Below are 144,179 nucleotides of genomic sequence, written 5' to 3'. Positions count from 1 at the left end.
CCGGGGAGATGGGAGTGATTGACTGCTTTTCTCTGGGGGCGCACTGAGGAGCAGGCCCCAAGTTCTCAGCTCCTCCGGGCGGAGATTGGGAGGCCGCCATTTTCACTCTTGTCCTCCAAAGCCGAATGGAAAGCTTGCAGGGAACAAAAGCTCCCGAGAGCAAACCAGAGCAGATTCCTTAGCCCGGACTGACAAGGGCGGGGCAATTCCACCTCCAGCAAAGACATTTGGGAACCATGGCAACAGGCCCCTCCCCCAGAAGATCAGCAAGAACAGCCAGCAAGCCAAGACCAGGTTTACTGATCCATGAGAATGGCAGAACTCCAGCGCTAGGGGAATACTGCACATAGAATTCATGCCTTTTTTACCATGATTCTCTAGTCTTTCAAGGTTAATTTTTTTAACTGTCTTTTTTTTTTTGAATTTTTCTTTTTCCCTTTTTCAACCAACATCTTATCAATCCCTTTTTTAAAGAACACTTTTGTTTTTCATTTTTAGAGTCATATTCTATCCCTTCATAGTAATTACCCTTATTTTTGGCACATACATGTAAGTTGTTCTCTCTTTAAAATTTTGAGATAGTTCCTTCTAACAGATCAAAATATACCCTAAATCTCTAGTGTATGGCTTTGTTCTAGTCTCCTGCCTGATCACATTCTCTCCTTTTTTTTTTAAACCTCCTCTTTCATTTTCAAACAACTTCTTATCAATTCCTTTTATAAAATCTTATAATTTTCATCTTTACAATCATATTCCATCCCTTCATTGTATTAACCCTTATTTTTGTACATATATAAGTCTTTCTTTCTTTAAAATTTTGGGAGGCACTTTCTTCTAACAGACCAAAATACACCCAAAATCTAATGTGTGGCACTGATCTATGCACAGCCTGATCATATTTGATCATATTCTGTTTTTTTTTTGTTTTGTTTTGTTCTGTTTTGTTTGTTTTTATCTTTTTCTTTTTCCTTTCTTTCCCTTTCTTTTCCCCCAGTTTTAGGTCTTATCTGATTTGTTTAGAGTATATTTTCTGGGGACATTGTTACCCAGTTAGCATTTTTTCTCTCATTCATCTGTTCTCCTCTGGACATAATGACAAGATGGAAAAAATCACCTCAACAAAAAGAACAAGAGGCAGTACCGACTGCCAGGGACCTACTCAATACAGACATTAGTACGATGTCAGAACTAGAGTTCAGAACAATGATTTTAAAGATACTAGCTGGGCTTGAAAAAAGCATAGAAGTTATTAGAGAAACGCTTTCTGGAGAAAAAAAGAACTAAAATCTAACCAAGTCGAAATCAAAAAGACTATTAATGAGGTGCAATAAAAAATGGGAGCTCTAACTGCTAGGATAAATGAGGCAGAACAGGGAATTAGCGATAGAGAAGAACAAATGATGGAAAATAAAGAAGCTGAGAAAAAGATAAACAACTACTGATCACTAGGGTAGAATTGGAGAGATAAGTGATACCATAAGACAAAACAACATTAGAATAATTGGGATCCCAGAAGAAGAAGAAAGAGAATGAGGGGCAGAAGGTATATTGGAGTAAATTATAGCAGAGAACTTCCCTAATTTGGGGAAAGAGACAGCACAGAGAACCCCTCTCAAAATCAATAAAAATAGGTCAACAACCTGACATCTAATAGTAAAACTTATGAGTCCCAGAGACAAAGAGAAAATCCCGAAAGCAGCTCGGGAGAAGAGATAGGTAACCTACAATGGTGGAAACATTAGATTGGCAACAGACCTATCCACAGACCTGGCAGGCCAGAAAGGACTGGCAAGATATCTTCAGAGCACTAAACGAGAAAAATATGCAGCCAAGAATACCATACCCAGCTAGGCTGTCATTGAAAATAGAAGGAGAGATAAAAAGCTGCCAGGACAAACAAAAACTAAAGGAATTTGCAAACATGAAACCAGCCCTCCAAGAAATATTGAAAGGGGTCCCCTAAGCAAAGAGAGAGCCTAAAAGCAGCATAGATCAGAAAGGAACACAGACAATATACAGTAACAGTCACCTTACAGGCAATACAATGGTACTAAATTCATACCTTTCAATAGTTATCCTGCATGTAAATGGGCTCAATGCCCCAATCAAAAGACACAGGCTATCAGATGGGATTAAAAAACAAGACCCATCGATATGCTGTCTGCAAGAGACTCATTTTAGACCCAAAGACACCCCCAGATTGAAAGTGAGGGGGTGGAAAACCATTTACCATGCTAATGGACACCAAAAGAAAGCTGGGGTGGCAATCCTTATATCAGACAAATTAGATTTTAAATCAAAGAGTGTAATAAGAGATGAGGAAGGACACTATATCCTACTTAAAAGGTCTATCCAACAAGAAGATCTAACAATTGTAAATATCTATGCCCCTAACGTGGGAGCAGCCAATTATATAAGGCAGTTAATAACAAAAGCAAAGAAACACATTGACAACAATACAATAATAGTGGGGGACTTTAACACCCCCCTCACTGAAATGGACAGATCATCTAAGCAAAAGATCAACAAGGAAATAAAGACTTTAACTGACACACTGGACCAAATGGACTTCACAGACATATTCAGAACATTCCATCCCAAAGCAACGGAATACACATTCTTCTCTAGTGCCCATAGAACATTCTCCAGAATAGATCACATCCTAGGTCACAAATCAGGTCTCAACCGGTACCAAAAGATTGGGATAATTCCCTGCATATTTTCAGACCACAATGCTTTGAAACTAGAACTCAATCACAAGAGGAAAGTCAGAAAGAACTCAAATACACGGAGGCTAAAGAGCATCCTACTGAAGAATGAATGCGTCAACCAGGAAATTAAAGAAGAATTAAAAAAATTCATGGAAACCAATGAAAATGAAAACACAACTGTTCAAAATCTTTGGGATACAGCAAAGGCAGTCCTGAGAGGAAAGTATATAGCAATACAAGCCTTTCTCAAGAAACAAGAAAGGTCTCAAATACACAACCTAACCCTACACTTAAAGGAGCTAGAGAAAGAACAGCAAATAAAGCCTAAACCCAGCAGGAGAAGAGATATAATAAAGATCAGAGCAGAAATCAATGAACTAGAAACAAAAAGAACAGTAGAACAGAGCAACGAAACTAGGAGCTGGTTCTTTGAATTAACAAGATTGATAAGCCCCAGGCCAGACTTATCCAAAAGAAAAGAGAAAGGACCCAAATCAACAAAATCATGAATGAAAGAGGAGAGATCACAACCAACACCAAAGAAATACAAATAATTATAAGAACATATCATGAGCAACAATATGCCAGCAAATTAGATAACCTGGAAGAAATGAATGCATTCCTAGAGATGTATCAACTACCAAAATGGAACCAGGAAGAAATAGAAAACCTGAACACACCTATAGCCACAATGGAAATTGAAGCAGTCATCAAAAATCTCCCAAGAAACAAAAGCCCAGGGCCAGAAGCCTTCCCAGGGGAATTCAATCGGACATTTAAAGAAGAATTAATACCTATTCTCCTGAAACTGTTCCAAAAAATAGAAATGGAAGGAAAATTTCAAAACTCATTTTATGAGGGCAGCATTACCTTGATCCCAAAACCAGACAAAGACCCCATCAAAAAGGAGAATTACAGACCAATAACCTTGATGAACATGGATGCAAAAATTCTCACCAAAATACTAGCCAATAGGATCCAACAGTACATTAAAAGGATTATTCACCACGACCAAGTGGGATTTATCCCTGGGCTACAAGGATGGTTCAACATCTGCAAATAAATCAACGTGATACAATACATTAACAAAAGAAACAACAAGAATCATATGATCCTCTCAATAGATGCAGAAAAAGCATTTGACAAAGTACAGCATCCTTTCTTGATCAAAACTCTTCAGAGTACAGGGATAGAGGGTACATACCTCAATATCATAAAAGCCATCTATGAAAAACCTACAGCGAATATCATTCTCAATGGGGAAAAACAGAGCTTTCCCCCTAAGGTCAGGAACACGGCAGGGATGTCCACTATCACCACTGCTATTCAACATAGTATTAGAAGTCCTAACCACAGCAATCAGACAACAAAAAGTAGTCAAAGGCATCCAAATTGGCAAAGAAGAAGCCAAACTCTCACTGTTTGCAGATGATATGATACTCTATGTGGAAAACCCAAAACACTCCACCCCAAAACTGGTACAACTCATCCAGGAATTCAGTAAAGTAGCAGGATATAAAATCAAAGCACAGAAATCAGTGGCATTCCTATACACCAACAACAAGACGGAAGAGAGACAAATCAAGGAGTTGATGCCATTTACAATTGCACCCAAAACCATAAGATACCTAGGAATAAATCTAACCAAAGAGGCAAAGGATCTGTACTCAGAAAATTATAAAATACTCATGAAAGAAATTGAAGAAGACAAAAAGAAATGGAAAAACATTCCATGCTCATGGATTGGGAGAACCAACATTGTGAAGATGTCAATGCTACCTAGAGCAATCTACACATTCAATGCAATCCCCATCAAAATACCATCCACCTTTTTCAAAGAAATGAAATAAATAATCCTAAAATTTGTATGGAACCAGAAGAGACCCCGAATAGCCAGAGGAATATTGAAAATGAAAAGCAAAGCTGGTGGCACCACAATTCCGGACTTCCAGCTCTATTACAAAGCTGTCATCATCAAGACAGTATGGTACTGGCACAAAAACAGACACATGGATCAATGGAACAGAATCGAGAGCCCAGAAATGGACCCTCAACTCTATGGTCAACTCATCTTTGACAAAGCAGGAAAGAATGTCCAATGGAAAAAAGACAGTCTCTTCAACAAATGGTGTTGGGAAAATTGGACAGCCACATGCAGAAGAATGAAACTGGACCATTTCCTTACACCACACACAAAAAATAGACTCCAAATGGTTGAAAGACCTAAATGTGAGACAGGAGTCCATCAACATCCTAAAGCAGAACACAGGCAGCAACCTCTTCGACCTCAGCCACAGCAACTTCTTCCTAGTAACATCACCAAAGGCAAGGGAAGCCAGGGCAAAAATGAACTCTTGGGATTTCATCAAGATAAAAAGCTTTTGCACAGCAAAAGAAACAGTCCACAAAACCAAAAGACAACTGACAGAATGGGAGAAGATATTTGCAAATGACATATCAGATAAAGGGCTAGTATCCAAAATCTATAAAGAACTTCTCAAACTCAACACCCAAAGAACAAATAACCCAATCAAGGAATGGGTAGAAGACATGAACAGACATTTTTCCAAAGAAGACATCCAAATGGCCAACAGACACGTGAAAAAGTGCTCAACATCGCTCGGCATCAGGGAAATCCAAATCAAAACCTCAATGAGATACCACCTCACACCCGTCAGAATGGCTAAAATGAACAAGTCAGGAAACGACAGCTGTTGGCGGGGATGTGGAGAAAGGGGAACCCTCCTACACTGTTGGTGGGAATGCAAGCTGGTGCAACCACTCTGGAAAACAGGATGGAGGTTCCTCAAACAGTTGAAAATAGAGCTACCATACGATCCAGCAATTGCACTACTGGGTGTTTACCCCAAAGATACAAATGTAGGGATCCGAAGGGGTACGTGCATCCCAACGTTTATAGCAGCAAAGTCCACAATAGCCAAACTATGGAAAGAGCCAAGATGTCCATCGACAGATGAATGGATAAAGAAGAAGTGGTATATATACACAATGGAATATTATGCAGCCATCAAAAGGAATGAGATCTTGCCATTTGCAACGACGTGGATGGAACTGGGGGTTGTTATGCTGAGTGAAATAAGTCAATCAGAGAAAAACATGTATCATATGACCTCACTGATAGGAGGAATTCTTAATCTCAGGAAACAAACGAGTGTTGCTGGATTGGTGGGGGGTGGGAAGGATGGGGTGTCTGGGTGATAGACATTGGGTAGGGTATGTGCTATGGTGAGCGCTGTGAAGTGTGCAAGACTGTTGAATCACAGATCTGTACTTCTGAAACAAATAATGCAACATACGTTAAGAAAAAAGAAAAGAATATAGCAGGAGGGGAAGAATGAAGGGGAGTAAGTCGGAGGGGGAGACAAACCATGAGAGACGATGGACTCTGAAAAACAAACTGAGGGTTCTAGAGGGGAGGAGGGTAGGGGGATGGGTTAGCCTGGTGATGGGTATTAAAGAGGGCTCATTCTGCATGGAGCACTGGGTGTTATGCACAAACAATGAATCATGGAACACTACATCAAAAACTAATGATGTAATATATGGTGATTAACATAACAATAAAAATAGAAAAACTAATGATGTAATATATGGTGATTAACATAACAATAAAAAATTTTAAAAAAGAATGAATGGGTCAACCAGGAAATTAAAGAAGAATTTAAAAAATTCATGGAAACCAATGAAAATGAAAACACAACTGTTCAAAATCTTTGGGATACAACAAAGGAAGTCCTGAGAGGCAAGTATATAGCAATACAAGCCTTTCTCAAGAAACAAGAAAGGTCTCAAATACACAACCTAACCCTACACCTAAAGGAGCTGGAGAGAAAACAGCAAATATAGCCTAAACCCAGCAGAAGAAGAGAAATAATAAAGATCAGAGCAGAAATTAATGAACTAGAAACCAAAAGAACAGTAGAACAGATCAACGAAACAAGATTTTCGTTAATTCTTTGAAAGAATTAACAAGATTGATAAACCCCTAGCCAGACTTATAAGATAAATGACCCAAATCAACAAAATCATGAATGAAAGAGGAGAGATCACAACCAACACCAAAGAAATACAAACAATTATAAGAATATATTATGAGCAACTCTATGCCAGCAAATTAGATAATCTGGAAGGAATGGATGCATTCCTAGAGATGTATCAACTACCAAAACTGAACCAGGAAGAAATGAAAACCTGAACAGACCTATAACCACCAAGGAAATTGAAGCAGTCATCAAAAATCTTCCAACAAACAAAAGCCCAAGGCCAGATGGCTTCCCAGGGGAATTCTACCAAACATTTAAAGAAGAATTAATACCTATTCTCCTGACACTGTTCCAAAAAATAGAAATGGAAGGAAAACTTCCAAACTCGTTTTATGACACCACTATTACCTTGATCCCCACACCAAAGACCCCAACAAAAAGAATTACAGACCAATACCCTTGATGAACACAGATGCAAAAATTCTCACCAAAATACTAGCCAATAGGATCCAACAGTACATTAAAAGGATTATTCACCATGACCACGTGGGATTTATCCCTGGGCTGCAAGGCTGGTTCAATATTTGCAAATCAATCAACGTGATACAATACGTTAATAAAAGAAAGAACAAGAACCATATGACCCTCTCAATAGATGCAGAAAAAGCATTTGACAAAGTACTGCATCCTTTCTTGATCAAAACTCTTCAGAGTATAGGCGTAGAGGGTACATACCTCAATATCATAAAAGCCATCTATGAAAAACCCATGGCGAATATCATTCTCAATGGGGAAAAGCTGAGAGCTTTCCCCCTAAGGTCAGGAATGCGGCAGGGATGTCCACTATCACCACTGCTATTCAACACAGTATGAGAAGTCCTAGCCACAGCAATCAGACAACAAAAAGAAATCAAAGGCATCCAAATCGGCAAAGAAGAAGTCAAACTCTCACTGTTTGCAGATGATATGATACTCTATGTGGAAAACCCAAAATACTCCACCCCAAAACTGCTAGAACTCATACAGGAATTCAATAAAGTGGCAGGATATAAAGTCAATGCACAGAAATCAGTGGCATTCCTATACACCAACAACAAGACAGAAAAAAGAGAAATCAAGGAGTCGATCCCATTTACAATTGCACCCAAAACCATAAGATACCTAGGAATAAATCTAACCAAAGAGGCAAAGGATCTGTACTCAGAAAACTATAAAATACTCATGAAAGAAATTGAGGAAGACACAAAGAAATGGAACAACGTTCCATGCTCATGGATTGGAAGAACAAATATTGTGAAGATGTCCATGCTACCCAGAGCAATCTACACATTCAATGCAGTCCCCATCAAAATACCATCCACTTTTTTCAAAGACATGGAAAAAATAACCCTAAAATTTGTATGGAACCAGGAAAGACCTCAAATAGCCAGAGGGATGTTGCAAAAGAAAAGCAAAGCTGGTGGTGTCACAATTCCGGACTTCCAGTTCTATTACAAAGCTGTCATCATCAAGACAGTATGGTACTGGCACAAAAACAGACACATGGATCAATGGAACAGAATCGAGAGCCCAGAAATGGACCCTCAACTCTATGGTTAACTAATCTTCGACAAAGCAGGAAAGAATGTCCAATGGAAAAAAGACAGTCTCTTCAACAAATGGTGTTGGGAAAATTGGATAGCCACATGTAGAAGAATGAAACTGGACCATTTCCTTACACCACACACAAAAATAGACTCAAAATGGATTAAAGACCTAAATGTGAGACAAGAGTCCATCAACATCCTAAAGCAGAACACAGGCAGCAACCTCTTCGACCTCAGCCACGGCAACTTCTTCCTAGAAACATCGCCAAAGGCAAGGGAAGCAAGGGCAAAAATGAACTATTGGGACCTCATCAAGATAAAAAGCTTTTGCACAGCAAAAGAAACAGTCCACAAAACCAAAAGACAACTGACAGAATGGGAGAAGATATTTGCAAATGACATATCAGATAAAGGGCTAGTATCCAAAATCTATAAAAACTTCTTAAACTCAACACCCAAAGAACAACTGATCCAATCAAGAAATGGGCAGAAGACATGAACAGACATTTTTCCAAAGAAGACATTCAAATGGCCAACAGACACGTGAAAAAGTGCTCAACATCACTCGGCATCAAGGAAATCCAAATCAAAACCTCAATGAGATATCACCTCACACCAGTCAGAATGGCTAAAATGAACAAGTCAGGAAACGACAGATGTTGGCGGGGATGCGGAGAAAGGGGAACCCTCCTACACTGTTGGTGGGAATGCAAGCTGGTGCAGCCACTCTGGGAAACAGTACAGAGGTTCTTCAAAAAGTTGAAAATAGAGCTACCATGCGATCCAGCAATTGCACTACTGGCTATTTACCCCAAAGATACAAATGTAGGGATCCGAAGGGGTACGTGCACCCCAACGTTTATAGCAGCAACGTCCACAATAGCCAAACTGTGGAGAGCCAAGATGTCCATTGACAGAAGAATGCATAAAGAAGAATGGTATATATATATATATATATATATATATATATATATATATATATATGTATGTATGTATGTATGTATACACACACACACACAGAGACACACACAGTGGAATATTATGCAGCCATCAAAAAGAATGAAATCTTGCCATTTGCAACGATTTGGATGGAACTGGAGGGTATTATGCTGAGTGAAATAAGTCAATCAGAGAAAGACATGTATCATATGACCTCAATGATATGAGGAATTCTTAATCTCAGGAAACAAACTGAGTTTTGCTGGATTGGTGGGGGGTGGGAGGGATGGGGTGGCTGGGTGATAGACATTGGGGAGGGTATGTGCTATAGTGAGTGCTGTGAAGTGTGCAAGACTGTTGAATCACACAGTGCCTCTGAAGCAAATAATACATTATATTTTAAAATAAAAAGAAAAAGGAGAAGATAGCAGGAGGGGAAGAACGAAGGTGGGGAAATCGGAGGGGGAGATGAACCATGAGAGACGATGGACTCTGAAAAACAAACAGGGTTCTAGAGAGGCGGGGTGTGGGAGGATGGGTTAGCCTGGTGATGGGTATTAAAGAGGGCACATTCTGCACGGAGCCCTGGGTGTTATATGCAAACCATGAATCATGGAACACTACATCAAAAACTAATGATGTATAGTGATTATCATAACATAAAAAAAAAGTGACGTGATCTGATTTTTTTTTCCTGTTAAATGACCCTATACTAACCCTTGAAGAAAATGGGTTGTAAGTGTAAGAGAGAAGAAGGGAGACTGGCTCGGAAATCATTGTGGTAAGCAAACTGGGGGATAATGGCTTAGCATGGAGTTGTAGAGGGGATGAAGAGAAGCACTTAGGATCCAGGGTATATTTTCTGGAAGTAGAGTTGATAAGATGAGCTTGGTGATGGAAAAAGAATAATCCAAAATAATGATGACAATATCTTTTGGTATTTTACTCGGTCCTCAGTCCACATTGCCACACCCTGAAATACATGCTGTTATGAACCCCATTTTACAAATGAAGAGATGGAGACCCAGAAAGGTAAAATATCTAATTTTTAACAATTAAGTAAAACTAGCTTAATGTTTTGATTGTAGGTAGTGGTATTATTTGTTAAGATGGGGAAAACTCAAGGAAGAACAGGTTTATAAAGAGTTCCCTTTTGGTCATGTTAAATTTGATGTATTCATTGACTATCCAAGTAGACATGTCAAATAGACAGTTGAATGTTCAGGTCTGGTGTTCTGTGAAGAAGTGTATTTAAATTGTGGGATTGGATGATATCACTGAGGAAGAATATCTCTGGAGGAATTAAGAGGTCCCAAGAGAGAGTCTTGGGGATGCCAATGCTTAGGAGTGGAAGAGAGAAGGAGCAAACCAGCGTCCCAGAGTAAAGACCAGCCACGTGGAGAAACAGAGAAAGGCTTTCATAATTGCTAGCATGAGGGAAAGTCTGAAAGTGCAAATGGTGGTTAAGAGATATTTTACCAGCCCATAGGCTGGTCATGAGAAAATAGGCATGGAGGAAGAGGGATACGAGATTGGGGCAATAGAGAGGGGAGCTAGTAATTCTTAGAAGTAGGGTAGACAAATCTGGGAAAGCACATGCAGAAGTTGAAGTTTAGTAAGTAGCCAGACAGTGTGTCAGCAAGTCTGGACTTCATTCCATGATTTCAGGTTTAGCATGAAAAGTTTGTAGGCTTCTGCCAATGTGTGGCAGCAGAGATCCTAAACCTACACAAGAGGTGGGAGGAGAAAGAGGAGATTGGCCTCAAGAGGACCTGAGAGGAAAGATTTTCCATAAGGAGGGAATTGTCAGTGTATTGAATCCATGGAGGTCAACAGAGAAGTGATACTTGGAGTAGTCATTGTGGAAATCATTGCTCATTGCAGCGTGTCCCCGGGGAGGGGCAAGAAAGCCTGATTATGGTGGAGCTGGAGGAGAGGAGGCAGTGTTCAGTGTTCAGAGTGAAGTTGCATATGTCCATGCATCTGTGTTCCTGGTGCATACTTGTCTCCTTTTAATGTACATATTGTCGCTTACCATAGACAGTACTTGTAATTTTCAGGTACAAACATGTCTCAGCAATCATTTAATCTAAGTATGTGTAGATCTAAGTAGTTTTTAAAAATTACTCCAATGAACATTGGTGTTGTTTCTAGCAGTTTAATTATAAACAATGCTTCAGGGAAGGTGCTTGTGGTTGCGTTTTAAACATTCTTGTGTGAATATGTCTAGGGGATAAACTCGTAAAAGTAAACTAATTGGATCAGAGTATGTTCATTTAAATACTGATAAGACCAGTTTTTCCAGTCTCCTCCACCTTTGTACAAGGGTGTCAGTTTACCTATTGACTTGCCAACGTGGAGCTAATTGTTATTTGCTAATTGAATTAATGAGGAATGATTGCATTTGACTTCAATTTTATTATTTATTATTTTTTAAAGATTTTATTTTATTTTAGACAGAGAGAGAGAGAGGAGAGCATAGGGCGGGAGGGGCAGAGGAAGAGAGAGAGAATCCTCAAGAAGACTCCACACTGATGCGGGACTTGATCTCATGACCCCGAGGTCATGACCTGAGCCGAAATCAAGAGTCAGATGCTCAACAGACTGAGCCACCCAGGCACCCCTATTATTTATTATTTTTAACCTTGAAAGTGATGTACCTATCTTTGTAAGAGACATTTACCTTAATTTTTCTCGGAAATCATGACCTTCACCCAGTTTTTTTTCTTATTGGTTAGTTGGTTCTCTTCTAACTAACTTGTATATACCAAAATGCAGTAAGGGAAGTAGACTTTTATCTCTTATTTTCATTGTTAATATTTTCCTCACATTTTTCCTGGTCTTTTGATTTTGGTTATAGTATTTTTTTTTTTTTTATCATATAGAAATGTTTGTTTTTTTAATGTACACAGTCAGAATTACCAATCTTTTTTTTCAGGGCTTCACAGCTTCATGTCATTCTTAGAAAAACCATCCCAACTGCAATAATATAATATAATTTCCCCACTTTTCCTTTGAATTCTGCTGTGGTTTGATTTTTACTTTAACATTTTTGATCCATCTTACACTTATTTTGCTATGAGAAGGAGGTGTAGCTCTCATTTCATGTTTCCCTGGAATGGCTGTCCAATTTGCTAATTAACTTATCTTCTTCCTACCAATTTGAATTACTCTTTTTTTAAAAAAGTAAAATACTGTTTCTCCCTCCCTCTCTTTTATTTCTGTGCCTACCTGTGACTATCTAAGACTACGTGGGCCCTCCATCTGTTGTTCATTCTAGATAGAATGATCACTCATGATAGAATGATAGAATTAGCACTCACGTGCTAATAGAAGCCTTTGTTTTTGAAATTATAGAAGCTTATTTATTTTCTTCAATAAAGTTTTAGTCTTATTCCCCCTACTCCACAAACTTTCCTTTATTTCTTATCTTTCTGGCTATTATTTTCATTTTGATTTTGATTATGGACTTGGGAGTCAGCTGACCTAGCCGGTTACACATTGAGCCACACCTCTTATAGTCTTCCTGACTCTCAGAAGTGAGAAGTCCATCCTTCCAGGTTCTCAGGCAAAGAGCTTTTGAATAATACTTATTTTCTCTCTTTCTTATGCTTCAGATGTAAATCAGGCTATCCAGTTGAGTCAATCTTCACAATACATCCAGAATGCAACCATTTCTCGGTGCCTCCACTGCTAACATCCTTTCAGAAAGGTTTTTTTTTTTTTTTTAAGGAGCTAGAAGTTTATTGAATACAACGCAAAGGAGCAGCAAGCAGGAGAGCAAAGGAGAGACTGCCAGGAGGCAGTGGTGGGGGGCTGTAGTTAAAGAGGGGGGATGAGGAGGTATGAGGATGCATGGAATTTTCCTTCTTTGGTACCCATGCCTGGTTTTAAGCAGCCCCTTGGTCAGCTGGGGCTTATGGCTATTTTGAGGTGGATCACCTAAGAAGCCTGTTTGCATTCAGCTCCACGGTCGCTGTGGACCCTTCTACCTTACTCAGGTTTCCATGGCTCAAGCCTGTTGCCTAAGAGTGGCCTCTATGTTCCCCCCTGACAGATCCATAATGACATTTCTTTGGCATTTGGATGGAAGTCTCATCTTTAGTAGCCACTTCATGCAGGCAGGGTGCAGTGTGCTGTCCCTGCCTAGACCTGTCGGCCCATCAGGGGTTCTGTGCAGTTGCAGACCAGAGCATGGTATTGTATTAACATGCCCATAGGTGATTTGAGTGAAATTCCCTGGTGGCCAGGTCCAAGGGATTTGGGGGAAGGGACCCTCCAATGTTATGGGCTTGGATCCTTGTTGAACCATCATTTGTATATGGAATTGTTAGACTCTGGAAGAGACAGATTTAACAGAGAGATTGGAGAGAAGGGGACTAATAACTAGGAGTAGGAGTATTGAGGCCAGGGGTCCTAAGAAGGGAAGAAGCCAGGAGACACACGACCAGGTTTCTTTCCAGGAAAACCATCGCTGTGTTGCATGGTCCCAGAGAAGGAAGCTGCTCAAATGTGTAGAAACGCATTTTGGCTGCAGATCAAGGTGGCCACTGGATCTAAAGGCACAAAGTAAAAAGGGAGGGTTGTGCAAGAAGCAAGGGGGCTGGGAGTCAGCCAGGGTCAGGAAAAGGTCCCAGTCAAGTCCATAACGTGTGCAGATTCACCCTGGATGAGTTTCTACTGCCAATTGTGCTGCACATTGGGAATGGAGGCCTCAGTGGGGACAGAGTGTGAGAGGAGAGGAAAGGGGTCCTTCGCCCTCATAGGCACGGGCAGTCTGGCCTGTTGGTCCTCAGAGCTTCTGACCACACCAGGGAGCCACCCTGGCCAGAGATCTTCAATTGTCTGCAGAGTACTAGGGTTAGGCCTCTAAAGGGCCGAAAACAGAAAGGAGAAGGAGGGAAGGATCCCTCTGAAGGGCAAGAGGTGAAATCCCTCACCCTTTCCAGCAAGGGTGGTCAGGTGGTCAGGCTGTTCCCCCCTGGGGCTTTAGATCCTCACCGAAGAGTAAGCTTGGCAGGAGGGAGTCAGTTCCCCAAGGAATCCTAGAGCCGGTCCACTGAGGGAAAGTCCTGAGAAATTCCTGGCGAATCCCCACAGTCTGGGGCAAGGCAGAAGTTCCCTGTGAGGGCCACCAAATGTGGGGGGACCTGATCGGGTGGAGGCCCGTGGTGTGGGCAGCGAAATAACTCACTCAGGGCAGAGCAAAGGAGATGGAAGTTTATTGAATACACCGCAAGGGAGTAGTGGGTGGGACTGCAAGGGAGAGACTGTCTGCCCAGAGTGGTTCTTTAAAAAACAAGATCAGGTCATGTCAATCCGCTGCTCAGATAGCTGCTGACTGGCTTCAAGTCTCATGATGTCCTGAAAGGCCCAGTGTCATCCGGGTCTTGTCATCTCCCTGACCTTCTCTGTTACACCCCTTCTTTCATTCTGCTGCAGTCATGCTAACATCTGTGAATGTGCCAGGCACACTCCTGACTCAGGGCCTTTGCACCTGCTCTTTTCTCTGCCTGCAAAGCTCTTCCCCAAGATACCTGCATGGCTCTGTCCCTAACATCCTTCTGGTCTTTGCTCAGAGACTATTTCAAAAAAGATTTTTCTGACCACCCTATGTAAAATGACAACTTCTCTCCTTCCTGTTTCATTTTTCTTTAAAGCACAAATTCTCATTCTGTGTGCTACATGCTCTGATTTGTGCTTATTCTCTCTCCCTCTCCTCCCAACTAGAATGTTAGTTTGTTTCATTCACTGTGATATCACCAGTGACAAGCACATAGTAGATGCTCAATGAGTATTTGTTGACTGCGTCAGCAGATGAGGAAGAAGAAGAAGAAGGAGGAGGAGCTGGTGGTAGTGAAGAAGAAGAAGAGGAATTCACATTCTTGGAAGTAGAGAAAATAAAGCAATCTGAAGGAGACATTAAGGTAGGTAGGTCAAATATTCAAAAAGATGGTGAAAAGACTAGCTCTCATAACGTAGAAATAAGATTTCTCATACATAGCAAAATAAAATAACAGTTATATTTACCTTAGCACCTGCAGAATTTCTAAATACAAAAACATAATCTTTGACTTAGTAACATCTAATACACGTGGTACTTGTTAAGTACTGGCATCATTGGAAGCATTTTAAAAAGAGTTGTCAAAACTAATTTAATCCGAGGAAGGTGAGATGGGGAGGCTGAGGCACAGAGGAGAAGCAGCTTGTCTAGGGTTATTCATCCGTAAGAGGTGAAGACAGGATTGGACCCAGATGACCTGTGCCCTTTATCTTTCTTATTGCTCTGCCTCTCCAGGTACTTGCATTTCCCAACTGTACTGTTTTCTCTGGCCATGGACCTGCTTGGGACTTAACTTTCTTATCTATAAGGTGGAGGGAATGGGGTGAGGTTACATGGTGTCCTGAATCTTGTAAAGCAAGTGGTGTTTACGAGGTCTGTCCGTGGCCACACTGTCTAGTCTTACGGGATGCCATCTGTGCACTTCAAACATTAAAAGAACAGATAAGAATTTGACCTGGGGAATCCCAGGGACTATTAACGAAAATCCTAAAACACCCATAATTTCTGAAAAGTGCATTCTCCCAAAGACAGGCAACACAGAACAGCACCAGAGTGTGTGATTATTGGGGAGCTCAGGTGAAATCTCATCGAACTTCTGAGCTGAGCCAGAGCACTTCTGACATGCAATGGGTGGGGTCCGCCCCCATGTGGTCATAAGGTGAAATTACAGAAGCTTAGTTGCTGGGAGAACTCTTGCTCTGTCCTTGTCTCCTTCCAACCACCAAGTCCCCTGATCTAAGGCTATTGGTGAGAATCTAGCCATGCCAGTATTCTTTCAGAGAACGTCCCTTGTTTAAACTCATCACAGGATAAAACTTCCTTAGGGAGCTTAGTATTCCTAGCCTTTTGTAATCTGAGGCCAGCTAACCTTTCTATCCTCGGTTCCATCTAAGGGTATTTCTCTGTGTTCTCTGCCCATGCCAGGCATACTCCTCACTCTGGGCTTTTAAATGTATGATCCCAGGGCCTGGAATGCCCTTTGCCTCCCTTTATACTAGAGGAAGTCTCCATAACCTTTAAAAACCCAGCTAAAAAATTCCATGGGACCCCTATGTCCCTGTTACCAAGAGCCTGAGTTATTTTTAAGGGATGGAGTACTTCTTTGACCTTGCATACCCTAGACCCTAGTGCCACATAACCCACTAAGCAAATTGGTGCCCTCACTTTCAAATATTCTTAACTGCATTTTATCCTAAGAGTTTTAAACCATGGAAAAAGAATAATTCAGCCACCCTTACTTTCCCCTTCGACTACTGAAATATCCTCTTAAATGGTTTCCCTGTTTCTTTTCTTTTTCTCCTTCAGCCAGAGTGAAATGTCCAAAAATTGACATTAATAGGCTACTAAGTTACATGAAACTCTCTGCTGGCTTTCCGTTACTTGCTGGAGTGCCCTTCGAATGTGCTGATTATGCACATTTATTAGTAAAATGCTTTTCAGTGTGCACCCAAAACATAGATTTATTTACATATTTATAAATCCTATTAGGTACAACTACAGTCATAAATCATGTATGTTATAAAACACATAAAAATAAAATTTTAAAATAAGAACACTTCTTACAATGTTTTAATTAGCAGTATAAGGCTTCTTACTGTATTAATCACATTTTATTGTGAGAGCAATATGATTGAATGTACTTGATTATTTTTGAAATTTTTTTACTCAACACCATTATTCTGTTTTGGTTTATTTGGGTACTCCATTTCATGGCTATTGTTAGCAAAATAATAGAAGTTCAAACAGTTTTTTCAATATCCCAGTGGAGAGCCTTGCGCAACACTTGGTACAAATGAAAATCCACTTGGAAACTACTGACCTAAAGAATGGGATCCGAACTCTCCCAAATGGCTTTCCGGAGTCTTTAAAGCTTGACACAACCCACTCTTCTGCCCTGGCTCTGAGCATTGTCTCCTCTGAAATACTTGATCTCAGACCTTCTGGACAACTTACGGGTCCCAAGCGGCACTGTACACTTGCACATTTCTGGGCTTTTGCATATGCATGAAGTGCCCTTGACCTCTTTTGTCTGTGGTGAATTTCTAGACGTCTTTCAAAAGTATGCATGGAAAAGTCATTTGTCTTTGAGCTTTTCCAAATTCCAAATTCCCTAAAGCCTAGAATCAATTGCTTCCTTGTTTGGTGCTTGGATAACATCTTTACATGCCCCCCCAGTCATATTTTTTTAGTGTGTATTATAGATATTTGATTTATGTGCCCAATTTTCTGCAAGACGAGGGAAGAAACTGTTTATCTTTGACAACATTCCTAGTTCATGGGAGGAGTTCAGAAAATGGTTTTATAGTGAACGAGTGAATGCCAATAACTACCATGAAGTCTGCAGACTGCCTATGTCTCCCAAATAATTCCATCATGAATAAACTTCAGTCACCTCCAATCACGAGGGAGGCAGGTCCTAATCTCTGTAGTGGGATACCTTGATCTCCCATGGCCAAAAGCCTTCATTACTGTTCCTTTGCAGGAGATTTCCTGTCAAGGACTTTTCACAGTGGCCCTAGTCACCAGGATTATTCTGCTCCATTGTCTATGTTCTGCCCTAGGACTGCTGCTATTATCTGTGCTGTATTCCTTTCTCTCTCTCTCCCTCTCTCTCCCCCTACCTCTCTCATTCCCTCTTTCCCTCCCTCCTTTCCTCTCTCCCCCCTTCCCTACTCCCTTCATTTCCCTTCCTTCCTTCCTTCCTTTCTTCCTTCCTTCCTTCCTTCCTTCCTTCTTCCTTCCTTCTTTCCTTCCTCCTTCCTCCCTCTCTCCTCCCTACCTTCCTCTCTCTTTCTTTCTTTCCCTCTCTCTCTCTCTTTCTTTCTTGCTTTCTTTCTTTCTCTTTCTTTCATCCTGTTTTCTATCATCTAACCTGAGAGGATTTGAAGGGAGAGGGTAGGTACATGGTCGAATTCAAGAAACCAAACAGGAGAATTAAGACTTTCTAACAATTAAGGAACTGCATCTTGGGCTGCATGTACTGTTGTCAACTTGATGTTACCAGCACTCCATCGAAGGACTCTAAGAAGCTATGGACTCCATTTGCTGGAATCCTCTTCCTAGGGGGTTTCTGATCAGAACTGACCAATGAGTGGCACTAGCAGGCGATTTGGAAGATGGAAGAGAAGGAGAAGCAAAAGGAGAAGCAAGGGTCAGCTGCGGCCATAAGCAAGGGCAGATAAGGGATTCTTAGAGGTTTTCGGGCAAGCTCTTGGCACCATTTGCTATACTGCTACAGGCTGACACAGTTAGTGGGAAATTCCCAGAGATCTTTATCAACTTTATGGCAAGCTCTTTAGAACCACCCCTACAATTCCCAAGGCTGAGTCTTCAGTAACATTTGCTCCTCTAGCTGTTCCAGTGGATGTATACGTCCTGACTCCCATATCGAATTCCTTATAGCTGGAATACATGGAGTTGTTTCTGTTTTAATGACCAAACTCTCCCACCTCTTGTGGTAGTGCGATATATAGAATGAGTTAGATAGTTGGGCTGTTGACCAGCCATAGCAGGCATCTAAATCACCCCAAAACACAGGGGTTTAGAACAACAGCATTTCATCATTCCCAATTCTGTGGGTCAGGATTTTGCACTTTCCAAGCTCAATGAGGATGTTCATCTCAATTCCATGTGGTGCTGCCTGGGCTTGATTGAGACTGGAAGATCCAAATGGGGCCATTTAACACCAGAGGCCTGGATGCTGGCTGTCGGCTGGGGCACCTAGATTCTCATCCACATGGCCTCTCTCTCCACATGGTCTGCCACCACTCAGTAGTCCAGATTGAGTTTCTTTCCCTGATGGTTGGCTTCCAAGAGGAGAAAGCAGAAGTCACAAGTCTTCTTAAAGCCTAAGCCTTGATTGGCACAGCATCACTTTTGCCACATTCTATTGGCTCCTTAAGAAGGGAAGAGTGGCAAAGACACTTTATAGGGAGTAGGGGAGGGAATGTTACAGCCACATTTGAAAACAATCTCCACACTAGCTGAGAAACCTGAGACATAGAGAGGTTAAATAACTGGCCCAAGGTCACTCAACTGGAAGTGGCAGGGCCAAGATTTGACCTTGATCAGTTTGACTCCCATGTTTGTGTTCTTTACCATTATACAATACTGCCTTACAAGTTCCCTTTTATACATTATACAATACTGCCTTACAAGTTCCCTTTTCCTGACTATGTGTTTGTGTGTCCAATTTCCATGGGGCTTTCAAGGCCCAGAAAAAAAAATGCGATCTTATCTATTATTCTAACCTTGAAATAAATAGAATCAATTTCTTCCTCATTTGGTTCTTGGATAACATCTTTGCATGACCCCCCAGCCATATTTTTTTTAGTGTGTATTATAAATACACAGCCTTGACAGCCTTTCTTTTCAGGTCCTTCTCATTAAAAAGATAAAGCAAAAAACCAGTCTCTATTTCAGATAACTAAATCAGAAACTTCTGAGTGTCTCAATACTTTAGTGTCTTTAGTTCTTACTTAAACCTGAAAGAACCCTGTGGCTGGGCTTGGTTCTTCTTTGCCTCTCTATCTCCTGGATCATATAGCATGAGGTCTAGTGTATCATAATTAATTAACAATACTGAATGAAGAAACATGTGAATGAGCCCACCCTGTTTCTTAAACACCATTCTGGGTGCATTGGGAAATGTTTAGTCATTAGGAGTAAGCTCTAAGAGCCTGGTCCCTACTCTTCTTAGTCATTCAGGACACTCTTGGCTTCTCCCCTAATCTCGCTCTTCTCCTGTTCCATATCCAGCTAATATCTCACCTTCAGCTTAGTATCTTAGCTTTGGCTCATTTTTTAAGTGATGGTTTTGACATTCTTGGTCTTGACCTTTAATGACCTCTGAGAACCACTTTGGATTGGATCTCCTACCTTGTTTCCCATGTCTGTCATTGAAACCTTGGTTTCGATGACTCCATTATAATCTCCATGAGAACAGGGACAGTGTCTGTTTTGCTCACCATTGACTCACTACACAACACAAAGTTCTAAAAAGTATTATGTATTTTGAACTAATTGGTGCCCTGAACCGGGCCCACCCTGGTCCCTGATGAGACTGTGCTTGAGACAGAGTGAATGACAGAAGTACATAATGAAGTGCCCTGGGGCTGCTTTTGCACTAGGGAGGTTCATGAGGGCAGATTTATCAGACGGGCTTCCCATGAGCCAGTAAGCTGAATAATTTCAAGTGAAGCATGCTTAACATAGCCATAATGAACCTTGTGTCAGAGGGGCCAACCGGTTGCCAATTCTCTATGCATATGGTGCTCTTTTTTGCTAAACTTCCCTGGAGCTCCTTTGCTTATTTAACTTTACTTAATAACCAGCAGATGGCTTCTGTCTGGGCAATCATCAGCTGGTACTTAGCAATGGCAGATTCAAGAGGAGGCATGGGACTTGTTAGGGGTGGGGGAATCCAGATGCCAACATGCAGAATGCCAGGTGAAGTTATCAGGCATTGTCTAATTGGTGTTCGAGGCAGTGAGGACAGCTGAGAGGGGTATTAGAAAGAACCCTAACCAGGGAGCCAGGCAGAAACAGAGAAGGCAATGGCAGTGGAAATCAGGAGAAACTCCAGAGCAGAAACTAGTTCTTTTCTTTTCTGAGTGCTCATTGTCTAGCACTATGATTACACATACAGGTATGCAATCAATGTACAGGGAATATGAACTGGGACCTGCCATTTATTCACATATTCTTCCATTCAACAAATATGTGCTGAGATCCTAACTGGGTACCAGGCCCCATCCAATGCAGCCAGGCACTTGAGATATAGAAGTGAACAAGACATTGATCCCTCTTGTATCTGTGACTGGTTTGCATGAACATAATTAAGTACATGCATGCAGTATCATAAGCAAACAAATGGGTCACTTAGCTTTAGAGGAAGAGGTTCAGGTAGACAGTGCAATTGGCATGGAAAGGATATTCAGCAACTGGAAGAGACTCAAAATTTGTGTTGTCAGCAGAATGAGAGAAATAAAGAAGATCATAGAGCTGGCAAAATCCTAGGAAAGTCCAGGAAAAGCTCTCCTCTGGTTGGTCCTAGTTGCTCTTGCTGGAGGTAGAGTACAAATGATGGCCAGGATGTATGTAAGCAAGTCAAACCCCTTACAATAGTGGGAGACTGCCCTTTGTCTCAGAGTCCAGGCCCGCTCTCCCCTGGAATGTTTACTAAGCCCCTGTAACCTGTCTTACTGAGGCTTATGTTCTGGTGCTAAGTGGGGGAGGCATTCATTTATGTGTCCAGCCAATGTTTATTGAGCATCTTCTCTGTGCTAGACACCGCTTGAAGCCCTGGGGCTACCATGATGAATTATATAGATACAATAAAAACAGACTGCCCTCATTCTAGAGGAAAAAAAAAAAGAAAAAAGCAACAAATGAATGTCTGATATCATTTCTGGTACTGATAATTGCTGTGAAAGAAAATGGAGGAAGTGGCTAGAGAGAAATCACAGAGGGCATAGAAAGGGTACTTGAGTCAGGGATTTGAATGGGGCGTTGAGAAAGTGGCATTTGAGAAAGTGGCATTTGAATGGGGACCTAACTGGACTGAGGCAGGAGGCCATGTGAAGGTCGTGGGGAAAGCATCCCAGGTGGGGGAAATTTTGTGTAAAGTGTTTCTGATGTGGTGAAAATTTGGTAAGTGTTAACACTTAGCAAGGAGACCAGTGTGGCCAGAGTATAAGCCAAGAAGGAGAATAGAAGATGAGCTTGGAGTAGCAGTCAAAGTTATATCTTGTAGAGAACTGTAAGCCAGAGTAAGGAGCATAGATTTTATTCCAGGAGTGACGGGAAGATGTTGGAGGGTTTCACAGAAGGAATATTGCAGGTGTCCGTAGTTCTGTGTGTTTCTGAATGCAATAAATGCAGGCATATTTTTTGTGACCTATGTTACATTTGAATTTAAACACACGAATAGAGCATTTTGGAAAGAGCACAGCACTGTTTCTTGAATGTCCAAATTTTGGTTATGTTTTTGTCTTTTTATCCAAACTAATTTTACTAGTTGAAATAATTTACAAGGAAAAAGAGGCATTTCCTCCTCTGCATTGGTGTGATACACCGTACAGGTTTTCTAAGTGCTAATTTATTCCAACTTCATTTTACCTGCTGTTTCAAAGGCTGGCAGCTTGTATTCATTATCCAAATGAATAACTGAATATTGATACAATTGGCCTTGCCCAGCGACGATAGACAATGCAGCACAATGAGCAAATGGTCAAGTTGGGGTTAAATTGGGTATTGTCTGAGTTCAATGTCTGCCAAAACACCAGGCTGACACTCTATCCCACAGGTTTAAAAGTGATATTGGCTTCAGTCTAGGTTGTTTCAACCATCTATTCTGGGGTATTTATCCCATCGATCTCTGAGAAAAGCCTGTTCCAGCTCTTTGCAACTATTCGGCTTTTGAATACTTTTTTGTTCTCCCCTGTGAACTCAAAAGTGGTTCCAATGAGTGAGAACGGATGAGACACTATTATTTTTAATGTTCCAATAATTTTTAAAATTGTTTCATGTTATCTGGACATTTTGTTCTTAAACAGTTTTATTGACATATAATTCACTTATATGTGTATAATCTCAAATTGAGATGCAATTTTCTCATTGAAAGTATATGGTTCAGTGTTTGTTGGTATTACACTATCAAATTATATAAAATTAAGTCATATATAAATATAATATTACATATATTACATATAATATGTATAATATATATTTTTAAGTGTACAATTCGGTGCAAACATCACTGCTAATTCTAAAATTTTCTATCACTTCAAACAGAAACTCTGTGAAACAATAAGCAATAACTCCCCCAAACCTCTACAATGTAGTCCTCATTAACCTCTAATCTACTTTCTATCTTTAAAATTTTGGCTATTCTAGATGTTTCATATAAGGAGAATCATACAGTATTTTTCATTTGTGTCTTATTTATTTCACTTACGATAATGTTTCCAAAGTTCATCCATGTTGTGGGTTATACTAGGACTCCATCCCTCTTTAAGACAATGATATCCCACTGTGTATATGGAACCACATGTTATATATGCATTCATCTGTTGGCGGACGTTTGGGTTCTTTCCATCTGTTGGCTATTGTGGTTAATGATTCCATGAACATGGTCATGTAAGTATCTGTTCGAGTCCCTACTTCCATTGAGAAACCATCTTGAATTATAACTTACATGGAAGTGGGAGACAGGGGGCCTCAAGCCTAGCCCTGCAGCTGTCTATGAATAGCTATAAGTTCCTGAACAAATAACTTTCTCCTTGGGCTCAGTTTTCTCATCTATAAACAAGATAGCTCTAAAATTTTTTATTAGAATACTTTTAGATACTAGGGTTTAACATAAGATTTCACTTGAAAAATAAACACATAAAAGTTGTATTCTATTAGTAAAAGCATATTTTATAAATTCAAGTTTATAATGCAAAACAGTGACCATAATTTGTGCTGTTTTGATACCTAAGAAATGAAATCTGAGACTATTAATGGCAGTTTTTATCTATTTGGCCCATTGATGCATCTTTTTCTGAAAGCACAAGACCATCCACCTAATTTTTTCAAGTGCTAAGAGATTTGATCTCTGATTAATCATGGCACTAAAGAAAACCCATCTGAACTGGTTTAAGCAAAATGTGTGAAGAGTATTAGGTAGGTCAAAGAAACTCCAGGTTGGATAGAGAATGGGGCCTAAGCTTGCACAGACAGAACAATACCCAAATGCCTTCTGGAATGCCTTTAATTACCACCTTACCTCTACCAAGCACTGGCAGTGTGGGGGCTGAGTACTACTCGGAGAACTTCTGGCACTGATGTGCATGGAAGCTCACATCAGAACTTTTTGCCATGAATTCAACCGGTGCCTGCTTCCTCACATTTTATACTATAAATGAAAGTCTTGCCAAGGTAGCAACTAATGGGCAGGCCTACGTCACATGCCTATGTCCTAGTTTCAAGGGAGACTGGAAAAATTGAGTTCTGGCTTCTACTTTGGGGAGATGACATGCATAATATGGGGAGTTCCCCAAATATAAGAGATATACTCAAAGTTCATGTTTGGCCACCAATTGGACTCATGTCCCCTGAAGTCCTGATTTCTTTCCTCTGGAAAATGGGATGAATATTCCATGTTATGAATTTACTTTAAAAATTATAGTTTGATTAATTCAGCAAAATTTGAGTGATGATAAAGATTTAAAAAGTGATTGCCTTTTAAAAAGTGTATTTGTCTTTTATTCTGAATGCCATGGGAAGCCAATGGAAGGTTTTGATCAAGAAATAAAATGATATGGCTTATAGTTTAAAAGAATAACTCTTCATGCTATGTGGAAAGAAGATTTATATTGGGAGGGGTTGCTGTTGAAGCTTGGGGTCTGTTAAGAGTCTATTGTAATAATGTATGGGAGCTTTGGCAAGAATGATATTTGGAAGGTCACAAGAATAGGTCAGAATGAAGATGTATTTTGAGACGGGAATTTATAGGATTTGCTGATAACATGAATATGGAGTATATAGAGAAATAGAGGCATCGAGAATTATTCTGAGGTTTTGGCTTGATCAACTGAGTTGTCACATTTTTGAAAGAGGGTGGGGCAGGTTTGGAGTTGTGATGGTGGTGGGGAATTAGTTCATTTTTGGAACTGTTAAATTTGAGGTAATTCTTAGATATGCAAGTGAAGATACCAAGTAGCAAGTTGGATGCCAGCAGTGCAGAGGAGAGGACCAGGCTGGAATAAATGAGAAACACCGGATGTAGGTGGTATACAAATCCATGGGTTAGATGGAATCAACTGGAGGGTGTGTGTGGAGAGAGAAGAGCAGTGTTCAGAGAGCGGACACCTGGGTTCCTCCAACTCTATGCCACTAAAACTTAAGAAGAGAGTTATTGTGCTTGTGAGAAAAGACACAGAGCGTGAGAGACCCTGTGAGTTGTCAGCCACTGCCACAGTGGTCTAGCTTGTCTGTTTGGCACATGGACTCCCCAGATACCCCTTTCCTGTGCCTGCTGTGTGGTTATCCTAGCAACAGCATCTCAGTGGAATGATAGCAGTGAGCTTGGTGTTATAGTGTAAATCTGATCATCACAGGTATTATGATTTTTTTAGTTGGGTAACTAGTGAGTTGTGTTAGCTGGTAACCTCCCATGCTTTTGGTGTATGGCAGGGTTAATTTATTTTGGAAAAGTTGCGATGTTCAAGATCTACCTTCTGACATGTATTGTAGATCCTTACTTGTCCTGTCATTAGTTGACCCAGAAGCAAAAGGGTGGAAGATAGAAGTAGCTCTGGTTAAGCTTGACCCTCGGCCTGGGAGTAATGTAGGCTCAGCCCAATCTTCTTATGATGGTATCTCAAACCTCTATAGCAGTGCTCTTCTCCTTCCTCATTTTTTCCTGTGTCCAAAGTCCTTCCTGGGCAGTCTTTACTTAGAGTCCTTCATGAAGACATTTATAAAAGTCATGCTACATCCTGGGTACCTTAAGAATATTTATTATTTCATTTAATTGAGAATCACCATAGCAATCCTATGATATACATTTTCTTTAGTTCTTACTATCCCCAGTTTATAGATGAAAAACTGAGACTCGGGTGGATCTTGCATCAAATAAATGGCAGAACCAAGAACCAGGTACAGGCCTGTTTGACTCCAAGGCCCATGTTCATCTTGCTTTATTGCACTAATGACATACCTAATGCATTCAGTGCAGACGTGCAACAAAACTGTTAGTGGTTGCTGGTGAGGACTAAGTAGGTTTTCCCAGGAAAAATGCAGGTGGGGATGATAAAAAACAAACGAACGAACAAAAGCTGGATTTCTTTAACAAAAAAAAAATATTTATTTACATATTTATTTTTAGAGAGAGAGAGTGTGTGAACAGGGGGAGGGGCAGAGGGAGAAATCTTTCGCATAAACTCCCTGCTAAGCAAGGAGCCCGAGGACATGGGGCTTGATCCCACAACCCATGAAACCATGACCTGAGCCCAAACCACGAGTCAGATGCTTAACTGACTGAGCCACCCAGGTGCCCCAGCTGGATTCCTTCAGTAGGAATATCTTTGCAAAAATAGTGAGCGGGAACGAAGGCAGATGAAAACTCCAGTTGTGATTGTCTTCACACACCAACCAAGTTGGCTGAATTCATATCGGAAGAAAGGTAAATAGTGTATATTGTCATCCATGTCACCAAACCAAACACGTGGGATGGAGTTTTTTACTTTCTGGGTGATCGTTAATGCACTGTGAAGTCACGGTGTTTAGTCTCAGGCAGTGTTTGCGGTGGGTGGCTGAAAGGGACAAGGTATTTCGATCAAGGAAACCTGAGGTCTTCAGGCAGAAGTACTGCCCAAACCAATCATTTTGCATTTCCAATGTCTATCTCATCTTCCCCCTTTTTCTCCCGTTGAAATGTGACCTAGGCCTCTGTCTCTGAACCAGCCAGCCTTTGAGCAGATGCAGCTTTATGGCTTTGGTTGAGAACTCCAGATACAAAAGCTTACACAAGTTTTAAGAATGAGCTGTGATAACTACTAAAGAAAGTTCTTGCTGGAGGAGCCACAAAGCCAGGAACAAATCTCCAGGCCATGTAATCACAAGGGGTTTATGCAAACCTCTTAAAAGGAGGTTTACACAAATACACAACCAATTTCGTCTTTAGAAAGGGCTGTTCCTTTCCAATGAGTCAGTATTTAACAGAGCTTGGCAAAGCATGAGACTGTCAGCTGGAAGAAGATGGGGTTTTAAAACTCGACCTATTCTTTAAAGGAGAAAATAACCCTTAAGCTGCATTAACACGGCCTACCATGAGCAGCAGGGATGGGGATTCTGTTATCAAGGCATCCTCTTGGGCTGGCGTTTCGTTTCCAGGCTGTGGCAGCCTTGCTTGCCTGCACCTGCCTTGTTATCAGCCTCCTGCAGAGGAGACTTGCGTTTGTGTGCGCCGTCTCTGGGTATGTATCTGTGAGCAAGGCTTGGCTTTCTGGGCTTTAATTTTGAATGAGATGGAAAACACACTCAGCACAGCCTCTGCCTCCTGTGTCTACGTCGTGGGGCAAAGTTCATGCTCATGTTCGCATCTTGGGAGAAAGAATGGGCTGCACTGGGTGTAGACATGATGGGATTGTGCTGCAACATCCTTTTTTTGAGCACTGAAATACTGGCCTTTTGGGGTAGTATCATATTAGTTTATTGGTATTTTTACAAATCTGAAATCTGAATCATTTGTGTCTTGAGATCAAGATCAAAGACTCAACTTTTTCAAGGCATGTGAAAAGATACATTGCCAGACAGTTTCCCAGCCTGGCCAGGACTGCATGGCTCACATCCCCAGGAAGCCCCCAGGTCATATATCATAAAGCTTCTATTGAAGGAAATGATTCTTCTGGGCTTTCCCAAATGGGTGGAATGCGAACTGAAAGTGATGCAGGGAGTCCCATGCTTACTGGGATCTCCACTGGTAGATGGTAGCATTGAAGGAAATAGACACGAATCTAGAATGGCCTATCTGAAACCCAAACTATGCTCTCAGCAAAAACCTTGCGGGGCTGCCCCTCCTTGCCCCCTCCTCCCAAATATTTTTAAAAAGATCTCTAAAGTCATCAAACAAGAGATGGGATTATCTGAGTGGCATCACATGAAAGTATTTGAAATTATGTTATAACCCCATCTTTTCATCATTCTCTTTTCCCCCGTCCCTGTTCCCCTCTTCTCTGTCCTCTTTTCTGTCTTGCATCCCCACTTCATTCCTTGCCCTTCTTGGTCCCAGGTGTCTCCCAGAAGGAAGTAACTAGACCCTCCTAGCGGAGAACAGCTGGGAGGGTTGGTGGAGAACCAGGGAGGACAGATGGGGAAGGGGGACAGGGCAGCTAGTTGCTGGCTTTCACTGCACAGGGTTTCTCTATGGAGGGTCCCAGAAGAGCCCTGGGGCACCACAGTTCTGGTCTTCAACACTGACTGCATGGATGGGGACCGTGTGTGTGGTTCCATGGACTGGTTGTCACCAGTCAGAGGACGGATCTGTGGGAGCGGCTGGGGAGTCATGAGGGGCACAAGTAAAGGGACAGGGCACACAAAATGCAAAAAGGGCAGTTACATGCCATTTTTTGTGATGGGCATGTACCTCTCCCCCTGTGGCTGCATCCAAGGTGGGACTCAGTGGCTCATACTACATTCAAAAATTTTGAAACCACTGAAAAGTTTTAATCAGGGAAAGCTGATGCTCTATAGCCCTCTAGATGAGGGATAGGGCAGTTGTAATTTCGAGTTCGTTTCCCACAGGTAAGCTCCCTTGGTTGTAAGGATGCTCAATGAAGGCAATAAAAATCCCTCATATTGTTGTTTATTCTCAGCTTCTTGAAGACTGACCTGCTTCCATGAAGGAAGAAAACCATGGTGTTAACACCATGTCTGTTGAGTAGTGTAGATGCTCAATAAATATTTGATGATAGTTCATGTTCCATGGAAATTTTGTTTTGCTCTGAAAGCTAGTAATCCCATGGCCCAGTCTTTTAGGAGTCTGCAGGATGCTTGAAATTGATCTGGTGATGATTCTGTTAGAGCTCATTCAGTTTTAGAACTGAAGGGACCTCTGACACCACCTGGCACAGAGGAGGAGAAATGACTTGCTCAATGGCCCCCAGAGAGTTTTTGGGAGAGAAAGGAATGGTTCCTTGACTTACTGGGCAAAACTTCCCATATAACATTTGCATAAAGCAGGAGATGGGACCAGTGGTGGGTATTTCCACAACCCTGAGAGCTAATTTAAGGAGCTCTCTGACCTCAGCTTGCTCTTAACTATTCCCCATTACTGCCTCAGATATAGACTTCCTCACCCCATTTCCCTTACTGCTGTCGCTGTTGGTTAGAAACCCTCTCAGGAGCTTCCCAGGCATAATCTGAAGCCAGGCCCCCTACGAGTAGGGCAGGGAGAGCTGGAACCGAGAGGCATACCACTCCAGGTTGGTAGGTGGCAGTTTTAATAAGCAAAGGGAACTTACATGTGAGGCTTGCCTTGGCCAGGAGCCAGACAAATGGATCCCTGCCCCCGCCCACCCACCAAATCTTAAAAGGTGATAAAGAGGTCTTAACTGGGTCCAGTCACGTATGCCAGGCAGATGTTCTCAGCACCACGTTACTGTCTCAAGGCTGTGTCCTTGCAGCAGCTTCTGGGAGCAGGAAAGGGAAGCTGAACCTACATTCCAAGGACAGGGGGAGGTGGGAAGGAGCCTCTAAATGCCCCAGGCTAGCTCATCGGTCAGGCAGGGGTCACATTTTTTTGATGATGTTCCCACACAGTCATCTCCCTGGCCCTACGGGTTAGAGGTGAGAAGGTCTCTCTACCTCAGATGCTTGGGCCCAGGCATGGCTACATGTCCTTCTCCTTACGTCCTTAGCATGGCTGAAGAAGGCTGAGGATGGGGTTTAAATGAGATTTTACTAAAGGAAGGGGGTGGGAGGGATGGGGGATAGACTTGCCTCTCTCCAGATAGACCGACATCATCAGGAGTCAGGTTTTCCTACAGATCCCTGCAGGGTAACCCCCCATCTCACAACAACCTGGTGGGACATTCAAGCCAGAAACACAAATTTACAGCAGCGGTAGGGGTGAGGTGGATGAACTGCCTTTTTCTTTTTTTTAAAACAGAGACAATCCCCTACTTCCTCTTCCCCCTGTATCCTGTGTTTATTTCCTGCAGATTTCTCTTCCTTTACACAAGAGGGCGCTGGAGCCCACGGTACCGCGCGCTTGGCTTGAAGACGAAGATCCAGGGAAAGGCTGAAAAGCGGCTTGGGTGTGTTCCAGGTGATGGCACCGGCCCTGCGAGCTCGAGGTTTCAGGTACTCAGTGTGTACCCGTGATGCAGAGACTGGAAGGGAGCATATAAGCCCCAGCTGGCATCCAGGAGCGTGGGGTCTGGGCCCGCCTGTGAGAGAGGCATTGGCCATAGCTTGCAGGGTATCCGGCACGGGGTTCCCTGCAGGAAGTGGCTCTGTGAGAACACACGGAGGGACTCAGAGCCTGTTAGTCCAGAGAAAAGGAGATTGGGGTGATGGGATCTGGCTCTGCGTTTTTGAAGGGCTTTGTCTGGGAGAGAGACTAGGGTTATTTTATGGGGCTCCAGCAGCAGAACTGGGACCTATGAATGATACTGATCAAGAAGGAGATTTCACTTGACCACAGGAAGAACTTTGTAGGTGTGGAAGGCAGCATGGTTCAGGCAATAAGCATGGGCTGTGGAGGAAGCCCTGAGCTCACCTGGCCGGCTGTTACTAACTCTGTGACTTGGACGAGTCACTTACCCACTTAGTCTCAGTCCTCTTCTCTGTAAAATGGGGATAATGATGTCTACCTTGCAGGGTTGTGGAGAATCAATAATTTGGAGAAAGAATTCAGCATAGTGCCTAGCATTTCTTCCTTCCTCCCTCCCTCCCTCACTTCCTTCCCTTTTTAGCTCAATTTTTTGACAAAAGATCAAAGTAGCTAACCTTGAATGCTTATTCCATGAAAGGCATTGAGTCATCTCCCATTCATGATCTCTGAGTACTCAAACAACCCGATGAGGCAAGCGTCCCTACCCTTATTTTACAAAAGAGACAAGTGGGGTTTGGAGAGGATAAGAGATTGGCGCAGGGTCTCAAGCCCGTGAAGTTGCTACGCTGAAACCCGCAGCCAGGTCTGTCTTCGGAGCTGTGCTCCTGCCAGGACACCATGCTGCCTGCCTGTGTCAATGTGGGGTCTTCCCCCAGAGGGCTCCTGGGTCTGGCGAGCTGTTGGCGGGTTTATCTATCACACACAATGACGCAGGGGCACATATGTTGTTCTGGCAAAGGCGAAGCACATTTTCCAATGTCGGTCGAAGCAGAGGATGAATAATAATACAGGGAGAGGGATCAACAGAAGGGGCAAGAGGAGGCCAGAACCGCATCAATTCCCCTGCCCCCAACAGGGGCAGCAGAAGGTGCAGTTGGCGGGGCCCCGGAGTGGAGCCGCCAGCCCAATCATCTTGCTGCTGGGTTTTGCCCAGCTTTCCCTCTCCATTCTTTCTCGTTTTTGACACTTGTGATTATTACCAATCCTGGTGGCGCTGACGCCTGGGAGTGCAATGGTTACCATGGCATGCTTAATAGTGAGAGCAGATGTTTGGCAGGCTAGCTCCATGCATTCTAAACACACAAGGCGAAAGTCGGTGGAGGGCGTAATTGATTTGCTGGCTGCAGTAGGAAGCCTGCCCGTGCCCGTGCTGGGCCAGGGCACCATATACTTGAACATCACACACGGTCTCATCAGGAACTGACCCCTTGCAGGCCCCTCTAGCCTCACATGTTCTCAATTCCCACCTGCTCTCTTCTCTTCTGCCTTGCTCAACACCTGCAGCCCCACACACAACCTCGGGTCTGTCTCCTGCCTGGGTCTTCAAATAAACTGTTGCCTCTATCCAGGCCCCCATCCTTCGTCACGTGGGCAGTGCCCACAAGCCCCTCAGTGTCAGCCTAGACATCACTCTCTGGCATGCCTTCATGAGGTCCCACTTGGCAGGATCACCCCGTTCCTACCCTCTCACAGGACTTGTTGCGGTGCTATAATTGCTCGTTTGTCTACCTTCCTGATAGAAGGCGGGTGTCTTGAGTGCAGAAACCGTATTTACAGGAATGATTTTGACTATAATTCATAAAATTACACGAAATAAAAACTTCCATCCTTTATTATTCAGTATCACATTTCTTGCAAAATACATCACAATTGGTCATGACAGCAGGTACCCATGTCTTCCCCTCAAACAGGATTATTGTTATCTGCGTACAAAGTACACTCTCCTACCTCAGCCTCTGTTGGTGGCATTGCCTCCATCCAGAAATGCGGTGTCCTTCTCATTCACCTGTACCTTTTCAAATCCTGTTCCTCCATCAAGACAGCTCTCAACTGCTGTTTTATCTTCTCCAATATACCCTCCCCCAAGCAAATGTGATCGCCTCTCAACCACAGACCCCTTTCTAACACCCCCACTTCCACCACACACTAACCCCACAATATACTCTGTGCATCTCTTTTAGTATCTGTGACTTTACAGGATTCAGTCAAGGGCAGTGGAGAGCCCAGGCTCTGGCCTCAGGCTTGAGTTCCTGTCCTGAGCCTACCATTTACTTGTTATGTCTGACTTTGGACAGGTTGAATGACCTCCCAGCTTCATTTCCCCCCTTTGTTAAAATGAATATAATCACACCTATTTCACTGGGTGGTCATGTGGATTAAATGAGATACTGAAGAGAAAATATGTAGCTCAGTGTGTGGAACACAATGAGAACTCATTAAATGGGGGAGGGTGCCTGGGTGGCTCAGTCGGTTAATCATCCGACTCTTGATTTTGGTTCAGGTCATGATCTCAGGGTCGTAAGATCGAGCCCGATATTGGGCTCTGTGCTGAGCCTGGAGCCTGCCTAAGAGTCTCTCTCTCCCTCTGCCCCTTTCCCCCGTGCCACTCCTGCGCATTCTCTCTCTCTCTCTCTCTAAAAAAAAGAAAAACTCATTAAATAGTTGCTATTGTTAACTCACTATTTACATATTTGCCTAAAGCCACCAAGGGGAGTGCCCTCCTTGAGGTCAGGTGCTATAATACCTCTGTACACCCTGCAGCCTGATCTAAGCTCATGGCTGGGTGAGTGGAGCAAACTTACCCACGCTGCAGACCTCTACTTTCCTTGTCTGTAAATTGGGGTTATGAGATCATCAAGAGCACTAAATATCTGATTCCCTTTTAAACTGTAAAGCTCAAAAGCAATTTGAATCAACTTAAAAGAGTAGTCTGAGAGGAAATGCATGGAGCAAAGGCATATTGATTTCTGCTTCACTTTGAAGATGTTGGGGCTGAGGCTAGTTGGTAGCTGATTATTGCCCTGGTGACACAGGTGGTTTGCGTTCACCTCGCCCAACCAGTTCTGAATCAGGTAAGGAAGAGGCAGAGAAAGGAGAGTGTGTGTTTTTGTATTTGTGTATGTGTTTGTAAGTGTATGTGTGCATTCATGTATGTGGTTATGTGTTTTGGGGAGGGAAATGGCAGAGAGAGAGAGAAGGTTTTCTGGGGACACAACCACTGAGAATTTGCCTGGAGGAAAAAAAGACACTTTGGTTTTGACATTATTTTCCAATAACCACAACTAAGAGTAAAGAAACTACCAGCTTTATGATAGTGACTCAAATATCAAATTACTAAAGAAGAGTCAGAAAGCCTTTCCAAATGGTTTAATGTAGGGTATTGACAAAAGTGAACATTTGTGAGGGTCACTGAGCTGGCCCCCAGCTGGGTGGTAGGATGGGGAGGATTGTGTCATTTCTGCTATACCAAAGTGTTCACAGCCTTTCCCCACCCCTATTTTAATAAAAATTCTTTGATTTTTAAAAACTGCTTCAAGAGGATATAGCCTGGCCATGGTCTCAAATTATGAAGTGGATTTTTTATGTCAAGTTTTCAACATTTGGCATTTCCACCTGTTTTGGAAAGTTACAGGGGATACATAGTCCTTCCCCACTAACGCAGTGCTCTCTCGGTTCTGTGCTTAGGCGCATGGACCTCAGGTGCTTCTGAGCACAGTGTGGGCTAGAGTTAGCTTCTTCTGACAACCTCACTTCACTGTGTCATGTGAGAGCTATGAATGAAGTCTCTGTATTATTGCCTCTCTCTACTTTAAAGACTTCTCTGGCTCCCACCATGGCATGATAGGCCCACAGAACTCTGAGGTCTGGAGAGCTGGATTCTAAAGCTGGATTCCTCAGATCTGTCATACCAGATTTGTTACACCTTTGTTACACCAAGAATGTATTTTCTCCACCCCGGGCCTCAGCTTCTCATCTGGAGAACACCAGGTGATCATACAGTTTTTCTTCATTAGTCTGTTGATATGGTGAATTGCGTTGACTGGTTTTTGATTGTTGGACCAGCCTTGCATTCCCAGGGTAAACCTCATTTGGTATTATAGTTTTCATGTATTGTTGCTTCATTTGCTAATATTTTGTTTGGGATTTTTGAGTCTATGTTCATGAAGGATATTGGTCTGTAGATTTCTTTGCTTGTTATGCCTTTGGTTTGGTATCTGGCTAATTTAAAAAATGAATTGGACAGTGTTGCCTCCTCTTCCATATTCTGGAAGAGTTTGTATAGAACTGGTAGTATTTCTTCCTTAAATGTTTGGTAGAATTTTTCAGTAGACTCCATCAGTTTGAAGGTTTTTCATGTTCTAAGCAGCTGCAGAATAAGTGAGGGTGCTTCCTGGGGTAGGTTTGGAGGGGTGGCCCACCTCAGGCCCTCTAGAAACTCCCTGTGAATAGAGGAATAGGGGAACCACTTTCCTCTAGACCATGCACAGAAGGCCCCTCTTAAGTCACTTCTGGTGCTATCTCACCAGCTTGTAGGCCACGTTCTTCCCAGAATGATTTTGAGTCTTTGGGAGACAGCATGGTGTGGTGGAAAAGCTCAAGTCCTTGGCCCTGGCGTGTGCCAGTCATGTGACTGCAGGCCCACGCTCCTGAACCTCTCAGAGCCTCGGTTCCTGCAGCCTATAACTGGGCACGGCAAATTTTAGCTGACCAGGCTATTGTGAAGATTGAAGGAGATGATACTTAAAAATGCCTGGCAGAGTAGATTTCCAGTGAGTGCTAGCCTTCTTCCTGAGGAAATGGGAACACCCTGTCCCATTTTACTCAGGCCATGGGACCCATCTGGATATAAAACCTGGTTACTCACCTCTGAATCTGGGAGAGAGATTTTCTTTTTTAAGGGAGTCAGAAATACAAAGACAGACCTTATTTTTATTTATTTATTTATTTGCCATCTGTTAACAAGATGAATGAGTTTACCTTGAAGATAGTCACATTACAAAATGATTGCTGGATGGGAACAATTTGTTATAATGCTCCAATTCCACTGCTTCTTTCCCAGTGGGGAGAATGCCCTCTTCAGTTACTGAGGCTCCAGAGTATTGCTTCCTAATGGGAACTGGAGAACAGGCAGCTATTCAAATTCTAACTAGAGCCTAGAAGGATGGTTCCTTTTGATTAAAAAAAAAAATGAGTCAGATGCTTAGGAAAATGCCTCACTGATGATATTAGTACATAGAAGCAATTTCATCCGTCTGGGAAGTGCATTTTCAAGAGGCAGATTGGCAGGGCAGGAAGGACAGAATATTAATGAAGCTGTCCGAGGGGACAATAGTGCTGTTTGCGTTCTGGGCAGCAGAGGGAGCTGTTGTTTCCCAATCCTGAAATACATACTTGGCAGGAAGGTGACCATCTTGGAGTCAGGGAGCATCCTGACCTCTCCTTGTTGGCTGTTGTAGAGTTCCACAATTTACTTAGGAACATTGCATTTGGATGGCTCTTAGACCTCACTAGGAAAAACCAGAGGGCAAAGGATGGTTAGTTACAATATTAGCTAACACTCTGCATAAAATTTGCTATGAGTCTGGCCCTGTTCTAAGTACTTCATGTACATTAACCCATGAAATTTTCACAACAGCAGTATTGAGGTAAGTAATAATATTACTAAGCCCATTTGGGGATGAGGAAACTGAGGCAGAGGGAGGGTAAGTGACTTCTCCAAGGTTACACAGCTAATAATTGTCTATACTCTTAGCCATTAAGAACAAGTTGCATTTGCACTTTTGATTTTATTTGATCTTACAGAAGCTCTATAAGATAAGTACATTTTATTACCATTATTTTATTAGTGGAGAATCTGAGGCCAAGAGAGAGACAGACAGAGACAGACTGAGAGAATAAGGGAGAACGAACTTTGCAGACTTTGGGCTTGGAGTATTCAACAGATACTTTCAGTGCTAATATTCTAGGCTCCCTATAATTGACCAATAACACAGAAAAAGAGTCAGAGAGCAGGACTCAGTTCCAAGCCTAATTGTAAATTCACAGCTTCTTACTGCTACCCTGTTTCCCACACACCTCCCTCCTCTGTGCTGGGCTCTGTGGGTGTGACGGGTCAAGAGATGCAGAAGTCTAGGCTCTGAGCTGCAGGTGCCCTGGACTATGTTGACCTCTCCCCTACTTGAGTTTCTCAGTCACTGGATCTGGAAACATGGGGTGGAGTTTTAGCTCTCTCAGTTGGTAGCCTGGTGACTTTGACCTTGGGTTTCTCTAATCAGTCCGGGGAAGTGTGTTTTCAGGAGGCAAGACTGAAAGACAGAAGAAACAAAACTATCATTTCCATCACTACATGAGAGAGGAGACAGGAAGTCCTTGCCCCTCTGAGGTTTACTTTCGGTAAAACAGGTATTTGTACCACACAATGGTGACTCTTATGGTCAAAAGTCTCTTTTTGGGCTGATATTCTATGAAACCACAAGTTTATGTAAAGCCCGAAGTTTATTATTAAATCTTCATGTGATGGCAGGAGGTCTCAACCCAAAGGAACGACTCTAATGCAAGATTCTTCACCTTGGCACTATTAATATTTTGGGTTGGATAATACCTTGTCGTGGGGGGTGTCCACCACAGAGGGTAGCCCTCTGCCCAGGGGATACCAGTAGCACCGTAACCTCCTTGAGCTGAGTGGGTTGTACCACAACCAAAATACCACCCCTAATAGTGGGAATGTACACACTGTGGTAGACAAGCAGGACAGATGCTTTAGGTTGATGATGATGATGAATAACACTTTTGCACTGGCTACCCTCTCCCAGGCCATTTTACACAGTCACACATGTAGTCACGGTCTCTTTTCATCTTCGTGACCTCCCTATGAGTTTGGTATTGTTGTATAGAAGAGGAAACTGAGGTACAGAGAGCTTATATAACTTGATCAAGGTCACATAAAGCTCATAAGCAGTCAGCTGAGACTGTATACTCCAGTGTTTACACCATCTGCTTTCCTTGAGGTAGTCTAGACGGCAAGACTCAATGTGTGGGCCACAGACGGGTGCTGGCCAATAGACTGTTTTGCTTAAGTCTCTGCTGGAGTAAATCATCTGCATCACTAAGCACACCATTTAGTTCAACTAATGTTTTTTTTGTAGCCAGACTTTCTCAATGAAGGAAGGATTGCATAGATTTATACACTGACGCAAGATCCTTATCTTGTTGCAGGCAAACATTTTGTTGCAAGCAGGCACAGAAATGAAAATGTCATCTAATACTTGCATAGAATTTTACCATTGACAAATTGTACTCCCTTCTATAATCTTACATGCTTCTTATAGATGTGCCTTTCCACACCCTTTGAGGTTCACTGAAGAGGCAACATAGGGTAGATTCACTTTCCAGTTGAGGAAACTAAGGCTTAGGAAATTAAGTGATTTGTTTTTGCTATTAAGATAAGTTTGGGGTCCAAAATATGAATCCACGTTTTCTAACTCATAGTTTACTGTTCTAAGTTCTAAGATAGGACTGTATTCTGACCATATCAATAATGACTCTCTTCCTCTCTCCAGCTCCATGTCATTGTAAGGACCTAAAAACGGATTATCTTTCCTTCATTGGGTACTCTTCTATTGTAATATGACATGGTTATCCAAAGAAACAACATCATGATTCTTTGGTCAATGTACTTTCCATTCAAAAAGCACAGTGCTCCCCTGAATATTATGGAATTGACATTATGGAATGAGTCTGAGTTTTGGACTCAGTCCTAACTCCCTTATTTACAAATTATGTGATTTTAGGCACTTTTTAAAGCCCCTCAGACCCTCAGTTCCCTCATGTGTCTGATGGACCTAATCACATTTACCTGTTGAATTGTTATCATGGTCAAATTACATGTGTGTAGTGCGTACAGCAGTGCCTGTAAGGTCAAGTTCATGGTGGGAATGAGGTCAATGTGACTTTTCTCTCCTTCCTTTTATCTAGCATGTTTTTTGGTCCACTTCCAGATCTCTAAAACTGTCTCCTAACAAAGTAACTAATAATGGTGGAAACTAATCTTTATTACTAATGCACAGTCCATCTGGGAGAAAACCATTCCTTCTTAAATCAGGTCTAATCAACGGGGCCTCAAGACCCAGCTCCGTCCTACCATGAGCTCGTGGGAACAGATGGAAAATGGACTGGGCAGATGGAAAAACTCCATTTTCCAACAGGAATTATTTATTTGTGAAGTTGGAACCACTTGGAATGAATATTTTGAATTAGGAGGATGAAATATTGTAAGATTCACAACGGGGCCATGAAATTAACTAATGCACTGTGACTACCAGCGTCACTGTGAGGCAGGGAGTAGGAATAATAATGGGGCCTTCAGAAAATGGTTCAAACACATAAATTATTTACTTGTGTGTGCGTCAGTGTCAATGACTCCCCTGAAGCTGTTCTGCTGATGGCATTATCCTTCATGCCCTTCCTAAGAAAGGCTGTTCTTATTGCAAGGTCCTTTGTCTTTGTGATCAGGTTATTATAGAACATGAATATTATAAAATACATAACTATCACTTTATGAGACCTGTTTAGTGTTAGACACTGTGTGTGCTTTCCATATCTTATATCCAGCCTTTATAATGATCTTGCAAAATAGGTACTTTAAAGCCCTCTGTTTTGCAGATGAAGAACCTTAAATTCAGTGATATTAAGTGACTTAACTCAAGTCACATAATCATATGTAAGAGGTTTTCCTGCCTCTATTCTTGCATCTCAGAGCTTTCCCCCAAATGGCCCCTGAGCAATTGAAACATTCATTTGATCATACTACAGCCCTTTGTGCTTCGTGTGGAGTCTTGGCTGGGCATCAAGGGCCTTCAAGACCTGATTCTACCTTCTCCAGCTTTGTCTCCTCCACTTTCACCTGGAGCATCATGCTTGAAGTGTATGTAACCATAATTCACAGTTCCCAGAACAGAGGGTAGATTCATGTCTCAGGGGTTTTGTTAATCTTCTTTGGCCTACCAGGAGAACTCAGTCCTGCCACCCAAGCATGCCACCCCCATCCCCATTTTGACCAGTTGCTTCTCCTTTGCCAGAACGTGGCTCAGTCACAAATACTCTAGGAACCCTTCCCTGACAACAACCATGCTGCTATCACTGGGCTGAGCTGTGTGCCTCTCCACTGTGGCTGAGTACTCCTGGCTTTTCTCTCGCATGGCACTTACACTCTGTTGTACTCAACATTTTTAGTGTCTGCCTTTGCTTACAGACTATGAGTCCTGCCTCATTCACCTCCGTATGCCAGTACCCAGCACAGCTCTAAGCACAGTGGGGTGTTTGTTTTTGTTGAACCGATGAATGAGTAAATGAATGAGTGGATGAATAAGAATGACAAATGCTTCCTGCTAAAATATCTATGCGGTATATCTGTGGTTTTCATAATGGCCTCAGACCAACAAATACCTAAGTTATCCATATAGGAATAAATCACTAACGCGTCATCAAGATCCCAGAAAGGGCTGAGGGAAACCATAGTGTTGGCTGAGTGGTGTTCTCGGAGTGAGAAGGATTAAGTGGGGAGAGAGGTAAATGGGAATAGGCATTCATTTTTCTGATCCACTAAGAGCCAGGGAGAGAAGCTACCAACAGACCAATTCCAGACAGGGATCAGTATTAGAAGGAAGTCCAAGTCAGTCAGTGGTGTTTGGGCAAGGGCATTTTCTGGGAAGTCTAGAAATATTTTAGGAAATCCATGCAAACTGTTTATGGAGGCCTGACCATGGTAGGTGCTCAGTAAATACTTGTTAAATAAAAAATAGAGAACTGTACAGGTCTGAGTTCCTCTTTTCCCTCCCTAGACACAAATGACCCTGGGTTATTAGAAGCCCCAGAAGGAAGCAGCACCCAGGCCATTTCTGCCCCCCATAGGCAACCCAGCGTAGGGGTCATCACAGGATTTGGAGCTGGGAAAGTCTGTGTTAAATCATGTCTCTACCACTCTTTTGCTGAGCCCCTGAGCCTCAACTCTTCATTCATGAAGTGTGAATAATTCCCATCTCTAAAGGCTGTCATTAGTATTAGGTGAAATCAATAGTACCTGGCCCACAGCATGTGTTCAATACTGAAAGCTTCCTTCCCCTTCCCTTGGTTTCAGGGAACCTTGGTCATGAGGCAGCAGGACACAAATCCCAAGGCTTATAGTGTGTGGGAACACAGTTTCTTGCACCCTGCCAATCTGGCTCTTGGAATGGGTCAGACCTACAGCTGGCAGCTGGAAAATAAGCCAGGATGAAATGGAACTGGCAGGACTGGCAAGGAATAGCCCCTACGAACTGTGTGAGGGAAGAAGAAGTCTCATCTCTGTCTCCAGCTCCTCCCTCACCTTTAGCAAAGCCACAGAATTTCTCAGAGGCTCGGCATGCTCATCTGCAAAATGCTCACCATTCTTCTTGCATTTCACTCTACTCCTGGCCCATTCTTCTATTTTTCCCCACCTCAGGATAGAAACTTTACCTGGAAACATACCCTAGATACTGCACAGGGCATCACAGCTGACCTGGGCAGAAATCAGTTCCTTCAGGAGGTGGGATAATGAGCCCCAAATGTGTCTTCCAAAGGCTGGGTATAGATTGGATCTCAGGCTCTGGAATCTCCCATTGTGCATAGGTCTTTGTTTTGGGTCTGCCTGAGAAATAGCAGGGGTCTGATTAGACCAGGCTTCCGGACTGCATGCGGGTCAACTGAGGAAAATATTGATCGAATTACAAGTGTGATGATGGTTACATAAGAACAGAGGAGACTGAGCCTGTCTAGGGATAGTGGTATCTTCTCTCTCCTTCTCTGCCACTGGGAGAAGGTGGCCAAGACCTGGCAACCTTTCTGATGCTTCATAATCCAAATATTCTGTCATTTGTGTTATCCTGTACTTGGAAGGGACCACTCCTCTTTTCCATCACTGACAGATTTTCATCCATCTCAAGTGCTTCTGTGGACAGAAAGCTACTGACCTTAGGGAGCAGCCCACCTTATTGTTTATCAGTTCTAATCACTAGCATTTTTTTTCTCTGGTTGAATCAAAATCTATCTACCTATCCAGTCCTCACTCACTCATGGACCCAAAGAGGGACAGAGTGCCTCTCTTATAATGCCTTTCTGTTTCTTCGCTCTCTGTCACATGCTGAATACAGGGGCGGGTGGTGCCACGGTTGAGTAAGGAGTAAGAAGTGTTGTTAACCAATGGCAGTGGGTGGGGATATTCTGAGGTTGAGATGACTTATTTGGGATGAGTTGTTTATTCAGAGGTACATACATAGGAAGGTGAAAATGGAGAGTGTAGGTCAGGGTATGGATTATGGAAAGCTTTATACAGTAAGGGCCCCTTCCTGAGTTCCCTCCCCAACTGAAGTCAGTTCTGGAAGAGAGAAACCCCCCCCCCTTTTTTTGTTGGTGCTGGGTTTTTTTGTTTGTTTGTTTTTAACTCCCTGATGCCTAGAAGGGCTGGACACAGGGTTAGTGCAGGTATTGTTGCCATGACTGATCAGACTTTACATCCTCTTTGGCCACAAGGGAGTGTAGAAAGGAGATTAAAATAGAGACCAATTTTAGAAGAACAAATTGGAGCTGTCTAGAGAAGGCATTGTCTTAGAGATGACAAGTAGTGAGGTCCACATCCTTGGAGGCATTCAAACGTAGGGAGTCTGAAGGAAACTCTGCTTAGGGACAGCATGAGAACGTTGAAAAATGGTTTTGTTGGTTGAACTCTCCCAGGGATTGGCCTATTGATCAGTATTTTGGAATTCCAGTGGGACAGAACCTGGGTAGAGGTCCCCCATGGAACTCTTGAAGATTGTATGGGAGAGCGGGATATGTGTTTCGAGCAAGGGCTTGGTGCAAGTCACCATTGCTTGCTCTCCACCAGCTAAGTCTTCGTCAGAGCTCAATCTGCTTGTGAATTTGTCTGGAATCCATTCCTGGCAGCACCATCTGTTTGCGATTATCCTGCCATCTGACCATTTACCCTCTGTCGACTCTCTTCCTCTGGGCACTCCCACTGCCAGTTAGAGTCTACCCATTGTCCAATCTGGATAAACTGAGTCTGAGGAGAGCCTGGACAGCAGAGAGGGGAGGAGGAGGGGAGACCTTCCAATGTCTTGGCATTCAGGGCCATGACGTGTCTGGGAAGTCCCCCCCAGGACTTCACACAGAACCTGGGGAGAGAGCATGGGGCTGAGCCAGAGCCATATTGTTCCCCAGGCACTCTGATGGCTTCACAAATAATATTGATGCCTTTTGTTTGGAAACTTTTTTTGGAGGCTTCCCATTTCCCAACAAGGCATGCTAAATGCTGGGCCTCCCCCAAGCCACTGCCTTTTGCGTGGTCCTGCAGCTAACTGTGCAGGCAGATGAAGGGCCCTGAATGCTAATGAAAGGAATGGCTGGCATTCCTGAAGCACCCCAGCTCTGGGACCCCCGCCTTTGTTGCTAAGGAGCATTGGAACTGTAGCTGAAAAGCTCTAACGAGGAAGGGCAAGGAGAGAAAGAGAAGAAAGGCCAGCATTCGTTTGCAGAGCTCCACAGTTCTCTGGCCTGCTCCAAAGCTGTCCAGTTGCTGATTCCAATTAGAATATCAAACCCTGTATTGTTTCTCTTAATGATCTTGGGAAATTCCTCTGAAGAGTCAGGGAGCACTTAGCAAACTCTTTGGACTGTGTGATCTCTACAGTTGTGTTTCTGCTTGTGTGAACACACAATGCCAAGAATCCTGAGAACACCTTTCATTTCAGTCCCCACAAGGCAGTGATGTAGCTGGGAGAGCCAGAAGAGGACAGAAGGCCATGGGGCTTCAAAGGTTTGATTTGGGGGCTCCATTCTACAATGTTTTCCAGGTGCCCACTTGGGGGTGAATCTGTGCTCTGTGCTAGAAACAAGGCTGGGGAAGACCTTAGCCCTTTCTGGGAACAACCTCCAGACTTGCTGGGGAGACAGACCATGCCTACTAGAGAGAATTTTGCAGGTTATTTGCTCTATGACTTGCAAGCCACTGTTGGACTTGAAGCTGTGCACTGGGTTCTAATCCTGCCTCAGTCACTCAATAGCTGTTAGCCCTTAGGCAATTACCTTGATGACCCTGAACTTCAGTTTCTCATCTGTACAATGGGCATAGTAGTAACGCCAGCTTAGTTGGGTTACTGGGAGGAGTCAGAGCAGGTGAGAGAAAGAACAGGAATGTGGAGGGCATGGTCTCTGCCCTCTGGGACCACATGATCTTTGAGCCATCTGTTGGCTTGGGAGGGGTCTGTACTTAGAAAAGGCATTTAATGATTTGGTTCATTGAATGGGGTAAATTGAGATACTGTATAAGAATAAAAAAGGAAGCCAGTTTCCCTTTATGGAGCAAGTCTATGTGACAGGTATAGTGCTGGGCAATTTGCACCATTATCCCCTTTAATATGAATGACTCTGTGAGATAAGTAGTGAATTGCTCAGGGTCATATGTCTGGGAAGGAGTCTGCCCAGCTGGTGAGATTCAGCCTCTGTCATGTCTTCAGTGATCCATCTTTAGAGGCTGAGGCTTTCAGACAGTTGGGGCAGACACAGTTGACCCTGAGTCTCTCCAGGGCATACTGGAGTTTGAACAGTCCACGGCACACAGACACCTATGTAGAAAGGGTCTGCTAGAGAAACCTGGTCAAGACCACAGACACCAGACCTTCTCTCCCTAGTGTTAGAAGTTCACAATGACACAGTCACAGAGAGTACAGAACAACACTGATCTGAGGGGAAAAGAGAGAGAGAGAGAGAAAGGTAAGAGATTTTCCATAAACAAATCATGGAGAAGTCCTAGGATAGAGATCAAACCAGATTCTAAAGCATAATGACCTCATAGCATTTTCCTGTCTGTGTCCAGTGGTTTGCCTCATGGCAAGGCCTCTTTTAACATCTGCTGTCACATTGTCACCTTGATATCTTAGCTTTATCGTTGACTTAAGTTGAATTTTGCTTCTTTTAATTTTACTAAGAGAAAAACTAATGAGTATTTTGCAAAATGGAAGTCTTGCAAATATGTGCACATGCCTGTGTGCGCACATGCACACACGCACACACACACACACACACACACACACACACACACCTTTGGGTGAAGTAGTGGACAATTCCAGACAAGAGATGATCCAAGAACAATTGTCCCTTGGTTCTAGAAGGCAGATATATCTCAAAATTTGATTTTGCTATGGGGGTAGCCTTATGTCCCTGTGTCATTTCACAGAGACTGTTGTTCAAACATCCTGATGCTCAGCAGCTAAGGGAAGGGGCACAAGAAAGGTCCATCTCTACCATGTGCAAGAACTGTCCAAATGGCATGACTCTCAGTGTTTATAACACTTCTGTAAAACACTCAGTGTTTATATTATTCCTGTTACAGTTGAAGGAACCGAAGCTCAGAGAGATTAAACACTTGCCAAGGCCATCACCTACTAAGTGCCGGGGCTGGATTTGGGCTGGTTTTAAAGCCTTTTCTTTTTCTGCTCTCTGTTGAAGGGTGGGTAGTAGTGGTGGGGTGACTGTGGATCCGGATATGGCCATTGACACCCCACTTCCGGAAGCATCCAGTCAGCCAGCTCTACAGGAGTACAGGGTGTGCATGACCTGTAGTCGCATTGCTCTGGGGTACCTTTCATGTTGCATTCTGTGTCAACAGAGTCTCCTCCAATTGTGTGAGTTGGTGGGTGCTGAGGCTATCCATCAGGAGCCAATCTAGATGTTGCACACAAAGAATTGGGTAAGGTAAGGTTACACCCTCCAGGACCTTATGACTGAGTCTGATAACCCTGGCTTCATGGTTAGGGCTTCCCATCATCCAACCCTCTTTCCAGTCCACTTCCCCACAGAGATGTAGGGTGTCAGGGCATTCTTAGGTATGTGACCAGTGTTCTCCAGAAGGCTCTATCCCTCTGCCCAGTTATCAACAGGCACAGCCCAACAGCTTTTCTACCCTTTGCTTCTTTGAGCCTCTCTTTCCTCAACAGTATTGAGTACCACTTACTCAATATGGTAAAACCTGCCACATTGAGTTGTCAGAGCTGGATGAAACAAAATATGTCCAGTTCCCAGCACACGTTAGTTGCCCAATGTATGCTGATTTATTTGATCTAATATTCTGACATTTTGGTAGCATGAGAAAGCCATGTTTATTTGTTTACTTCTCTGACCTAAAAGGTAGCTAGCAGGTCCAAGGGTTCTAGAATGTTAGAGAGATGGTCAGCCGCCTCAGGAGGCATTTTTCTGGGTTACTCAAGGATTATAAAAACTAAAGCAGGTCAGACTTGGAACCCTTAGAGATCGCTGATGTTAGTGGATCAAAATTATTTTGTTCTTAAGGTTTTGTTTATAAGATTTTATGAGCCCCCCCCATATAAAATGGATAAAAAGGGATGCTCAGAGAGTTACTTTCCCCCTTGACCTAAGTCCTTTGTCCTGTCTCCCACACAAATTTGAAAACCAGAATCCAGGTCACTCAGCATTAATGATAGTTCTGGGAACACATTTGTCTCTGAAGTCCTGGGTCAGTATTCCTTCGGTGAGCTCATGCTATCTGTCTGGTGTGATGTGCATGTGAGTGTGTGTTCTGTGGGAGGTGCAAAGTTGGATAGAAGAACTATGGGAACTTGTGGAAAGTTTTGCTTGATTTTCCTGCCAGAGAGAACAAAGATGTTACCTATTTCCAGAACCCTTTGTCCCAGGTGTCAATCATTAAAACTCCTATCTAATACTCTGGGAAAATACCCTTGGGGACAGTGTAACATCATCTGGGTTTGTACTAGAGAAAATACCTCACTTATTCAGAAAACTCACTTGGAATTCTGCTTGCTCCTACCCTTAGTCTTAATATATTGTTAATAATTTTATTTTTCTTATAATGTGGATATCCTTCCTAGAATAGTGACTAGAGGAAAGGCTAGTTTACTCATCCAAAAATGATGTATCTAGGTCTCTTCTGTGACAGGCATTCTTGGGAGTTGACAACAATATCTAGCATATTTTTTACTCTATGGAATTGTAGGGTTTGCAAAAACAAAGTTTCATTAGCAATATAGAAAAAAATTCATATAATGTTAATAAGGAGCTTTATTAGAATAGGAGGGGACTTTAAGAAATTGGTCTCTTGCCACCTCAGGAGACGAAACCCCGTTTTCTCGGGTTACTCTGAGCTGCTTATGAGGAAGGATCATAGCCAGAGAAGAAGTCCAAGTCCAAACCATCTCCAGTCCCTGTATTGGCCTCACTCAGGCCGGGGAGAAACACGTGTCTGGGTAAAAACGAAGATAAAGGAAACATCTGTTCTCACAATATGGGCTTGTTATCATAGCTCCTTTAAGTACCGAAGTGCTGGCTCCAAGAGCATATTTTCTCCCGCACAGAATCTCCTCAAGGCTTGGTCGATTTTCCGAGGGCTCAGGGACAGGTTGTAAATGAGATTGTAGTTGTGAATGAGGCGTCTGGCCCTTTCCTTCTCCAGAACTCCTGTGATTGGGTTGGGTGGATGGGAAGATTTGAAAAGAGGATGGAGAAAGCAAAAAAGAGGAAAAAAGTCTATATTAGCTTGAATGACTTCTGAGTAAAAACAAAATGCTAATATTTTGACACTTACAGCTTCTTAAAGCATTTTAGGCTTATTCTTTGTGGCCATAAAACTTTAAAGGCTAATTTTTAAAACAGGTGGGGTGCCTCCTAAAATAAATTTCCAATTTTTCTCGTTTATTTTGTATCTTATTAAAGTAGCCAAACATGCTCCTAAACATGCAGGATTCAAACAGCTCATTTTATGCATTTTTGGAAATGTATTTACTGTGACTCCCTCCTGCTTGCTGTATGATCACAGGTAAATCATCTCATTTCTCATGGCTCAGAGTCTGCATCTGTGTAATAGAGATGGTAGTGTGTATCACCACAGGGTGTGCCCTGGTACCCATGCATCATATGTATCAATGCCAAGGTGCTTTCCAAGTTAAGGTTAGGTGGATTTGGGTAGTTGCAGAGAGGAGTTTTAAGTGGAGAAAGTGGCATCAGCAAAGACAAATAACTCATCCATAAGCCCCTAATTGGGAGCTCATATATGTCAGATACAATGCTTAGGAATATAGAAGATTTAGAGAAGGAACCTTTTACCTCAGGAAGATCCCCAGCCAGTTGAGATGGTAAGATATGCAGAAAATTAGCTAGAGTATCACAATAGTGACTGATACTTATATGGGTATATAACATTTACTGCATTTCAGGCATGCCTCCAAACATTGTACCAGTAGTGATTCATTTAATGCTCACAACAACTCATTTTCCAGAGGGAGAAACTGAGGCACTAGCTAATTTTCTGTGATGGGTGTTCTTCACACTGGGCTACAGACAGGCGGGGTCCTAATGTGATTTATTCCATTCAGTTCTATTCGGTTCTATCCTGTCCCATTCCATCCCATCCCGTCTCTGTTTATTTTCTGTTCTATGTAGGTTTGTTTATTGTCTCTCTCTTCTATTAGAATGTTGATCCTTTCCTCTGCAGAAATATCGTTCTGTGAGTTGGCCGATCTGTGAGTTGGCATCTTTGCATTTCTCTGCATTGGGTGGCTGCTCTTGGTCTGGTCTAGGTTAGATCCCTCATATTCTGCCTCTGGAAATATAAGTCATGAACTTTGGAGTAAGTGTCTGACTGAGGAAGGTACTTTAACTTTCTGAGCCTCAGCTTCCTCAACTTTAAAATAGGGATAATTAAACTGTATGAAAATCAATAAAATAATGAAAGCTTAGCACAGTGTCCAGAAGTATTAAGCACTCATTAAAGCAAACATTATTATAGGATGATTATAATAGTTATAGCACCAATATTATTCAAAATAAATAAGTGTCTTAAGAAGAAGAAAATTTTTAACTGCATAAAATTTAGTTTATATTTTAATTAAAAATTAAAAGTAGTGTTAAAAAAATACACATAGGAATCACTGCTGGTGTGTGTAGGGGCATTTTCTACTATCTTCTAAGCTTTACCACTGGTAGAGGATTCCTAGTGTCAAACAAAAGTTCATTGACTGAAATTTGTATCTGTCTAATTTACTGTCATTAGGGGCTGCCCAGGACAGCTGCATAAAATAACCCTTACAATCCATCTTAGTGCTGAAAAGCCTGTTCTTATCCCACCAGAACCAAAATGAAAGGAATAAGAAGAAGAACCTCTTTAACATCCACTTCATTCTCCAGTTTGCAAAGAACTTTCAATTCTCATGTGATCCTTTCTCCCAGCGGGGAGATATGTTTTATTATTATCAGTCTTATTTTATAGATAAGGAAACAGGCTCAGAGAATATAAATAACTGGCTTTCAGGGCTCAGCAATTAGTCAAGTCTGGACTTGAATCTAAGTCTTCCAGTGAAAACAAACAAAGACACAACCAACAAAGCAACAAGCACAACCTCGCGTTCTTTCTGATGTGTCCTGGGAGTTTAGTATAGTGGGAAGTCCAGTGGAACTGGGTTTGAATTATGGTTCCATTTCCCACTGGCTTGTCTTTTACCACTTTGAGCTTGGCTTTTTCCTCCGTAAATAAGGCCATTAATCCCTTCAGCATGTGGTTGATGTGAGGAGTTAGTGATTCACTGTTTGTAAAGTCCAGACTCATGCAAAGAATGTCCTTGAGGACTCTCATTGCATTCTGCCTCCTTGAACTGGAAAACATTTTCTATCTAGCCTTCAGTTCATTGGGAAAATTCCAAATCTACCATTCACCCAAACATTTATCCCAACCGCCCTTCTTTCTTTAGAAAACATGACCAGTTATTCACAGTCATTTCTTATTCTTTCTCCTCAAGGATATTTTCTTGACAACTCCTGTTAGGACATAAGCACAGAGTAGGTTCCCAGAAACACTAATTTGATGATGGATGGTCTGTCTTCACCCTGAATGAAGAACACCCTGGCCTACATATTTCCTTGCACATAATAAAGAACACTGATTCATCAATAGGCAAAGTAGGTATCATCTGCTCAGTGTCTCGAATGAGGCTGTGGTGGTCAGCTAAATGCTGTGGTTAATAAACCAACTAAATGACCTCAGTTAATCTTCTTTCCTCATTAAAGATAGTTATAGATGTTCCCAGATCAGGCTGACACATTCCCTGGCTGACGAGGAACTAACGAATTTCATAGAAACAGAGAAAACAGGCATAAATAGTGAAGAGGCCATGAGAGAGGCATTTCAAATCTGCTGGATCTGCCTCCAAAGTCAACAAAACTCTGTTTTTCCTCAGAACAGTTTAGAAGTATGAGAAAGGTCCCCGTCATTGGGGAGTCTCTTAGCAACTAAGTTTATGATCCATCATCCATCACTGCAACTCAGCATTTGTTTCTTTAGAAATGTCTTCCCTCTCCACCTGATGTTTTTTGTGCACATGTTTAATAAGTTTAATAAACTAGATGAATTTTTCATTTAAAATTTTTATCTCCCCCTCTCTTTAGGATGATTATTAGAAGTTCTTGGGTATTTTATGGTAGTTATACTTTATGTGGTCTAGAGTTAAGTGCTTTGGAAATTCAAAACAAAATGAAACAGAAACACACAGAGAATGAAAATGCATTGCTACTGTTATGCGATTACTTCTAGAGAGTGCTAACGTATCCACTATTTTTTTTATGAGATGTAATTGACATATACCGTTATATAAGTTTAAGGTATACAATGTGATGATTTGATACATGTATATATCGGGAAATGTTTAACACAATAAGGTTAGTTAGCATATCCTTTATCACATGTAATTACCATTTTATTGTGGTTGTTGTTATGGTGGTGAGAACATTAAAGCTCTGTTGTCATAGCAGCTTTCAGGTATACAATACAGCATTGTTAACTAGAGTCATCATGCTGTATGTTGAATTCTTGGAACTCATTCATCTTCTAACTGAAAGTCTGTGCCTTTTGACCAATGTTTCCCATTTTTCCCGGCAACCACCCTTCTACCCTCCACTTCTATGGGTTCCATGTTTTTAGGCTCCACATATAACACACTAACTCACCATAACTACAGAACATAGTTAAGTACCATCATTTCAGTCCATGTGCTTTTGTTTCTGCTCCCTCTTCCCCAGGTTTCTGACCTTGTTCTGGACTTCATTTTCACTTGGACATTGCAAATCCTTACTCCTTTCCCTACTTTCAGTTTCTCCTTCAATCTGCACACAGCCATCAAGGATCCTTCTGAAATACAACTTCATCATACCACTTCCCTGCTTAGAAACTCTCAGTGCTACTCACTCTTTCTGAACCAAATTCAAATTCCTTGGTCTGGCATCTAAGATCTTCCTAGATCTGGAATCTTATATTTCTACCTTTATTATTTAACATTCTTCTTAATAGCTCTTATAGTCTTTCTAATCAAAACTTCTTGCACTGAGCTTCACACATAACACTTTGCTTGGCTAACGTATGCCTTTGCCAGAAAGGTCTATGTCATTCCTTTGTATGTAAACTGCACCTTATCCTTAATGGTTAATTTCACACTATTATAACCTTCACTGATCACCTCACTAAGAAGGAATACTCCTTTCTCTGCCCACATTGCACACTGTAATGGTATTTATTACCTTCCATCTTGGATTTATTTATGTATTTACATTCATTCCTTTCTTCGTTCCCTCAAAAAGAAAAAGTTGAACAGAACTGTGCAAGGTGCAAGGGTGAAAAAAGAAATATAGTCTACTGGTAAGACTGTAATATGTCTCCAAATGAAAAAAATATATATCAAATATGATAATGATTGTTAAAGAACTCTAGGAGGCCAGATAAAGGTTACCCTAGATCTGTCTGGGGAAATTTTGGGAGTCTCAGAGCCTGAGTTCTAACCTAAAACATGTTTAGGCATGAGCTAGCCAGGTGGACAAGATGGGGTATTGGCAGGGGTGGGGTAGGAAGGGGACGGGCAGACAGCTCAGATGGAGATAGTAGTGTGAGAAAAGGAGCAACCACAGGAGAAAGCATGGCATGTTTGAGGAAGGCAAGTTATTCATTATGATAGGGTAGGATATGCTGAGAGAATACCAGTTGAAGGAAAAGAGACCGGTCAGGTGGACAGAACCAGCTTTTGCCTTGCTAAGGAGTTTGGAGTTCAGCCTGTCAGTGGGCATGCTAAAGATTTCAGCTGGGAGTTACAAGATTGGTTTATAGGTTAGACACCAGTAGTTGAATGGAGGAGGATCAAAGACACAAAGAGACTGTGAGTAACCTGGTAGGGGATTCATGTCTGATTCTGATTCATCTTTGTATTTCCCAATTGTGCTCCCATTGCCAGTGCACATGGTTTATATACGAAGTGTATTTGTTAAGAAGTGAAAGGGAGGTGTCCACTTCCAGACTAGAACATAAATAGAAAGGCATATCAGCTCTAAGCTTCTCATTTCACCTGTATTACTCAGATCACACAGGTAGAGGGCATTTTCCAGCTTCCTGAACCTGTCGATCCATGTCTCATATTCTTCAGATTCGTTCTTCATTGTCGGACTCACAAGAGGCTGTGAGACTGGCCTGACCTTCAGAGCACTCAGGGGATCTTTGGGAGCTGAAATCTCAGCAGGAGGGTTTTCTGGTTGCGGCTCCTCTTCTGGAGTTTTCTACCAAAACAACACAAGCATCTCACTGGCAAGACATTCACCACACAGAGCTCCTCCAGTCTCTTGGCCAAAGATGAGGCCACACAGCTAGCAAGATTTATTGCAAAGTCTGGCTTTGTAGAATTAGAGGATGTGTTTCAAATTCTCAGTGCCATAGGACCATAGCTGCCAATTCTTGCTGGATATAAACTACTGTGTTGAGTTTTTGTTGTTGTTGTTGTTGTTTTTCGTTTTTTTTTTTTTTTTAAGGGAAGGGTGAAATCATGACTTTATTCAGTTTATATTTCTGATTTACACAAAACAAAGGTTTTTGTAACTGAGACTTTTCATGACATTCTACACTGTTTTATACTAGTGGGATACACAGGGTATAGGCTTCAGGCAATGCTTATAATTTCTTGGTGGGAAAACCTCTGTATCATGTGTGAGATTCTTGACAAAAGGTGATTGAAATAATACTGATATTATCTTAGGCTCATGGGCTCATTCTAACAAACCATAAAGCACCTCTGTGTTCTGTCATTCTTATTCATTTAAGAATAGGCTGCGGCCTAGGGAGTGGACTTACTAAGATCATATAATCAGTGGCAGACACAAAACTAGAAGGAGGGTGTAGAGGTTACGTCTAGCTCATTTTGGTATTCTAACCCCATGTCCAGCACAAAATGAGATGCTTTTAGAACAAGTAGACAGATGAGTCCCTGCTGCACCATGTAAGACATCCTATCACCTACCATGAAGGGAGAGAGCGGACATTGCCTGTTTGATCTGCCCAATCCCACTGCTTCAGGAATTGCCCATCCTCCCTATCTCCATGGCTGGGGAGAGAATCGCCATGTATGCAAGTACATGGTGCAGGACTGGGCATCTAATGCCAAATGGGCCAATAAACATACTGTGCAGTTGTTTTGGAGCTATTTGTGAGGGATAAAGACAAAGATAGAAAAACAGAGGTCATTCTGTGTGAGATGTAGGAACTCTAACAGGTTTTCCACTCTGTGTATTGGAAATGAGAAGAAAATGGTCTGCTGAGAAAGAGAGACAGATGGAAAGATAGGCAGATAGAGGATATGAAGCTGACAGCAGAAAGAAGAGAAAAGATACAGGAAGTCATGATGTTGTCCAAGTTTCTGATTTTAGTTCATTGTTACGGTTCTGTCCTTAGGTAGCATAATATGCTTGTCTATCCTTCCAGTGTATGAAATTGGTAGAGTTGGTTCTGTTCACCTCAATGCAAATAATCTTAACTAATTTGCCATAGAATTATGTCTCTAAGTTCTTTAAATCTGTGCTTCCCCCAATTTTCAAATATCTGAATTTCTCGTTTTGTACCTTTGTCTCAAACTTCTCACATATAAGTTGTGAAAATCCCATAGCTCTAAAGAATGGAAATGGCAATAGGACACTAAGTTTTGAGTTTGTTAACAAACATGCATTAAGCTGCTGCTGGGGAATGTGAAGAACTGTTTTGTTTGAAAGAATAGAATGCTGGGTGGGACACCTGGGTGGCTCAGTTGGTTAAGTGCCTGCCTTTGGCTCAGGTCATGATCCCAGGCCCTGGGATTGAGTCCCACATCAGGCTCCTTGCTCAGCGGGGAGCCTGCTTCTTCCTCTGCCTGCTTCTCCCCCTGCTTGTGCTCTCTCTCTCTCTCTCTCTGACAAATAAATAAAAAAAAAAGAAAGAATAGAATGCTACATGAAATTGTAACCATATGGATGACCAGCAACCAGTAAATTTTAAGAGATTAATATAAAAGAATTCCACTTTGATAAAATCAATTTTGAGAAACAGCTGAAAGTTTTCATAAAGTAAATAAATACGATTATTATACTTTTTAGAGCTTTGGACCAGTTTAGAAATCCGATGAATACTTTAGATAATCTACCCAGCTAAATGTACATTTGCATAGAGTTTGGTGGATGATTTTCGAGAATTCAAAGAGGTCCTTGGATCTGAGAAACTGATTTTAAATAAATTTTTGTATTCTTTCAGATAGTTCAACATTCTCTTTGACCACTAAAGGCAGGGAAAGGGGGGTTTGTATGGACCTGAATTAGGCTCAACTAAATAAGTAGTAAGTAAGTAAGTAACACACTCTATTTGTTTGGTCCCACTCTATCAGGATAAAGTCCAAATTCCTTACTTGGCCCATAAAACCATTCAAGTTCCTGTTCTTGCTTCTCTTCTTTCAGCCCTATGTATGCATTTTTTTCTCTCATCTTTTTCCAGCCACATAAAACCAGAAAAAAATGAAGCTGTATGATGCCTTTATGCTTTATACATGCCGTTCTCTCTGTCGTGAGAACCCTTCTTACTACTCATGTCTTGATTGGTTGGGCTTCTTACTCAGACCCAACTCATATTTCACTTCTTGTGGGGAGCCTTCCCCAAAGCCCCAGGCGGGGTGAGGGGTGAGTCCTTAGCCCCTTTATCCATCACAGCATTTATTAGAGGATATTGTGACTGTTACAGTATCTCTCTCCTCTACCAGAGATGTAGAGACTGGGCCTGTGAGGTAGTCATTTGTGGACCTTGAAGGTCTGGTTAGTGGCCGGCGCATAGTTAGTTATAAAGACATATTAACTGAACAAATAAGGGAATGAATAAATGATTTTCTCTGGGAAAAGAGGAAATGTGCTTTACCAAACTTCTGCTTCAATTTCACTCTCAAAAACTGGGGCAATGAATGCTGCTTATAGAGGAATGTGAAAAGAATCAATTATTGCAGAGATGCAGTAAAATCCTCAAACAAGAGGCAAAATAAAAGAGCAAAGTGTATTTTTTATAATCTTATTCACAACAGACTTAACACTCAAGGAGAAAAGCATTTGCTGTTGTTTCTTGCGTGGCAAGAGGCTTGCCAAAATGGATACTATTTTCTAAAATATTTCAAAGTGTGAAGTGCATGAAGAGGCCTCCCGTCATTTTAAGATGAATTATGTTCTAATCCGGGCATTTAAAAAACAACAACAGAAAAACTCAGGCTGTTTTTCAATTCTGTCTGCATCTTCTTTTGGCTAAGTGCTGGGAATATTAAAACAGATTTTAACTGCTTGCCAGATTTTTTTTTTTTTTTTTAATCAGAGAGCCCATTACATTTTAAAATGTGATGTCTGGGGAAAAGGTCACCCTCAGTTTCTGGAAGCTGGGCTTAAGATGTTAAAATAGGTCTCATAACCATCTTTTATTTTGATGGCAGTTGGTGGATTGGTCACATGATTTGGAAGGACACCTGTATACATGCTACAAATCCAGTTTCTTGGGGCAGAAGGTGGGCCCATCACCGCGTGTTGAGAGATTTCTGCATGCATACCAGCTGGGACAGAAACCAACCCACACACTCTCAAGAGTTCTGCCTCCCTTCTCCATTGGAGCAGAGTCTCAAAGTCAAAGAGAGCCCGACATCAAGGTGTTGGGTGGAAATCAAAAACCCAGAAGGGAGGGCCCCACCCAGAAGGGAGGGCCCCACCCAGCCTCAGAGAAGAGAAGGCAAAGGATGGGCAAAGCTCTTCCTCCGGCTCTGTGTAGCCAGGTGCCTACCATATGTTCTGTTTTGCCTGGAGACATCTCAGGGACTTCAGCCTGCTTTGCAGTGCCAGAGGTTTTCTTTACATTCTTTCCTGGACAAGAAAGAAGAAAATGGAAGGGTTTAGTTTGGTCTCCTCATGTTAGCACCAACACGTATGCACCCAGACCGAGAGAATGTGGAGGCTCCGTTATGTGGTTGGCACTGTGTTAGGTGATAGGGAGACACTGGTAAATAAAAGCTCCGGTACCTGCCGTGGTGAAGTTCACAGAGGGCAAGTAGATGCTAAATGACTACTCAAAATTATTATTTGGTTACAAAGACCATAAACACAACCCAGGAAAAGGTGAAAATATTTACATTTATTTTGAGATGGGGCAGGAGCTAGGGAGGATCGGAGAAGGCTTGCTGGAGGAAGTGACACTTAAACTGGGGGCCTGAGGGATGAATAGGAGTTTCCAAGTAGAAGTGATGCTGGCAGAGCCTCCTGCACTACAGATTGTTCCAGATAAGCAGAGACAACAGCCTCTAGAACCACCTTGAATCAGGAGGCCTTCTACAGTCTGGAGAATGGCAAGGGGGTCTCTTTCCATAGCTCTGCCTCTTTCCAGAAAAGCAGGAACTTCTGCCCCTCTCTCTACACAGGTATTTGCCTGAAGGATCAGGTAAAAGCTTTGTCTTCCCCCTTCCTTACTCCTTTCAATGTTCAGAGGTGCTGTACCAGAAGAGGTTTGACCATTATCCCTAACCCGGGAGAGTCTCCAGCCCAGGTACTACTTGCTCAGGCTGCTGCCTTATGAATAGAAATTTCCTTAGGGTCCAGGAAAAAGACATGAAGAGCTTCTGCTCAGGTCCTTAGGCTTATGATGGGTGTCATTCATTTGTCACTAGCACCTTTGGTGACTTACTCATTTATTTTACAAATCCATGCAACGACCACACAGTACAGATATCTGGGAGCTTTAGCTTCTGTATTTAGTGCATAATTCAAGTATGCCATTAACAAATGCATTTTGCTTCTCACGCTTTCAATAAAGATGGTTCAATCAATACGTTTTTTAAAAAGGTGGAAAGTGGCTGTGTAACATCGTGGTGGAGAGTGGAGGTTCTGAAGCCAGATGCCCTGGGTTTGAATCAGTCCTGGCTCCTTTCTCTATGCTCCTTTCTCTATGTGTGACCTTGGGCAGGTTACTTGTCCTCTTTGTGTCTCAGTCTCCACTTTTGTAAAAGGTGGCTAATGCCACCCATAGATTATTGTGCGGATTAAATGGGCTAGAAACTGTAAAGCAAACACCTGGAACATAGCAAATGCTCAATAAATGTTAACTGATACTGTCATCTATATAAGGACGTTCACGTAAATTAACTTACATATCAGATTAAAAAGCCTTTTGTTGCACCTTTAATATTGCACCTATGAATCATTATGAATCTCCCCCCTCAGTCTCTTGATGAAGATAATGTGACTTCATAATATCCGAAGCCCCAGCACCCAGCATTAGAATAAGTACTCAGTGCATGCTTGTAGACTACATGAATGACCATATGCCCTGATATGGAGTTTAGAAATTAAAGTCGCTGAATATATATTTCTGTTTCTCCCAATTCCTTTTCGGACCCTGCAGGAGGAAAACTCTTTCTCTGCATTTCTTTATCTTCCCATACCTAACCCAGATGCTATATAGAGTAAAACTTAATAGATGCTTAATGAGAATCATGATAGCCAGTTAAGGCAGCCCCTTCAAGGCAGATCTGTTTTAATCGCTGAAAATTTGTCATGGGAACCCATCATCACCTAGTAGCCCTGGCCCCGGTTTATTTCACCCAGTATGTGAAAGAAAAGCTTTCTGGTTGCTGCAGGTGGAAAAACGTTCCAATTACTGTGAATTATCAAGGTTGAGAGTTAAAAGGATTCTAGAAGCAGTATATGGCATATAAGATAAAATTTGGTGCCAGACCTGAATGCTAATTCTGATTCTTCCCTTTACCAGCTGCAACCTTTCAGATCCTAATTTTGTCAGTTGTGAAAAGGGAACCAGCAGTTGGCAGAAAGATTGTGGAGATTAAAAAAAAAGTTACCGACCAAAAATACTTAACCCAGGGAAGATGCTCAGTGCGAGGGATTATTGTCTGTTACTGTGTTATCATTATTATATGATCTTAAATGAATCTAGCTTCCCCAGAAGAGAAGACTTAATGTTATCATGTGCCGAGCAGTTTTCTGGGCACTGTTCCTGTACATTATCCCTTTTAGCATAAGATCTAGAACCTAGTCTTTGTCCCAGGCCAGCTTCTCTCTGGTGTCTGCACTTCTCAAAGTTACATTAGGAGAAAATACATGCTAGTCTCCCTGGTCTCTCTTCGGATTCCCTTTCTCCCTTCTAATACCTAGGAGCATATAAAAAAGTAATGGTTTGCACATGTAAAAATGGTTTGAGAAACCCGAGGCAGAGCTAATTTTTTTTTCTTTCTAACACAGCAGGAAGGATAAATAATAACCATCTGTCTAGTCTGCCGGTTGATGATTTGTACTGGAGGAAATAAGCCAAGCTGGCTTCTAGAGATTTCCAGGTGTTGGAAGGGCCAGGTTTTACAGGGCTTCCAGTGGATTCTGATAGTCACACAGCCAGCCCTCCCATCCCAGCCCCCCACCCCCAACTAATGACTTGAAATCAGTGGTCTTCAGCGCAGGCTGCTAACATGCTCCCACCTGGGGAGCTTTAAAAATTACCAGTGCCTGGGCGGCACACCAGACCAATTAAATCAGAATCTCGAGGGGTGAGAACCCAGCTCAGGACGTCTGAAGAATTCCCTAGGTAATTCTAAAGTGAAGCCACAGGAGAAAACAACAGATTTAAATAAAGACTTCTGGCCTCACTGGACCTAGTGAATAAAACTTTTATGAGAAGGAAACAAATATATGTTAAATATCTATATATTCCAGACATTTTTCACAGGTTTTCTTAACTCAATCTAAAGAATAATCCTGTGAGGTAGAAATTATCTGCATTTTACAAATGAGGGGACCAAGGTAACACCAGGTTCAGTTTCTTGCTTAAGACAACAGAGGTAGGGTTAGGTCTGGATTCTAATTCATTCACTCACTCAACAAACATTCCTTAAATGCTAACTGTGATACAACAATGAATAAGACAGAATCTTCCCACGGAGTGCGCATTCCAGTGGTGAGGGCAAACAGAGAGATATGTAATGTCAAGTAGTGATAAGTGCTAGAAACACAGCTCAAGCCAATTATGGGGGTAGAAAGTCTTGGCAGTTGCTATTTTAGGGAAGGAATTCACCCAAGTCCTCTCCAAATGACATTCAAATAGAGCCCTGAGAAACATGGGAGAAAGCCATGCAAATGTCTGCAGAAAGAGCGTTTCAGGAAAAAGCTATCATAAAGGCAAAGGTCACAAGGGAGGGAGGAGTGTTTGGTGTATTCAGGCAAGAGCGGAGAGGAGAGCCTAGCTGAAGCAGGATAAAAAGGGAAGAGAAGGTTAAGTATTCACAGAACTGAAGGGCCTCACGGGCCATGCATGTGACTGGAATTGATTTATTTTTTTCTTCCATCATTCATTTTTTCTCTGGCAAATGTCCTCTTCATTATCCCCTTCTAGTGATAGCAGCTATATTTTACTTTGTGGGGACTCCTCCTCCCCATTCTAGTGATGTGGTAAGAATGACACCCAGTTCCAACTCCGAGGTTGGTCTCTGATTAGTTGAAGACTATCATGGTGTCCTAATCACAGTCTTGGTTCTAAGGTGGACATAAAACTCAATTTAGTCTAAGCTCTGACACTAGAGGAGACATCTGCTACAGTTTCTCAACTCGTAAAATTCTCTCCTCCTGGGCAGGACCGGCCAAAAGAGAGTGCTGTGAAGATATGATGACCTTGACTACCATAGCTATTTTGTTATTGAAGAAGTGTCTGGAGTAATTGAGGCACCACCATGTAGAGCCTAAGATGATGTCAGCACCATATACAGCCGAGCAGAGAGCCAGAAAGAAACCAGATCCTGGATTTTGACATTTTTAATGACTAAATCAAACCAGCCTGTAGCTCTTGCTGCTGCCAGACTTTTTATTTACATAAACCAAACCTCTTTATTCTCTAAACCAACTGAGCTAGCTTTTCTGTCCCTCCATTATAAACAGTTCTAAGTAGGAATTACTATGGATATTTTTTTTCCTTAATAAAAGGGAGGTTAAACTCTTAGTCATTTTTCTGTGTTGTCTTCACGAGATGTTTGAGGGGATCAATGAGTCCCTGAGGCTATGATTATTCCCTCCAGTTTCCCCCCATTAGCAGCCTTGCTATAACCCTGCTCTGTGCTTCCTGCTTTTTCTTCCTCTTTCTCACTCACAGACTCCAGAGTGAAGAGATTGAAAGTTGGAGCCATACTTCATTTTTGAGAAATACTATTTTAGACCTCAGACCATAGCATGTTTGGAGGGGTCTGAGCTCTTTTGTATTTGTCTTCATGGGAGTTCACAGCACTTGGATCTGTGGCTTGAGATCTTTTATCACTTTTGGAAATTTCTCAGCCATAATTGCTTCAAATACTGCTTCAGCTCTATTCTCTTCCTCCTATCTTTCTGTGACTTCATTAGATGTATATTGAATATTCTTGCCGTTTCCTATATGTCTCATACACTTTTTTTGGTATGTTCTATCCTCATTGTTCCTTCATGCTTCAATCTGGATATTTCCTACAGAACTATATTCCAGTTCACTAATACTCTCTTCAGCTACACTCAACCTTCTGTTCAACTGGTCTAGTGAGTTTTTTAAATTTAGTTTTTATATTTTTCAGATCTAGATATTCTATATATCTAGAGGGAGGAGTGTTTGGTGCATTCAGGCAAATTCTATATAAATTCTATATATTCTGTATAAATTCTATATAAATTCAAATGACTTGCTGAAATTTTCCACCTTATCCATTTTCTTAAACATATTAATTATAGTTATTTGAAAATTCATGTCCTGTTTTGTATCATTCCTGATTATTTTTAACTGAATGCTGGACATTTTGTATAAATAATTCTCATGATTTTATATGATGTTAACTTCTTCCAGAGGGTTTTTTCCTCTTTTCTTTCTGGTATTCAATTTGAATTCCAAATAATATCTTTCAAAGAGATGTTTTGTATTTTATCTAGTCTTCTAGTTGATCTTGCCAAGAGGTTTGGTCTGCTGTAAACTAGTCCATTCTAGACCGTAGCCTAAGTCACAGATATTAAGTATTTATGTGACTATCATGTGTACATTAAAAAGACAAGTTCATAGGATTCTTGGGGGTCCAAATGAGTTAAAGTTTGTGATATAAGGCAGTATATATAAAAATGAGTTATGTTAATAGGTTATTATGGAATCTTTGAGTTGAAACAGGCCCCAGGAATGAAAAAATTCACAATTCTTCACACCCAAAAGGAGTAGCTGCCTTTAGTTTTTTTATAATATACCTTCTTTCAAGAAAACTGGCAAATAGAATGCCCCCTTTCAGGGCCTAGGAGCACTTAATCATCATAGCTCCAACAATACAGAAATGGGAAGAGATCAAGGCATTAATTTTCTCAGTAAGCAACAGGCTATCACAACAACAATGCAACAAAAGTATCGTCAAAGTCCTGTTTTGCACTGTGGAGTGCAATCTTGCCTAAAAAACTTTGTCATACCTGCAATCACCCTATCAGAGCAATAGAGCAGGTATTTTTTTTTTTATTTCATATTTTCAGTTCATTTTAGAGATGAGAAAAATGAGTCCAAGAGAAGTAAAATAAGTGTTCCAATATAAGGTGGTTATTTAGTTGCAAAGGTGAGACTTTGACTCATCTTTTTATACACTTTTCTATGTCATCCATTATGGGTTGAATTCTGTCCCTTCCAAATTCGTATGTTGAGGCCCTAACCCCTAGTATCTCAGAATGTAACTGTTTTTGGAAGACAGGCATTTAAAGAGGTGATTCAGTTCAATTGAAGTCATTAAAATGAGGATACTAATCTTCACCATGACTGGTGTTCTTACGAGGCCAAAAATTTGGGCACACAGAGAGACACCAGGGATGTCCACGCACTGATAAAAGACCATGTGAGGACATAGTGAGAAAGAGGCCGTCTTCAAGCCAGGGAGAGAAAGGCTTCAGAAGAAACCCAACTTGCTGACACTGGGACTTTGAACTTTTAGTCTCCAGAACTATGAGAAAATAAATATCTGTTGTTTAAGCCACTCTAGCAAATGAATGCATCAAGTGACCTGGATTTATATTAGAAGAGAAAGAGAAAGTATTTGGTTTAGACGTTTGTTGTGATCACCTTTTGATGTCCTTGTTTTGTCTTTTCAACAAAACTGAGTTCTCTGAAGTTATAGACGACATCATGAAAAATTAACCCTCGCTTTTTATCACCCTGTTGTCTTCTAGCACATCCCTTCTATCTCTTTTCTCTAATGCTGGGCTGGGGAGCTACAACTACATTTCCCAGATACCCTGGCCCACTGGCTTCTGGCTAAATTCCAGCAACGGGAGGTGCTTGGAGGGAGATTAGACTGTGGGGAGAGTAGAAGTACTCTCTTCTTGTTTTTGGAGTTTGTTAGTATCTGTCCAGAATCAGGGGAGAGCTACTGCTGTTGCTAAGATTTGAGCTGTCAGAGAAGCCTCCTGGATCTCACTCTTGGGTCTGAAGGAGACTCCTGAAGTGTTTTTCAACATTCTCAGCACAAGTCAAATGTGAAAACTCAAAATTTAGATGAATAGCCACAGGACAGACATCCCATTCAGTAGGTGCAGCATCGACCACATGGTGTTCTGTCAGAAATCCAAGCACCAGCCCCCTTTGTGAAACACTGAGTTTCAAACTATGTGGTGTAACCAGCTATGTGGCATCTCCTTCAAAATTCTTTCTCTAGCTCCAAGCTATATTCTTGGAGATCCTAGAATCAACTATGTAGTAGCACTCACCAAGATTCTGCTAATAATACACCTTTCACTATGTTCCCTCAGCCCTAAGGATGAGAGCTGCTTTCTATAACTCCTAAGCTCTGGGTTACCTCAACTGTCATGGGTTGAACTGTGCCTTTGAACATAGCTACCACTGGCACCTGTTAATGTGACCTTATTTGGAAGCAGGATCTTTTTATATGTAATCAAGTTAAGATGATGTCATTCTGGGTTAGGGAGAACCCTAAATCCAATGAATAGTGGTGGCTTTATATGAAAGAGGAGCTACAGAGACACAAAAGAGACAGAGTTGGAAGAAGGCCATGTGAAGACAGAGGCAGACAGTGGAATTAAGCAACCATAAGCCAAGGAATGCCTGGAGCCACCAGAAGCTTGAAGAGGTAAGGAAGAACTCTTTCTTAGAGCCTTCAGAAGGAGCATGGCTCTGCTGACACCTTGGTTTCTGACTTCTGGTCTCCAGAACTGTGAGAGACTATTCTCTCTCTTTCTGTTATTTTAAGCCATCCAGTTTGTGGCATTTTGTTATGGCGGCCCTAAGGAAATGAATACACACACCATCCTCTTTTTGCTCTTTCAATCTAATGCTTGTGCAACCAGTCCCCCAATCCTCTGTTGTAAATTCCCTGTTCGAAATACCCAGTAAGGTTTTTGTTCTGCTGAAATGCAAACAGAGATGCCACCCCTCCTCTCAAACTTTCACTACCTTGTATTTTGATCCAAAAGATAATCAGTAAATGGTTGATGAATATAGTAAATAGAGAAATTGCAACAGCAGATTAATATCAATGCATATTTTTTCACCTGTCATATTTAAAACTTGCTAATTGCTAAATATTTTGCCCAAATTAATCTTTATAATTTTACTTAATAATATGTCTTGGAAATCTTCCTGTATCAAGGCCAGCCATGTTATTTTACAGCTGCATAGCTTTATCAATTGGATATACTGTAATTTAATTGTCCCTGAAGGATTTCTCATTGTTTCCATTCTTATTTTTAATTTTTTAAGAAAATGTTTATTTCAGTTTTTAGAGGCATTTACCAAAAAATGCTACACTAAACTTTTATTTTGTTCTGTTTTATTTTATTTTACTTTAATTTTATTTTTTTTTTGTGAGATGCCAGTAAGGTAATTACCTAGCTGTAGCATTCCTAGATATAAGGGACTGTACAACTGAAGTTCTAATAAATATTGTCCACTTCTTCTATAAGTGCTTCATTCATCTGAAAGGGCTCTCACTAGAGAAGGCTTCATGATATAATACAACTTGGAGAATTATGCCTTTAATGAGCCCACTGGACTAAAAGAATAGCCAGTAGGACAATTCTGACTCCTACTTTTTCTGCGCTGCTGAGCCATTTACATTTCTGAGAGCAATGAGATGAAACCCAACAAGCAAACCACCAGAGCATAGCAGCAGAGTCAATAGTAGCTCTGAGAAATGGGAGGTCTCTCAAGGAAGAAAATCGCAAAAACTCACCTGTAGGCAAATCATGTGACAAATCAGAGGAAGCTTTGCTCAATAATTCAACAAAATTCTGCCATCTGTGCAAGAAAGGGAAACAGAGTATTGGTGATCAATGTAGAAAGCTCTGGAAGAATGTGCAATAAAGCTCGAAGTTTCTATTGATTGATATTGAAGGAGCTTTTTTTTTTGTAGCTGAAGGAATTTTTATTTTTATTTTATTTTTTTATTATGTTATGTTAATCACCATCCACACTGGCCAAACTATGGAAAGCATAGTCTTTATCCATTCATCTGTCCATCGACGGATGGATGGATGGATAAAGAAGATGTGATATATATGTATATTAAAAATTTAAAAAAATATATATATATACAGTGGAATATTATGCAGCCATCAGAAGGAATGGAATCTTGCCATTTGCAATGATGTGGATGGAACTGGAGGGTATTATGCTGAAGGAGCTTTTTGATATCTGTATCATTCAGGGTATAATTCAGGAAACAGAAACTACTTTAGAAGTCTCTACTAGAACAGGGCTTTAGTATAGGAAATTAGGTGCCTACACAATTATTGCAGGGGTTAGTAGAATGGAGGTTGGCATCTGCTGCTAGGCTCAGGATTAGTTCTCACCAGTTCTGGAGAGCAGTAAACTGCAGGAAGTTCTGACTGACGTCTCAGTTGTCCCTGACTATGAGGTTGGTGACTAGGCAGTACAAAATGCATTTTGGCCACTGCAAAAACTGATGCCTGCCAGGGTCTGGGGTTGCTACTACTTCAGGAAAATAAATGAATACTTAAAATGTCCCCGCCCCCACCCCCACACCTTCTGCCTTTCAAATCACACGAAATTGCATCTCACTGATGGAGCTTAAATCAATTCCAGAACCTTGGTGTTTTTTTGTAGCTTTCCCAAGAATGGGAAGTATTGCAATACAGGAAAAAACATAGGAGGGGATATAGAAATGGGTTCTGAATGTAAATAGACAATATTTAATGAAATCTACAAGCAGCAACTGCATTAAACAATGTATGTATGTGGGACAGTCAGAGAGTCATTGAAGGCTTACTAGTACTTTAGGAACACTTTGGTAGTGAAAATCACCTGTATTTGCTTGCCTGGCATCTATCCTCCATTAATATACAAATATGTTCTCCTCTGGGATGATGGACTATAATCAATGCCCCATAGCCTACCCTGGCCAATGTTGTGACTCACCTTGTCTAATCTCTATTTGTCACTTTCTCCACTCATCCCTCCTTACTTTCCTCCCTCTCTCCCATTCCATATCTCTGTATCTCTCATTAATTTTTGGTTCTGATTCTTCCCAAAGTTTTATTTTTCCCCAGTTTTGTGTATAACTCCATATACTTTCAAAATATTTCTTTTTGCTTATGTTAACAAAAGGCAGTTTCTGTTGCTAGCAGCCAAACTGCAACTGATCAGTATTGTTATCTCCTCCTTGCCCATCAGAAGTCAAGCAACTATAAAGCCCAAGTTGTGAGATACAGAAGCCCTGAATTTTCTAGAAGAGTTCTAATGTCATGTGATTTTACTCTTTAAATAAAAATGATTCATTGTTTTGCTTATACCTCATAAAACTTTTCCTATGCATGACATCTCAAGTCAGAAAATTTCTTTGGTTGGTATGGAAATATGGCCTCCAGAGCTTCATGTCAGTTTGGGCACAGAATAGATAAGGTGTAGGTATGCAGAATCATAAGCCTGATAAGCTGATGACTCTATCAGCTGCTGAAGGGATACACAGGGAAAAGAAAGTTGGAAAAGCAGCACTGTTGAGAAATATCAATAATCATGCAAAGGTCTGATATTAATACAGATCTGAAAGTGAGCTGCAGTGGAAGCCAACTCCTGTCTTCGATGCTTGCTGCAATTCTGTCCTCTTAGGAGGGCCAGGCTTAGGCCTGCACTATCTTCTGATTCTTAGAAAAACAGCCACAACAACACAACAACAAAAATCTAGATCCATCAATGGTTCCATATTGCATAACATTTATTTTTCAGAGCTGTTAGGAGTTATGAAATATGAGATAAGACATCTGGACCAACAGCATCAGAAACTCTTCTGCTCCTTCTTGAATGGTACTGATAGTAGGGGGAGGAGACTGTGAGAAAATTTTGTTAAGTATTGAGCCTGGACACTGCCTGATTTAAATGGTGTGTAAGACTTATGTGACCAATGAAATCCTTGAGATCCTTCTAATTATTTTTTCCTTTCTTCCATATTCTTTACATTACCCTAGGACCTTTGAAGAGCCAGTGATAATTTAAATGTGAGAATGGGTTCCAGTTACCATAACAGGCACTATAAATCTAATCACAGAAGCAGGTGCCAAACTCCCAATGTTGAGTCAGAGAGTTCAGGACTGGAGGACAAGGTCTGTGAGCCTGATTTTAGACTCAGGCAGATCTGAGTTCAAATTCTAGCTTCCACTAGGTTATTAAGTTAAAACGGCCTTTAGTAAGCATTCTGAGTACTTTGTGTGCATTATCTCATTTAATCGTGACAACCATCCTATGAAACATGTAAATGAGTTGCCCAAGGACACACTGATCAATGGAGTAGCCAGAATTTAAACTCTGGCTGTTTGACTCCAAATCCTGCATGCTCAACCATTGTATTATATGGCCTTACACGTGAATGTAATATTTGGTTTCAGTTACATTTTTTTCTCATGAACACAGCTCCAGTGTCTTCTGATATTCATTATTTCAGAAGTTTGAGGTCAGTCTGATTTGGGTTCATTTAAAATTAATGTTTTCCTGCCTTTCTTTTGTTTAGTTTTATTTTGGTTTTGGCCTGCATCCTTAAGTAATTTTCTTTGTCTCTGTAAAAACAAAACTTTTGTCAGGATAGACATGGATACATTTTTTTTCTTCATTTAGCTTGGTCATACTGAGTCCTTTCGATCTGTACACAGAGGGTTTTTTCTTTTTTCCCCATCTCTGCAAAGTTTTTTCAGTTGTGGCTTTTGTTGTTAGCTCATGTTCCATTTTTTCTAGTTTCTTCTTCCACAGTGTCAAGGCCTCTTAGGTTCAATTTCTTTTTTTCTTTTTTTCTTTTTTAAGATTTTATTTATTTATTTGAGAGAGAGAGAATGACAGATAGAAAGCACGAGACGGAAGAGGGTCAGAGGGAGAAGCAGACTCCCCGCTGAGCAGGAAGCCCGATGTGGGACTCGATCCCGGGACTCCAGGATCATGACCTGAGCCGAAGGCAGTTGCTTAACCAACTGAGCCACCCAGGCGCCCTCTTAGGTTCAATTTCTATTCTTCCTCTTCTATGTCTACTATCCTCTCTCATTTTTTTCTCTGTTTTTCTTTTTTAGATTTTGTGGAAACCTCTCAAGTTTGACATTCTGTAATAGATTTTCTCTGTTACTTTTACTTTTTATTGATTCCTGGTTACCTCTTTTATTTTTGTAAATAATATTTTCTTGGAGGGTGCCTGGGTTGCTCAGTCGGTTAAGTGTCTGATTCTTAGTTTCTGCTCAGGTCCCGATCTCAGGGTCGTAGGATTGAGCCCCACGTTGGGCTCCACATGGAGCATGGAGTCTGTTTAAGATTCTATCTCTCCCTTCTCCTTTGCCCCTCCCCCCACCACTCACGCTTGCTCGCTTTCTCTCTCAAAAAATTAATTAATATTTTATTGGAATACAACCACAGCCATTTGTTAGTGTTGTTTGTTGCTGCTTTCAGGCTACAGTGACATAGTTGGGTAGTGGAAATAGACTGTACACCCACAAAGCCCAAAATATTTACTATCAGGCCCTTTATAGAAAAAGTTTGTTGACCTAAAAATGTAATACAAATATCTTAATATCATCAAATATCTAGCAATAATCAGATTTCCTTGATTGTCTCATAATTTTTATTGAGATATAATTGATATGTAACATTATATTAGTTTCAGGTATACAACATAATGATTCAATATATGTATATATAGAGAAGTGATCCCAATTAGTCTAGTTGACGTACATCAGCACACATAGTTACAATCCTGATTACCTCTTAATTTGGCTTATAGAAGCTTCTGTTTCTTGAAACTGTCCATGTTTTACTAAGTTCTTTCTAATTTCTTCTGTTCACTTTAGTGCTTTCTAAATTTCATTTTATTTATTTATTTTTTATTTTAATTTTATTTTTTTAAAGATTTTATTTATTTATTTGACAGAGAGAGAGAGAGAGAGACACGTAGAGAGAGGGAACACAAGCAGGGGGAGTGGGAGAGGGAGAAGCAGGCTTCCTGTGGAGCAGGGAGCCCGATGCGGGGCTCGATTCCAGGACCCTGGGATCATGACCTGAGCCGAAGGCAGACGCTCAACGACTGAGCCACCCAGGTGCCCCTAAATTTCATTTTAATAGCTTATTATGCTTATTACTTTCCAGTTGGTTTCAATAGAGGACATGGCTACATAAGGCCTACAGAGAACACCAATGGCTTTCTAAAGGTTTCCTAGTTTTTAGAGTAGATCATTTTCAAAAATTTGCTGCTATTTGGAGTCTGCAGGATTGTCATTGCCTCTCCATGTTCCGCAGTATTTTTTAAAATTAGGCCTCATATTTGGGGTTTTCTCTATTCACTGTCAAATGAGGAACTGTTCACATTCTGCACAACCCAACAGATTGAGTTGCATAGACTTCCCTTGGCCCTGTTTACTGCTCATTTAGCCCTACAGTCAAGGAATGAGTGACAACCCTCACTGATGCCTGGTGTCCCTTCACTGGGACCACCTCAGAGATGGGTTGCGTATCAGACATGAAATTAGCCTGTATGTCATCATTGATACACGCAGCATATACAATTACTAGGATCTCCCTCTCTCTGCAGCAACCCACCTGCTTTATTGCTAGGAATTATGCCTCATCAAATGCAGACCTCACACCCAGGTTTGCCCCTGCCCACCCCAACTTTCTGCCTTGTCATTCTTGGAAGTTGAGCTTTCTGCATAGGTACAGAAAAGCAGTGTGTGGGTAAGCCTGTGTGTGTGTGGCCTTGGGTGGGGATGGACACAGGCTGACAGTACTCAGGCAGCTACAGAAAGCAGTGCCTGTGTCATTTTCTAGTGGGTTAAGACTGGGGGCCTCCAAATCAAGGGGAAGTCTGATGAAAGGATGAGAGATCTTCTGTCAGCTGTACTTCTCACAGGTAGACAGGGCAAAGCATGGGGGCCAACTCACTGATTTCCCCAGATTCCATTTACTTATAGTTAGTGGCTATTCCTTCTAGATTTTGACACTAGAGCGCTTACTAGTTTTTGCTGCTGGTGGGGTTTTTGCTTCTTTATTTACTTATTGGAATTTTAATCACGGATTGATAAGTGGATAACATTTTATACAGTAAGTGGAGGACATTTTATACAATAGGTCATTTTATACAGTAAGTCTTATATATTAAAAAAAAATGAAACAAAAGCCTAAACATACCAAACATACAAAAGGTGGGCTATTTGATAGAAACACCCCGGTAATCTTGATGAAGTTAATTATAGGTGACATGTTTCTATGTGAGCATACCGGCTTAAACCAAAAGTGTGCTGGTGCTTACTTCCCAAGCCCATTGCCTTTCTCCAGCTTGTGAAATGTATGCTCCAGCCATAACCAATAGCTCATAGTTCTCCAAACTCGCGACGCTTGCTTCTTTGTCTTGGCACATACTGCTCTTTTTCCCTCTGAGACACTCTTCTCCTTCTCTTATCTGGTTAGTCCCTACAAGTCCCCCCAAGCTCAGCTGAAATGTAGAATAGAATAGCGCTGAGGTGCCAGCTCTATTCAGACTGCTAGAATCAAAGGTTAAGTCCCATGATCTGAAGCATTTAATCATTATAACCATTCCCTTAAGGATCCTATAATCTCCTTCACCTGAGAGGGTACAGAATATGCTAGAAGGAGGAGGCAGGTAGGCTGTCATAACAAAATACCATAGACTGGGGGTTAAACAACAGAAATTTATTTTCTATGGTTTGGAAAGCTAGAAGTCCAAAATCAAGGTGTCAGCAGGTTTGGCTTCTTCTGAGGCTTCTGTCATTGGCTTGCAGATGGCTACTTTCTTGCTGTGTCCTCACATGGTCTTTTCTCTGTGTTAGCCCATCCTTGGTGTTTCTGTTTCCAAATTTCTTCTTATAAGGATACCAGTCAGATTGGATTAGGGGCCACCCTAATGGCCTCATTTTATTTAACTCAACTGCCTCTTTAAAGGCTTTATCTCCAAACAGGGTCATAGTGTAAGGTACTGGAGGTTAGGGCTTCAACACATGAGTTTGGGGAGATGCAATTCAGCCCATAACAGAAACAAAGATTCAAAGAAGCCCAACTTTTGGGACAATTCTTAAGGTCTCTGAACCTCAGTTTACTCATCTGTGAAGTGGGTATAAAAACATAACTCGTGGGACTGTTGGGAGAATAAAATGAGATAGGCCATGTAAAGCATTTAGTCCCATGCCTGGGGCATATTAGGTGCCACCTGCATGGATCCCTTACAGCCTCAAGTCAGGAGGTTATTTTGGTTATGTTATTTAACTCAGCCACTGGGATGCTCATTCCACCTACCATCTTCCTTTGTGTTCACCTTCTCGATTGTGGGCCCTGCATTGTATTCTTCTTGCCTTCCAGTTAACTGTGAGCAGCACAACCCTTCCCTGATTCATAGGCAACAAACTTTCAAATCCATGCAAAAGAATTCTTTTTTCATTTGACAGATGAGGAAATTAAGGTTAAGAGCAATTAGTTACTTGCCCAACTTCCCAAAGCTAGGGCATTTCAGAGCTTTCTATCTAGGCCTGCATGATTCCAGAGCTCTTGCTGCCCTTCCCCAAGGACAGGGGCTGAAGGGCTGGGGGAGGTGCTCAACCAGTGACGAGAAGTTACCTCCTGGGCTGGTCCCTGGGCTTCTTTGGACCATGCCTTCCCCTGGAACTTAAGCGCCTCCTTGCTTTTGTATCTGTATCTCACACCCCTCCTGGGTCTTAGGGGAGAGGACAGAAGCTACTGAGCTCCTCAAATCCAGACTGCTCAGCACCAAGCCAGCCATGGAACTCGGTGGGTTTGCCTAAAGCCCCTGTGCTTAGTCACTATCCTAGAAGCTTCTGAGTTTCCTAGGACTTGTATGAGAGTCTGCATGGTGTATTGAGAGTGAAGACTCTGAAGCTAGAGAGCCTGCTTTGGACTCAGCCTGACAATGAATTCATTTATCAGTTACCTATTGGTTTTACCCTCTCTGTGCCTTAGTTTCCTCTTTTACAAAAGAGTAGTACCTACCTCCTGGGGCACTTACAAGGACTAAAAGACTTAATGTTTATAAAACACTTAAGAGTATTGCCTGTAATATAGTAAGCAGTATGTAAATGTTGACTCTTAATAATAATAATAATATTAATGCTATTATTATTATTATTCTCACCCCATATGGATATGGACTTCTGCAAGAGAAGACGAAATTAATGAACTCTTAAAAGCCAGGTCCAGTTCCCAAGACCCAGCTGATGGGCAGATCCATAACGTGTCTCTAATTGCTCACAATCTACCAATTTTCCTATTCCCATTTACAAGTATTTGCGGAGTCAGACACCTCATGTTTGCTTTAGCTCCTAAAATCCTCTGGGTGTTCCTGGGATTATCAAACTAGTCCTTTTCAACCTAATTGCACTCTTCATAATGGGCCAGATGTGTATGATAAGTCCTACTTGTGGCTGTGTCAATTGCTGCATTCTATTTATGCAGCTTCCAGAGCAGCTTCATTATTTATCCCCTCCCCCAACACAATTTGGCTTGTGTGCCAGTGTTTTAAACCCGTGTGAAGCATTTAATTTTGCCAATACAATTTTAGGGTATTAGTTTGCCTCCTGTTCTCTCTCTGCCCTCCTTAATTACCATTTATTGCAAAGTCACACAGAAACATTAAATGCTAATTCTGACTTACGTGTTCCTGGCCAAGAACAAGGGTAATAATTTCCATCCAACACAACCTGAACTCATTTTACATAAGGGTGATTCAGAGTAGAGATTTGAAATCGTAATCAAGTCTTTCTCAAAATCGCCTTACCCTAGCAGACATTCACTAATGTCTCTGCTAATTGGTAGGCAAATGACAAAAAACAAAATCTCAGTGTTAAAAAAAAAAAAAACAATGCAAGAAACAACAACTTTGTAACAGCATTCGTGAAATTGCTCCTCTCATCAGCTCTTGCAACGTGACAGTTTAAGAAGGGAACACAACTCATTTTATTTGGTTAGATGGGGCTAATCCTACATCACCATAATCCCTCCTGATGTTTTATTGATTCTAAAGGACATTTAATCAGGAAGCAGCTCAGCACTAGAATCCTGCTAATTAGCAAGCAGCCACATTCCAAATGGGTTCCCAATTGAACAGCAGATTAATGGACAATATGTACTAAAATAATGATTCGTGTGTTCAGCTCCTAAAATGTGTGTCTAAATTGCATCTTTAATCTCTAAAAGATATAGGTTTGTATTCAAAGCCCTTAACGGAATGGATTTAATTCAACAGAAGAAGCTTTAGCCAATGACTGTTTAAGGATGAAACAGGTTTATCACTTATAAATGCAATTCTTCACTGGTTCTCATGGTTTGATGTCCTTGAACATTCAAAGGTCAAAGACAGATGAATAAAGAAACCATTGTGCTTCTCTGATATGCACATAAAACAGTGGGAAATTGAGAATTTTGATATACATAGCCTAACTTCATTTGCTTCCCAATCACTCTTATTCTCATATCTGTTTCCTGGAATCTTGGTTCCAGACCCCATCTTTTAATCAAGTATACTATATACCAGGTATAATGTGAGGTCTTATACTTGCATTTTTATCGGTGCCTTTTTGGGACTCCCAATTTTAGATTATTGGTTTTCTACTTGGCTCTTAGCCCACTTTTCTGCTTTTGCTGCTTAACCACCTCCCTCCCCCTTACCCAAACACCCCCAGGGTTTTATAAGGGAAACTCCCATAACCCGAAGCTGGTCTGGTGGAAATTCATTGGCTAGGCTCAACCTCCTTCCCTCATTTACTTATCAGTTGATGTTTGCCTGTAACCTCCACCATTCTTTGCTTTTCTGTATTGCTCTTATCATCATGTGATATATGTCACATATTCCAGCTTATTTATTGTTTCTCTTCCCCATTAGAATACAAGCTTCATGAGAGAGGAGACTGTTCCATTCATATCTGTATTCCCAGTGATTAGAGTAGTGCTTGGTATACAGTAGCTCGACAAATATTTGTTAACTAAATTAATAACTGGATTAATCAAATGTTTACTGTGTGACTATCATGTGCCAAGTACTGGCCTATAAGATATTGGGGATATAATGTGAGGGAAACAGTCATATTCCCTGCCAGCATGGAGATGACTATCAAGACATTAAAGTAACAAATCACACAAATAAATGTATAATTACAAATAATGATAAGTTTTAGGAAAGAAAATAGCTGAGTGCTAAGAGAGAGTATAGCACAAGGAACCTGATTTTGATGAGGTCTTTAGGAATGGCCTTCCTCAATTTGACCATGAGAGGGACTAGTCAGAATTTGCAAATCTGCATGCCTCCCTGAGAGTATTTTGAGACTCTACCCCTTTCTTAGTTCAGTTCAATTTCATAAATATTTATTGAATTCTAATATGTGCCAGGCAGTGCTCTAGACACTGGATACATCAATGAGTAAAACAAAGACTCAGCCTGCCCCCTGGCAGTATAGCTTATAGTCTATCAGAGATTGACAAATAACAACAAATAAACATCATACATCAGCAAATCACCAAATACATTAGAAGTTGGTAAGTGTGTAGAAGAAAGCAGAAGGAAAGCAGGTTAAGAGGAAGAGGGGCTGAGAGACTACAGATTTAACTAGGGTGGTTAGTGTAAGCCTCATGGACAGGGTGACATTTGAGTAAAAAATAAAATAAAGAAGATGAGAGAGTTAACATGAAGATATCTAGGGAAAAAATGTTTTAAGTAGAGGAAACATTCAGAGGTTAGTTGCTAAGGTGGCTATGTGTTTGGTATGTGTGAGAAAGACAAGGATCACAGTGTAACTGGAACAGAATTTCAATTTCATTCAAGCTACAATGGTAGCTTGAATGAAGTGTAGTTAAGTAACAACAGAGGTGGTGAGAAGTGATCAGATTCTGGGCATATTCTGAAGATAGAGTTGATTCATTAATGAATTTTTGATGGATTGAATAGGAAAGGTGAGAAAAAGACAGCTAAGAATTACAGGTATGTTGTGTTTTCATTTTAATTCAGTTCAAAATATTTTCTAATTTCCCTTTTCTGTCTTAGCATAGGTTATTTAGAAGTGTGTTGTTTAGTTTCATAATGTTTGGAGATTTCCAGTATTTTTGTTTGTTTGCTTTTAATTTCTAATTTAATTCTGTTTTGGTCAGAAAACATATTTTATATGATTTCATCATTTTAAACTTACCAAGACTTGTTTTATGGCTCAGAATATGGTTTATCTTTTAAATAGTTCTGTATGATTAAAAAGAACTTGTATTCTGCTATTGTATGGAGTGTTCTGTAATTGCTACTTATATCAACTTATTTGATCATTTTTCCAATTTTTATATTATTACTGCTTTTCTATCTCTATTCTATTACTGACAAAGAGATATTATATTCTCCAACTCTAAGTGTGAATTTATCTATTTCTCCTTTGAGTTTTATGTTTTTGCTTCATGTAAATTAAAGCATGTAAATTATTAAGGACATGAACATTTAGGTTTGTTATGTTCTCTTGGTGAATTGACTTTTTGGCATCCCTTGCTTTGTAATCCACTTTGTCTGACCTTAATGTAACCAAGCCAGCTTTCATTTCATTAGAGTATATCATGGTTTATCATTTCCATCCTTTTACTTTTAGTATGTCTATGTCCTTATATTTTAAATGGGTTCATTGTAGACAGCACTTAGACAGTTGAGTCTTGCTTTTTTAATGAAATCTGAAAGTCACTGCCTTTTAATTGGTGCATTTGGATCATTAATACTTAATGTAATTCCTGATATGGTTGGGTTTAAATCTAACACCTTGATATTTATTTCCTATTTGTCTTGTTTCTTGTTTCCTTTTCCTCTTTTTAATCTTTTATCATTTAAATATGCTCATGCTTCCTTTTTATCTTTTAAATTAGTGTTTTAACTTATTATATTCTTCCTTCAAACAAAATTATAATACTTAATTTATAGTATAAGAACCTTATCAAGTACATTTTCATTTCCCCCTTGCAGCCATGTATGCTACTGCCAAATGTTGCACTTATGTTATGAACCTCATAGTGCATTATTCTTATATTTGCTTTAAGCAGTAAATTTTCTTTTAAATAAGAAATGTATCTTTTATTCATCCATACATTCACTATTTCCAGTATTTTCATTTTTTGTGTAGATCCAAAATGATCATTTTCCTCGGCCTGAGGACTTTTAACATTTGTGGTACTGCTCCGATGGTTATGAATTCTCTCATCTCCATCTTATCTTTGTTTTAAAGTCTATTTTGTCTGATGTAATTATAGCTCCCCCAGCTTTCTTTTGGTTTCCATTTGTGTAGAATATCTTTTTCCATCCCTTCACTTTCAGTCTGCACGTTATCCTTACATCTGAATTGAGTCTCTTACAGGCAGTGTATAGATACATCTTGTTTCTCTCTTATACATTCATTCACTCTTTATCTTTTGATTGGAGAATTTAGTCCATTTACATTTAAAATAATTATGGATAGGTATGTACTTATTGCCATTTTGTTCATTGCCTTCTGGTTGTTTTGTAATTCCTCTGTTCCTTTCTTTATCTCTTGTTATCTTCCCTTTGTGGTTTAATGACTTTCTTTAGTGATATGTGTAGATTTCTTTCTCACTATCTTTTGTGTATTTGTGGTTACCATGAGGCTTACATATAACAACTTAGATTTATAACAGTCTATTTTAAGTTGCTCTGAACTATTCCCAACCCTTGTGCAAGACCTAAAAATTTTTCTGTCTCTTTCTTTTGTTCTCTCCTCCCCCCACCCCCTCTGCCTTGGGTAATTTCCTCAAATGGATACATTAGCCAGTACTCAAGAGCAACTCTTTAGAAATCTCCAGAGGGGACTCTCTGGGGATCTCTCTTCTCCACTACTCTGTACTGTGCCTTCTAGCCTCCTTTGCCTTCTTGACCTCCAAATGCCATCTCTTTAACTGAAGAAGAATTCAGGGCTCTGGATTTCCTCTTCTTGTTCAGTAAGCTTAGCTTACCTCATTTATTTTTCTTTCTTTAGGAATCACTGTTCTGTGCTGCCTGGTGTCAAATGTCTGAAAACCATTGTTTCATATATTTTGTCCTGTTTTTTCATTGTTTGACTCTTGATAGTCTATAAAGGTTGGAATTTGAAGTTTCCTGCTTTGTCTTTCAATGACCAAGAAGACTCTGTCCTTAATATACGCAAACATTCTTTAAGTATCTTTAGTAATGAAATTGATTACTTCAGCGGTGCCTGGGTGGCTCAGTCAGTTGAGCGTCTGACTCTTGATTTCAGCTCAGGTCATGATCTCAGGGTTGTGAGATCAAGCCCTGCATCGGGCTCCATGCTCAGTGGGAAGTCTGCTTGAGATTCTCTCTCTTCCTCTCTCTCTGCCCCTCCCCCACTCATGTGTGCTCTCTCTCTAAAATAAATAAATAAATCTTTAAAAAAAAGAAATTGGGGGCTGGGAGGGATGGGATGGCTGGGTGATAGACATTGGGGAGGGTATGTGCTATGGTGAGTGCTGTGAATTGTATAAGACTGTTGAATCACAGACCTGTACCTCTGAAACAGGTAATACATTATATGTTAAAAAAAAAAAAAGACAGCAGGAAGGGAAAAATGAAGGGGGGAAATTGGAGGGGGAGACGAACCATGAGAGACTATGGACTCTGAGAAACAAAACTGAGGGTTCTAGAGGGGAGGGGGATGGGGAGATGGGTTAGCCTGGTGATGGGTATTAAAGAGGGCACATACTGAATGGAGCACTGGGTGTTATATGCAAACAATGAATCATGGAACACTACATCAAAAACTAATGATGTAATGTATGGTGATTAACATAATGAAAAAATAAAAAAATAAAAAAATTATTTCACAATAAAACTTCTAAAGGCAGATCTCACAGGTGCCTGGGTGGCTCAGTTGGTTAAGTGACTGCCTTCGGCTCAGGTCATGATCCTGGAGTCCCGGGATCTAGTCCCGCATCGGGCTCCCTGATCAGCAGGGAGTCTGCTTCTCCCTCTGACCCTCTTCCCTCTTGTGCTCTCTATCTCTCATTCTCTCTCTCTCAAATAAATAAATAAAATCTTAAAAAAAAAAAAAAATCTCGCTGTTTGGTATCCTAATAGAGGACTATGTGAATAAAAAATCAACTTACTTTATTTCACCATGGTACCCCAAATCTTGATGGTTTAACAATGTTTCCAGGAGATTCAAAGTTAGATATAATCCATGCTTTCCACATATAGCCCTGACCTGCAAAGTAAGAAAGGATTTGGAGTTTCATTATAATGAAATTAAGATTTGAATTTTAGCTAACATAACACTGTATGTTAACTATACTGGAACTAAAATGTAAAAAATTAAAATAAAAATAACAAATTTTTATTTGATTGCTGCAGAGGTATATTTCATTACTCGAAGCCAATGAACTTTGAAATGTTGATCTTAAATTTTTGCCAGCAATGGAATGGGTGGTCAAGGCCTAGAAGTTATATATACTTATTATACAGGTAAATTGCAAAATATTTTTGTGTATTTCCTTTGATTTATAAAACAAGCTTGATGTATTAGCTTGGCCAATGTTGCCATCTGCATTTCATATAGGATAAAACCAAGACTTAGATTAAGTCACTTCCTTGATGTTACACAGTTCATAAATGATGGAACTTAGTCTAGAAACCAGATGCCCAATAAATTTTTGTTGGATCAATGAATAAAGTGTCATTGTAGTTTCCCAGATATTTAATATTTTCTGACTCTAGCTGACAAATCAGTTCAGTTCTCAGGTTGGTGGGTGGGTGACACTTAGATTCAAACATGTCAGACTTTTAGGGGTATGATAGCATGTTTTGTGTGTTTAGCATATATATATACATGTGTATATATATATATTTAGAGACAGAGAGAGAGAGGGGGAGAGCATGGACATGTGGGGGTTGGAGGGGCAGAGGAAGTGGGGGAGAGGGGGAGGGAGAGAGGGAATCTTAAGCAGGCTCCACGTGGAGCCTCATGTGGGGCTTGATCTCATAACCCTGAGATCATGACCTGAGCCAAAATCAAGAGTTGGACCCTTAACCAACTGAGCCACCCAGGTGCCCCTAGCATAATGTTTAAACATAGACTTTGGAATGAAACAGGACTTATTTTGGACACTAGATCTGTTGTCTGTGATCTGTCTGACCTTTCTATGCCCAGTGTTTCATGTACTAAATAAGACTAGTATTTTCTAATTCCTAGGGTTCTGTGAGGGTTACATGAGAAAATAAGCAGTTAGAATAATGCTTCGCTTTTAGTACACATTCGATTAATATTTGTTGAAATGAAGAGATGAAGAAAGGAGAGAGAGGAAAGAGGGATGAGAGGAGATGATAGGAAAGGAGAGAAGGGGAGAGAGAAAACAAGAAAAGGAGAAAGAAGGGAGGAAGGAAGGAAGAAAGGAAGGGAGGGGGAAGGAAGGAAAGGGAGGGAGGAAGGAAGAAAGGAAGAAAAGGTAAAGAAAAAGAGATGTCTAATTTGTGTTTGGACTGAACGGTAGCTACTATTATTACTTTGAGAGGAAGTTCAGTATAGTGACGTATTTATTATGCATGTTTTTTTACTCTTGATGATTTGACATCCAGGGCTGTGCTGACTCTGGAGTGATTGCCCCTCCCAGGGCTAGCCAATTCCTAGAGAGGGTAAAGGACTGGCTTTAAAGTGTGTTTTTCTTTCATACGCAAGCCAACCTCTTCTTTATGGGGGGGAGGAGGTCTCTCACCCTGGGGCCACTATTTCCCTACCCTTATTGCCCCAGGGTCAAGTACTAGGCAACTAGGGATAGCCCCTTTGCCCCAGAGCAAATTATTATTAATTTGCTATATATTAATTATATATTAATTATCCAAACTAGCCAATCCTAAACCTGCTTACCCTGCCTTGTCCATTCCACCATGAGGGCTCCTGCCCACATTTCCCCCTCATCCCCCCTGCCTCCTGACTAGCCCTGCTGCTTCTGGTAGAGCCTGTGTGGGTGTGCCATGCTCCCTTGCCTTGGAAACTGTGTTTAACAAGCTATCTCTTCAGTGGCAATCATCTCCTGATCTGTTGGTCTGAACATAGCTGAATAATATATAAAACCTGGATTTTAAAACAGTGACAAAAAACTAGTCTTTGTTTATCTTTATGGAAGAAAACAAACAACAAATCTAGGTTCAAAACTTGTACATGTTACTTCCTAGGTATAGAGGAGTCCTCTCAGGGATGCTTAACAGAGAAAAAAAGATCATCAATTTGGAACATAAAAAACTGAGTAAGGGTTCACCAGAAGAGTAAGGGGTCAGGGAAAATTCCAGGCCGAAGAAAATCATGTGTGATTAATGGATGAGAAAGGGTATGGTGCTTTTTAGAAACTGCATATTTTTGACATTATCCACTCTACTATAGTATTATACCCTTTTCCAGGCTGGGCAGTAGTGATCTGGTCACTAGAGCCTCTCTACAAGACACGGGATTACTGAGGGCTGCAGCTGTGTTTCATTCATTTTTCTCACCATTTGTTTAGCACCGTGTTGAAAAATAAAGTATCAATAATTATTGAACAAATAAATATGTAGATGAACAAGGAAGTGAATGAAAGAGTTGAAGACAGTCAAGAGTAGAGTGTCTATGGGCAGAGATTGGCAAAAATAAATTTAGAGAGGTAGAAATTAGTCACATTATGCCATTTTACTCCTTAAATAAGAATTGAATTATCTTCATGATTACAGCATATTAATGTATTTTTAAACATCAGTGTACGAGGTTATTCTAAAAACAGTTCATTTACTTCTGGCAACACTGATTTTGCTCTAGGCTAAAATGAACAGCAGATTAGAAATAGTACATCAGGGTTCCTAGAAGCAGATTGATTGATGGCTGCTAAGAGCTGACAGTTATAAAGGAGCAAAAAAAACATCTACCAGGAAATTCTGGCAACTTAGTGTTATTCAGGATTATTACTAAAATTGTTTAAAGCTTGAATATTCATAATGATGACCCTTGTTCAAAAAGAAAACATTTCATTATGTGCAGTTTCTTCTGTTTGGTAAGGAAATGTTTTTTAATCAAATGTAAATAAAATGTCTATGTTATTTAGAAAATGACATGTGAAATAAATATTCATTTCCCCAAAATGCTCCTTGAAAGAGTGGCACACAGATGCTCTCTCAACTTCCTCTCTTCCCACTTAAGGCTCCATTTGCATTTTGCCCCATCACTGTACTTAAACTGTATTTGCCAAGTCACTGGTAACTTCCATGGTTTGAAATTGCATGAGTACTTTTCAGTCCTAAATATTGGTCTCTTCACAGCATGTAACATGACTGATCATGCCATCCTTCCATAAATCTCTTTTTTGGCTTTCTTGACCACTCCCATGCCTCTTGTGATTATTTTTAGTCTCCTTTGTTGGCTTCTCTTCTTCTACAGTGTCCTCCTCTACTTTCCCTTCTTACTTCCCATTGTGTCCTTGGGTAACCCTAACTACTCCCGTGGCTTCAACTGTATATCGAAGATCTTTAAATCGTTACTTTAGCTTTAATCTCTCAACCCAGAACAATGTATTGAAAACTGAGCTCCTCAGCCCATCCTCCACCCCTCCAAAGCTACTCCTTGTCTGTTTTCTATCACAGAGAATGGTACCACCACTCACCAAGTTGCCAAGGCCAGAACCTTGGGAGTCATTTTTGATTCTCCCTAATTCAGGGCCCATATTTAGTTAGTCACCAAGACCTACTTTTCTACCTCCTTAATATCTCTATCTCTCCTGTTAACTGGCCTGGTTTAAAGCCTCCTAACTTCTTGCTTGAATTATTGGAATAGCCTTCTAAAGGGTCTCTTGACCTCTAATTCTTCATATTCCATTAGACTGCTTTTTTCAAATTTCAAATTTGATCATATCATTCACTGTTTAATATCTTTTGATGATCCCTTTGGGCCTTCAGGATAAAGTTCAGCTCCTTCGAAAGCCCCTTCATAAACTGGCTCCTAGTTTCCATTCTAACATCAACTTGGGCAGCATCTCCCACCATCCCCAGCCACCACACCCCCACTATATTATGTCTGTATGAATGACTTCCAGTTCCCTGAATTAGCCATGCTCTCTCTCATTTCAGTCCTGTTTCACATTGTTCTTTTTACCTAGAATACCTTTTCCCATCCCTTCCTCTGCCCCTCCTCCTAATTCTTTGCCAAATTCACCTGTCCTCTAAGATTTAGTATTTGCATCATCTTTTTGGAGGGGTTTTGAGCCAGGCTAGCTTGTTGTTCTTTCTCTGTGTTCCAAGTTACTGCCATCACTGCATTTGTCATACAGAACTGTGACATGTTTAAAATGTCATCTTTCCCCTGAGCTCCTGGAGAACTCAGGAACTGAAATCATAATAGTCTCCTGTCCTTAGTGGCGTATTATAGTGCTCAGAACACTGGATGTCGATCTGTGTTGCCTCAGCAATCCTGCCGAATCCATCATTGCATCAAAGATGGGCTAGAGGAACAGGAGGACCGAGTCCACAGAATGGGGATGGTAGATATTTGACATGTTTTTAGACTATTCATTGAGAATGGAAAGTTTCATTCATTTGAGTGGCAAGACCCACAGATTATCCTTCAAGACTGCATTTATTTATCTGAGAAGCTACAGATGATCTGTGAGCCCTCTGAAATGGCTGATGAGGATGGCACCCCCCCAAAAAAAAAAACCACACAAGGGTACAACAGGGTGCATAGATTTCATGAGAAACTTAAGGAGGTCTGTGATTCTTTCCCCTACACTCCAAGGAGATTAAGAATTGCTGTTCAAAAAGAGAAGCCCTTCCAACTCATAGCCTTTCCCTGTCTACCCTGAAGTCCTATGTCTAGGAACATGAATGTGCGGGCACAGCTGCTGCTGCTTTTTGTATCCAATGTCCCTTGGGCCTCAATTTGTCTCACGTTCTGGGGAAACAGAATTCTATTTTACATGCCTCCCAGACTGCAATATACTTTGAGTGAGTTCCAGATGTCTTAAGAGATGCCAGATGGCTCAAGAGAGACAGACCAGCTTCAAGGAAAATGTGCCCCATTTCCTTGGATATGAACCACAAATTTAAGCTTTCAGGGCCAGCTCTGATAGCCAGTACTCAATGTGGCCATCACTTGACCCTGGAAATATCCTCCTTCCTTGGGCTGTTTTGAGTAATAATTTAACCAAATACTGATTTTTTTTTTTTTTTATAATGAAAAAGAAACTAGTGTTTACTGAGTGCCTCATATATTAGCGTGGTAAGTGCCTTCACATACTTACCTTGTTTAATCCTCACAATAGATGCAGGAGATAGATATTTGAAACCCAGTTTATTTGTTTTTTTTCCAGCTGAAAAATCTGAAGACTCAAAGAGTTTAAGCAAATTTATTTTGATTCATAATTTATTTATGTTTTATTCTATTAGTATCACCTGAGAACTTTCAAGCTTCATTGATGGTATCATGTAATTTCCAATCTAACAAAGAATTGCTGCTTCTTATTCTATTTCCACTGATATTATGAACACAATAAAAGCCATTTATGTTGTGTGGAATCTCCTGCAGTGTGCTCTCTCTCTCCCTCTTTCCAGTGAAACATACTTGCATGTGTAATATTCACATACATACACACACATGTACACACTATCATGACCTTTGCCTTTGCATGGTTAGCTGACTGTGCAAATGAAAGCACAGAGAAAGCTGCTTCTGTCCTGGAATAAGAATCCACTTCCAGCATCCTGTGTCCTTGACTTTCTTAGTAGAATGTCATGTGCTCCTCTTAATTCTCTCAATTCTAACCCCTGTTTACCTAGATGAAAGGCATTTTCCAATCTTTTCTATAGCACTTTCTTTCTTTTTTTTTTTTTTTTTCCCTGCAATTATAAATCCCTTCTACTCCTCTGGAATTCTAAGTCTTATATCCTGGACTCAAAGAGTAATTCCAGATATCTTTTGCTCAATAGAGTTCCAATTCTGGCTCTTAATATCCAGTACTCTACTGTACTTTGAACCCTGGCTCTGCTGCTTGCTAGCTGTGGCCCTTGGGTGATTCAATTGGCCTGAGACTCAGTATTTTTCATTAAATGGGTATTATAACATCTATCTGGATTTTGTAGTTATCTGTAAATGTTAAATGAGAGAATGTAAATAAAGCATTTAGTGCAGTGCTTCGCACTTAGTAAGAACTCAATAAAGTCTGGTGGTGACAAGTTGTTGTTGATGAAATTGTAGTAATAGTCATAATTATTACTTTACCTGTATACAAGGTAGCCTCATGACTAGGGTTTGTTTGGCTAAAGACAACACTTGAGTTTATATGGTTCTGGATCCTCTTCCATAAAACACGTCTGCACTGTTAATGCTCTTAAACAGCATGCTAATCTCTATCAGCAATAAATCACATTAGTTCCTAAAAATTGGGTGTTCTAAGGAATGGGATACCACACGCTGATCTCACTGGAAGGTGGTAGAGGGTGTGAGAAATGAACATTTGGCCCTGGAAAAAATATTTGTTATCCATTATGAAATATTATTTGGGTGTTATCCTATTCTCTATTATTAACATAGAACATATCCCCGTGTAAGTAATTCCTGGACCAATTCTGCATATTCTACAATTCCTTTTTGCCTTTGTTTTTCTCCTCTCAGGCACAGAAAACAAACAATTGTATAATGTCATCCACAGGCAGAACACAGATCATAACTGAGCTTTCTGTTAGACCTTGAGGTAGGCTTTGGAGACAAATATATCGGAACTCTAAATTTCGTTACCTTCACGGGGGGCAGGGAGCCAGAGAAAGAGTGGTCTTCTTTCTGAAAACCCAGACTGAGGCCCTCTAGGTCGAGTTTTCCATGGGTTGTCCTTAGTGCCATCAGGATCTCCAATAGGTCCTCGCCCACTTCTGACCGAAGGCTGGCATCTCGAGGAGTCGTACTGCATGGAGGGTCAGGGGAAAGCCTGTGAAAACATGATCCACCCAAAGCCGCTGCATGTTTTCATACCACATCTCTCAGCCCTGACATACACCGTGAACCCAGAGAACCCACCCAGTAAGGTCTCCTAAGTCTCAGGAACCTGGTCATGAGGTCTGCACATAGAGATTTCATAGATTATCTCCAATCTGTTCCATTCTACTGACCACTAGAGTCTTCTCCAGGAGGCACCAACCAATTCGGCTAGAACAGAAACCAAAATTTGTAATCCACTCTCACTCTTTTTTCCAGGTTGAGAGGAACAATTACAAGTGACCACAGTAGTTTACTTTAGCTGCTTGATCTTACTTCTCTTAAGCCCAGATAATTATTGATGGCAAGTCAAACTTCCAAACTGACCCTTGCCACAGGCAAAGCAAAGTGGATCCTGCCAGATCCCCTATAACCATGGAACCTCTCTGTAGAAGGAAATCTTGAATCAAGTGAACTTCCTGTGTTCTCCTTGACTCCGCAATTTTTATCTGGAAAACCGAGAAAAGTTTTGGGAATAATGATCTTGCAAATGTTTGTAATTATTATGATGGTTTATCTCACTGACTATTGTTACTTTAAATAATAGGTGAAAACCCAAGGGTGATAAAGTGTTAGAGTCATTTATTTTATGAAACTAGTTTGAGATGTTTACTCATTTAGCATTCAAATGATGTGTCATTCCAGATCCAGCTGAACTATCTTCTTGGCAGTGAAGCTTTTCCTAATTTCCACTGTCTCAACGTAAAATGCCATTTCCCTACAGGGACAGTCTCTGACATCTCCCAACCCCCATTCCTGTAAATCAGCTTCCTTTCAGTGGTGTGTCAGTAAACTTAACAACCCGCTGTCCAAGATAATGCCCTGATTTGTTGCATTACTAATTTTCATGGTTTAAGTACTCCCACCATGGCCAACTTCAAACTACAAAAAGGATGTCACTGAAAGACGATCTGGGAAGTGGTGCTAATTGGCCCTCAGTGATGCTCCAGCACCCCATGCTTGATCAGCTCTTTCATAATTCCTTGTTCTTTTCCTAAATAAGTCTCCCTTAGGTTGCAATCACATCTTTATTTCTTTACCTATTGTTTCATGTCTGACTTCCCTACTAGACTGCTCCATCAGATGTGGCTCAAGTCTGTTTTGTTTCTTACTATTTCCTGGGGATCTTGTACAGTACTTGGAATTGATTATTTTTATATGTATTTAACTTTTACTAGAGGTCATATTGTATCTTCTTTTTTTCTTAAAGGATTTTATTTATTTGTATTAGGGAGAGAGAGAGAGGGAGCACACGTGAGTGGGGTGAGAAGCAGAAGGGGAGGCAGAGGGGGAGGGAGGGAATCTCAAGCAGATTCCCTGCTGAGCGCAAAGCCTGATGTGTGGCTTGATCTCACGACCCTGAGATCATGAGCTGAGCTGAAATCAAGAGATGGTCGCATAACAAACTGAGCCACCCAGGTCCTCCTATATCTTCTTTTTGCTCTGTGACTCTTACTTGAATTTTGGCCTAACAGCTCATATTTTCTGAAAGCTTGGTACAGGAAAGAAGGAGTGGCTGTTTGTCTTTATTTGGGTCATATAGTTTCTGCACCCTCCTTCCCAGTTCAGAATGTTCTCCAGCTCAGGAGTCTGCCTCTCAGTCTAGCAGGGGAAAATGCCAGCTATGTGCTCTACGAGACTCTCTTTGCTGAGAGAGCCCATGACCCAGACCTTGCCAATCAGATGTGTCTGTCCCAGATCTGAATCGCAAGTTTTCCTTCCTCTTTCCTTTTCTTGCAATGCCAGTTCCTGGGGGTAGGAATTCGTGAGGCTTTGGCCCCTGTATCCGAAATGCAAGTATGAAATGGGCAGGAGTTGTATGGAACCCATTTGCTTCAGCTGGTGGGGTTTCTTAGGAAACCTGCTGTGGGAGGTGGTTTCATCTGGTCCAACTTAGGTGAGGAGAGCTGTTGCCACAGGTGATGCTGGAGGCTTTTTAAACATCACAGAGCTGCCCCATTAAAGGCTCTACCTGACAGAACATGGGAGGGCCTTTTCCTGAGCAGCATGTTAATTAAAAAAGACCCTGGGTTCATTATAGGCCATCAGTTCTGCACTTCCACAAACACACTGTCTGGTTTGTATAAAGCAGCACCTTCTCTGATGAGTTCAAAGTGATCTCTTTGTGCACCATTTTTATAGAGTAGGTATCCAGATGTCTCTGCAAGTGGATAATTGGAGGAGCCAATTACATTAAAAAATATTCATTGAGCATCTCCCATGGGCCGGGAACGATGCTGGACACCAAGCTGGCCAGGGTAGACACTATTACTAACCTCAAATGTCAAGTGAGTAATTACAAATACAGTGGCCGTCAGGCAGGGAAAGGACTGTGGGGCCATACCACAGAAAGACAGAGAGATAGAAGGTACTCTAGGGCTCAGGAACGCCTTCCTGTCCAGGACTCATTAAGACCCATATCTGCCAGTGGCACCTCACAGGGCCCAGATCTAATTGTCTGTGTTTTATGAAGTGTGGTTGCTGATTATTAAATATTTCTGGGGCTTAGGGCCCTCCATAGGACAGTTGCTCCTAGAATTTGACTGGTGTACCCACCTGGCAGTGTCTTTCTTTGCCCTTTGAGCCTTGAGGGAAAGACTGGGCCTTGCCAACCTCTGAATTCACTGCGCCCGGCAAGGTGTCCCTGGCAAGCAGCTGGTATTCAATGAGTATAAAAAGGCATGAAAAGGGCACACTGTAGAAAGGAAGCAAGTCCAACACTTGGCCCAGGGCCATTTTTATAGGAAACTACTTTCCTAGAGTGAAGTGATGAATTCCAATACCGTGGCTCTTAACCACTGTGTCCCATTATTTGTAACTGAAAAGAGTGTCTTATGGTAGGATAGTTTAAAAATAATTAAAAAAAAATTCTTACATAGCATTTCCTATGTATCAGATACTGTTTTTAAGAACTTTGCGTTAAGTTACTTTCCAAATCTATGAAGTGAAGGGAAATCTCTTATGGCTCCCATTTCACAATGGAAGCACAGAGAGGGTAAGTGACTAGCTCAAGGTTACACAGCCATTAAATGGCAGAAATAGGAACTGAGCCTAGGATTCTGGTAATGGAGGCTATGCCCCTAACCACTGCACTTTGTCAACTTTCTTGGAGAACACAGGGACTATCATGCTCTACTGTGCCTCCTCTCTAAAGATACTCCTCACATCCTATTTTTACTTTGTGTCATTTCTTTCCCTTGAGATTACATTATTGATTCTGGTACCTGAAACCCTTCTTTGCTAGTGCCTGTAAGCCAGAAGTTCATTGACCAAACATATTTCTGGAATCACACTTTTTAGACTGGAGCTCTGCATCAGTACACAATCATTTCTTATTCTATAATGAGGGTTTTCATTGTCATGTGGCAACCTCATAAAAAAAGACACATGCTTGATCTCAAGAAACCTGTGCAATTGGTGCAAATAACTTTCTGTGCTGGCCTGTCTATGAGAGAGAGAGAGAGGAAATGATAAGCATAAGGTGAAGGGCACAGTAATTCTACACTGGGTGAGCTTTTTGGGTGAATGGCCTCCAAAATCACATCCAGTTCTAGAAGTCTAGGAACGCTATGCCCAAGGAAAGAAAGAAAGTACCTTTGGCCATGATGATGACAACCCTGAGATTTCCTCGGGTTGCTGCCCACAGCTTCTTTGCTTTGCTGTGGATCATCTAAAGCTGCAGCTCTTAAAAACCAGAGGAGCTTTCCATAATTCACCTGAAAATGCAATAGGAAAACAGAACATCCTCATTTAGTGTACACATACGAGAAAGAAAAGCCCATAAGTGAAATGCCTGTTGAGACAGAGTTTTTGGAAATATTTTAATAAAAAACTTTTATTAAGGGGTGCCTGGGTGGGTCAGTTGGTTAAGCATCCAACTCTTGGTTTTAGCTCAGGTCCTGATCTCAGGGTCATGAGATAGAGCTCTGCATCGGGCTCTGAGCTCAGGACAGAGCCTGCTTCAGAGTCTCTTTCCTCCCTCTGCGCCTCCCACTTGTACTCTCTGTCTCAAATAAATAAATAAAATATTAAAAAAATAACTTTCATTAAAAGTTTTTAAACTGGTTTTAAAAAATAGAGTATAATAATTATTAGTGCTCTTTACCAAATATTCCTATTATTCTCCCTTCCTGATTGCACTGTGGTTGGGTAGGGCTATGGGAACATTTCTGGACAATGAGTTGTGAGCAGAAGTGACATGTGTTCCTTCTGGTTGAGGATTAAACTGCTCACACAAGATGCTCCAGAGCTTTCTTTTTTCCCCCTCTGCCAGCACATCCAAAAATACACCAGAGTTACTGCTTCATCAGCCTGGATTTTGGAGCTAAGATAAATGACAATACTGTGACTGACTTACTATGGAAATGTAAGTGAGAAAGAAACTTTTGTTGTTTTGGGCCACTGACACTTTGGGACTATTTGTTACTACAGCCTAACCTAGCCTCTAGCTTCTCTCTCTCTCTCTCTCACATCTCTTATATATTTATTATATAAAATATAGGCTTATTTTTCGATATATCTAGCAGATTATTTGAGGACAAAGCTTTATTAAGTTAAGTGAAGAATCTCGAGGACCCTCCTCCCCCACCACACACACGCTTTCTGCCCCCCGCCCGCAGGAAGGGACTGAGGGAATGTTGTCCATTTCCATTGCTGGTCTGGATGACATCCTAGGGACTCTGGTGGGCAGACAACTCCAGGGTGCTGGAGGAGGTAACATTTGGGGAGGGAAGCTATATAAGGTTCTGATATAAACTTGGTCTCAGGCCAGAGAATTTGATGGAACTGAAGATTCATAGTGGTTGTACTAAGTGACATTGTATCACTAAATACTTATCATCAATATACAACTAATTATAGTTGGTTAGAGATGGGCATGAGAAAAAACTAACATTTATTTGAGTACCTACTATATGCTAAGCTCATGACGAGGTAATTTGCATCTGTTATATTGCTAAATTCTCATACTACCCTTATGAGGTTGGTTTTGGCCTACTTTTCTTTCTTTCTTTTTTTTTTAAGATTTTATTTATTTGGGGTGCCTGAGTGGCTCAGTCAGTTAAGTGGCTGCCTTCGTCTCGGGTCGTGGTCCCAGGGTCCTGGGATCGAGCCCCATGTCGGGCTCCCTGCTCTGCAGGAGACCTGCTTCTCCCTCTCCCACTCCTGCTGCTTGTGTTCACCCTCTCGCTGTGTCTCTCTCTGTCAAATAAATAAATATCTTTAAAAAAAGATTTTATTTATTTATTCATGAGAGAGAGAGAGAGAGAGAGAGAGAGGCAGAAGCAGGCTCCCTGCTGAGCAGGGAGCCCGATGAGGGACTCGATCCCAGGACCCCGGGATCAGGACCTGAGCCAAAGGCAGACGCTTAACCATCTGAGCCACCCAGGAGCCCTGGCCTGGTTTTCTATCAGCACATGCTCACTCATGATTTACCCACTGCTATTACTTTTTCCTATTGTAGAATATATTCCTCTAGAATTTGCTTGCACTTGGACCGTGCTTTGTATCCACCCACAAATGTAAGCTTGGAAAGTGCAGTGGTCAGAGCAAGAACCGTGGAGTTGTTACTGGGGAGCCTTTATCTCTGCCCTGGGTCTACCATTAATTTTCTGGGTGCACTGCATGATTTCCTTACCCCACTGTGGGTCTTGGTTTCCTAATTAGTAAAATGGTGGTCATAGTATATTTCAAAGATACCCCCCACCTCTAATCCTCTAGGAACTGTCCTGATACATCCTGGGCAAATTAACCATTCTTATCTCAGAATTTACAGACTGACCAACTTGTCAATGAGACTCAAGTGAGCCCATTATCCTAAATCTGAAACACCACCCCAATAGTGCTAGGAGCAGACAGTGAAAGCCAGGACAGGCAAGTCTTTGAAAAAGAAATCAAGCAGGCCTAAGAGACCTTAAACTATTTTCTATTCTCGTCTATTCTGACTAGAAATTTCCACATATGAATAAAAATAAGCTTTCTGTCTTAGGGTTCAATAGTAATACTAAGGTTATTTTTAAGAAAGAAACTAACCTTTTAATTCTATTACTCTGGTGGGTACAAATAAAATAAAAACGAACCCACACTTAAAATAGCAACATGGCTGTACCATTTCTGGAGAGTCCCTCCTAGAAAATCTCTGGCAAAGGATCGTGACTGTTGGTAACTGTAGAGGGACTTCATGCCTCAAGAAAAGGCGGCTCAGTTGAGATTGGAGAAGAAATCCTGAAGAGATAGGATCCAGGGTCTTCAGCTCTTTCTGGAAATTTTCTAGTAAGCCAGAACTCAAAGGGCATGATCTGAGTTCTCTTCTGACCAGGGCAAGAAGAAAAGCATCTTCTCTTGTTGTTCCACTTGGCCTCTGGCCAAAATCCTGACACAAGAGCAACAGGAACAATAAATTAACAGGGCTCTAAAATAAAAAGGCTGAAGGCCAATGCAAGGAAGCAGAAGCCTAGGGGGACTTGTATCAGAGCATCCACTTTCAGGCCTGGCCTAGAACAGGACAAGTTGGTAATACTGGAAGCAGGAATTCAATCTGGGTGTATTCATTAGTTTGCAATGCCTCGGGACCTTTGCCTTCAGGAGAAGAAAAGAAGCAAATCATTTTAGAGTGCATACTCTGTTAGAAGGCTCCTTAGGTTATATCACAGGTCTTCTGTAAAATATTTTTTTAATTATAAGGGAATTTAGAATGCCAAGTCTTAGAGACCCATTGGATCTGGGAGGAAGAAGGTAGGAGAAAGATGAGAAGTTCAGGTGAGGCATTTGAGGTTTGCCTGTGAGCTCACCAGGGAGCTTCTTGGAAGCTGATTGGACATATGGCTTCTGATGTCCCCCCGTCCATCCTCAGATTGTCTCATCTGCTCCACATTAAAATCTACAGGCATCAAATAATACTCTTCATCCACAATAGAAAACAAGTCCAGTCTTAGTATAGGTACCTCAGGTTGGTCAGAGCTGTCCCTTGCCATCTGTTCCAAGGGCCGGTCTCTAATGTTTCTCCTGGGGAGGCCATGGATATAGGACAGGGACCGGTCTCCAGTTGGTACCGAGCTGCAGCGGGCATTTGCCTGGCTGGGAATCTTAAAGAAACAAAGACAAATGTTAGTAAGGATCAGAAGGGGAGAGGAAAAGAGAAAGAGGAAAGAAGGGAGAATATGAGTGAGGAACCAATCTCTTAAAACACATTCCCAGTTCCAAATGACTTCAGCCCATATAGTCATTGAATCATTCAGTCCCCAAAGAATAAAGCTTGCCTCAACATCAGTCTCAGCATTATGTGATTAACATCTGACAAATATATTAACAATAAAACAATGCTGTTTCACTTGTGCAAGAAAGAAGGTGTCTGTTGCAGACAATGGAAAAATAGGTAGAATGTAAGGTATTCATAGGCAAAAGTAAAGTTCTTATTAGAAGTAAGAGTATCCTTAAGCTGTTTTATTTTTATTTACTTATTTTTTAAGTAGGCTCCATGCTCAAAGTGGGGCTTGACCTTACAACTATGAGACTGAGGGTCACCTGTTCTACTGCCTGAGCCAGCCAGGCGCGCCCTTAGGCTGTTTTAATTAGCAGGTTGAGGAAGGGCAGCAAAAGCAGTTGTAAGTTTTGTCAAGAATGGAATAGAAGAGATTAAAAAGCCCAGCATGTTATATCCTAAGAGCAATATTATTAAAGGTTACAATAGAATAAATGATGGAACAAAGGTCAGTGATAAAATACCATTCCCTCTTGCAATGGAGTATGGAGTATGGTATATTAATTATGTTTTTTTTTTAATTTTCTAGATTTTATGATGTTTTGACATCTTGGGCAGCCTTGCTGGCTGGAAGAGACTGTCCTTCCCAGGGTTAATTAATTTCTCTCCAAGCAAATATTTCCCCTGCCCAAAATCAACCCAGTCCAGATACTAGACAGCTGGGGACAGCCCCTAGGCTCAAAGCCTGCTGGAATTTTTCAGACTAGACAGTCCTAAGCTGTTTACCCTACCCTGCCTTGCCTTTCCCCTGGAAACCTCAGTAAAGGCTGTAGCCTGTGCTTTCCCCTCACTTCTGCCTCCTGACTGAGCCTGGTGCTTCCCCATGTGATCCTATGCTGTCTCATGCCCCCTTTTCGTGGGAAATGTTAAGAAACTATTCTTTCAAAAGCAGTTGTCACTCTGTTACCTTGTCATACCAGATAAAAAAAATAACATTTTGGGTACAAATTGAGACACATGGTTATTTTTAATATCAGACAATTGAAAGGAGACAGTTATCAGAATGATTCACTGAAAACTGAATGTCTGTACTCAACTGATAGGCACGTTAAATAACCTGTCAGTATGGATAGCAACCTACAGGTGCTTTATAGTCACGAAGGATTTTACAGAAAAATCAAGAGGCTCTCTAGAGTGCGAAGAGCGAGCAGGAGTGGCAAAGAGTTCTAGAATAGGCATAAAAATAACAAGACATTTATTGGGCACAGACTCTGTACAAGGCACCATATGGATGCTTTGTTTATGTCATTCCATTTAATCTTTACAACAAGCCTATAAGGGAGGTAGTGTCAGCATCCTTTTATATTTGGAAATCCAAGGCTTTCAGAAGTTAAGTACGTTTATTAAATATTAGTTAAGAAATATTCATGGCTTGCCTAACCTGGGCCAGGCAGGGTGATAGGCCCTACGGTGAACAAAACAGATTTGGTTCCTGCTCTCACAGAGCTCGCAGATGGTGAGGGGACAGCAAATACTCGTGACAGCACTGTATGGAGCAGTGAGGGTCACTGTCAGAACTGTCCACCGGTCCACCTGACCTGGACTTGGTGGTCCAGGTCTGGAGGCAATGACATTTAAGTCTAGGCTTGAAACCTGAGTTAGGTTTGGATTTGGATATGCTAACGAGTACGGAGGGAGGAGAAGAGAAGAAGAAAGGGCCCAGGAAAAGGAAACTGGATATTGAAAACCTCAAAGGTACACGCAGGCTCCTAAAAGAGAGAGGAATACTTCCAGGGCATAGTTTAAATTTTGAAAAAGGCAAAAGTTAAGGCTGCAGAGGGAGATAGGAGAAAGGGGGTGAATTGCCTCAAGTCCGATTAGCCTCTGTGCTTTCTTCTGAGGGAAATGGGAGCCACAGAAATGTTTTCAGTAGAGCTAAGACTAGGTCAGAGTTGTCCCAAATTTACCCCCTAGTAAATTGTGCAGATAAGACTTGAACCCTGCTTTGTACCACTACCCCCAGGATGAGAGAGATTCCACATTCATTCAGTCCACAAAGCAGATTCATCCTGTAAAATAATTGGCTAGGCATTTCAGGTACTTCTTAGATCAGTATGTTTCATTGGAAATTATTTGTAATAGAAAACATTTCCATTTTCAGCCACATGTAAATTTTTTTTTGCCTCTGAGAATTGATGCACTTCTATATTGCAGTATTCTAAAGGAGCATTTATCAATACTTCATCATCCCAATGGAGTAAAGGTGTCCCTTTTCTCATTTAAAACACCAAAGTTTATTGAGTGCCTTCGTTGTCAGCACTATGGATACAGGTGAACAAGGCAGGTAGGATTCCTGCCCTCATAGATCTTTCAGCCTAAGTATCACAGAATAAATTTTATGGCTTCTCCTATGGAAAGAGGAATATATATTCTACTCCCAGGACTGCTGTGAGCAATGAGTATTACATGTGAACCCCAGAACTTTGGCTATTTGCTGTATATCTCCCTCCAATAGAGCGTGAACACTGTGTGGGCCAGAACGGTTTTGTGTCCTGCTGACTCCCAGCATTTAAGAACAGTGCCAAATTGGAAGAGCAAATAGAGAAACACAGTTTCAGAATGGTGATGATGACTTGTTCAGGCCCAGCCTAAGTGGGGCTCTAGATTTCTCTCTTCACTGACATCAATCACCAAGTGTATCTACAAAGTGTCAAAGAAGATAAAATGGAAAAAGTTGACTAAGATAATCACCATGTTTCTGACTTCAGGAGTTGCCAGAGTAACTATAAAATCTCCGGTTGTATAGGTTTCTGTCATTTGCTTTACTTTGGATCACAAAATAGTGCTTGTGGATGACACAATAGCCTGAAATGAGTTTGGGGCATAATACCAGTTTTGTGATATTTACCTAGAGGAATTGTTACAAATGGAGCACAGAAATCTAACACAGATTTGGTAATTCTTCTTGGGGTGTTGGAAACTTGCAAGTGTGAGGAGTGTACACAAGTCTTTTTTTTTTTTTAAAGATTGCTTATAAATTATTTTAAAGCGGTTATATTGTGGAATCCGTGGACACTTTCCTCCAAGACAAGTAAACACAACAAATTGTCTTAATATTGTGCAATGCATAGCCGGGACTTGGGAGAAAATCTGCAGAGACAGCATCAAATGAAGATATGAAAAGTTCTGTTTCTTCAACATTTTAGACCAAGTTGTTGAAGTGTTCTAGAAAGCTGTTAAATGGCTCAAAAAGGGATCCTAGTGATGATAAACACAACAAGAAAGATGCATATAAAAAGCTTGGTAGGATTTCTCAAGAAATGTAGAATTGAAAAAAAAAACAGTATTTCCAAATTAATAGATTTAACATATGATGTTAATATATACCTTAAACTAATACAATATTAGAATTAATCATTTGACTATTTTATTTATGTTTGTGAAAATTTTTATTTTCTTTACATTTTAACTTTATGGAAAGTTATAATTATGGAAAACTTCAAACATAGGCACATGTGCCCAGGATAGTATAATGGAACTCCATATACTCATCACCAAGCTGTAATTATCAACTGACATTCTTGTTTTATTTATACCCACATCACCCGCCACCAGAAAGGAAGTAAACCACAGATGGTGTATTATTTCATCCACATTTTTTTCAGCATACATCTCTATAGCAGGGGTTTTCAGAGTGGGGTCCTTGGGCCAGAAGCCTCAGCATCACCTAAAAATGTGTTAGGAATGTGAATTCTTGAGACCCAGCCCCAAACCCCTGAATGTGAGAATTTCTGGGTTCGGGGTCCAGAAATCTGTGTTTTAGTAAGCCCTCCAGTACTTGTAATGCATGCTAAAGTTTGAGAACCACTGCTTTAAGGATAACGACTCTTTGAAAATATAACCATGATAACATTATAATACTTTTAAAAATGGTAATTCCTTAACATCATCTAATTATCCAGTCATTTGTTCCAAATCTCCCAATTATCTGATAAATCTTATTTTTACAGTTTGTCTATTCAAAACAGGAACCAAATAAGATCCATATATTGCAATTGGCTTCAATCTTTTACATCTTTTTAAATTTCTACTTCTTCCTATCCCCCCGCTCCTTTTTGTACAGCTTTTTTCCTTTGCAATTTATTTGTTGAAGAAGCTGTGTTGTCTGCCCTACAAAATATTCCGCAGTCTGGATTTCCTTGCTTGTATTTCTATGCTTTTTAACAAACTGTCCCATATATTTATTATAAAATAATAGCTAGAACTAGGGTCTTGATCTTCTTCAAATTCAGCTGTTTTAAGCAAGATCGTTACATAGGTGGTACGTTGCCCCATGCAAACAAATGCTGTCAGGTTGTCTTGCTTTGGTCCATTTTTTTTTTTTTCATTAGCGTTTCGGAAATGATGATATTCTTATCCTATTATCAGTTCTCATTTATTAATAGATTAATGGGAATACTTTTTTACAGAGAAACTGCCGTCATTAACTATTATCTAAAATACAGTTTGTATAGAAAAGGCAAACAATAAATGCTCCTTTGATTTAACAGTTTTAAAAATAGTTTGTTCCCTAGCATTCTTCAGAGGTGACCAATGAATTTTTGTTTTTTTTCTAAAGAATCACTATAAAGTTAGAGATTTAAACATATATAATGCATTTAAATCATTATAATTGCTATGTTTACTGATAGCCAAAATATAAGTGGTTTGGGCTTTTCTTTATTTCCTTTTTTTGTTTTTTTTTTATAGTGAGAGCCATTTTAAGTTAGATTCCAAGTCTTTTTTTTTTTTTTGACAAGTCATGGAAGGTGTTTGTTATCTTAATTGCTTTTGGTATAAATAGATGTTCCAGGCTCAAAGCTGGGATTAGCCTTCAGAATTTACTGAACATGATGCAGGTGCTAGGGTACTCATTGCTATATGGTTGGTCATTGTTTCTGTGTTTTTTTTTCAGTGAACAAAGCTAGGAAATCTATTTTCTTAAAAGGAGTTCATACTGATATTCCCAATTCAAATGTAGGTCTTTGGGGTTTTATAAAATCTCATCAATCTTATATCTATATTTCATTTCTCCTACACCAGAAATCCCAAATGTAAAAACACCAAGATAATGACTCGTTTGCTTTATTCTACAATACATACACACAATAACAATATCAACATAATGGTTACTGAAAACATTTGAAGATAGTTTTTCAAAAACTATTTTCCTTAGAGTATACATCCCACTAGAGACACAGAGTGAAGTCATTATGTTTTAAAGTCATTTAAAGTCATTGCCTGGGTGGTTTAGTTCGTTAAGCCTCCGACTCTTGATTTTGGCTCAGGTCATGATCTCAGAGCTGTGAGATCAGAGTTGTGAGATAGAGACCCAAGCCAGGCTTTGGACTCAGTGGGAAGTCCCTCTCTCTCTCCCCCTCTGCCCCTCCACCGGCTCACGCACATACTCTCTCTCTCTCAAATAAATAAATACATCTTTAAAAAAGTCATTTACAATAGTTCCATTCTCTTTGGTTTTATTGCCAATTAGTACATAGGTTCACGTGGTACCCAGTCTCCAGGCTGGCTCTAAGTAATCCCTGCCTCCTAGGGCTCATGTTCTTGTGCAGTTCTTCCCCCACCCCTTTTCATTAGGATTATCTCTGTAACCAATAGAATACTGTAGTAGGGTGTGTCACTTCTGAGATTAGGTTATTACAGACATTGGACTTACTGCTGTGATTGGGTGCACACACTCTATCTTTCTGGGATAACTCATCTTTGGGATGCCAGATACCATGTCTTGAGCAGCTCTATGGAGAGGCCCAAATACAGAAAAGACTGTTCCCTCTGGCAACAGCCAGCAAGTAAATGAGGCCTCTGTCAGTAGCCACTCAAATAAGCCTAGAAGTGAATCTTCTTGTCCTGGTCAAGCCTTCAGGTGACTGCATTCCTGGATGACATTTGGAGTGAAATTTCAGGGGAGACCTTGAGCTAGAACCACTCATCTAAGCTGCTCCTGGATTCTCATCCCTCAGAAACAGCGCAAGATGATGTATGGTTATTGTTTTATGTAGCTATGTTTTGGGACAATTTGTTATTCAGCAATAGATAGCTAACACCAACTTATTTTGTTTTTGATTTTTAGGAATTGATTTTTTAATTTTTAAATTTGTTTTATAGTTACGTGAAATATTTATGTGGTTCCAAAGCCAAATCTATAAAAATGACTTATTCAGGGATGGGTTGTTTCTGTTTTTGATCCTTCTAACATTTTTCCTTTATCCCCAAGAGATAACCACTTTTTAAAATCCTTTTTATTAATTCCTTCATTTTTAAAAACATAAGCAATAGATAGATGATAGATAGATACCTCGAAGCATAATCTGTGTACTTTTCTTCACCTTGCTTTCATTTAGTTAATGCTATATCTAGTTAGATTACTCCATACAGTGATAGGTAGTGATATTTATATACTTTAAAACTGTTGTTTATATTGTGATATTCTTCATTCCTTTTTATAGTTTTAAAGGTTTTATAATACTCTGTGTGGAACTAGTCCCTTATGGATGAGAGTTTAGGTTGTTAATAGTTTTTTGTTTTTTTGTTTTTTTTGTAACAAGTAATGCTACAATGAATACTTTCTGCACAAATCTTTTCGCATTTTTCCAGTGTATCCTTGGGACAGATTTCTGAAAGTGAGATTTTTCATGTCAACAAATAAATGCATATGTAGTTTTGCTAATTATTGCCAAATTTCCTGCCAAAGTGGTTTTCTACTTTAAACTTCCTCTACCTTCCAACAAAGTATATTGTCAATTTTCTGGACTTTTGCCAATGTAATTGTGAGAAATTGTATCTCATGGTGGTGTTAATTTATATTCCTTTTATAAGAGCAACACTATTTTTTGATATGCTTTAAGACCATGTACATTTATCTTTCTGTGAACCGTCCTTATGTTTTGCCCATTTTTCTAATAGTTTACTGTCTTTTTTTTCTTTTTTCTTTTTGATAGAAGATTCTGTATGTTAGGGATATATTTATCTATGATATAAATTGCAGATTTCTTCCTCAGTTTATTGGGTATGTATGTACACTTTGTACACAGTGGTTCTGGCCACATATATGTGTAGTTAAAATTATCACTTTTTTTCTTATTGTATCTGCATTTTGAGTCACAGTTGAGAAATTTCCCCTTGTCTCAGATTACAGAGGAAATCATCCATTTTCTTGCACTATTGTGTAGGTTTATTTCTTTTACATTTCAGCCTCTGATCCATTTGGAATATATCCCAGTGTACAGCATATGTATGTACAATATATGAGAGGCCCAATTTAAAATTTTCTCTGTGGCTATCCAGTAATCCCAGCATTACTTATTAAAAAGTCCATCTCTTCCCTACTAATTTGCAATATCATCTTTATTATATACAAAACCACAATATGCCATTGGGTCTGTTTGTTGATTTTTCTTTTCAATTCCATTAGTCTCCTATCTATTCATGTGCCAAAATCACATTATTTTAGATATAGAGATTTTATATTTTATATTTGTTAATGCTAGTCCTACACCCATTGCTCTTCTATTCCTGACTCTTTTTTCTGGTTTTGTTATTTCAAATTAACGTTTAATCAATTTGACTAGTTCCCAAAGAAAATGAAACAAAAATCTAGTACCATTCTTACTGGAATCACATTAAATTTATAAATTACCTCAGGGAGGATCAACATCTTGATGTTGTTAACTTTTTTTCAAGATTTTTTTATTGTGGTAAAATATACATAACATAAAGTTTATTATCTTAACCATTTCTGAGAATACCATTCAGTGGGACTAAGTACATTCCTATTGTGCAGCCACCCCCACATCCATCCTCACGGCTCTTTTCATCACACAAAACTGAATGTCTATACCCATTCAACAATAACTGCCTATTCCCTCCTCCCCCAAGTCCCTGGCAGCCTCTAATTTACTTTCTGTTGCTATGATTTGACTATTCTAAGTATCCTTTGTAAGTGGAGTCACATGGTATTTGTCTTTTGGTGGCAGGCCTATTTTACTTAGTAAATGTCCTCAAGGTTCATTCATTTTACAGCATGGGGCAGAATTTCCTTCCTTCGTAAGGCTGGATAATATTCCATCATGTGCATATGTCCCAGAATTTGCTTATCCACTTACCTTTGATGGATATTTGGGTGGCTTCCCCATTTTAGCTACTGTGAATAATGCTGCTATTAACATAAAAATCTCCTTGAGACCCTCCTTTCAATTCTTTTTCGTATATCCCCATGAATGGACTAGGTGGATGATATAGTAATTCTGTTTTTAATTTTTTAATTTTTTTGAGAAGCTACCATACTGTTTTCCACAGTGGCTATATCACTTTACATTTCTACAAACAGTGTACAAACTTTCCAATGACTCCATATCCCTGCTAACATTTGTTGTTTTCTGGTTTTTTGTCTTCCTTGGTTGAAGCTATCCTAATGGGTGTGAAGTGGTATCTCATTATAGTTTTGATTTGCGTTGCCCTAATTAGTGATGTTGAATATCTTTTCAGGTGCTTATTGTCCATTTTTAAATCTTCTTTAAAGAAATGCCTATTCAGGTCCTTGCCCATTTTTAAATCAGATTGCTTGTTTTTTGGTTGTTGAGCTTTGGAATTCTCTATGTATTCTGGATATTAATCTCTCATCAGATATGGGATTTGCCAATACTTTCTCCCATCATGTGGATTGTCTTTTTACAATCGATTGTGTATTGTGGCACATAACTTTAAAAAAATTTTTTTTTTATTTTGGTGCCTATGCTTTTGGGGTGATACCCAAGAAATCATTGTCAGGTCCACTCTGAAGATTTTTGCCTATTTTTTCTTCTACGAGTGTTATCATTTTACATCTGTATTTAAGTCATGGATCCATTTTCAGTTAATTTTTGTATATGGTATTAGGTAAGGGTCCAACTGCAAAATTTGCATGCAGACATCCAGTTTTTCTAGTGACATTTCTTGAAAAAGTCATCTTTTCCCCATTGAATCATCTTGGTACCCTTGTTAAAAAAAATCATTTGACCAAATATGTGAGGATTTATTGTGGATCCTATTCTATTCTGTTGGTCTTTATATCTGTCTTTATGCCAGTACTATACTGTTTTTATTATTGTACCTTTGAAGTACATTCTTTTTAAGGTTTGCTTTGGATCTTCAGGGTCCCTTGAGATTCTATATGAATTTTAGGATGGGTTTATATTTCTGCAAAAAAAATGCCATTGGGATTTTGATAGAGATTGATGATGTTAATTTTTTTCTGTATAGGAACATACTATACCTTTCCATTGTTCAAATCTACTCTTGTGTCTTTTAGGAGAGTTTTATATTTTTTCGCATAAAGGTTTGGACATTTCTTGTTAAGTTTGACTATGCATTTGATTTATTTACTTATTTAGTTAATTTAGTTATGCTTTTATTTGTTATTATAAATGCTGCCTTCCATTTTTTGTCCTAACTAGTTTTTGTTTATATATGTGAAGACCACTGATTTTTATATATTGATGAGATAATCCTGTTTTGCCAAATTCTCTTAGTGTTTTAGTAGTTTCTTCATAAGCTGTTTTGAAATTTTATATGTATAATCTTATCATCTGAAAATAGTATTTCCTCTTTCTTTCTAATTATTATGCTTTTAATTGCTTTCTTTTGTTTAATTACATTGGCAAATACTTGCAACATAATATTAAAAACCAGTGGAAATAACAGATACTCTTGACTTCTTCCAGACTCTAATGTGAAAGCCTCTAGTGTTTGTCGATTAAATAGGATGTAGGCTTTGGGTTAATATATAGAGAGAAGCATTTTGGAAACAAAAGTGAACAAGGAAATTCTTATTCTCGGGATTTACAGACTTGTGGAAGGCGACAACGAAGCTTTTTTTTTCTTAATTTATAAAAGATGTATTTACTTATTTACAAGAAATTTTACCATAAATTATGTGTTTATGAGAGGCATTATAGTGTAGTGTATGCATTTTTAAAAAAGATTTATTTATTTATTAGAGGGAGAGAATGAGAGCAGGGGAGGGGCAGTGGGAGAGGGAGAGAGAGGGAATCCTCATGCAGATTTCCCAGCTGAGCACAGAACCTGATGCAGGTGTTTGATCCCAGGACCCTGAGATCATGACCTGAGTTGAAATCAAGAATCTGTCGCTTAACTGCCTGAGCCACCCAGGCGCCCCAGTGCACCCATTTTTCTAAATGTTGTCCTTAAGGGGGCAAAAATTGGTTCTTTGGGGCAAATATTTCTTTTCTTAAATTTTTTTTTTAAAAATTTATATTTATTTGAGAGAGAGAGCACAAGTAGGGGGAGGACAGCAGAGGAAGAGGGAGAAGCAGGCTCCCCACTGATCAGGAAGCCAGATATGGGTATTGATCCCAGGACACTGGGATCATGACCTGAGCCAAAGGCAGACGCTTAACCGACTGAGCCACCCAGGCGCCCCGGGGCAAATATTTCTAAAATATTATAGTGGTTGGGCGCCTGGGTGGCTCAGTTGGTTAAGCAACTGCCTTCAGCTCAGGTCATGATCCTGGAGTCCCAGGATCGAGTCCCACATCGGGCTCCCTGCTGAGCAGGGAGTCTGCTTCTCCCTCTGAACCTCTTCCCTTTCATGCTATCTCTCATTCTCTCTCTCTCAAATAAATAAATAAAATCTTTAAAAAAATGAAAAAAAATAAAATACTATAGTGGTTTCTAGTGCTCAACTCTACTCAACAAAATAGTGTTTCTTGGTATTTAATTCCTCTCTCTTTAGGGAGAGTTTTAATTTTTCTCCTAAGGAGTGGGGTCCAATAATGAAAAGGAATTGAAAAAATTGGTGCTGTGGATCCAGACTACTTAGGTTCACATCCTAGACCCACCAATACTCGACTGGTTGTATGAGCTTTGGCAAATTACTTAATGTCACTGTATCTCAGTTTTCTCACCTATAAAATGGAGATATTAGCACCTACTTCACACCACTGCTTTTTAATTAATTTTTTATTTGAGTGTAATTGACACACAATGTTACATTAGAGGAAACAGCCCATTTTCATAGTATAACAACAACTGCTATAGGGGAATGTACAGATTACAGATTGATTTATGAGTACCTTATGAAAAGCACTTAATCAGACAATGATGCTTCTTGGTAGGGTTGATGTCTAAGTTGAGCCCCTAGTGTAATTAGGAGTTAAATGAAGATGAAGGGAAATTTTCATACTAAAGGAATAGCATGGGCAAAGCATAGAAGATAAAATGGAACAGAACTCTACTGGGGAAACAGAGGTTATTTAGGGAAAGGTGGGTATGGGGGAGAAGTAGAGGATGGACAGAAGTGAGTTGGAATGGCAATCAAGGAGTCTGCATCTTATACCAGGGCAAAGGGGATTAAACAACGGTTTTAAGTGTTTTAAGTAGTGGCCACACTTGGGTACTTTTGAAGTTCCTCCTAAAAGAGGCAGAATATATATCCTTGCCCCAGTGGTATTGTGCTTTGCCATGTGGCTTGCCTTGGCCAGTGGGATGGATCTTCATGGATATGACACAAGCAAAGACTTAAAACTTACTTGTGGTTGAGCCTGTCCTCTTGAAATGTTTCCATTACCATAAGAAGAACTTGCTTTGAGGAGCTCACTGGGTTCAGAACAATAAGAAAAACACAGAGCAGACCTGAACCAAATCTACCATCTGGAGCCAAGCCTAGAAAAGTCTAATTTAAAAAAAAGCAAAAGCTATCTTAGCTCGTATTTGCAGATGTGAGCATAAATGATTATTGTCATAAGCCACTGAATGCTAGGGTGATTTCTTGCACAGTAGTAATATTATAATAGCTGACCAATACAGAGAGGGAAGCATAGAAAAGGACAGTCAGTTTGAAGAGAATTAAAATCATCTTGCCGAAGTACTATGGTGGTTTGACTAGGATGATGGCAGAGGAAGCAGAACTAGGAAGGTGTTTTTGAGAGATATAGGGGGTAGAATTTAAAGGGCTGAGTGATATTAGACTCAGGGAAAGGGAGGAGGAAAGCATGCCCAGGTTTCTTGCTGGTGTAACTGGGAGAGTTGTGGGACTGTTCTGTTAGCCACAGACCATAGGAGAAGAGCAAGATCAAAGGTTCTGTTTTGAACCTGGTGAATCTACCAATGCACAGCCAAGTGGAAATGTCCTTGACGTCCGTCTGTTTGCCTAAAAGTGAGGATGACATCATGTGCCTCTACCTACCTCACCAGGCTACTATACAGAACAAACAAGATAAAACACACAAAAGTGCTTCAAAAAGAACACTACCAATCAGCTATGATAATTATTAAAATTAAAGCACTAACACTTTCATTTTCATGCTGCCAGATGCAAAAAACACACTCTAACTTTATTTTTGAAACCGTGCTACTGAGTTTGTAGCTAGTCACACATTCTTTTTTATTTTCTGAGAGAAGGCAGAGCTGATGCTTCTGAGAAATAATACAGATGATATTTGTATTTTCAAAGACACATAAGGAACAGAATTTGGAGAAAAAAGATTCTAGGGCTACTGTTGAGAAGAGCCAGGCTCTTGCCTTGTGAGACCTCAAACTAATCATTTAAGCTCTCTGGGCCTCCCCTTCTTCATTTCTGAAGTGAAGGTTTGTACTTGTTGATTTCTAAAATATCTTGCTGTTCTCGGATACATGAAACCATGGGTTCTCATAGCATTTTCAGCTTTACTTACCTCCTACTAACTAATGATACTCTTCAAACTTGATCTGTAATTTAGAAAAGAGTTTCACACTTGCCTGTCCTCACCCACGTTAGCTCAGTCTTTATCAGCAACTTTTCTTTTGGAGCAAATTCAGGCAGTCCAGATTGCCTGTTATATCCCAGGCAGGAAAGCTTATTTTCATCTATGTGTGAGGGAGAAGGATCTAGAAGGAGTTCTGATTGGTTTGCTTCTTTCATTGCAGCAGAATTCCATTTACCACTTAGTCAAGGTGGTAATGAGGGTCTCCGTACCAGACAAATGTGGCTGCCATCTGGCAGGCCAGCACCACACACTCGGCAGACAGAACCAATTAATCAGGCCCCACACCCCGCAGGAGGTCTTGCTGTATTTGGTGGCTGGGTGTCAGCTCTGCTGAGTCTCCCACAAGAAGCCTCATTGAGTTGTGGGAGGGGAGGGGCAAATCATCTCCCTCTGGCACTACAGGGCTAGCAAAGAATCCAGATCTTGGAGGTCCCAGAACAGTTTATTCAAGGAATATTGTGCCTGCAATAATGGCGAATGCAGGATCTGTACCAGGAATGGACAGCTTGATGTGGTAGAGGGAGTGTTAAGAAACAAATTTCCATTTATAAGAGAAAAACTAGAAATGACTTTAATGCCCATCAGTAAGGGATTAGTTAAATGAGCCATGTTATACCCATACAAAGGAATAAATACAATTGGTGATTAAGGACTTAGGATTTGGGCTTTAATTATGGCTCTGCCACTTCTCAGCCTTTTGACCTGGGCCAGGCACTTGACCTTGTTTTTTAGTTCCTTCATCTATGAACTGAAGACAATACGAGTTCTTACTTCTTTGGGTGCTTGGGAGTAGTAAGTTAATACATGTAAAGAACTTAGAATGGTGCCCAGCACATAGTAAATGCTATTTAAGTGTTCGTTTTGAGTATGATTCTCATAGAGCCATTCAAGATGATGCTTAGGATGCATTTTTTGAAGCCAGGGTGAAAATTCTTAATATGAAATGAATCAAGCAGGATAACAAAGAATATATACATAATGATTCTCATTCTATATCTATGTATAGAGAAAAGAGAAAGAAATATATTATTTGTCTTTCATTGAGTTTTCTTTTCTTCTAACTTATACTCTCCATCTGCCAATATTGTACATGAGTATGCAATACTTTATAATTAAAAAGATGACTTTTTTAAAAATGGAGGAAAAGACTGGAGAAGAACCCCTGTATATACATCTTATCTCTACACTTAAGAGTGACTTCAACTTTTCTCAGCCTCAGTTTTATCATCTATACCATAGTGATAGAAAAAACACTGGTACCTACCGCAAGGGGTTAATTACAAGGAGCAAATGATAAAATTTACCTGAAAGTAATCAGGCAATATTAAAGTGTCTTATTACTATAATATTATTACCAAGGTCATCCTTGGGGAGTAACAACAAATACATTAATGCTAGAGACAAAATTATGTAAAAACTCAGAGGTCTTCAGAAGTTCACAATGGATCATTTCACCTCTACTGATACACTATATCCCACTCCAACCAGGCCTTAAATTCAAGAACTACTTATAAGACAGTCAAAAGAGGGGCACCTGGGTGGCTCAGTCAGGTAAGCATCTGCCTTCAGCTCAGGTCATGATCCCAGGACCCTGGGATGGAGCCCAGTGTCAACAGGGAGCCTGCTTCTCCCTCTCCCCCTACCTCCCTTCCCTGCTCATGCTCTCTCTCTCTTTCTCAAATAAATAAGTAAAATCTTAAAAAAAAAAGTCAAAATAATGCATTACCTGGGGATTTCGAAAGTTCTAGTTGCAGTATAGGCTGTGCCACTGACGTTTTGGGCAAGTCACTTTTATTTCTGGACCCATGTTCAACTAGACCTTGCAGAGTATGGTCTCAGGTCCATTGCGGGGCCATTAACCACTTTAAATTATAAGCTTTGCAGAGTTCTCATGAGCAAAAGACCACAAATCCATAGGCTTTTATTTTCTCAGATGACTAAAGACTAGCTAGTATCTGAGTGATTTAGTAAGGGCTATTAAAATTATAAACTAAAAATAGTTATGTTAGAGTTTACTGCAGACTCTAATTCAGTATTCTACTAAAATATTTGGCTGTCACTTAATACTTGGCAGCACTGCAAAACTCCTACTCTATGTATCCGTCTAATTGCAATTTCAGCAATTTTTGGAAATGGTACTTTGTTATCAATGAATCATTAATTTTGTCTTGATTTGGATCCAGTTTTCAATTGCTGCTATTCTTGCTTTTTAATTACAAATTACTAATCATATAGATTCATCATTATCAAGTTAGTTTGTTGTGGATTGTTTGGTTGATTTTTAACAGAGTACAGTGATGTATATTTCTATCAAGATTTTGGCTGATAATTTTTTGATATGTAGACATGGTTGCATTGGATTTTGAAAATAAATGATCTCTTTCTGTAATGTTAAAGCAGACAGACCTTCCCCCTCCAACACAACCCAAATTTGCATGTACATTTACTTGGATCACTGTATGAGTATCACCGAGTTAGCCGCCGATAGAGTAGGTTGGCCAACTCAATTAGTGGTCAACCAGGATGCAATATACAAAATGACCTAAAAATTTAGTTTCAGATTTAAAAAAATGAACTCCAAGTCTATCTTATGCAAAATATATTAATTACCATTAGTACAAGAGCGTGTGGTGTGAATCTGTTTCCAAACTAATTCTGAATTTTCCTGGTCAATTACCAAGAAAAGTTTGGGTATTTGTCACTCACTTTGCCATCCAGAAATCTGCTCCTGAGTGCTCCTGTCAGGAATTTCTGGTTGTTCTCTGGTTTCTGATTGTTCTCTGGGTGCTTGCTTTCTTCCTTATCATCTGAGTTATGATTGATTTGATGATCAGTAGGATTAGTAGGAGCTGGAGAGTCTCTGCTCATCTGCTTTGCACCACCAATCATGGATTTCTGGAGTACTGTTTGAGTTTCTGCCTTCAGGTTCTCATATTCCTTGCTGTGAAGAAACAGTTTTGCACTTTGTTACTCACAGGGCAGACTCTGCATACACTAGGCTGGCATAAGAAACAGAAGGTGTTAGTCTGGTGGTGTGAACAGTGGTAACTCAGCATGGTGGAATGAAGAGTAAACATTGATTATCTGTGTATGACTCATTTACCATAGAGAGACTGTATTATTATCTTCTCCGAGTTGAACTTCTCCTACCCTCTTCCTCATATTGATAAAGAGAATCTATCCAGGGGCGCCTGGGTGGCTCAGTCGTTAAGCGTCTGCCTTCGGCTCGGGTCGTGATCCCAGGGTCCTGGGATCGAGCCCCGCATCGGGCTCCCTGCTCCGCGGGAAGCCTGCTTCTCCCTCTCCCACTCCCCCTGCTTGTGTTCCCTCTCTCGCTCTCTCTCTGTCACATAAATAAATAAAATCTTTAAAAAAAAGAGAGAGAGAGAGAATCTATCCATCTGCTCTCAGACCCTTAATGTAAGTAACGGCAGCATCAAAAATGAACACTACAGGTTATCACATATCTTACTGACAAATCTAATGGGTATTTTCAGTGTTTGCAACTAGAAGAAGAACTCCAGTCAAGGGGGGTTGCTAGCTCTAGTCCTGCTCTGTGTCTCTCAGGTGCCTCATCCTGTGGTTTCTTTTTCTCCCAGTAGTCCTCCACTCAAGTTTAGTATTAAATAGAGAAAAGAGAAGGAAAAAAGAAACTAGGAATGATTCAAAGAAATACAAATAATAAACACAATTTTAAAAAGATTCAACCTTGTTTAATAACTAAAGACTCACAAATCGAAACAATTATATAAGACATCGATTTAAATTTAGGAAACTTCTTTGGAAATAAGAAAGTCAAATGCTAATGGCCATAGAAATAGACATAATTAACATAGTGGGTGACCTGAAAAAACATATGAAGAGTGAGTCAGGAAGTTGCAATGGTTTAACCTACTAAATCAATATTTAAGATTGTGTATTATGGGAAAAAATACGGAAGAAAAATTTTAAACTCTAAGTATTTAGTAATAGGTGAATATGTTGAGTATTTGACTCTATGTTCATATGATAGAATTTATAAAGCTATGAAAATAGTTGGGAATAATTTTAATGACACAAGAACATGTCCAGTTATACAAATAAGTGAAAAATGTAATTATCTCTACTATGTAAAACTTGTATGCATAATATATGTGTTTATGTGCGAGAGTACATAGTATATCTAAAAAGAAATATGCCAGAAATGGACAGTAAGTGTCTCTGGGTAGTAGAGCTCAGAATATTACCATAATATCTTATAACATTATTATTCTAAATTTTTTACATGACAAAATATTATTTTATAATCAGGAAAAATCAATTTCAATATAGCTATAGAAAGCACTCTATAAATTCTAGCTGTTAGTACTGATACAATGGAAAAGAGCCCTTTTATTTTATTTTATTTAAATTTTATTTTATTTTATTATGTTATGTTAGTCACCATACAATACATCATTAGTTTTTGATGTAGTGTTCCATGATTCATTGTTTGTGTATAACACCTAGTGCTAGAAAAGATCCATTTTAAAGCATGACACATTATCTGAGCATAAAACAGTCGCTCTGATACTTGTTGATTTGAAAAAGTCAAACCACAGTCAATGATTTGAATGTGTGTATATTTTTTATGGTAATCCTCTTGGTCTGGCAGCACAGGCCAAAAAGAAGGCCTAAAAAAGAACTCTGAGGAACACCTACATTTACAGACAGAAGAGCCCTAAAAGGAGATTTAGAAGAAATTCTCAGTAAGGTAGAAGAGACACCAGGAGCATGGCGTCTTGGAAGCAAAGTGAAGAGGATGTTTCCAGAGAGAGGTCATTGTCAACAGTGTCAGGGGCTCTGGAGAAGGGTGAGGTCTAAAAAGTGTCCATTGGATTAAGCCATAAGAACGTCGACAGGCATCTTGACAAAGGAGCTTCTGTGAGCTAATGGAGGTGGATGCCAGACTGAAGCAGGTTTGGGAAAGAGGGGGCCAAGAAACCGAATACCAGAAGTATGATCTCTGTGAAGAAGTTTGGCTGCAAGAGCGGAGAGAGAGAGAGGATTGGTGACTGGAGTGCAATATGGGTTTCAGATAGGGCTTTATTATTATCATGTTGAAGGATTGTGGGGACTTTAACACATTAAATACCAGTGGTGAAGAACCCACTGAGCCAGAGGGAAAGAGAGGATAGTATTGATGAAATATGATGAACCCTGACAAAGTGAGATGAGAGAGAACAGAGATAAATGAAATGAAATGAAATGAAATGAAATGAAATGAAACGTCAGGGTAGGGTTGGTAGGGAGATAGGTGAGGATATAGGCAAATTTATTTGTACATTTGGTGGCAGCTTCACTTTTCTCTTTGATATATAAGGTATGCTTACCTGTTGGCTCTCAAGGGGGAAGTGCTAGGGAAGGAAATCTGAACTAAGGGCAGACGGCTTGAGATAACTGCTATGAAGAGTGGAAAAGAGCTGATGAGAATAAGTAAAAAGGTCAGCTGGGTACAACCAAGTAGCCATGAAGGTTGGAGACCATAATTTTGTGGCTTCAGTGTGAGAGGGTGCATGCTCTTCCCTAGGATTGCCTAGGAGTCCTAGTGGAGATGCAGACAGGGATTTGGCTGGGATTTGCCAGACAGGTGCAGTAGAATGATAACAGAGCAAGATGGGAATGTGAGAACAATAGTGTATATATAACAAAAAATTCTTGCAATGAGAGAAAACATAGAACATATGATCCCTGACCTCAAGAAATTTAATTTCATTTGGCTGTCCAAAAACAATACAAATAATAAGTTAACTTGCTTCTAGAAGTCAGGTCGATAGCTTCTACATAGTGGTTACCTTCTTAGGGAGGTGTAGAGCCCAGAGGGGAATGCTAGGGCCTTCCATGGTATCTGCAGTATTCTGGTTTTTTTTGTTTTTGTTTTTGTTTTTTTATCTTGGTGTTTGTCGCAAGGGTGTATCACATTTGTGAAAATTCAGTGAGACTATATATATGATGTGCGCTTTTATGTGTGTATATATGATAAATACATAGATATATTCCTATAACATGCTCAAAGAAATTGGTATAAAATTTGCATAAATATGAAACATACCTAATTAGTGTATAAATCAATGTCAAGTGAATATTACAAAGAATCAGTGCTGTTTGAAGTTCATAAGAAAGAGAAATAACTATGATTTGCAATGGTTGCAAAAATATTACTGAGCATTTAACTACACGACAGTCACATTATAGCCACTCACATACACTAGTTAGTTAATCTTCAGATCAACCCTATAGGTAAGTGCTTGTATTATTTTCATTTTAGGATGAAGTAATTAAGACTCAGAGAGTTTATGTGATTTGTCCAGTTGTGCATGGCTTTTCAGTAGTGGAACCAGAATTTAAACCTAAGTTGGCCTGACTGCACTGAGATGCCTACTTACTGCCAATAGGGTCAGGAGAGAATCCATGGAGGTTTATATTATATGAGGAGCAGAAAATAGAAGAGGAGGGAGTGCAGATTTAAAGGCAAAAATGGGTTTGGGGCAGAAAGTTAACTCCTCTGGCTGAAACAATCAGCTTTGCTTTAATCACCTTCAAAATCCTTTTGTGGGCAGTCTCAGGACAGAATTGCCTGAGAAACGTGAAATGTATCTGCCTGCCTGTTAAAACAGTCACAGTAGATGTAAAACCAAAAATAACCTGTTAAATCTGTTCAAAGTAAAAGCTGTTTTTTTTAAAACATACATAGCACTTTAAAAGTATCATGAAATGACTCCCCAGCTGAGAAATGGCATGTGCCTGTTAGCACAAACAATTTGTCAACACACATTGGTTGTTACGCTGTTCACAAACTCACAGTTCTTTCTTCTAGACTTGTGTACTATCTACCTGAAGTACTGAAAACAGAAGTTTGCCATTTCAAAAGAAAGAAAAAAAATGCCATAACACTCTCTTGGAAGCAAGGCATAACTAGCTTCTTCATATGTACTTCTGACCTCAGCTGCTGCTCTTAGGGATGCTGTGAAGAGTTTAGTGTCATCCTGGAACTACAGCAATTAGAGAGGATTACTGTATTGCTGGATGATAAATAAATGAGGCGAAAACTGTTCAGTTGTCTCCCGTCACAGTGGGCTCTTCCTGCAAACCAACCCTACAGTGCCACCCTCTACTAGAGCTCAGAGTCTCAGGGTTAGAAACAAACATTGCAAGGGCATCTGGTAGCATCCTCTGCCCAAAGCAGTGCAGAGACCTCCCATCGGCCCACCTCCCATGTAACTCCAACTCACCAGATCTCACATTTGATTTGGATTACACCCCTGCTGAGAACATCAAATCTCAAATGGAGGACCCAGGGGGCTCAGCAAAAAGGTCACCAGATGCCATCTTAAAGGTCTGCCAGCCTTGGCAGCGACTCAGTGCCACCAATTTCCAACTGTGCGCCATCTAACAGGCCTCCAACCCTCTGGAAAAGACAGTCCTGAGTGTGCCAACCAGTGAATGGGGATCTAATTTCAGTAAATGAAAGCATGTTCTTATTTGGAAGTAATAGCAGATAATCAACACAACCAGACTTTCCTTTTTTAAGAAGACAACAACAAAATAAAAATATAAAATGGGATTGGGGAGGGGAGTGCAGCTGAAAATCTCACCAAACTCCATGGGGAAGCTGAAATGTGAAGTCTGTGCTAATGTAGCAAATGTTATTGTGATGAAGTGTGAGGGTTTTTTTTTTTTTTCTTTTTCTTCCTTTTTTTTTTTTTTTTTAATGCCAGGGAACCATACCATGTATTATCATAGAAATTTAGTCTTCAGAAAGATTTTTAAAGTACTTTAAGTCCCAAACCTATGCCCAAATCATCTCTTCATCAATGGAATTATATGAGCTAACATTCTAAATGCTCATGTGTCAGATACCACATATAAATTTACATAAATTCTTTCATGTTATCCTAATAATCCTGAAAAGTGGATATTATTTTTTTAAAGATTTTATTTATTTAATTGAGAGAGAGAGATAGAGAGAGCACAAGTAGGGGGGAGGGGTAGAGGAAGAAGCAGACTCCCTGCTGAGCAGGGAACCCGATGTGGGACTCTATCCCAGATCCTGGGATCATGACCTGAGCCGAAGGCAGATACTTAACTGACTGAGCCACCCAGGTGCCCCAGAAAAGTAGATATTATTATCACTATTATGCAGATGAAAAAATGGACGATCAGAGAGGTTAAGTACATTACTCAAGGCCTCCTTGCAAGTAGAGATCTCAGACTCATAGTCCGATCTTGTGTGGCTCTAAAGCATACGCCCCTTCCTCTGCATTACTCCTCAATTTTATACCCATAATATACAAACTGTCTGTTTTAAACAACAGGATTTTTATTCTCTTTTAAAATGGTAATAAAAAAGAACATATATAAAGGCATCTAGTCTATCTTCCCAGCTAGACTTAAAGTCCCTCTACAGAACACTTAAATGGCTGACATTCAGCTTTGGTTTGTAAACTTCGCAGGGGCAAGGGATTCATTATATTCCCAAAGTTATTTACAAAGTATCCCATTTCTTTCCTTATAACATCAGCCAAATTCTGACATCAATGAAAATAACCAAAGTTTATTTTTTTCAGGGCAGAATAAAATAAAAGCGTGATTTTAGATGCAAAATTAGCAACCCATCCAATCAACAATTGTTCTTTGTTAGGATTCACTTTTAGCTTTTAGAAAATGATATCCCAACACACCTACTCTGTGTCCTTCTTCCTTCACTTACATGCAGTTCTACAGCCTGAGATATATATTTATACCATAGATGTTTTCTTCTCTCTGACTTGTCTTTCAGCTATGCATTACTACCTTATTGGTCAATGTTGTATTGGGCATTCAATGGACTGTTTTGTCTCTAGATTTATGAAAAATAGTGTGATAACTGAAAAAATAGAGGATGAGAAAAGGAGATCATAGAGGAATTTCAAACCAAATCTGCTTAAGGAGGATGGAAATGATTCCATGAAGGTGTTGACCAAGAGGAAGAGGCTAGAAAAGCAAGCAAAAGCATTTGTTTGGGGTCTTGAGGGATTGCAATCTCAGAGACACAGGGTTGACTGAAATTGAAAGTGCGCTCCAAATTGCAAACAGATAGTGAAGGCTTAAAAAGGCAAAAACCACAAGATTATATAGCTTGTTTTGAAGGAATTTTGATTAGTGCTGACAGAGTTAAACTAACACACAAGTGGCTATTTAGTTGATAGATATTACATTATATCTGTTTCCATCCAAAGTGGAAGGATGTGTTCCAGGAGGTGGTGGATGTGCAATTTTCAAGTTGCAATTGACAAGTCAAAGGTCCAAGGTGTTCCAAAAATTGAAACAGGAGACTGTGCACAGGCCTTCCTTGCTTCCTCAATATCCTCCCCTCCCTGTTTTGAATGCTTCTCTTAGCAATGCTAACTTCACTTTGGAATCTTCTTTCACGAAGGAATTGACATATAAAATGTAGTTGAAAGAGGAAATGAGAGGTAGAAAAATACCCCAGGTTAGATGAAGTGCTTATACTTGGAAAAAATGACAGTGATTTCTAACCTTTGAACTTCAGACCACCTGAGGTGAGAATCATTCAGGATTCTGGATAATAAAACACAAATTTGGATAACACTGAACTCATTGAATTGGAATTTCTGAAAACAGGACAAGAAAATTTGTATTCTTAGCAAACATGTCAAATGATTCCTAGGTACACTAAAGTTTGAGAAACAACAGCATAAAGAAAAAGGAAGTCCTTTCCATAATTGTGCAAAATTTGCCCATAATTACAAGCAGTATTAGTATAGTAGTTGAGGACATGAACTATCTGTCCCATGGACCTGATTTTGAATCCTAGCTCCAAATGTCATTTGACTTTGGCAAGTTATTTCACATCTCTAATTTTCAGTTTCTCATCTGTGAGGTTAGAAAAATAATCCTTATCAAAATAAGATGTATAAAATATTTAGCACTGAGCCTGGTTCTCAGTCAACCCTTGGCAAATGATAATTTTATATTAGTCATAAAGTAGAGTGCTGTCTCCTTTATAAACACCTCCCTCGTCACCTGAGTACAGAAGGGAGGCTCTTTCCTTTGGGACCTCTGAACTTTATTGATAGGCAAAACTAAAGTTCAAAAGACCAAAGTTTTGTAGTACATAAGAACTGAGGAAAATTTATTTAAATAGGTAAAAAGAGATCATGTAATCTAACTGACCACCTTGTAATTTACGAGTAACAGTGAATACAAGTTCTAGAAGTCACTCACTTTAAAAAACAATGCAGATTAATCAGTATCAAAATCTGCTCTGATTAAGCACAATTTTTCACAATCATTTTCCTTGATTTTATAGAAAAAATAAACAAAAGCAGCCCAAACGTTGTCTCGTCATGATGTCCTCAGGTGGATTATACCTAGGAATTCTGCAGACTGGGCTGCTTTTAAATCTTTGAGCCAGACTTTATCAGCTTGAAATTTAACGTCCTTTACCCTGCATTCTAGCCTGTTTCACTTTTGTGAAAGTCTAAGCAAAGTGATCGTGCAACTGGCTCACCTTTCTCCCAGTTATCTCAGTGCTTTGAGGCACAATTTCTGAGTAGGACTTCTGTCCATATTGTGAGAGGATGTAACACAAACAGTTCTCTCTCTGGACTACCCTCTGGATACATCCACATGGTCTATGGGAATAGGGAGTAATAATTATTGCTATGTTATTTTGTTTAATTAGGTTGAACAAAACTGGGGTATCAGGAGATCATGGATTTAAAAAAAGTATACTATAGGGAAGGAGGAGAGGGATGAATAGATGGAGCACAGTATTTTTAGGGCAGGGAAAATACTTTGTATGCCAATATAATGATGGATACTTATTATTATACATTTGTCCAAAACCTTAGAATGTAGGACACCAGGAGTGAACCCTAATGGAAACTATAGAGTTTAGGTGATCATGCTGTGTCAGTGTGAGTTCATCAACTGTAACAAATGTCTCACTTTGGTGGGGGATGCAGATAATCGGGGAGTTGATGCATTAATCTGAGCAGAGGGTGTATGTGGTATCTCTGTACCTTCCTCTCGATTTTGCTGTGAATCTAAAACTGCTCTAAAAAATTAAGTTCTAAAAAAAGGTACTACACAAGTATAAATCTGTGATTCCTCAAAATTATAAGTGGTTAAACTAAATGTGGCAAGGTATTATATTATCTCTTTGTAGAAAATTTCCACATAGGCACACAGGAACTTGTTTTGTTTTGCTTTTAAACCAAACTAGGATTATACTGTTTTATAATCTTTTAAAAGAATTTCCAGTCCACAATTTAATGCAGATATTGTTACACATTGATACTTATGTCTCTGTGAGAACATTTTAAATGTCTTAATAGTATTTCATTGCATGCAGATACAAGAGTTTATTTAACTGGTCCTATTTTGTTGAACATTTACTGTTCCCCCGTTTTTACTAATTTAAATATTGCTGTCTTACTGGACGTATTCCTTTGCTGCTAGCTCCCTGCCTCCTTCCTTACCCCAGGAAGCTGATCTGTGTGGACTAATGATCTGCTCTCATGCCTTCTGATTCTGGCTGGTTTTGGCCAATACGTAGCCCTGGCAGAAGATGGCTCTGTCCTTCAACATTGCCTTAAGGTCCCTATGTTTCTTGCTCAAAGGTCATTACCTTTCTCAAGGTGGCCTGAGCTACAGAGTGTTCCCTCCTCGGCAGCATTCTCCTCTTTCCATTTCTGCAGACTGAAAGCTGGTCACAACTTTGCCTCTGCAAGCCTGTGGTTCCTGCTACAGCTTTTACATTTCTCCTACTCTTATAAACAAACCCTTCTTGAATCAACCTCATCTGAATTAGGTGATCTGTTTCCTACTGGACCTGGCTTGTACATTATTATGTAAATTTTTGAAACCAAACCATCTATCCATCTATAACTGTTTCTACAGAATTGAGTCATGGATAGAGCTCTTCTGCCAAAGTACATACACTTTTTTAAAAGTTTTTATTTAAATTCTAGTTAGTTAACATATAGCGTAATATTGGTTTCAGGAGTAGAATTTAGTGATTCATCACTTACATGTAACACCCAGTGCTCATCACAAAGTACATGTACTTTTAAGGCTTCTGAAAGTATACTTAAAAGCCAATAGCATATGAGTACTCTTTTCTTCTAAATCCTTGTCAACCCTGGATATTTCCATTATAAAATATTTCTGGTTTTATTGGTAGAAATAATGTCTCCTTGCTGTTTAAATTTTTTTTGTGCCAATCACATTGAATCTCCCCCGCCCCCATCACACACATATCTAATGTTCATTTTTATTTCTTCTTTTGTGAATTTCCCATCTAGATCTTCTGCCACTTTGTGAAACTGGGCTGGCTGTCATCCTTTTCCTACTGATTTGCAGGAGCTCTTCATACATTAAGAGGATTAATTTTTCCCCTGTCATAAATCTTATAAATAGTGTATTGTTTTTTCTGTTTACTTTTTATTCTATTTTTAAAAAATATTTTTAGTTAATATTTCAAATATTTAGGATTGATAGACACCTATTTTTTTTTATATCACTGATTTGGCATTCATTCACATAATGCCATATACTCTTACTGAAGGTTTTATGCCTATGTCTTGCAACACTTTGTAGGAGATTAATAAAGAAACAGCTTCCTGTAGTAAAAAGGCATAAAAGAAGTATGATTTTAACATACTACTCCATCACTTTGAATTCGTGAAAATGGATATAATAGTGTGTGCTGTGATGTTGCTCTGTTTTAAAGAAAGATTGAGTTCCTGGATATTAAGGTATACAGATTATATAGCAAGAAAAGCAATAAACAAAGATAAGGCATTATGATCAGTTATTTCTTTTCAAAAAGGAATAAGTAGGGTACTTGAATTCCTTTTTTTAAATTTTTTTATTGTTATGTTAATCACCATACATTACATCATTAGTTTTTGATGTAGTGTTCCATGATTCATTGAGTAGGGTACTTGAATTCTTAAATCACAAAGTTTTATCCAGGTTTTCTATAGAGACTATAATTGGTCATTTCTACAATCTCCTGTGTGGATTACCATAATGACTCCCTAAATAGTCTCTTTCTTTTTACTCAGGTCTCTTCCAATTTATCGCCCACACAGCAGCCAGAACCATCCTTTAGACTGTGACTTCTGGTGCTCACAATTTTCCAATGGCTTCCCATTCTACATAGAGCAAATCCTAAGTTCCTACCATGGTCCACACAGCCCGAGATCTGAGCCCTGCTGGCCTCTCTGACCTCATTTCCTATCCCCTCGCCCCTTGTGCACTCTGCTGCACCAACATTGGCTTCCTTGCTCCCCCCTAAACATGTCGTGAGGCTTTCTATTCGCCGTTCCCTCTGCCCACAATGTTCTTTCCTCAGGGGATTTGCGTGGTTTACTCTCTGAGCAGATCTGTGGAGGCACCAGGATCATGGCGAACACCTGTGGTGTCACTTGGGAAAGGCTGAACCTCCTCCCGGGCAGGATAGCGGCAGCTACGTGGGTGCCCTGATCTCTGGGTACTGTGCTCCTGGAAAACCACGTTCTCTCACTTTTTATGAAGTGAGCATAAGGCAGCCTTGTACAAAAAAATTGGCTTGGGCTCCAGGTGGTCAGTTTAGGTGCGGTTCGTACCAGGTGCTGTGTACAGCGGTTGCTGGGAAAGCCAGATGTCTAATATTTGCAGAACTTGAGGCTGTGGGAAGTTGCAGCCTCTTCTTTGGAGGCAGGAGCAGGAAGAAGAAACTAGAACTGCTGGTTTTATGGAAAGCTGGAATCCAGTGAGTCATGCCCTCCAGGCTGAAGTCAGACCACTCCTAGCCAGCTCACTGCTAACTAATAACTTGCTCAAAGAGGCCTTCTGGGAACACCCTTCGAGACTGAACATACCCTTATGATCCTCCCCTATTTTTCCTCACGGCACTATGCTCACTTGAACAGTCATTATTCATATGTCTACTATGTGTCTTCCATCATTGGAAGTTTAGATATATTGCTGTATTCCCAAGGCTTGGCACTCAGTAGGTGCTCAATGTTTGTGGAAAGGATGTTGATGGAATTCCATATATGCATTAATTTCTAAAACTGTTAACATTAGTGATTTTAAAAAGTTCAAGAAAGAAAAAAAATAATGTATTAATATGAAGGGCTTTGAGGGATCCAAAAATAACAGAATATGGGCTCCAGGATAATCATGTGGGAAAACACCAAAACTTTTATTTCTAGGCTATCAATATCAACACACATTATAACAAATATCTGCTACCTTTTCCCATAAAAATTTGTAGCCAGCTTCCCCTGAATTGAACAATACTGTACCAACAGCAATGTAACTATGGAATGAAGTGCTTTGGGTCACTGATTCTTGGCATTCGAAGGAACTATAGAGGCCACCTTTATTCACTGGAAGCATCTCTACTCATGGGCATTTCTTGAAATGGACCCAATTCCTCTTTTACTTAACAATTCAATCCCCAGATTCTGTAAATGTTCCCCTAAGCCACAGTTCATACCCTGGACCTTCCATCATGCTACACCTTTAGTGCCCACACTTTTAGTGTGCCAGGGTCCCTCCTAAAAGGTGGCATGTAGAAGGAGGTACAGTATTGCCCTGGTGGCATATCCAGTTCTGAATACATTGGGCCTCCTGCGTCCCTCTCCGTGGATCCTTTCGGCTCACGCTGAGCACAAACAGAAATGTAAAGGGGAAAACACTCCATTTTATCCTCTACTCTCTACAACTACCACATACGGCCAGTCACCAAATGTGTGTGGGTTTCCCCCCACCAAGCAATTCTTCAATACTAGCTGGGTATCCCTACAATTCAATCAAGTTCTGATACCATCTACCTAGAGTTAGCACAGACCCCACAGGTTCAGGGCTCCGTCCCACAAGACTGTCCCACTCCCTTCAGACATCAATCACAAGTCTGGGTTATTCCCCGTCTTTCTGATAGCCCTACTATAAATCAGGATTCTCACAACCCCCTCCTCAGGTTTGATGAAATTGCTAGAGCAGCTCACAGAACTCAGGAAAACAGTTTACTTACCAGATTACTGATTTATATAAAAGGATATAATTTAGGAATAGCCAAATGGAAGAGATGCACAAGGCAAGGTATGTGGGAAAGGGCATGGAACATCTATGCCCTCTCCAGGTACACCACCCTCCCAGCACATAGATGTGTTCGGCAATCTGGAAACTCTTTGAACCCCACACTTTTGAGATTTTTAGGGAGGCTTCATCATGTAGTTATGCTCAATCATTAACTCAATCTCCAGCCTCTCTCCCCTTTCCAGAAGATGGAGGGTAGGGCTGAAAGTTCTAAGTTTGTAATCATGGCTTGGTCTTTCTGGTGACCAGCCTCCATCCTGAAACTGTCCAGAGCCTATTGAGAGTATCCTCATGGGAGCAGAGACACTGCATCACCCAGGAAATCCTATGGGATTTAGGGGCTTTGTGTCAGGAACCAGGGTCAAAGACCAAATATTAGGACAAAAGATGCACCTGGTGCTCTTATCTCTTAGGAAACTGCAAGGGTTTTAGGAGCTCTATGCCAGGAACTGAGAGCAGAGACCAAGAGATATATTTTCTATTATTTCACAACAAGTAAACCCCAAACATTTATTCAATATAATCATTTACATGTACTCTTATCTGAGGACAGATTTTGCGTATATCTCCATTGATTTCATCTTGTTGGTTTTAGCTCATTTTTCTGCCAAGGCTTTCCAGCATTCTTCTACCTACATGTTTACTGAAGTGATTTCAGTTATGGATTAAAAAATGTTGACTAAAAACAGGGTCACACACAAATCCTCTCAACCTCTCCACCTCTAACACAGAATGTTGACATCAGTTGTTCAATCACCACCATGTTGGCATAATCTGGTTTTAGTCAACATGTACCAACCCTTAGTGACCATCATTTTTGTGTTTTTGTTTTCACAACTAATATATTTATTTCTTTGGCCTGCAATTTTGCCAGGGATTGTCCACAAGCCTCAAATTTTGTGGTTTTATTACCCACTTTTATCTCCTTTTAGAAAATGGGAATATTTGTCTCCTGTCAGTTGGCATTATCTTGCTTTCCATGAGCTATCAAAGATTACTACTTAGGGTCCTATGGTAATATCTGCATGCTACTTTAGCAACATGGGTCTTTAGACTTGGATTGAAAGCAACTGAGTATTATCTTTCTAGATCTTTATTTTTCTTGGTACCCATTGTGCTGTAGCTAATTTATTAGGTTTTCAATATGTATAAGACTTTGTACTTAGTGCTGAGGGTGCGGTTGTGCACATGGGCTAAATAGAGGAGCCAGAAATGCATAGGAAATTGTCACAGAGTATAACAGTCCCTTAAGGGTGCTATGGAAGCCCACGGGGGAGGGAGTGGGTGAATCTGAGGCTAGAGGTGGCGGCACCTCATTAGATCTGCATTTTAGAAAGATGATGCTGGCCGTACTTGAGAAGTGGGCTTCTCAAACTGTAATGTTGCATAGAGTCACCTGGGAATTGACAAAAATGCAGATTGTGATTCACTGTGTCTGGAGAGGGGCCTGCGATTCATCAGGTGAAGCTGATGCTGGTGGTCCATGGATTACCCTTTGGGGAGCACGCCTTTATAAAATGGATTAGAGAAAGAGAGAAAGTGCAGGTTGGAAGTCTGGTGGAGTGATCTGGGAGGCAAATGCTGGTGGAAAAATTCAGAGACACTTGTTTTGCTCTTTGAAGCCTGGAGATTGATCTCTTTTGTGAGGAACTTGACTACTAAATGGGTATTGAGTATTTTCCTTTCATCTGTCAATAACTGTACAGGCTAAATTAAGGACAGAGGGAGGGAGCTCAACTCCAGTCTTAGTTCTTAGTAACCGGCCTCACTTCAAGCCCAACCAAGGCCTCAGTTATCTCATCTGTAAAACAGAAGATTGGTTGTTATGGGCTGAATTGAACCCTAAAATTCATAGGTTGAAGTCCTAAACCCCTGGACCTCAGAATATGACCTTATTTGGAAATAGGGTGATAGCAGATGTAATTAGTTAAATTGAGGTCATACTAGAATAGGAAGGGGCCCTAATCCAATTGACTGGTGTTCTTATAGAAAGGGGAAATTTGTACACAGACACATATGCAGAGAGACTGCCATGTGAATTTTAGAGTTATGCTGCCATGAGGCATAAGACTACCAGAAGCAGGGAGAGAGACCTGGAAGCTCTCCTTTTGGGGCAGCTACAGAGGGGGCACGTCTCTACCAACACCTTGATTTCAGACTTCTAGCCCCCAAAACTGTGAGATATTTCTGTATTATCTAAGCCACCCAGTTTGTGGAGCTTTGACACAGCAGCCCTAGCAAATTAATACACTGATTTACACCATGAAGATCACGTTCAAGTCTGACATACTATTCCATCCTCTCCGCATATCCTGCAGAAAATCTGAACTAAATGTGGTTATACAGGAAGATTTCTGTTTTCCATCCATTATTCATTTGTGATTTTTCTTTTTAGAGACTTCTTCATTTTTTTTTTGGCTTTCACTTATTTTTTTTTTTAACTCAAAAAACATTTTTTTCCATTTAAAAAAGTATTTAGAACACATCGAACAAGGCGACATTTATTCTGTCTTCTTGTCTTCCGGCGTGGGGTCTGTTGGTGGCTCCTCCACTGTGGCCCTGTGGCTCTCTGAGCCGGTGTTACTCTCACAGGCCCCTCCCTCAGCCATACTGTCCACCCCCTCCTGTCTGCTCTCCTTGTCCTCAGGAATAGACATGCCTTCTTCACCATTCAGTTGGCTTTCTGTCACTTCTTCAAGGCGTGTCTCCTCTGTCTCCATTGGGATGCTCTTGTCATCTTTCTTCTCCTTGGTCTTCCTCGCAGCTTGCTCTTGCTCAGGAACCATGCTGCTTTGACCAAGTTCAGCTTGCTCTGCTGCTTCTTTCTCCCTTTCCTCCTACCTTTTTTAAGCCTGTTCCCCTGCCTGTGCAATTTCAGCCACAGTTTTTTCCATATCCACTCCGACTTTCAAACCACACAAACTTTGAAGTTCACTGTTCAATGAATCTGTGCTTTCCAGGAATTTCCTCTTCTTTTCCTGGTGTCACTCCTCTATTTGAAGAAGTTCAGCTTCTAGTTTTCACTGATGAGCCATTAAGGACTGGACCTGTCGTTTGAGGACTTGCATTCTAGCTGTTGTGACAACTGACCGAATGTCTGGCACCACTCTCTCACTAAGGATTTCACTGATGAGGCGGCGGTTTGGGTGGTGGCCTTGTGCGTCACTGCAAAGCCATCATCAGGATCATCTGGATTTTAGCAGGCTGAACACTCATGTAAGGTTCTCCTTTTTCCATGTGAGACTCTCTGTTGACTTTCTTCCTCAAAGCAGCTTCTGCATGACTTTTTGCGTTTATGTAAGCAAGGTATGTTGGGGGGGGATTATGATAGGCCTTCATAGATTAATTGTACTCTATATTTTCTGCTTCATATTCATTTAAATATTCTTGTTTTTCTTCATCAGTGAGATCTCGTCACATGCCACCAATAATCTTGCCAATCTCCCACAACTTTAGATCAGGTTTGGAAGATTTTAATTGATCCCAGACCTTTCTGCTATACCTCATGTAGGCCATCAGTGGCTCATCTGGTGGCTTTGGGGGTTTTGGAATTGTAATACCAGAAGATGCCATGACCTGACTGTTGGTGCCCGGGTTCCTTCCCAGCCTCTAGTTGTTGCAGGTGAGATGACTGAATGGATTATATCCCATAAACCCTGGTGGGCATTTGTGTTGCAGGAGCTGGAGTGGGAGGTGGGGCATAAGATGGTCTTTTTGACATTTTGGAAGATTAAGTTCTCAGTTCCTTAAGAATGAATCTGAGATACCGCGGGCAGAAAAAGCCTCACTTATGTTTCTTACATAGATATTTTACTAATGGACTCAACAGATTGAGTGGGAATCAACAGATTCAACCCAAAGAAAAAGCCCTCTTGAGGCTCAGTCTGGAAGGTATAGATGCAACACAACTAAAATGCTTCAGAGACAGATTTTGGGACATGCACGGCATGATAGTGGTGGGTCTGTCCTTACCTCAGCAACAAAAACCCTTTTGAGAATCATTTATTTTTGAACCATACAGAAATATTTTAGCAAAGCATGTTAATGGTCCTTTGTCATTCCAGCAACAGTAACATCAAACCTATAGAAAACAGAAACAAAGCAACCTATCTTGATATTTTTTAAACTTTTTTTTTACAGTTATCATAGAAGAAACAGAACTGTGTCTTTTATTTCACAATTTATGTATCTAATCTAATGTTTTTTTATTAAATGTCTTATATCCCTGGAAAGATATGCTTCAATAATAAAGCAGAACCACTGACTGAGCATGCTGAATATACTACTAGGCACTGGAAAGGGGTTTTGCATACTATTTTCTCATTTGGTCCTCACAACAACCCTATTAGATACATGTGTTTTAGCCTTACTTGAGAGATGGTAGAATCTGAGGCCAGGGATATTAATTCACTTTTTCGATGTTGAAAGGCCAGGAAGGCACAGAGCCAGGATTCAAATTCACATCTCTCAGCTCTGTAGGGATCCCAGATGCAGGACTCATGGGCTGCAAAGCTCACTGCCTGTGCCAGGACAGACATTACTAATTGATTACAGCACTCACTTTGCAATTTCTCTGGGCTGACAATACTGATGGTAGAGAGTTAAAACAATTTGCCCTGCTAATTAGCCTGTGCTCCCTAACAGTGGTCCTGATGGCTTCATCTTCAGAGATTCTGATTCAGTAGGTCTTGGGTTGGACACCAAATCTTTATTTTAAGGATTTTCTAGATGTTTCTGATGACAGCCAGGTATGACATCCACTACTTTCTGCACCTATGTTCTGTGAGGCCAGGTCTTTTCTGTTTGTCTATTTGTTTTGTCTGTGGGTTTCTGAAATAAAGGCAAAAGCTATGGCCATAATCTTGGGTGGGAGAGGCACCTATTGACTGCTGCTACTTATGGAATGACTACTTCATGAAAGGCGGGTCTAGTGCCTTCTTTTTCTTTTGTGAACCACCAAAATGCTAGAAGGGAGACCTAGTCATATCCTTCTGTGCCAAGTACCTGGTGAATTTTAGAGATACCTGAGTGTCCTCCCTCAAATATGACTGTGATGAGCTTGAAGGGAAGAAAGACCCTTTAGCTAGCTAAGGCCCTGCTTGGAGGAGTATAGAATATAAATAAGAATAAGTGAAAATCTTATAATTTATGATTCATTATTAATCCCATTCCTTTAATTCATCACAAATTAACTAATACTCTTCCCCCTCCCCCCCCAAAATTACTACATGTAGTAGATTACAGACGTGATGAAAAGCAGCAGCAATACCCCATTAATAGTTATAAATGTCTCAAGGCTTATATTCCTCATCTATTTGGAGAATCTGCCTAAGTAATTAAAGAGTAAGGGGAATTAAAAAGATGAAAAATATCAGGAAAACAGGGTGCATGGAAGTTATCAACACTATTTTACTTCTACTGTTACTTCTTAATGGCTTAATTTTCCATGGACATTTTAAAAAATGTAAATTTCTAGATTAAAGAAAAAAAGCCCCAGACTTCATTATCTTCCCAGCAAAACAGGTATTTGTCAAACAGTAAACTTACATCTTTGGCTTCTCCACAAGGTACCGAAAGTGTTTACTTCCAATGATTTTCATCACTGTCTCAGGCATTGCTTCTGATCCACCGGGAGTCTCCCACACAGAAGGCATGCTTCTTCTCAAAGGCCTTTCAAATCCTTGGGTTGGAAAATAAGTAAATCTTTCTTCCTCTTGATTTCCCATTAGTCAGTTTAGCATCCTTGTCAATATTAACAAAAATAACAGCAGGACCAAGTGCTTTACCTATCTTATCTCATTTGACATTCCTAATAAAGGCATGAGTAAGATATTCTCAATTCCTATTATCATTCTTGTCCTACATTTGAGGGAACAGGCATAATGTAGTTATGTAATTTACTCAGTAGCATAGAATCAGTAATGAGCAGAATTGGGAGTCCCACTCAAGAGGTCTGCAAAACAGGTCTACTGAGCCATTTGGAAACTCTACCTTCCTGATACCAGATGGGGTTCTTGTGAGGTCAGAGAGGAAACCAGGGCTTTAGTGTGTTATATGAAGATCTTATGTTCAGCTCTCACGCTCAGTTTCCCTTCTTACAAAACCGGGATAATTCCAGTTCTACTTTCTGGGATTTAGGGTGAATCCAATAAGATAATGCATCTGAAGGAGTGCTGTATATAGGAAAGAGAGATTTTTGTTGTTGGTGGTGTGTGTTTCTGCAATAATCTGGTGAATCTGAAACTGAGATCCCATATTAGATAAATACTGGGTGTTTATACAGGTCTGGCGCCAAGGGCAACTTAGAAGTTCTATAAACCTGGCCCCAGGCTGATCACTGTCTTTCAGAGACCCTCACAGACTGAAAGCTCTTCAGAGATCATTCTAATCCAGATGTTGGCTTTACAGATTGGTAAACCAAGACCCAGAGAGGGTGTAGCATTTGACCAAACTCACAGAGCGAGTGTGACCAGACCCGTTTCTAGTGCTCAGGTCTGAGGTAGACCAGCGCTTTTCCCAGGACCCCAGCTTCACTTAGTGTGTGGTCTGCACGAAAGAAAGACCTGCTGTGAGAGGGCAGCCCTATCCAGCGGGACCTGCAGTCTCTTTGAAGATGTCTGGAAACTTCAAGGACCACAGTTTGTGACTGTGGGGTCCCCTTTTTCTGCTGAGCAGCTGCGCGTCAGTCCTGAGCCCTTTCCTGGGATAGAACAGAGGGGTTGGTCTTACCGCTGAGGCGGTGTTTCCCCACCCAGGCAGCTCAGGGGTATTCCGTCTGTTTCCTCTGCAGGATCGAGACCCGCGGCGCCCAGCAGGGAGCAGGGCGGGCGATAGGAGCCCAGGAGTCAGACCAATCACCGGGCGCGACTCGTGGGGCTGCTCCTGCCCTGCCCGGGTCGCTAAGGACGCAGAGGCTGTTGCTGGGCGGAGACCAAGTTTCCGTTTCCCTGGCGGGTGGCTGGGGGCCTCCTCCGCCGGGCGCCCCAGCGCTCTTGCAGACAGGCGAAGAGTATCTGTTCTCAAATCTGTGCTTTGGAGCTTCTCCAAGATCTGTGAGCATCTTTCTTGAAGCTCACCTCGCTCACCTGTGTAGTCACACTTGTCCCGCTCTTTCCCTTAAGCTTCATTTTCCCTTGGTGAGATAGGCAGGTAATTGGAATCTTGCACTTGTCCGTTCAAATCCAGGCCCTTCCACTGTATGGCTTTGGATAAATCCCTTCTTTCCTCTGAGGTTCAATTTCCTTATCTGTAAAATGAGGAAAAGTAGTAACACAGACGTAAAGGTAAATCGGTGATGAAATTAAATAAGAGTATAAAAAATTAATTTTATGGCAGATCCCTCATTTGAGCCAGACAACTATCCTTACCTTATAAGTTAACAATTACCAGTACATAATTTTATTTATTTTTTAAAGATTTTTATTTATTTATTTGAGAAAGAGAGAGAGAGTGTCAGAGGCTGAGGGAGAAGCAGGATCCCCACCGAGCATGGAGCTGGATGGGGGACTCAATCCCAGGACCCTAGGATCATGACCTTAAACAGACACTTAATCGACTGAACCACTCAGGTGCCCCTATATTTTAAAATTAAAAAAAAATAGGGCTTGGGGTGTTGAGTAGTTACCCAAGACCCCACCGAAGCAATTGACAGAGCCTAGATTTGAAAATGTATATTCCTACACCTCCCAAATTTCCAGAAAATTTTTGTTAAGTTTAAGGACTTCAGCAAACATGGGTAAAGACACTTTAAATTGACTCCAAAGTGGTGCTACTATTGCCAGCTGCAGCAGCCCCAGCATCCATATTGCCTGCCTCCCACCCTCTGGCTCCACTGTGCTTTGTGGTTCTATATCATCTCCTGGCACATGCGTGGTGATACACTCAGCTCCCTTCTAGGGCTCACGCTCTAGTGAGCAAGACACACAGGCACATTCTGTGCTATACAAAGTACCTCAGAGTAGAGGAAAGAGGGCAGCTCCCTATTTACTCTTCCAGCCCAGCTTCACAGGTCGGTCCTCCCAAGGCACAATTCTGATAAGCCCCCTCGAACCCAAGGTCTTAAGGGATTCCCACCAGTCATAGAGGTAGTCCATGGTTTCAAAGTCTTCTATGACCTATCCTCAGGCTAGCTCTCTAGTTTGATCTCCCACTACTTCTCCCAGGCTTGCTATATTCCATCCCACCCAGTTTACCAACTGGCTTGAATCTGTCTCTTATTTTTCTGCTTCTGTGCCTTTTTCATTCTGTTCTCTCTGTATAGGACCCTTCTGCTTACTCACTGTGTCAGCCTGCAATCCATTCTTTAAGTTTCATCTCAAATGGTCAAGAGTATGTACCTGGGAATCAGATACCTTGGGTCAATCCTAGCTGTGCTAGTTCAAAGTGATCTTTGGCAAATCACTTAAAGTCTTTGTGCCTTAGCTTCCCTCATCTATAAAATGAGGATGACTTTTTGTGAAGATTAATTGAGTTATATAAGTAAGGTACTTAGAACAATGGCTGACACATAATGAGCAATATAAATGTTTGCAATCATCATTATTATAATTATCTGTCCAGAAGCCAAGTCAGATCCCAGAAGCTGAAAACGGTTTCTCCATTCTCTGTGTAGTTTGTGGTTTCTCTCTTTTATAAAATATATCTTTCTTTGCCTGATAGTATGACTATTTGTTTACACCAGTTGCCATACCTTCCTGGACTATGCTTGTGGTAGGCTGAATAATGGCCCCCCAGACATCCATGTCCTAATCCTTAAAAACCTGTCAATATTATCTTCTGTGGCAAAAAGGACTTTGAAGATGTGATTAAGTTAAGAATCTTGAGGTGGGGATTACTCTGGATTATCCAGGTGGGTCTTAAATATAATTGCAAGTGTCCTTAGAAGAGGGAGTCAGAGGCATATTTGACTACAGAAGAGGAAGGAGGAGATGTGACCATGAAAGCAAGAGGTTGGAATGATTTAAAGAAGGGATTGGGGCCAAGAAATGCAGGTGGCCTCCAGAAGCTAGAAAAGGACTCCAGAAGAAACCAGACCCTGCTAACTCCTTGACTTTAGCCCAGTGAGACTGATTTTGGGCATCTGGATTCCAAAACTCTAAGAGAATAAAGTTGTATTGTCATGACCTGCCAAGTTTGTGATAATTGATGATAGCAGCCATAGGAAACAAATGCAATGCTATTGAAGGACCCACTTCTTTAAAGAACTGATCTCACTCTGTGGCTTACATAGGCCAAACAGAGTTCTTATTGAAGACCAATGTACAGGTGTTGGATGACAAAGAGGCCTTATATCTGTTGGGGTCACTAAAGTGTGAGGATAAGGTATTGAGGCTGTTGGCAGATATTTATGTCAATACATAAATATCTTTTCAGCCGATGAGGCAGAAGCCAGATCAGAGCTGAAAATGGAGCCAGTGTGGGAAGGGGATGAGAGCAAAGAGCGTGGATCCAGCTATGCCTGAAGCTAGAAAGATTCTAGAACTCCCAAACACAGAAGTGAAAAATTTCCCTCTTTCTTAAGGTATTTTGAGGTGAGCTTTGTTAATCTTTACCCAAAGAGCCCTGGTGAATGCAGAGACTTTCAAACTTCAGGTTGCTAAGGTTCATATGTGGGGTGCGGTTAATTGATTCAATGGCATTTTAAGTTTCATTGTTAATTCTGAGATAAAGCTTGAAGAAGTAAATCAATTTTGATCAAATCAGATATTCTACTAAAGACTCTCCTTTGACCTTATCTTGACTTAAAGATTTTATAAATGCCAACTTGAAACACAATGATACAAAAGGGAGCCTTTCCGTTGCAGCTCTTCTGTCAGTTTGAAGGTATTCATTTGAAATGTGATATATTTTTTCAGACTGGAGGGAACCTCTGCTTTGCCGTTTCCTAGCCAAATGACTTTGAATAAGCAATTTCACTTTTATCTTTGAGGTGGAGACAAACAATAATTACCCTGAAGATTGCTCTCGGGATTGGAGATAATATTCTTAGAGCCCCTGCATGTAATAAGCTTTCATAAATTGCATTCTTGTTCATAACAGTAGCAGCATAACATATAGTGAATATTTATTATGTGCCAGACATTGTGCTAAAAGCTTTCCATTTGGTATCTTATTTAATCTTCACAACAATCTTATGAAATAAGGACTTAATATCCCCATTTTAGAGATGAGGAATCTGAGGTTTAGAGAAGATAACTTGCTCAGAGGGAATGTAGCTAGGAAGACTCAGAGCTGCAAAAAAATCCAGGTGTGTCTGATTCTAGAAGTACCTTTATAGCCACTACTCTTTACCTCCTCTGTGGAAGTTAGCCATTGTTGTTGTTATTATAATTATTACTATTATTATTAGTAATGTTTTCATAGGCACTGCTTTAAGGTTTTTGTTCCCTTTGAGAATGCTGATTCTACGGTAGAATTCTTAAGGAGGAGGGGCCTCTTCTTATCTGGGATTTTCTACTTCACACTCTGGTTTATGAAATGACACAACCAGGAAACGTCTCTCTGGTGGTTTATATTAAACAAGGCAAAACAAAAAGCTATGTAATAAATGTCTCCAGAAGATTAAATACTGTGGTTAAAACTTTCCTTGAATTCAACAGCTTTAGATTACAAGTCACCAGAGAAAGATTCCAGAGAAACATCTTCCAACAGAGTCGGCTCTCTTTCCGCAAAGAAAGATGAATAGCTATAATAAGGAAACAAAAGAATGCTCCCTCCTAAAACTTCATGATTTTACATTTACCATCAAATAAAGTAAGGAAAAGGAGAAAAAAAAATTGTCTCCAATGTTTTGTTTTTGCCTATATAAGTCGAAGTAGAATGAGTTTATAAATAGGAAGCAATAAAACACTGCTTTTTTGGGGCTCCTGGGTGGCTCAGTTGGTTAAGCGGTCGACACTCTATTTCAGCTCAGGTCATGATCTCAGGGTCCTGAGACTGAGGCCCAGTATCGGGCTCCATGCTCAGCGCAGCCTGATTGAGATTCTCTCCCTCTGCTCTTCTCCCCTGACTCTAAAATAAATAAATAAATAAAATCTTTTAAAAAGATTAAAAAAATAAAACACTGCGCTTTTTTAAACAGTTTAATCATAGATCTATAAAAATGAAGGATTTTGCATTGAGGTCCCTGTTCAAAAAAATAGAGGGGACAGATACTGACATTAAGCTGAGCTGTACTGCAAAGAATTTGGAGCATTATACTTTTTTCCCCCCTAAGAAACATACAGGACCCAAGCCAATGATCTTTATAACTAATGGAGGACTTCAGGTAAAAAGAGCAACAACAGGCTGATTTTAGAACAGAGTGCCAACATGGCCAAGTTTCTTTTCCTTTTTAAAACCCCTGTCATGGCTCTGGAGAAACAAGATCATGTAGCATACTCATTAGATGCACCAATTTTGGGCTCTACATTAATTTACTAGGGTTGCCATAACAATGTACGACAAAGTGGGAGAATTAAACAACAGAAATTTATTATTTTACAATTCTGGAGGCTAGAAGTCCAAAAAGGTGTCAGTAGGGTTGGTGCCTTCTGAGAGTGGTGTGGGAGAATCTGTTCCATGTTTGTGTCTTCTTGCTTTTGGTGGTTTACTGACAATATTCGGCATTCCTTGGCTGGTAGACTATCAGCCTCTATGTTTGCTCACGTAGTGTTCTCCCTGTGGCACATCTGAACCCACTCTACTCCAGGATAACGTCATTAACTAATTGCCTGTGCAATCACCCTAGTTCCATATAAGCTCACATTTTAAGATACTGGGGGTTAGGATTTCAATTTGGAGGGGATAGAGTTTGCTGTAAACTCAATGTTTGTGGCCCGCCAAAAATTAATATGTTGAATTCCTAATCCCCAATGTGATGGTGTCAGAGGTGGGGCCTTTGGGAGATAATTAGGTTTAAGTGAGGTCATAAGGGCAGGGCCTCATGATGGAATTAGTGCCCTTATGAAGAAATGAAGGGACGAGTGCTCCCTTTCTCTCTGGCCCGTGAGGCACCACAAGTCATACCTCTGCAAACCAGGAAGGAGGCCGTCTCTCAGAACTGAATTGTCTGGCTCCTTGATGTTGGACTTCCAGACTTCAGAACTGTGAGAAATGAGTGGTTGTTATTTATGTTATTTAATCTGTGGTATTTTTGTTCTAACACTAAGACACAATTCAACCCAATACAAGCCCTAACTGCTTGGGCTCCAAACCTGGCTCTGTACTTAGGATGGTGTTACTTCAGGCAATCTGTAACTTTAACTACAATAATGGAAGATCAAAAGGAATTAACAAATGTTTAGAACAGTGTTTGGTATCTGGTAAGAATTTGTTGCTGTTAGCCTTACTTCCTTAATATAATATGCAGGCCCTTTATTCTAGCTCCCTTGACTGGGTCTTGCCCACTTCTCTACCCTTGTCTCCCACCCTCTCTCTCTCTCTCTCCCCACCTAATTAACTGAAGCTGCCCCATATTACCTGCAGTTCTTGAAAGCTTCCATAAGTTTTATCCCTTATGCCTTTGCAGAGGTGGTTGTGTTTGCTTGAAATGTCTTCCTTGTGGTCCCGTTTCTAACTTTGAAGATAAAGTCAAATGTTACCAACTCTGTGAACCTATCTATACTCAATATCCCCAGGCAGGTAGGTGTGCTCTCTTCAGTAAACCAGCAGTCTTACCACCCACAACTCTTCACTATAATTACTGGTTCAAGGTCTTTCTCCCCTGCTGAGTTGCTCCTGTTGATGGTGAGTGCAATGTCTTATTCGTGATGTGGCCAGTTCTAAGCACAGTGCTGGTACCTAGTACATGATCATAAATACATGTTGGGTAATTTTTAATAGTATAATAATGATAATGTTAAGTAACCACAATTTAACAAAGGATAACATCTTCTGTTTATTTAAGATTGACTATGTGCCAGTCACTGAGGGAGACACTCATATAATTTCAATAATGATTCGATAAGGGATATGTCATTTTTTTTGTTCTGCTGATAAGGAATCTGGTCTTGAGTGCTGGATTAGACAGGAGTATTTGTGGTAAATGGCAGAAACTCAACTAAAGTAAATTCTAGCAAAAGGCATGTTTGTCGTGACTCAAGTGCAGAAATGAACAGCCCTCTAACCCAGTCAGGGACATGGAGGAGAATTCTCTTTTTCTAACCCTTGTTTCTGCTCCTCTCTGTGCATCAGCATCAATTATTCTTTTCTCTACTATGCATTGCTGTTTTCTGATCCCAAGACCAGAGGAAGGAAAGTCACCCATAACAATTCATGAGTTTACATCATTTCCATTCAAGAGACCAGTACACCTAGAATTTCTTAGTCCATTTACTAGGGGAAAATTATGGTTGGCTTAGTTTGGGTTAGGAGACATTTGAACAAATAACTTGTTGCACAGGGAGAAAGGAAGTAAAAGCAGAATCATGAATTGCTGGAAAAGCCCTTAGCTCTGGAGAATAGCTAGTATCCAGAAAGTTAAAAAGTACAGGAATCTGGTAGTGATTAACCAGATACGAGGTTGAATAACTTGCCCAAGTTATGGTCTTGTGGCAAATAAATGGTAGAGCAACGGTTCAAATTCATATCTGTGTGACTCTAAAGCATTACATCTTCTCCTTGGAACATGGGTTTTTAATCTTTATAGTATAACACAAGAGGCCTGGAAAAATGTGGCTGTATTCAAAGGTTCTAGAGAATGACCACAGAGAAGTTCGAAACCACAGAAAGCATTCTGGCCACCTCTGCCCTGGATTGTTAGGAACCTTACTTGCTTTTAGGTTTGAACATCTCTAAATCACAGAATCTCAAGGTTGAAACGATCATCACAAGTTACCTTGTCTAATCATTCCTCCACCCAGCCAGATGGAGCATGGATATTCTTTATAACATGCTTGCCTAGTGATTCTGAAGGCCTCAAAGAGGCTGTGGTAGAAGAATTCAGAGTATTGACTCCAAGGCCAGAAGGTTTGGGTTCAAATCTCAACCCTATCATTTACTATTGCATGTCTTTGGGCAGTGGGCTTAGCATTTATGCCTTAGTATCCTAATCTGTGAAAGGAGGATGATAACAATTATATCATTCTTTTTTTTCAAAGCGGTACTTATTGTGCACTTATTATATGCAGGCCCTCTTCTTAGTTTTATATTTTCTAACACATTTATCATCACAATAACTCTATGAGGTTGGGAGTATTATTTTCAATTAAGGAAACTGAGGTAGAGGAGAGTTAATTACCTTATCCTGGGTCACCCAATTAGGCAAGGTTGGAATTTAAACATATGCAGTCTGGCTACAAAGCTTATGCACTATCCACCATGTTATAATACCTCCCTGCTGTTTTGGGGAAGAGCAAATAATAAACATAAAACACTTAGCATAGGTCCTGGCACACTCTATATTCTCAATAAATATCAGTGCAGTTGCTACCCTCCTCCCAGTCCCAATCTACTTAATGCCAACCACCAAGCCTGAATGCTTGTGGGAATGCTTGTGGGAAAAACGGGAAGGCTGCCCCATTTCCTAATACCGCTTTAGGGCCTAGAAGAAGGACTTGTGTAAATGTAGGATTTTTTAGTGCCCCAAACCCCACCAGCTACTAAGCATGGCTTGATTAGGATAATGCTGCTTTAATGAGGGGGAAGTAAGAAAGTGGTTGAGAAAAGGAATGCTTCTTGATAGTGCCCTAAAGAGATATGGATTCTATTTTATAGTATGAATGAAATGACCTCACCTACAGTGTTAGTCAGGAGAGTCCATGTTATGCTGTGGTTAGAGACCATACCTAAATCTCAGTGGCTTAAGAAAAGAAAAGTTTATTATTTTTTTAAATAATTTTTTATTGTTATGCTAATCACCATACATTACATCATTAGTTTTTGAAGTAGTGTTCCATGATTCATTGTTTGTGCATAACACCCAGTGCTCCATGCAGAACGTGCCCTCCTTAATACCCATCACCAGGCTAACCCATCCCCCCACCCCCCTCCCCTCTAGAACCCTCAGTTTGTTTTTCAGAGTCCATCGTCTCTCATGGTTCGTCTCCCCCTCCGACTTACTCCCCCTTCATTCTTCCCCTCCTGCTATCTTCTTCTTTTTTTTTTTTTCTTAACATATATTGCATTATTTGTTTCAGAAGTACAGATCCATGATTCATCAGTCTTGTACAATTCACAGTGCTCACCATAGCACATACCCTCCCCAATGTCTATCACCCAGCCATCCAATCCCTCCCACACCCCCACCACTCCAGCCACCTTCAGTTTGTTTCCTGAGATTAAGAATTCCTCATATCAGTGAGGTCATATGATACATGTCTTTCTCTGATTGACTTATTTCACTCAGCATAACACCCTCCAGTTCCATCCACATCGTTGCAAATGGCAAGATCTGATTCCTTTTGATGGCTGCATAATATTCCATTGTGTATATATACCACTTCTTCTTTATCCATTCATCTGTCGATGGACATCTTGGCTCTTTCCACAGTTTGGCTATTGTGGACATTGCTGCTATAAACATTGGGGTGCACGTACCCCTTCGGATCCCTACATTTGTATCTTTGAGGTAAATACCCAGTAGTGCAGTTGCTGGATCATATGGTAGCTCTATTTTCAACTGTTTGAGGAACCTCCATACTGTTTTCCAGAGTGGTTGCACTAGCCTGCATTCCCACCAACAGTGTAGGAGGGTTCCCCTTTCTCCACATCCCCGCCAACATCTGTGGTTTCCTGACTTGTTCATTTTAGCCATTCTGACGGGTGTGAGGTGGTATCTCATTGAGGTTTTGATTTGGATTTCCCTGATGCCGAGCGATGTTGAGCCCTTTTTCATGTGTCTGTTGGCCATTTGGATGTCTTCTTTGGAAAAATGTCTGTTCATGTCTTCTGCCCATTTCTTGATTGGATTATTTGTTCTTTGGGTGTTGAGTTTGAGAAGTTCTTTATAGATTTTGGATACTAGCCCTTTATCTGATATGTCATTTGCAAATATTTTCTCCCATTCTGTCGGTTGTCTTTTGGTTTTGTGGACTGTTTCTTTTGCTGTGCAAAAGCTTTTTATCTTGATGAAATCCCAATAGTTCATTTTTGCCCTTGCTTCCCTTGCCTTTGGCGATGTTTCTAGGAAGAAGTTGCTGCGGCTGAGGTTGAAGAGGTTGCTGCCTGTGTTCTCCTGATACATCTCTAGGAATGCACCCATTTCTTCCAGGTTATCTAATTTGCTGGCATAGAGTTGCTCATAATATGTTCTTATAATTGTTTGTATCTCTTTGGTGTTGGTTGTGATCTCTCCTCTTTCATTCATGGTTTTGTTGATTTGGGTCCTTTCTCTTTTCTTTTTGATAAGTCTGGCCAGGGGTTTATCAATCTTGTTAATTCTTTCAAAGAACCAGCTCCTAGTTTCGTTGATCTGTTCTACTGTTCTTTTGGTTTCTAGTTCATTGATTTCTGCTCTGATCTTTATTATTTCTCTTCTCCTGCTGGGTTTAGGTTTTATTTGCTGTTCTTTCTCCAGCTCCTTTAGGTGTAGGGTTAGATTGTGTATTTGAGACCTTTCTTGTTTCTTGAGAAAGGCTTGTATTGCTATATACTTTCCTCTCAGGACTGCCTTTGCTGTATCCCAAAGATTTTGAACAGTTGTGTTTTCATTTTCATTGGTTTCCATGAATTTTTTTAATTCTTCTTTAATTTCCTGGTTGACCCATTCATTCTTTAGTAGGATGCTCTTTAGCCTCCATGTATTTGAGTTCTTTCTGACTTTCCTCTTGTGATTGAGTTCTAGTTTCAAAGCATTGTGGTCTGAAAAGATGCAGGGAATAATCCCAATCTTTTGGTACTGCTTGAGACCTGATTTGTGACCTAGGATGTGATCAATTCTGGAGAATGTTCCATGGGCACTAGAGAAGAATGTGTATTCTGTTGCTTTGGGATGGAATGTTCTGAATATGTCTGTAAAGTCCATTTGGTCCAGTGTGTCATTTAAAGTCTTTATTTCCTTGTTGATCTTTTGCTTAGATGATCTGTCCGTTTCAGTCAGGGGGGTGTTAAAGTCCCCCACTATTATTGTATTGTTGTCAATGTGTTTCTTTGCTTTTGTTATTCATTGCCTTATATAATTGGCTGCTCCCAAGTTAGGGGCATAGATATTTACAATTGTTAGATCTTCTTGTTGGATAGACCCTTTAAGTAGGATATAGTGTCCTTCTTCATCTCCTATTATAGTCTTTGTTTTAAAATCTAATTTGTCTGATATAAGGAGTGCCACCCTAGCTTTCTTTTGGTGTCCATTAGCATGGTAAATGTTTTTCCACCCCCTCAATTTCAATCTGGGGGTGTCTTTGGGTCTAAAATGAGTGTCTTGCAGACAGCATATTGATGGGTCTTGTTTTTTAATCCAATCTGATAGCCTGTGTCTTTTGATTTGGGCATTGAGCCCATTTACATTCAGGGTAACTATTGAAATGTATGAATTTAGTGCCATTGTATTGCCTGTAAGGTGACTGTTACTGTATATTGTCTGTGTTCCTTTCGGATCTATGCTGCTTTTAGGCTCTCTTTTTGCTTAGAGGATCTCTTTCAATATTTCTTCTAGGGCTGGTTTTGTGTTTGCAAATTCCTTTAGTTTTTGTTTGTCCTGGAAGCTTTTTATCTCTCCTTCAATTTTCAATGATAGCCTAGCTGGATATAGTATTCTTGGCTGCATACTTTTCTCTTTTAGTGCTCTGAAGATATCTTGCCAGTCCTTTCTGGCCTGCCAGGTCTCTGTGGATAGGTCTGTTGCCACTCTAATGTTTCTACCATTGTAGGTTACATATCTCTTCTCCCGAGCTGCTTTCAGGATTTTTCTCTTTGTCTCTGAGACTCATAAGTTTTACTATTAGATGTTGGGGTGTTGACCTATTTTTATTGATTTTGAGAGGGGTTCTCTATGCCTCCTGGATTTTGATGCCTGTTTCCTTCCCCACATTAGGGAAGTTCTCTGCTATTATTTGCTCCAATATACCTTCTGCCCCCTCTCTCTTTCTTCTTCTTCTGGGATCCCAATTATTCTAATGTTGTTTCGTCCTATCGTATCGCTTATCTCCCGAATTCTGCCCTCGTGATCCTGTAGCTGTTTCTCTCTCTTTTTCTCAGCCTCTTTATTTTCCATCATTTGGTCTTCTATATCGCTCATTCTTTCTTCTGCCTCATTTATCCTAGCAGTTAGTGCGCCCATTTTTGATTGCACCTCATTAATAGCCTTTTTTACTTCCACTTGGTTAGATTTTAGTTCTTTTATTTCTCCAGAAAGGGTTTCTCTAATAACTTCCACGCTTTTTTCAAGCCCAGCTAGTATCTTTAAAATCATGATTCTGAACTCTAGGTTTGACATCGTACTAATGTCAGTATTGAGTAGGTCCCTGGCAGACGGTACTACCTCTTGTTCTTTTTGCTGAGGTGATTTTTTTCATCTTGTCATTTTGTCCAGAGGAGAACAGATGAATGAGAGAACAGAATGCTATCAGGTTTACAACATCCCAGCAAATATACTCTATACAAATCAGAAAAGACCTGAAACCAGGGGACAAGAAAGGGAAAGGAAGAAGAGGAAAAAAAAGGAAAAAGAAAAAGATAAAAGCAAATAAAAACAGAACAAAACAAAAAAAAAACAGAATATGATCAAATATGATCAGGCTAGTGCATAGATCAGTGCCACAAACTAGCTTTTGGGCATATTTTGGTGTTGGAAGAATGTGCCTGCTAAAATTTTAAAGGAAGAAAGACTTATAGATGTACAAAATAAGGGTTGATACAATGAAGGGATGGCAGATGACTGTAAAGATGAAAATTATAAGATTTTTTAAAAGGAATTGATAAGAAGTTGTTTTTTAAAAGAAAGAGGAAGATTTAAAAAGAAAAAGAATAAAGAAAAAAAATGAAAAAAAAAAAGGGAGAGAATGTGATCAGGCAGGAGAATAGAACAAAGCCATACACTAGTGATTTAGGGTATATTTTGATCTGTTAGAAGAAATTGTATCTCAAAATTTTAAAGAGAGAACAACTTATATATATATATGCCAAAAATAAGGGTAACTACTATGAAGGGATAAAAATATGACTCTAAAAATGAAAAATAAAAAATGTTTTTTTTAAAAAGGGATTGATAAGATGTTTGAAAAAGGGAAAAAGAAAAATTCAAAAAAAACAGTTAAAAAATTAACTTTGAAAAACTAATGAATTATGGTAAAAAAAAGCCATGAATTCTATGTGCAGTATTCCCCTAGCGCTGGAGTTCTCCCGTTCTCCTTGATCGGTAAACTTGGTCTTGGCTTGCTGGCTGTTCGTGCTGACCTTCTGGGGGAGGGGCCTGTTGCCGTGGTGACCAAATGTCTTTGCCGGAGGCAGAATTGCCCCGCCCTTGTGAGTCCGGGCTAAGCTAGCTGCTCCGGTTTGCTCTCAGGAGCTTTTGTTCCCTGCAAGCTCTCGGTACAGCTTTGGAGGACGAGGGTGAAAATGGCGGCCTCCCAATCTCTGCCCGGAGGAGCTGAGAACTCAGGGCCCTGCTCCTCAGTGTGCCCCCAGAGAAAAGCAGTCACTCCCATCTCCCCGGTCTCCGGCTGCACTCCGTGCTCACCCGGCCTGTGATCGAGCGTTTCTATCCCTGGCACCCGACCCCGTGTGGAGTCTCCAAACCCAGCAGATCCCTGCGGTGCGCTCCCGCGCCACTCCTCCCTGGGGAGGAAGGGGAGTCTCCCCGGCTCTGCCGCTTGTTGGGTCCCTGCTGGAGGAGCAGTGGCCCGACTGGGCCGCAGATCACAGTTTATGGCAACCCCGAGCTGAGAGCCCGCGCCTCCGCTCCGTCTCTGCAGCTCGCTTCCCCGCTCCGATACCTGGGAGCTCTGCCGCACTCAGGGGGGTTCCTCCTCCCGCTTAGCCACTGCAGTGACGTCCCTCAGCGGAGCCGACTTCTAAAAGTTCTGATTTTGTGCTCCGCGGCTCTATCACTTGCCGGAAGCAGCCGATGGAGCCCCCCCCCCCCCCCCCGCCGTCTATCCCAAATATCGCCTCGGATTCACTTCTCCGCACGTCCTACCTTCCAGAAAGTGGTCGCTTTTCTGTTCAGAGTGCTGTTACTCTTCTTATCTTTGATCTCCTGTTGAGTTCGTAGGTGTTCAGAATGGTTTGATCCCTATTCAGCTGAATTCCTGAGACCAGACGAAATCCAGGTCTCCTACTCCTCCGCCATCTTGCTCCGCCCCCAGAAAAGTTTATTTTTATTCATGCACATTCTGCTGTGGATTTGGGTACTTCCCGAGGACAATTACTTCCATGTATTGGTTCAGCAGTCTGGTCTCTCTGGACCTCGTGGCACCTCCATTTCAACACATGCTTCTGTAATGACTGTGGCAAGAGGAAGAAAGTTGTGGAGGGTTACCCACCTGGAACTAAATGCTTTGTTCTAGAAACCACACATGCATTGCTTCTGCTTATAGCCCATTGGCTGGATGAGTACCCTGGCCTACATCATAAAAAAGGGGACTGGGAAGTATGGTCTCTGTATGTCTGAAAAGAGATTAAGTAGATACTTATGAGCTCTGGTAATGTCTACCACATCCACACTTACAGAAAGATTACTGATTCAGAACAAGATTGTATTTACAAACAAAATAAAAATATGTAAGATTTCTAATATAGTATTAACAGAAATTTCCCCATCTGTTGCATTTACCACTTTCAAATACAGGAAATGTTGTTTACGGTTTATCCACTCACAACACATAATGAAAGAAAGATATTTACTTATTTCTGTAATCTGCCTGTTATTATCTCTAGAGTAGCATGAATTGATATACATTGCATGCGATGTAGGCTCTGCCAACACACAGCTGATACCTCCTTTGGCTTCAGCTGCAAGTTGCAGTCTAACCAGTATAGACCATGGGTTCCAAAGGAACACCCCCTCATCAGAGTGTGATGAGAGAGAAACCTGTGTTTAAAGAACTAAGGATACCTGTGTGATGGGTATATACACACAGTTGCCTACATGTGATATTAACATATTACATGGTCTCAGATATCTTATTTTTACATACAGTGCAACATAGAGCTGGTAGGATTTGATCAAAAGTGTCTGAGCTTTGGAGTCAGATAAGTTAAAAGCCTAACTTGATGAACTAATTGCTCTGTGACTCTGAGCCTCAGTTTCTTCATTTTAAAAATGGCACTGCTGGGGCACCTGGGTGGCTCAGTCGGTTAAGCATCCGACTCTTGATCTCAGCTCAGGTACAGGGTGGTGAGTCCGAGCCCCATGTTGAGCCCCACCTTGGGCTCCATAGTGGCTGTGGAGCCCACTTAAAAAAAAGGCACTGCTAACAATAGAGTTGTCAAAGATGTATTAATAATAATAGCTAAAATTGAGAACCAGGTATATGCCAAGTGTTTTACATATGATACTCTATTGTATCTATCCATCTATCTATCAGTCAATCATCTATCATTAATATGTATAAGGACAATGACATCCAGGGCAATGAGTCTGCCAACATCAAGCCTAGTAATCTGAGGAACTGATCCTGGCTGCTAACTTCTCTGACTAGAAGCTTCTCTGTATTGCATTAGAACTGGTGGAGGTTTTGGAAAGAGGAGTCAAACAGAAGTCAAAATATCAGCTTTGTTAATGGTCCAGTAGATATTAAAGATCACAGCTCTTTGGCGAAAGTAGATTTGGGACCTTTTCTATCTCCTAGGCTATAATCCATCCTAGAACCTTATAGATTCTGACCGGAATAGTGTGTGTGTGTGTGTGTGTGTGTGTGTGTGTGTGTGTGTGTGTGTGTGTGAAAAGCAAGATGAGTGAGACAGGAGAGAAGGATGCCTATTGGACTCATTTGTTTGTCATGAAAACATCTGCCTCCTGAAACTCCAACAGCAAAACTGCCAGTTCTAATATGCACCATTAGGTGGCAGTAAAACAGAAATGTCTGCAAAGAAAGCAGAAATCCCTTCAGAATTATAATAAGTTTTATAGACCAAGACAACTGCAGTTGTAAAACATTATGATGTATCAATTGGCATATTTGCTGATCAAATCTTTACAAGGTTCGAATAGGCTCATAAATACTGGGTTTTCTAGTTTGGCCTATTCATGCTTCATGCTTCTGTTTAAGACATTTAGGGAGGCGGGAAATCCAACAAATGGTTGAAATACCAAAGCAATATGCCACTGACAATTTGTTTTCCTGTGATTGAGGCAAAATATATATGCCTCGATCAGAAGCACTACCCAAACAAGCAGAATCTGCTACATTCAAAGATGAGCTCATTTCTCATGCAAAGCACAGCCCAGGCTGGAGTGAACCAACAGCTAAATCGTTTTGCTACTTGATTTTTATAAGTGAGTTCCAATTCCTTTACTATTCCCACAAGAGTCTTTTTATACAAGGATGTTTCCTTTTTTTTTTTAATAAGTGGTTATTGGCTGATGATAAAATCAGGTTTTATGTTAAATGCATAAAATCATGGGACAGGAGGTGATATCAAAACACCTCTTTCATTAAAGTTGTTGGTCTCATGAATGGTTGAAAAGAGGAGTGGACAGGTTTATGACTGTCAACATTTAACAATGGGGAAACTGAGGCTTAGGTGTTAAGCAACTTGCCCAAAGACATATAACCAGTGAGTGATTTAGCCAGACTGTGAAATCAGATTTCCCATAAAGCATTGGGTTGGCTGTGACACTGATTACCTTTAGACCTGTTCAAGAAGTTTTAGCTACCCAAGCATGTCCAGCAGCTAAGCTTCTCTCTGCTTTGTGTTTGCGTTTTGTGTTTGTAGATGTGCCCACTGACTTTTTTCTTTTTTTAAAAGAGAAATTGAAATTCCTTGGGAAGATCACCTTCATCATATGGTGGCTGCTTATCTTACAGTATAGATAAGGATCTTGTCTCTGACCAGTTATTTCCCACAGATTCTGCCTTAGGAAATGTCTCTCAGCTTCTTCCTTAAAGCTAATGCATGTATGCCCTTCGCTCTACCTAGAATCCTCTGCCTCTGTGTTCATCTGGCTAAATTCTGTTAAGAATGAGTTTAGGGGCCCTTTGATATGTTCCCCAGATTCCCTCCCTAGGTACTTTGGTCAGGGAGAAGCAACCCTTTGTTATCACTGTCTGAACATCCATTAGAGATGGAGAGACCACGTCTGTTTTGTTAGTAGTTATATGCATGAAAGGGCTTGGCACAGAGGAGGTCCTTCAATAATTATTGTGTGACAGAGTAGACTGATTCTATCCTGGCTTTTATACAGTGATACTCTTTTTGAAGAGGAAATATTTATTTAAGAATTCAAAATAATGGAGTATAAAAATGTGTCATATATTATACATTATATATTGCATATACTTAAAATCATTTTAAATGACTGAATTTTAATTTATCTGCATAATGCTATATATATGTGTATGTGCATACATATATATGTACCTATGTATGTATGTATGTACCTATGTATGTTTCTGTGTATTTATCATGTATAGACTTTATTGTTTTGCTCTAGGGAAAGAGAAATTAATAATTATTGAATCTCTGTTATGTGCCAGGTACACTGTTAGGTCTTCATGCATAATGATAATATTTAATCTTCAAATACAAGCAGTTCAAGTGATGAAATTAGGGGCTGGGTAAATTGGATAATTTGTCGTGCATTCAGAATGTAGGAAAGCTGGATTTACACCCAGATCTACCTTCCTCAGAAGTTCATGGTATTTCTAGTCTGCAGAAGGGACTGGGGCTCTGGAAGCTGGAGTCACTTTGCTAAGGTAAGACAGCTAGTCAGTGGCAGAGCTGAGCGGTAGAATCTGGAACTTTTGGCATTTACCTCCCTTTTCTGCATCAGACTCTCTATTCTGTATAATGAGAAAAGGTAAGAATTCATTTTCATTCAGCTAGAGTAATTTGGCAGATTTCAGGATTTCACGAAGCCCAGATTTTCCATTGGTTCTGTTTATATTGAGAAATGTATTCATTTGGCAACTGCCTGGGACCCATGTGAACATCTGCTAACTTGTGGTATTAGCTAATTCACAGATTCCTTGGTCTTCCTGACTTGAGCTCCTGCAGAAGTTCAGGATTGGGAAACACAGATTTTGTAATCCATTTGTTTGCATGTAAAAATGCATTTTCAGCTCTCCCACTCCTTAGTGCTTCTCTGCTAAGCCATCTTGCTGTGCATTTGTCAAGGAAATTTGCCATTTTCAACTTGGAGACAACAATTCAAGTTAGAGAAAGCTACGCACCAGAATTCATTGAAAAAAAGTATTTGAAACAGTTTAAAAAATGAGAATGGCTATATTTGCTCTATAACAAACAGGGCATTAAAAAATCAATACTAAGAACAACTAATGGTGATAATGTCTTCCCTGACTCATAGGGATATTTAAGAGTAAAATGATGTAATTGATGGGAAACACTTTGAAAAATAAAAGCACCATGCAGTACAAGACATTATGATTATTATACGAGTGTCCTAAAGCACAGCTAAAAGTGAGCCTTATCTCCCTCAGGACCAGATGTCATCATTGATAAATTATTGGTGCAATTCCCAGCGTGCAAAAGATGTCTGTAGGGCTCTAGGCTCTTGTACTTGCCGTTATGATCTCTCTATCACGGTGTGCAGGGGATGTGGCCAAGGGCAAGTCACAACCTCTCTGAGCCTTTGTTCCCAAATCTTTGAGCTGGGAATGAATATTACCACGAATGGCTACCATCTACAGAGCAATTCTACGTCCAAGATACAAAGCATCTTGGGTTTATGATTTCGTGTAATGCTTATGGCCCTATGAAGTGCCTTATTTTATAGCTGAGGAAAAGGAAGCACAGAGCAGTGAAATGTCTAGGCCTAGCTCACACAGCTAGAATATTGTGAGGTGTCTGTAGAAATCCACAGAGCTTAACTTTAGGTACTCTGTGTGTCGTGGATTGTATAGACTTGACTCTCCAGCATGCTTTCCTCTATCCTTCCTTCTTTGGAGAATTGCCCCTCCACCA

At 40.5% G+C, this 144,179-nt stretch overlaps 1 protein-coding gene and 1 pseudogene across 1 annotated transcript; both read right to left on the bottom strand.

Annotated features, from left to right (window-relative positions):
• Positions 1-46,530: 46,530 nt before the first annotated feature.
• On the bottom strand, positions 46,531-124,855 carry CUNH1orf87 (chromosome unknown C1orf87 homolog). Its single transcript, XM_028106730.2, has 11 exons — positions 124,725-124,855; positions 106,767-107,001; positions 91,007-91,147; positions 90,172-90,435; positions 87,660-87,781; positions 83,832-83,994; positions 77,194-77,291; positions 63,791-63,855; positions 55,360-55,439; positions 51,611-51,818; positions 46,531-46,691 (listed from the first exon to the last, which is right to left on the bottom strand). The coding sequence occupies exons 1-11, from the start codon at positions 124,829-124,831 to the stop codon at positions 46,531-46,533; spliced, it is 1,644 nt and encodes a 547-aa protein (XP_027962531.1). The 5' UTR covers positions 124,832-124,855.
• LOC114212013 (SWI/SNF-related matrix-associated actin-dependent regulator of chromatin subfamily E member 1 pseudogene) lies at positions 121,679-122,933 on the bottom strand (annotated as a pseudogene).
• Positions 124,856-144,179: the final 19,324 nt, after the last annotated feature.

Source organism: Eumetopias jubatus, unplaced genomic scaffold (assembly GCF_037043125.1).
Source record: "Eumetopias jubatus isolate StellerSeaLion01/CBP00866 unplaced genomic scaffold, mEumJub1_p1.0 scaffold_4, whole genome shotgun sequence".
Taxonomy (NCBI): Eukaryota; Metazoa; Chordata; class Mammalia; order Carnivora; family Otariidae; genus Eumetopias; species Eumetopias jubatus.
Note: the sequence above shows the minus strand (reverse complement) of the source record. Positions and strands in the feature narration are given on the sequence as shown.

What these genes read in the sequence shown, in the direction of transcription:
- CUNH1orf87 (XM_028106730.2), bottom strand. Translation starts at nt 124,831, where the DNA reads ATGCCTTCTGTGTGGGAGACTCCCGGTGGATCAGAAGCAATGCCTGAG. An exon ending in TGTCATCATCATGGCCAAAG is followed by an intron (nt 83,995 to 87,659) that starts GTACTTTCTTTC and finishes CCCTCCATGCAG; the next exon opens with TACGACTCCTCGAGATGCCA. An exon ending in CAGGCAAAACAGAACATATG is followed by an intron (nt 51,819 to 55,359) that starts GTAGGCACCTGG and finishes TTGTTTTGGTAG; the next exon opens with AAAACTCCAGAAGAGGAGCC.